The sequence below is a fragment of the Meriones unguiculatus genome, chromosome 5 (genome assembly GCF_030254825.1).
Source record: "Meriones unguiculatus strain TT.TT164.6M chromosome 5, Bangor_MerUng_6.1, whole genome shotgun sequence".
In the NCBI taxonomy this organism is placed as follows: Eukaryota; Metazoa; Chordata; class Mammalia; order Rodentia; family Muridae; genus Meriones; species Meriones unguiculatus.
The window spans coordinates 61,937,648-62,081,826 of record NC_083353.1 but is presented as its reverse complement, the minus strand read 5'-3'; positions in this window follow the sequence as shown (position 1 = coordinate 62,081,826).

Here is a 144,179-nt window from a genome sequence, read left to right as displayed (position 1 = left end):
TAAAAAATTCGCTTTCAACGAAATCACCCAAGAACACAAAAAAATTCGCTTCCAACGAAATGACTCCAGAGCACAGAAAACACGCTTCCAATGAAATGACACCAGAACACAAAAAATTCCCTTCCAAGAAAATCACCCTAGAACATAAAACCTTCCCTTCCTTCGAAATCACCACAGAAGACAAAAAATGCGCTTCCAACCAAATCACCCAAGAGCACAAAAAATTCGCTTCCAACGAAATCACCCTAAAACACAAAAAATTCGCTTGCAACGAAATCTCCTGAGAACACAAATATTCGCTTCCAACGAAATCACCCCAGAGCACAAAAAATTCGCTTCCAACAAAATGACTCCAGAGCACAGAAAACACGCTTCCAATGAAAAGACCCCCTACTTCAATAATTTCCTTCCATTGAAAAAACTGGAGAACAAAAAAAATATTCTTCCAAAGATATTACCCCTGAAGACAAAAAATTCTTTTCCAACGAAATCTCCTGAGAACACAAATATTCGCTTCCAAAGATATCATTCCAGAGCACAAAAAAATTCGCTTCCAACAAAATTACCCTAGAACACAAAAAATTCACTTTCAACGAAATCTCCCGAGAACACAAAAAATTCACGTCCAACGAAAATAACCCAGAACACAAAAAATTCGCTTGCAACAAAATCTTCTGAGAACACTTATATTCACTTCCAACCAAATCACCACAGAACACAACAAATTAGCTTCCAAAGAAATGACTCCAGAGCACAGAAAACACGCTTCCAACGAAATGACCCCCTACTTCAAAAATTTGCTTCCATCGAAAACACCGGAGAACACAAAAAATTCTCTTCCAACGATATTACCCCAGAAGACAAAAAATTCTTTTCCAACGAAATCTCCTGAGAACACAAATATTCGCTTCCAAAGATATCATCCCAGAGCACAAAAAATTCGCTTCCAACGAAATCACCCTAGAACACAAAAAATTCGCTTTCAACGAAATCTCCTGAGAACACATATATTCGCTTCCAACGAAATCACCCCAGAGCACAAAAAATTCGCTTCCAACAAAATGACTCTACAGCACAGAAAACAGGCTTCCAACGAAATGACCCCCTATTTCAAAAATTTGCTTCCATCAAAAAAACCGGAGAACACAAAAAAATCTTCCAACAATATTACCCCAGAAGACAAAAAATTCTTTTCCAACGAAATCTCCTGAGAACAGAAATATTCGCTTCCAAAGATATCATCACAGAAGAAAAAAATCGATTCCAATGAAATCACCCTAGAACACAAAAATTCCCTTTCAACGAAATCCCCCGAGAACACAAAAAATTTGCTTCCAACGAAATCACCACAGAGCACAAAAAATTCGCTTCCAAAGATATGACTCCAGAGCACAGAAAGCACGCTTCCAATGAAATGACCCCTGAACACAAAAAATTCGCCTCCAACGAAATCACCCTAAAACATAAAAAATTTGCTTCCATCGAAATCACCACAGAAGACAAAAAATTCGCTTCTAACCAAATCACCCCAGAGCACAAAAAATTTGCTTCGAACGAAATCACCCCAGAACACAAAAAATTTGTTTCCAACGAAATGAATCCAGAGCACAGAAAACATGCTTCCAACGAAATGACCCCATATTTCAAAAATTTGCGTCCATTGAAATCACCCAAGAACACAAAAAATTTGCGTCCAAAGAAATTACCCCAGAACACAAAAAATTCGCTTCCAACAAAATCTCCTGATATCACAAATATTCGCTTCCAAAGAAATCATCCAAGAGCACAAAAAAATTCGCTTCCAACAAAATCACCCTAGAACACAAAAAATTTGCTTTCAACGAAATCACCCGAGAACACTAAAAGTTCACTTCCAACAAAATTACCACAGAACAGAAAAAATTTGCTTCCATTGAAATCACCCCAGAACACAAAAAATTCGCTTCCAAAGCAATCACGCTAGAATACAAAAAATGAGCTATAAACGAAATCACCTGAGAACACAAAAAATTCGCTTCCAACAAAATCACCACAGAGCACAAAATATTCGCTTCCAATGAAATGACCCCAAAGCAAAGAAAACATGCTTCCAATGAAAGGAACCCAGAACACAAAAAATTCGCTTCGAATGAAGTTACCCCAGAACACAAAAATTCGCTTCCAACGAAATCACCGCAGAACACAAAAAATTCGCTTCCAACAAAATGACTCCAGAGCAAAGAAAACACGCTTCCAACGCAATGACGCCCTACTTCAAAAATTTGCTTCCATGGAAATACCGGAAAACACAAAAAATTCTCTTCTAACGATATTACCCCAGAAGACAAAAAATTCTTTTCCAACGAAATCTCCTGAGAACACAAATATTCGCTTCCAACGAAATCACACTAAAACAGAAAAATACCCTTTCAACGAAAACACAAAAAATTCGCTTCCAACGAAATCACCGCAGAACACAAAAAATTCCCTCGCAATGAAATCTCCTGAGAATACAAATATTCGCTTCCAACGAAATCACCCCAGAGCACAAAAAAATTTGCTTCCAATGAAATGACTCCAGAGCACACAAAATACGCTTCCAATGAAATGACACCAGAACACAAAAAATTCCCTTCCAACAAAATCACCCTAGAATATAAAACACTCGCTGCCTTCGAAATCACCACAGAAGACAAAAAATTAGCTTCAAACCAAATCACCCAAGAGCACAAAAAATTCCCTTCCAACGAAATCACCCTAGAACATAAAAAAATCGATTTCAACGAAATCACCCGAGAAAACAAAAAATTTGCTTCCAATGAAATTATCCCAGAATACAAAAAATTCGCTTGCAATTAAATCTTCCGAAAAACACATATATTCGCTTCCAACGAAATCAACTCAGAACACAAAAAATTCGCTTCCAACGAAGTGACTCCAGAGCACAGAAAACACGCTTCCAAAGAAATCACCCGATATTTCAAAAATTTGCTTCCATCGAAATCACCCGAGAACACAAAAAATTCGCTTCCAAAGAAATGACTCCAGAGCACAGAAAACATGCTTCCAACGAAATGACCTGATATTTCAAAAATTTGCTTCCATCGAAATCACCCAAGAACACAAAAAATTCGCTTCCAACGAAATTACCCCAGAACACAAAAAATTCACTTCCAAAGAAATCACCTGATAACACAAATATTCGCTTCCAAAGAAATCATCCCAGGGCACAAAAAAATTCGCTTCCAACAAAATCACCCTCGAACACAAAAAATCCCCTTTCAACGAAAACACAAAAAATTCACGTCCAACGAAATTACTACAGAACAGAAAAAATTTGCTTCTAATGAAATCACCCCACAACACAAAAAATTCGCTTCCAACGCAATCACCACAGAGCACAAAATATTCGCTTCCAATGAAATGACTCCAAAGCACAGAAAACACGCTTCCAATGAAAGGACCCCAGAACACAAAAAATTCGCTTCCAATGTAATCACCCTATTACATAAAAAATTCGCTTTCAACGAAATGACTCCAGAGCACAGAAAGCACGCTTCCAATGAAATGACCCCAGAACACAAAAAAATTCCCTTCCAAGAAAACCACCCTAGAACATAAAACACTCGCTACCTTCGAAATCACCACAGAAGACAAACAATGCGCTTCCAACCAAATCACCCAAGAGCACAAAAAATTCGCTTCCAACGAAATCACCCTAGAACACAAAAAATTCGCTTGCAACGAAATCTCCTGAGAACACAAATATTCGCTTCCAACGAAATCACCCCAGAACACAAAATATTCGCTTCCAACGAAATGACTCCAGAGCACAGAAAACACGCTTCCAACGAAATGACCCCCTACTTCAAAAATTTGCTTCCATCGAAAACACCGGAGAACACAAAAAAATCTCTTCCAACGATATTACCACAGAAGACAAAAAATTCTTTTCCAACGAAATCTCCTGAGAACACAAATATTCGCTTCCAAAGATATCATCACAGAGTAGAAAAAAATCGCTTCCAAAGAAATCACCCTAGAACACAAAAATTCCCTTTCAACGAAATCCCCCGAGAACACAAAAAATTTGCTTCTGAAGATATGACTCCAGAGCACAGAAAGCATGCTTCCAATAAAATGACCCCTGAACACAAAAAATTCGCCTCCAATGAAATCACCCTAAAACATAAAAAATGCGCTTCCATCGAAATCACCACAGAAGACAAAAAATTCGCTTCCAAACAAATCACCCCAGAGCACAGAAAATTCGCTTCAAACGAAATCACCCCAGAGCACAAAAAATTCGCTTCCAACGAAATGACTCCAGAGCACAGAAAACACGCTTCCAACGAAATGACCCCATATTTCAAAAATTTGCTTCCATTGAAATCACCCAAGAACACAAAAAATTCGCGTCCAAAGAAATTACCCCGGAACACAAAAAATTCGCTTCCAACGAAATCTCCTGATAACACAAATATTCGCTTCTAAAGAATTCATCCCAGAGAACAAAAAAATTCGCTTCCAACAAAATCACCCTAGAACACAAAAAATTCGCTTTCAACGAAATCACCCGAGAATAATAAAGTTCACTTCCAACAAAATTACCACAGAACAGAAAAAATTTGCTTCCATCGAAATCACCCCAGAACACAAAAAATTCGCTTCCAACGCAATCACGCTAGAACACAAAAAATGAGCTATAATCGAAATCACCTGAGAACACAAAAAATTCGCTTCCAAAATAATCACCACAGAGCACAAAATATTCGCTTCCAATGAAATGACTCCAAAGCACAGAAAACATGCTTCCAATGAAAGGACCCCAGAACACAAAAAATTCGCTTCCAACGAAATGACTCCAGAGCACAGAAAACATGCTTCCAACGCAATGACCCCCTACTTCAAAAATTTGCTTCCATGGAAATACCAGAAAACACAAAAAATTCTCTTCTAACGATATTACCCCAGAAGACAAAAAATTCTTTTCCAACGAAATCTCCTGAGAACACAAATATTCGCTTCCAAAGATATCATGACCGAGCACAAAAAATTCGCTTCCAACGAAATCACCCTAAAACAGAAAAATACCCTTTCAACGAAATCACCCGAGAACACAAAAAATTCGCTTCCAACGAAATCACCGCAGAACACTAAAACTTCCCTTGCAACGAAATCTGCTGAGAACACAAATACTTGCTTTCAAGGATATAATCCCAGACACAAAAATTTGCTTCCAACAAAATTACCCTAGAACACAAAAATTCCCTTTCAACGAAATCACCCAAGAACACAAAAAATTCGCTTTCAACGAAATCACCCCAGAGCACAAAAAATTCGCTTCCAACGAAATGACTCCAGAGCACAGAAAGCACGCTTCCAATGAAATGACCCCAGAACACAAAAAATTTGCTTCCAATGAAATCTCCTGATAATACAAATATTCGCTTCCAAAGAAATCATCCCAGAGAACAAAAAAATTCGCTTCCAACAAAATCACCCTAGAACACAAAAAAATCCCGTTCAACGAAATCACTCAAGAACAAAAAAAATTCACGTCCAACGAAATTACCACAGAACAGAAAAAATTTGCTTCCATCGAAATCACCCCAAAACACAAAAAATTCGCTTCCAATGCAATCACGCTAGAACAAAAAAAATTAATTTTAAACGAAATCACCTGAAAACACAAAAAATTCGCTTCCAACGGAATCACCACAGAGCTCAAGATATTCGCTTCCAATGAAATGACTCCATAGCACAGAAAACACGCTTCCAATGAAAGGACCCCAGAACACAAAAAATTCGCTTCCAACGAAATCACCCTAGAACATAAAAAATTCGCTTTCCAAGAAATCACCCGAGAACACAAAAAATTCGCTTCCCACGAAATTACCCCAGAACACAAAAAATTTGCTTGCAAAGAAATCTTCTGAGAACACATATATTCGCTTCCAACCAAATCACCCCAGAACACAAAAAATTCGCTTCCAAATAAATGACTCCAGAGCACAGAAAACACGCTTCCAACGAAATGAACCTCTACTTCAAAAATTTGCTTCCATTGAAAAGACCGAAAAGCACAAAAATTCTCTTCCAACGATATTACGCCAGAAGACAAAAAATTCTTTTCCAACGTAATCTTATAAGAACACAAACATTTGATTCCAAAGATATCATCCCAGAGCACAGAAAACACGCTTACAACGAAATGACCCCCTACTTCAAAAATTTGTTTCCATCGAGATCACCTGAGAACACAAAAAATTCTCTCTCAACGAAATTACTCCTGAACACAAAATATTCGCTTGCAGCGAAATCTCCTGAGAACACAAATATTGGCTTCGAACGAAATCACCCCAGAGCACAAAAAATTGGCTTCCAAAGAAATGACTCCAGAGCATAGAGAAAATGCTTACAAAGAAATGACCCCCTACTACAAAAATTTGCTACCATTGAAAAGACTGGAGAACACAAAAAATTCTCTTCCAACGATATTGCCCCAGGAGACAAAAAATCCTTTTCCTACGAATTCTCCTGAGAAAACAAATATTCGTCTCAAAATTATCATCCCAGAGCAAAAAATTTTCTTCCAACGAAATCACCCTAGAATACAAAAATTCCCTTTCAATGAAATCACCCGAGAACACAAAAAATTCGCTTCCAATGAAATCAACCCAGATCACAAAAAATTCGCTTGCAACGAAATCTCCTGAGAACACAAAAATTCGCTTCCAACGAAATCACCCCAGAGCACAAAAAATTGGCTTCCAATGAAATTACCACAGAACACAAAAAATTCGCTTCCAACGAAATCAGCCCAGAACACAAAAAATTCGCTTCTAACGAAATGACTCCAGAGCACAGAAAACAGGCTTCCAAAGAAATGACCCCAGAACACAAAAATTCCCTTTCAACGAAATCACCCGAGAACACAAAAAATTCACTTACAACGAAATGACTCCAGAGCACAGAAAACACGCTTCCAACGAAATGAACCCCTACTTCAAAAATTTGCTTCCATCGAAAAAACCGGAGAACACAAAAAAATCTCTTCCAACGATATTACCCCAGAAGACAAAAAATTCTTTTCCAATGAAATCTCCTGAGAACACAAATATTCGCTTCCAAAGATATCATTCCAGAGCACAACAAATTCACTTCCAACGAAATCACCCTAGAACACTAATATTCCCTTTCAAAGTAATCACCCGAGAACACAAAAAATTTGCTTCCAACGAAATCACCCCAGAGCACAAAATATTCGCTTCCAACGAAATGACTCCAGAGCACAGAAAACATGCTTCCAACGCAATGACCCCCTACTACAAAAATTTGCTTCCATGGAAATACTGGAAAACAAAAAAAAATTCTCTTCTAATGATATTACCCCAGAAGACAAAAAATTCTTTTCCAACGAAATCTTCCAAAAACAGAAATATTCGCTTCCAACGAAATCAACCCAGAACACAAAAAATTCGCTTCCAACGAAATCACCCTAAAACAGAAAAATACCCTTTCAACGAAATCACCCGAGAACACAAAAAATTCGCTTCCAACGAAATCACCGCAGAACACAAAAAATTCCCTTGCAAGGAAATCGCCTGAGAACACAAATATTCACTTCCAATGAAATCACCCCGGAGCACCAAAATATTCGCTTCCAATGAAATGACTACAGAGCACACAAAACACGCTTCCAATGAAATGAGCACAGAACACAAAAAATTCCCTTCCAACGACATCACCCTAGAATATAAAACACTCGCTTCCTTCGAAATTACCACAGAAGACAAAAAATTCGCTTCCAACCAAATCACCCAAGAGCACACAAAATTTGCTTCCAAAGAAATTACCCCAGAATACAAAAAATTCGCTTGCAACGAAATCTTCCGAAAAAACATATATTCGCTTCCAACGAAATCAACCAAGAACACAAAAAATTCGCTTCCAACGAAGTGACTCCAGAGCGCAGAAAACACGCTTCCAAAGAAATGACCCGATATTTCAAAAATTTGCTTCCATCAAAATCACCCGAGAACACAAAAAATTCGCTTCCAACGAAATGACTCCAGAGCACAGAAAACACGCTTCCAATAAAATTACCCCATATTTCAAAAATTTGCTTCCATCGAAATCACCCAAGAACACAAAAAATTCGCTTCCAACGAAATTACCGAAGAACACAAACAATTCACTTCCAACGAAATCTCCTGATAACACAAATATTCGCTTCCAAAGAAATCATCCAAGGGCACAAAAAAATTCGCTTCCAACAAAATCACCCTAGAACACAAAAAATTCCCTTTCAGTGAAATCACCCGAGAACACAAAAAATTCACGTCCAACGAAATTACCACAGAACAGAAAAAATTTGCTTCCATCGAAATCACCCCAGAACACAAAAAATTAGCTTTAAACGAAATCACCTGAGAACACAAAAAATTCGCTTCAAACGGAATCACCACAGAGCACAAAATATTCGCTTCCAATGAAATGACTCCAAAGCACAGAAAACAAGCTTCCAAAGAAAGGACCCCAGAACACAAAAAATTCGCTTCCAATGAAATCACCCTAGAACATAAAAAATTCGCTTTCAACGAAATCACCCGAGAACACAAAAAAATTCGCTTCCAACGAAATGACTCCAGAGCACAGAAAACACGCTTCCAATGAAATGACCCCAGAACACAAAAAATTCCCTTCAAAGAAAATCACCCTAGAACATAAAACCCTCGCTTCCTTCGAAATCACCACAGAAGACAAAAAATGTGCTTCCAACCAAATCACCCAAGAGCACAAAAAATTCGCTTTTACGAACAGAAAAAATGTGCTTCCAAAGAAATTACCCCAGAATACAAAAAATTCGCTTCCATCGAAATCCCTGCAGAGCACAAAAAAATTGCTTCCAAAGAAATCACCCTAGAACACAAAAAATTCGCTTCCAACAAAATCACCCCAGAACACAAAAAATTTTCTTCCAAGGAAATGACTCCAATGCACAGAAAACATGCTTCCAACGAAATCACCCCATACTTCAAAAAAAATCACTTTCAACAAAATTGCCCCAGAACACAAAAAATTCTCTTCCAACGAAATCAACCCAGAACACAAAATATTCGCTTCCATCGAAATCACCCCAGAAAACAAAAAATTCGATTCCAAAGTAATTACCCCAGAACACAAAAATTGCTTCTATTGAAATTACCCCAGAACACAAAAAATTCGCTTCCAAAGAAATCACCACAGAACACAAAAATTTTGCATCCAACGAAATGACTCCAGAGCACAGAAAACACGCTTCCAACAAAATGACCTACTACTTCAAAAACTTGCTTCCATCGAAAAAAAAAGGAGAAAACAAAAAATTCTCTTCCAACGATATTCCCCCAGAATACATAAAATTCTTTTCCAACGAAATCTCCTGAGTACACAAATATTCGCTTTCAAAGATATCATCCCAGATACAAAAATTCGCTTCCAACAAAATTACCCCAGAACACAAAAAATTCGCTTGCAAAGAAATGTCCTGAGAAGACAAATATTCGCTTCCAAAGAAATCACCCCAGAGCACAAAAAATTTGCTTCCAACAAAATCACACCAAGCACAAAAAATTCGCTTTCAACGAAATCACCCCAGAACACAAAATATTCGCTTCCATCAAAATCACCCCAGAACACAAAAAATTCACTTCCACGAAATTACCCCAGAACAAAAAAAAATTCGCTTGCGAAGAAATGTCCTGAGAAGACAAATATTCGCTTCCAAAGAAATCACCCCAGAGCACAAAAAATTCGCTTCCAACAAAATCACACCAAGCACAAAAAATTCGCTTTCAACGAAATGAGCCCATACTTCAAAAATTTGCTTCCATCGAAATCACCGAAGAACACAAAAAATTCGCTTCCAACGAAATTACCCCAGAACACAAAAATTCGCTTCCAACGAAATCACCCCAGAACACAAAAAATTTGATTCCAAAGAAATGACTCCAGAGCACAGAAAACACGCTTCCAATGAAATAACCCCATACTTCAAAAAAATTCGCTTCCAACTAAATTGCCCCAGAACACAAAAAATTCGCTTCCAACGAAATCAACCCAGAACACAAAAAATTTGCTTCCATCGAAATCACCCGAGAACAGAAAAAATTCGCTTCTAATGAAATCACCCGGGAACACAAATATTAGCTTCCAATGAAATCACCCTAAAATCAATAAATTCTTTTCCAACGAAATCTCCTGAGAACACAAATATTCGCTTCCAAAGAAATCACCCCAGAGCACCAAAAATTCACTTCCAACGAAATAACCCTAAGGGAAAAAATTTCACTTTCAACGAAATCACCTGAGAACACAAAAAATTCGTGTCCAACGAAATCAACCCAGAACACAAAAACTTTGCTTCCATCGAAATCACACGAGAACAGAAAAAATTCCTTTCTAACGAAATCCCCAGCGAACACAAATATTAGCTTCCAATGAAATCATCCTACAGCACAAATAAATTCGCTTCCAACGAATTTACCCTAAGGCAAAAAAAAAAAAATTCACTTTCAACGAAATCACCTGAGAACACAAAAAATTCGCGTCCAACGAAATCAACCCAAAACACAAAAAATTCGCATCCAAAGAAATCACCCAGAACACAAAAATTTCCCTTCCAACGAAATGACTCCAAAACACAGAAAACACGCTTCCAATTAAATCACCCCAGAGCACAAAAAATTCGCTTCCAACAAAATCAACCCAGAACACAAAAAATGTGCTTCTACCCAAATCACCCGAGAACAGAAAAAATTCGCTTCCAAAGAAATTACCCCAGAATAGATAAACTTACTTCCACCCAAATCAAGCCAGAGCACAAAAAATTCCCTTCCAAAAAAATCACCCGAGAACACAAATATTGGCTTCCAACGAAATTACCCCAGAACGGAAAATTTTTACTTCCATCGAAATCCCCCAGAACACAAAAAATTCGCGTCCAACGAAATTCCAGCAGAGCACAAAAAAATTGCTTCCAAAGAAATCACCCTAGAACACAAAAAATTCGCTTCCAACAAAATCACCCCAGAACACAAAAAATTTGCTTCCAAGGAAATGACTCTAATGCACAGAAAAAAAGCTTCCAACAAAATCACCCCATACTTCAAAAAAAATCACTTTCAACAAAATTGCCCCAGAACACAAAAAATTCTCTTCCAACGAAATCAACCCAGAACACAAAATATTCACTTCCATCAAAATCACCCCAGAACACAAAAAATTCGTTTCCATCGAAATCACCCCAGAAAACAAAAAAATTGATTCCAAAGTAATTACCCCAGAACACAAAAATTGCTTCTATTGAAATTACCCCAGAACACAAAAAATTCGCTTCCAAAGAAATCACCACAGAACACAAAAATTTTGCATCCAACGAAATGACTCCAGAGCACAGAAAACACGCTTCCAACAAAATGACCTACTACTTCAAAAACTTGCTTCCATCGAAAAAAAAAGGAGAAAACAAAAAATTCTCTTCCAACGATATTACCCCAGAAGACAAAAAATTCGCTTCCAACTAAATCTCCTGAGAACACAAATATTCGCTTCCAAAAATATCATCCCAGAGCACAAAAAATTCGCTTCCAACGAAATCACCCTAGAACGCAAAAATTCCCTTTCAACGAAATCACCCGAGAACACAAAAAATTTGCTACCAACGAATCACCCCAGAGCACAAAAATTCGCTTCCAACGAAATGACTCCAGAGCACAGAAAACACGCTTCCAATGAAATGACCCCGTATTTCAAAAATATGCTTCCATCGAAAAAACCGGAGAACACAAAAAATTCTCTTCCAACGATATTACCCCAGAAGACAAAAAATTTGCTTCCAATGAAATCACCTGGGAACACAAATATTCGCTTTCAACGAAATCACCCGAGAACACAAAAAATTTGCTTCCAAAGAAATCACCCCAGAGCACAAAAAATTGGCTTCCAACGAATGACTCCAGAGCAATGAAAACATGCTTCCAATGAAATGACCCCCTACTTCAAAAATTTGCTTCAATCGAAAAAACCAGAGAACACAAAAAATTCGCTTCCAACGAAATCACCCCAGAACACAAAAAATTCGCTTCCAACTAAATGACTCCTGAGCACAGAAAACACACTTCCAACAAAATGACCCCCTACTTCAAAAATTTGCTTCCATCGAAAAAACCGGAGAACACAAAAATTCTCTTTCAACGAAATTACCCCAGAAGACAAAAAATTCTTTTCTAACAAAATCTCCTGAGAACACAAATATTCGCTTCCAACGAAATCACCCCAGAGCACAAAAAACACGTTTCCAGCGAAATGACTCCAGGGCACAGAAAACACGCTTCTAACGATATGACCCCCTACTTCAAAAATTTGCTTCAATCGAAAAAACCGGAGAACACAAAAAATTCGCTTCCACCGAAATTTACGCAGAACACAAAAAATTGCTTGCAATGAAATCTCCTGAGAACACCAATATCGCTTCCAACGAAATCATCACAGCGCACAAAAAATTCGCTCTCAAAGAAATGACTCCAGAGCACAGAAAACACGCTTCCAACGAAATGACCCCATACTTCAAAAACTTGCTTCCATCGAAATCACCCGAGAACACAAAAAATTCACTTCCAAAGATATTACCCCAGAACAAAAAAAATTCTTTTCAACGAAATCTCCTGAGAACACAAATATTCGCTTTCAAAGATATCATCCCAGAGCACAAAAAAATCGCTTCCAATGAAATCACCCTAGAACACAAAAGATTCCCTTTCAACGAAATCACCTGAGAACACAAAAACTTCGTTTACAACGAAATTATCCTAGAGCACAAAAAATTCGCTTCCAATGAAATGGCTCCAGAGCACAGAAAACACGCTTCCAACGAAATGACCCCCTACTTCAAAAATTTGCTTCCATCGAAAAAACCGGAGAACACAAAAAAGTCGCTTGCAATGAAATTGCCCCAGAAAAAATAATTCGCTCGTAACGAAATCTTCTGAGAACACAAATATTCGCTTCCAACTAAATCTCCACAAAACACAAAAAATTCGGTTCCAACAAAATGACTCCAGGTCACAGAAAACACGCTTCCAACGACATGACCCCATACTTCAAAAATTTGCTTCAATCGAGATCACCCAAGAACACAAAAAATTCGCTTCCAAAGAAATTACCCCAGAACAAAAAAAAATCGCTTCCAACAAAATCTCCTGAGAACACAAATATTCGCTTCCAAAGAAATCATCCCAGAGCACAAAAAATTCGTTTACAACGAATTCACCATAGAACACAAAAAATTCCCTTCAACGAAATCACCCGAGAACACAAAAAATTCGCGTCCAACGAAATTACCCCACAATAGAGAAAATTTACTTCCAACCATATCAATCCAGAGCACAAAAAATTCCCTTCCAATAAAATCACCCGAGTACGCAAATATTTGCTAACAACGAAATTACCCCAGGACAGAAAAAATTTGCTTCCATCGAAATCACCCCAGAACACAAAAATTTCACTTCCAACGAAATCACCCCAGAACACAAAAAATTCTCTTCCAACGATATTACCCCAGAAGACAAAAAATTCGCTTCCAACGAAAGCTCCAGAAAACACAAATATTTGCTTCCAAAGAAATCACACCAGAGCACAAAAAATTCGCTTTCAACGAAATGACTCCTTAACACAGAAAACACACTTCAAAAAATCACCCAGGAACACAAAAAAATTCGCTTCCAATGAAACAACTCCAGAGCACAAAATATTCTCTACCAACGAAATGACTCCAGAGCACAGAAAAGACGCTTCCAAGGAAATGACCCCAGAACACAAAAAATTTTCTTCCAACGTAATTACCACAGAACACAAAAAATTCGCTTCCAACAAAATCACCCGGAACACAAATATTCGCTTCCAACAAAATGACTCAAGAACACAGAAAACAAGCTACTAACGAAATCACCCCATACTTCAAAATCACTTCCAACGAAATTACCCCAGAACAGAAAAAATTTGCTTCCAACGAAATCAACCCAGAGCACAAAAAATTCCCTTCCAACGAAATCAACCTAGAGCACTCAAAATTCGCTTTCAACGAAGTCACCCCAGAACAAAAAAATTCGTGTTCAACGAAATCAACCCAGAAAACAAAAAATTTCCTTCCAACGAAATTACCCCAGAACACAAAAAATTCGCTTCCAACAAAATCACCCCAGAGCACAAAAAATTTGCTTCCAACGAAATGACTCCAGAGCACAAGAAAACACGCTTCCAACTAAAGACCTCCTGAGCTCAAAAAATTCCCTTCCAACAAAATCACCCTAGAACATAAAAAATTCGCTTTCAAATAAATCACCCGAGAACACAAAAAATTCGCTTCCAAAGAACTGACTCCAGAGCACAGAAAACACGTTTCGAACGAAATGATACCATACTTCAAAAATTTGCTTCAATCGAAATCACCTGAGAATACAAAATATTCTCTTCCAACGAAATTACCCCAGAACACAAAAAAAATTCGCTTCCAAAGAAATCAACCCAGAACACAAAAAATTCACTTCCAACGAAATCACCACAGAACACAAAAAATTTGGTTCCAATGAAATAACTGCAGAGCACAGAAAACATGCTTCCAATGAAAGGACCCAAAAGACAAAAAATTCGCTTCCAAAGAAATCACCATAGAACATAAAAAATTCGCTTTCAACGAAATCACCCGAGAACACAAAAAATTTGCTTCCAACGAAATTACCCTAGAACACAAAAAATTCGCTTACAACGAAATCTCCTGAGAACACAAATATTCGCTTCAAAGGAAATCACCGCGGAGCACAAAAAATTCGCTTCCAATGAAATGACTCCAGAGCACAGAAAACATGCTTCCAACGAAATGACCCCTTACTTCAAAAATTTGCGTCCATCGAAAAAACCAGAGAACACAAAAAATTCGCTTCCAACCATATTACCCCAGAAGACGAAATATTCTTTTCCAACAAAATCTCCTGAGAACACAAATATTCTCTTCCAAAGATATCATCCCAGAGCACAAAATTTTGCTCCCAACGAAATCACCTTAGAACAAAAAAATTCCCTTCCAAAGAAATCACCCCAGAGCAGAAAAAATTTGCTTCCACCGAAATGACTCCAAAGCACAGAAAACACGCTTCCAAAAAAATGAATACAGAACACAAAAATTATTCCAACGAAATCACCCTAGTACATAAAAAATTCGCTTCCATGGAAATCACCACAGAAGACAAAAAATTTGTTTCCAATGAAATCACCCCAGAGCACAAAGAATTCGCTTCCAACGAAATGACTCCAGAGCACAGAAAACAAGCTTCAAATGAAATTACCCCAGAACACAAAAAAATTCGCTTCCAACGAAATCACCCTAGAACATAAAAAATTCGCTTCCTTCGAAATCACCACAGAAGACAAAAAATTCGCTTCCAACCAAATCACCCCAGAGCTCAAAAAATTCGCTTTTACGAAATTACCCTAGAACATAAAAAATTCGCATTCAACAAAATCACCCGAGAACACAAAATATTCGCTTCCAACGAAATCACCCCAGAGCACAGAAAACACGCTTCCAAAGAAATGACCACATACTTCAAAAATTTGCTTCCATCGAAATCACCCAAGAACACAAAAAATTCGCTTCCAACGAAATTACCCCAGAACACAAAAAATTCGCTTGCAACGAAATCTTCTGAGCACACATATATTCGCTTCCACAGAAATCATCGCAGAGCACAAAAAAATTCGCTTCCAACGAAATCTCCCTAGAACACAAAAAATTCCCTTTCAATGAAATCACCCGAGAACACAAAAAATTCCCTTTCAACGAAATCACCTTAGAACACAAATAATTCGCTTGCAATGAAATCTCCTAAGAACACAAATATTCGCTTCAAACGAATTCACCCCAGAGCAAAAAGAATTCCCTTCCAACGAAATGACTCCAGAGCACAGAAAACGTGCTTCAAAAGAAATGACCCCATACTTCAAAAATTTACTTCCATCGAAAAAACCGGAGAACACAAAAAATTCGCTTGCAACGAAATCTTCATAGAACACAAATATTCGCTGCCAACGAAATCACCTGAGAACACAAAAAATTTGCTTGCAACGAAATCTCCTTAGAAGAAAATATTCGCTTCCAAGGAAATCACCCCAGAGCACAAAAAATTCGCTTCCAAAGGAATCACTCTTAAACATAAAAAATTCGCTGCCAACGAAATGACTCCAGAGCACAGAAAACACGCTTCCAACAAAATGACCGCAAACTTCAAAAATTTGCTTCCATTGAAATCATCCGAGAACATAAAAAATTTGCTTCCAACGAAATTACCCCAGAACCCAAAAATTCGCTTGCAACAAAATCGTCTGAGAACACATATATTTGCTTCCAACGGAATCACACCAGAACACAAAAAATTCGCTTCCAAAGAAATCACCCCAGAGAACGAAAAATTCGTTTCCAACCAAATGACTCCTGAGCACAGAAAACACGCTTCCAACGAAATGACCACATACTTCAAAAATTTGCTTTCATCGAAATCACCCCAGAACACAAAAAATTCGCTTCCAACGAAATCTCCTGAGAACACAAATATTCGCTTCCAACAAAATAACCCCAGAACACAAAAAATTCGCTTGTAATGAAATCTCCTGAGAACACAAATATTCGCTTCCAACGAAATCACCACAGAGCACAAAAAATTCGCTTCCAACGAAATGACTCCAGAGCACCGAAAACACGCTTCCAATGAAATGACCCCCTACTTCAAAAATTTGCTTCCATCGAAAAGACCGTAGTACACAAAAAATTCTCTTTTAAAGATATTACCCCAGAAGACAAAAAAAATTTTTTCCAAGGAAATCTCCTGAGAACACCAATATTCCCTTCCAAAGATATCATCCCAGATCAGAAAAAAATTGCTTCCAATTAAATCACCCTAGAACACAAAAATTCCCTTTCAACGAAATCACCCGAGAACACAAAAAATTCGCTTCCAACAAAAATACCCCAGAACATAAAAAATTAGCTTCCAACGAAATCACCAGGGAACACAAATATTTGCTTCCAACGAAATCACCCAGGAACATAAAAAATTTGCTTCCATCGAAAACACCCGAGAACACAAAAAAATTCGCTTCCAACGAAATTACCCCAGAACACAAAAAATTCGCTTCCAATGAAATCACCCCAAAGGACAAAAAATTCGCTTCCAACGAAATGTCTCTATACTTCAAAAATTTGCTTCCATCGAAATTACCTAGGAAGACAAAAAATTCGCTTCCAACGAAATTACCCCAGAACACAAAAAATTTGCTTGCAAAGAAATCTCCTGAGAAGACAAATATTCGCTTCCAAAGAAATCACCCCAGAGCACAAAAAATTCGCTTCCAACGAAATCACCCCAAGCACAAAAAATTAGTTTTCAACGAAATGAGTCCATACTTGAAAAATTTGCTTCCATCGAAAAAACCGGAGAAAATAAAAATTTGATTCCAACGAAATTACCCCAGAACACAAAATTTCGCTTGCAACTAAATCTCCTGAGAACACAAATATTCGCTTCCAAAGAAAACATCACAGATCACAAAAAATTCATTTCCAACGAAATCACCCTAGAACACAAAAAATTCCCTTTCAACGAAATCACCCAAGAACACAAAATATTCGCTTCCAACGTAATCACCACATAGCACAAAAAATTCGCTTCCAACAAAATGACTCCAGAGCACAGAAAAAACGCTTCCAAAGAAATGACCACAGAACACAAAAAATTCGCCTCCAACGAAATCACCCTAGAACATAAAAAATTCACTTCCATCGAAATCACCACAGAAGACAAAAAATTCGCTTCTAACCAAATCACCCCAGAGCACAAAAAATTCGCTTCGAATGAAATCACCCTAGAACATAAAAAATTCCCTTTCAACGAAATCACCCAAGAACACAAAAAATTCACGTCCAAAGAAATTACCACAGAACAGAAAAAACTTGCTCCCATCGAAATCACCCCAGAAAACAAAAAATTCGCTTCCAAAGAAATCACGCTAGAACACAAAAAATTAGCTTTTAAGGAAATCACCTGAGAACACAAAAAATTCGCTTCCAACGAAATCACACCAGAGCACAAAAAATTCGCTTCCAACGAACTGACTCCAGAGCACAGAAAACACGTTTCGAACGAAATGATACCATACTTCAAAAATTTGCTTCCATCGAAATCACCCGAGAATACAAAATATTCTCTTCCAACGAAATTACCCCAGAACACAATAAAATTCGCTTCCAAAGAAATCAACCCAGAACACAAAAAATTCACTTCCAACGAAATCACCCCAGAACACAAAAAATTTGGTTCCAATGAAATGACTGCAGAGCACAGAAAACACGCGTCCAACGAAATGACCCTCTACTTCAAAAATTTGCTTCCATCGAAAAGACCGTAGTACACAAAAAATTCTCTTTTAAAGATATTACCCCAGAAGACAAAAAAATCTTTTCCAAGGAAATCTCCTGAGAACACCAATATTCACTTCCAAAGATATCATCCCAGATCAGAAAAAAATTGCTTCCAATTAAATCACCCTAGAACACAAAAATTCCCTTTCTACGAAATCACCTGAGAACACAAAAATTTCGCTTCCAACGAAATCACCACAGAGCACAAAAAATTCGCTTCCAAAGAAAAGACTCCAGAGCACAGAAAATATGATTCCAATGAAATGACCCCATATTTCAAATATACGCTTCCATCGAAAACCCAGAGAACACAAAAAATTCGCTTCCAACGAAATCACCGCAGAGCACAAAAAATTCGCTTCCAACGAAATGACTCCAGAGCACAGAAAAGAAGCTTCAAATGAAATTACCCCAGAACACAAAAAATTTGCTTCCAATGAAATCACCCTAGAACATAAAAAATTCGCTTCCATCGAAATCACCACAGAAGACAAAATATTCACTTCCAACCAAATCACACCAGAGCTCAAAAAATTCGCTTTTACGAAATTACCCTAGAACATAAAAAATTCGCTTTCAACGAAATCACCCGAGAACACAAAATATTCGCTTCCAAAGAAATCACCGCAGAGCCCAAAAAATTAGCTGCCAACGAAAAGACTTCAGAGTACAGAAAACACGCTTCCAAAGAAATGATCCCATACTTCAAAAATTTGCTTCCATCGAAATCACCCAAGAACACCAAAAATTCGCTTCAAACGAAATTACCCCAGAACACAAAAAATTCGCTTCCAACGACATGAACCCATAACACAAAAAATTTGCTTACATCGAAATCACCCGAGAACAGAAAAAATTCGCTTCCAAAGAAATTACGCCAGACCACCAAAAATTCGCATCCAATGAAATCACACGAGAACAAAAATATTAGCTTCCAACGAAATCACGCTACAACATAAAAAAATTGCTTCCATCGAAATCACCCGAGAACACAAAAAAATTCGCTTCCAACGAAATCACCCCAGAGCACAAAAAATTCGCTTCCAACGAAGTGACTCCAGAGCACAGAAAACACGCTTCCAACGAAATGACCCCGTATTTCAAAAATTTGCTTCCATCGAAAAAACCGGAGAACACAAAAAATTCTCTTCCAACGATATTACCCCAGAAGACAAAAAATTCGCTTCCAATGAAATCACCTGGGAACACAAATATTCGCTTTCAACGAAATCACCAGAGAACACAAAAAATTTGCTTCCATAGAAATCACCCCAGAGCACAAAAAATTGGCTTCCAACAAATGACTCCAGAGCAATGAAAACACGCTTCCAACGAAATGACCCCCTACTTCAAAAATTTGCTTCAATTGAAAAATCCAGAGAACACAAAAAATTCGCTTCCAACAAAATCACACCAGAGCACAAAAAATTTGCTTCCAAAGAAATGACTCCAGAGCACAGAAAACACGCTTCCAACTAAAGCCCTCCTGAGCACAAAAAATTTGCTTCCAACAAAATCACCCTAGAACATAAAAAATTCGCTTTCAACGAAATCACCCGAGAACACAAAAAATTCGCTTCCAAAGAAAGGACTCCAGAGCACAGAAAACACGCTTCCAATGAAATGACCCCAGAAAACAAAAATTTCACTTCCAACGAAATCACCCTAGAACATAAAAAATTCGCTTCCATCGAAATCACCGCAAAACACAAAAATTCACATCCAACGAAAAGACTCCAGAGCACAGAAAACACACTTCCAACGAAATGACCCCCTACTTGAAAAATTTTCTTCCATCGGAAAAATCAGCGAACACAAAAAATTAGCTTCCAATGAAATTACCTCAAAAGACAAAAAATTAGCTTGCAACGAAATCTCCTGAGAACACAAATATTTGCTTCCGACGAAATCAAGCAAAAACACAAATATTCGCTTCAAACGAAATCACCGAAGAACACAAAAAATTCGCATCCAACGAAATTACCCCAGAATAGAAAAAATTACTTCCAACCAAATCAACCCAGAGCACAAAAAATTCCCTTCCAACAAAATCACCCAGGAACACAAATATTGGCTTCCAACGAAATCACCCAAGAACACAAAACTTTGCTCCCAAAGAAATCACCGCAGAACACAAAAATTTCGCTTCCAACAAATGACTCCAGAACACAGAAAAAACGCTACCAACGAAATCACCTGAAAACACAAAAAAATTCGTTTCCAACGAAATCATCCTAGAACACAAAAAATTCGCATCCAATGAAATGACTCCAGAGCACAGAAAACACGGTTCCAATGAAATGACCCCAGAAAACAAAAATTTCGCTTCCATCGAAATCACCGCAAAAGACAAAAATTCACATCCAATAAAAAGACTCCAGAGCACAGAAAACAGGCTTCCAACGAAATGACCCCCTATTTCAAAAATTTACTTCATTCGAAAAAACCAGAGACACAAAGAATTCGCCTCCAACGAAATCACCCCAGAACACAAAAAATTCGCTTCCAACAAAATCACCCCAGAACAAAATCTTTTTCTTTCAACGAAATAACCCCAGAGCTCAAAAAATTCGATTACAACAAAATTACCCCAGAACACAAGAAATACTCTTCCAACAAAAATGCCCCAGAGCACAAAAAATTCGTTTCCAACGAAATCACCCTGGAACACAAAAAATTGGCTTTCTACAAAATCACCCGAGAACACAAAAAATTTGCTTCCAATGAAATTAGCCCAGAACACAAAAAATTCGCTTCCAACGAAATCACCCCAGAGCACAAAAAATTTGCTTCCAACGAAATGACTCCATAGCTAGAAAACACGCTTCGAACGAAATGACCCCCTATTTCAAACATTTGCTTCCATCGAAATCACCCGAGAACACAAAAAATACGCTTCCAACGAAATCACCCCAGAACATAAAACATTCGCTTCCAACGAAATGACTCCTGAGCACAGAAAATACGCTTCTAACGAAATCACCCCATACTTAAAAATATTCTCGTCCAACGAAATTATCCCAGAGCAGAAAACATTTGCTTCCAACGAAATCACCCCAAAGCACAAAAAATTCGCTTCCAACAAAATCACCCTAAAGCACAAAAAATTCGATATCAACGAAATCATCCTAGAACACAAAAAATTCCCTTTCAACGAAATTACCCCAGGAGAGAAAAAATTTGCTTCTATCGTAGTCACCACAGAGCACGAAATATTCATTCCCAAAGTTATCACACCAGAACACAAAAAATTAGCTTCCAACGAAATTAACCCTGAAGAGAAAAAAATTGCTTCAAACAAAATCACCAGACAGCACAAAAAATTCGCTTCCAACTAAATACCCAAGAACACAAAAAATTCTCTTTCAACGAAAACACCCGAGAACAAAAAAAATTTGCTTCCAAAGAAATCACCACAGAGCACAAAAAATTAGCTTCCAACGAAATGACTCCAGAGCACAGAAAACACACTTCCAAAGAAATGACACCAGAACACAAAAAATTCACTGCCAACAAAATCACCTAGAACACAAAAAATTCGCTTTCAACGAAATCACCCGAGAAAAAAAAATTCACTTCCAACGTAATCACCACAGAGCACAAAAAATTCGCTTCCCGTAAAATGACCCTATAACATAAAAAATTCACTTCAATCGAAATCACCAGAGAAGACAAAATATGCGCTTCCAACCAAATACCCCAGAGCACAAAAAAAATTGCTTACAACGAAATCACACTGGAACATAAAAACTTCGCTTTCAACAAAATGAACAGGGGATACAAAAAATTCGCTTCCAACGAAATCACCCCAGAGCACAAAAAATTCTCTTCCAACGAAATGACCCCCTACGTCAAAAATTTTCTTCCAGCAAAAAACAGTGGAACACAAAAAATTCGCTTCCTACGAAATTACCCAAGAAAACAAAAAATTCGCTTGCAACCAAATCTTCGGAGAACACAAATATTCGCTTCCAAAGAAATCACACTAGAGCATAAAAAATTCGCTTAAAACGAAGTGACTCCAGAGCACAGAAAACACGCTTGCAAAGAAATGACCCCATACTTCAAAAATTTGTTTCCATCGAAATCACCCGAAAACATAAAAAATTCGCTTCCAAAGAAATGACGTCAGACTTCAAAAATTTTCTTCCATCGAAAAGACCAGAGAACACATAAAATTCGCTTTCAACTAAATTACCCCTGAACAGAAAAAATTCACTTCTAAATAAAACTATTGAGAATACAAATATTGGCTTCCAAAGAAATCATCCCAGAGCACAAAAAATTTGCTTCCAAAGAAATCACCCCAGAGTACAAAAATTCCCTTCCAACAAAATCACCCAAGAACACAAATATTGGCTTCCATTGAAATCACCTCAGAACACAAAAATTTCGCTTCCAACGAAATGACTCCAGAGCACAGAAAACACGCTTCCATTGAAAAACCGGAGAACATAAAATATTCGCTTCCACTGAAATTACCCCAGAACACAAAAAATTCTCTTGCAACGAAATTTTCTGAGAACACAAATATTCACTTCCAACGAAATCACCCCAGAACAAAAAAATTCGCTTCCAACGAAATGACTCCAGAGCACAGAAAACACGCTTCCAACAAAATGACCCCCTACTTCAAAAATTCGCTTCCATCGAAAAAACCAGAGAACACAAAAATACGATTCCAAAGAAATTACCCCAGAACACAAAAAATTTGCTTGGAAGGAAATCTCCTGAGAACACAAATATTCGCTTCCAAAGAAATCACCCCAGAGAACGAAAAAATTCGCTTGCAACGCAATCTTCTGAGAACACATATATTCGCTTCCAACGAAATCACCCCAGAACACAAAAAATTCGCTTCCAATGAAATGACTCAAGATCACAGAAAACACGCTTCCAACGAAACGACCCCCTAATTCAAAAATTTGCTTCCATCGAAAAAACCGGAGAACATAAAAAATTTGCTTCCAAAGAAATGACTCCAGAGCACAGAAAACACGCTTCCAATGAAATGACCCCAGAAAACAAAAATTTCACTTCCAACGAAATCACCCTAGAACACAAAAAATTCGCTTCCAACGAAATCATCCTAGAACACAAAAAATTCGCATCCAACGAAATGACTCCAGAGCACAGAAAGCACGCTTCCAATGAAATGACCCCAGAAAACAAAAATTTCGCTTCCATCGTAATCACCGCAAAACACAAAAATTCACATCCAACGAAAAGACTCCAGAGCACAGAAAATATGCTTTCAACGAAATGACCCCCTATTTCAAAAATTTGCTTCATTCAAAAAAACCGGAGACACAAAGAATTCGCCTCCAACGAAATCACCCCAGAACACAAAAAATTTGCTTCCAAACAATTACTCTAGAGAACAGAAAACACCCTACCTACGAAAGAAACCCATACTTCAAAAAAATTCGCTTCCAAGAAAATCACCCCAGAACAAAATCTTTTCCTTTCAACGAGATCACCCCAGAGCACAAAAAATTCAATTACAACGAAATTACCCCAGAACACAAGACACACTCTTCCAACAAAATCACCCCAGAGCACAAAAAATTCATTTCCAACGAAATTACCCCAGAACACAAAAAATTCGCTTCCAACGAAATCACCCAAGAGCACAAAAAATTTGCTTCCAACGAAATGACTCCATAGCTAGAAAACATGCTTCGAACAAAATGACCCCCTACTTCAAACATTTGCTTCCATCGAAATCACCCGAGAACACAAAAAATTCGCTTCCAATGAAATCTCCCCAGAACATAAAACATTCGCTTCCAACGAAATGACTCCTGAGCACAGAAAACACGCTTCTAACGAAATCACCCCATACTTAAAAATATTCTCGTCCAACGAAATTATCCCAGAGCAGAAAACATTTGCTTCCAACGAAATCACCCCAGAGTACAAAAAATTCGATTGCAACGAATTCACCCTAAAGCACAAAAAATTCGATATCAACGAAATCATCCTAGAACACAAAAAATTCCCTTTCAACCAAATTACCCCAGGATAGAAAAAATTTGCTTCTATCGTAGTCACCACAGAGCACGAAATATTTATTCCCAATGTAATCACACCAGAACACAAAAAATTCACTTCCAACGAAATCACGCTAGAACACAAAAAATTAGCTTTTTCAACGAAATCACCCGAGAACACAAAAAATTCGCTTCCAATGAAATCACCCCAGAGCACAAAAAATTCGCTTGCAATTAAATCTCCTGAGAACATAAATGTTCGCTTCCAGCGAAAGGACTCCAGAGCACAGAAAACACGCTTCCAACGAAATCACCCCAAAACACAAAACATTGTCTTCTAACGTAATTACATCAGAACACAAACATTCGCTTCCAAAGATATCATCCCAGAGCACAAAAAATTCGCTTCCAAAGAAATTACCGCAGAACACAAAAAATTCTTTTCAACGAAATCTCCTGAGAACACAAATATTCGCTTCCAAGGAAATCATCCCAGAGCACAAAAAAATTCGCTTTCTATGAAATCAACCTAAAACACAAAAATTCCCTTTCAACGAAATCATCTGATAACACAAAAAATTCATGTCCAGCGAAATTATCACAGAACAGAAAAAATTCTCTTCCAACGAAAATTAGCTTTCAATGAAATCACCCCAGACACAAAAAATTCCCTTCGAACGAAATGACTCCATCGAAAAACCAGAGAACATAAAAAATTCGCTTCCAACGAAATGACTCCAGAGCACAGAAAACACGCTTCCAATGAAATGACCCCAGAAAACAAAAATTTCGCTTCCAAAGAAATCACCCTAGAACATAAAAAATTCGCTTCCATCGAAATCACCGCAAAACATAAAAATTCACCTCCAATGAAAAGACTCCAAAGCACAGAAAACACGCTTCCAACGAAATGACCCCCTACTTGAAAAATTTTCTTCCATCGAAACAACCAGCGAACACAAAAAATTAGCTTCCAAGGAAATTACACCAAAACACAAAAAATTAGCTTGCAACGAAATCTCCTGAGAACACAAATATTCGCTTCCGACGAAAACCGAAGAACACAAAAAATTCGCATCCAAAAAAATTAACCCAGAATAGAAAAAAATTACTTCCAACCGAATCAACCCAGAGCACAAAAAATTCCCTTCCAACAAAATCACCCAAGAAGACAAATATTGGCTTCCAACGAAATTACCGCAGAACTGAATAAAATCACCTGAGTACGCATATATTTGCTAACAACGAAATTACCCCAGAACAGAAAAAATTTGCTTCCATCGAAATCACCCCAGAACACAAAAATTTCGCTTCCATCGAAATCACCCCAGAACACAAAACTTTGCTTCCAAAGAAATCACCCCAGAACACAAAAATTCGCTTCCAACAAAATCACCCCAGAACACAAAAAATTTGCTCCCAAAGAAATCACCGCAGAACACAAAAATATCGCTTCCAACAAAATGACTCCAGAACACAGAAAAAACGCTACCAACGGAATCACTCGAGAACACAAAAAATTCGCTTCCAACGAAATCATCCTAGAACACAAAAAATTCGCATCCAATGAAATGACTCCAGAGCACAGAAAACACACTTCCAATGAAATGACCCCAGAAAACAAATATTTCGCTTCCATCGAAATCACCGCAAAACACAAAAATTCACATCGAACGAAAAGACTCCAGAACACAGAAAAAACGCTACCAACGAACTCACCCGAGAACACAAAAAATTTGCTTCCAACGAAATCATCCTAGAACACAAAAAATTCGCATCCAACGAAATGACTCCAGAGCACAGAAAACACGCTTCCAGTGAAATGACCCTAGAAAACAAAAATTTCGCTTCCATCGAAATCACCGAAAAACACAAAATTTCACGTCCAACGAAAAGACTCCAGAGCTCGTAAAAAAACATGCTTCCAACGAAATGACACCCTATTTCAAAAATTTGCTTCATTCGAAAAAACCGGAGACACAAAGAATTCGCCTTCCACGAAATCACCCCAGAACACAAAAAATTCGCTTCCAACTATATTACCCCAGAAGAAAAAAAATTTGCTTCCAACGAAATCTCCTAAGAACACAAATATTCGCTTCCAAAGAAATCACCCTTAGCACAAAAAATTTGCTTCCAAAGAAATCACCCCAGAGTACAAAAAATTCCCTTCCAACAAAATCACCCAAGAACACAAATATTGGCTTCCAACGAAATCACCCCAGAACACAAAAAATTCGCTTCTAACGAAATCACCCTAGAACACAAAAATTCCCTTTCAAAGAAATCACCCGAGAACAAAAAAAAATTCGCTTCCAATGAAATCACCCCAGAGAACAAAAATTTCGCTTCCAATGAGTTGACTCCAGAGCACAGAAAACACGCTTCCAAAGAAATGATCCCCTACTTCAAAAATTTGCTTCAATCGAAAAGACAGGAGAACACAAAAAATTCTCTTCCAACAATATTACCCCAGAGACAAAAAATTCTTTTCCAACGAAATCTCGTGAGAACACAAATATTCGCTTCCAAAGATATCATCCCAGAGAACAAAAAATTCGCTTCCAACGAAATTACTCCAGAGCACAAAACATTCGCTTCCAACGAAATCACCCCAGAATACAAAAAAAATTCGCTTCCAAAGAAATAACCCAAGAATATAAAAAATTCGCTTCGATCAAAATCATCCGAGAACACAAAAAATTCGATTCCAACGAAATTACCCCAGATTACAAGAAATTCCTTCCAACGAAATAACCCCAGAGCACAAAAAATTCCCTTCCAACGAAAGGACTCCAGAGCACAAAAAACACGAATCCAACGAAATGACCCCCTATTTCAAATATTTGCTTCCATGGAAATCACCTGAGAACACAAAAAATTCGCTTCCAACTAAATTACCCCAGAAGACAAAAATTTCTTTTCCAATGAAACCTCCTGAGAACACAAATATTCGCTTCCAACGAACTCACCCCAGGGCACAAAAAACTCGCTTCCAAAGAAATCACCCTAGAATATAAAAAATTCGCTTTCAACGATATCACCTGAGAATACAAAAAATTCGCTTCCAAAGAAATTACCCCAGAACACAAAAAATTCGCTTGCAATGAAATCTCCTGAGAACACAAATATTCGTTTCCAATGAAATCACCCCAGAGCACAAAAAAGTCGTTTCCAACGAAATGACTCCAGGGCACATAAAGCACGCTTCCAACCAAATTACCCCCTACTTCAAAAATTTGTTTCCATCGAAATCACCTGAGAACACAAAAAATTCACTTCCAACGAAATCACCCCAGAACACAAAAAATTCGCTTCCAACGAAATCTCCTGAGAACACACATATTCGCTTCCAGCGAAATCACACCAAAGCACAAAAAATTCGCATCCAACGAAATGACTCCAGAGCACAGAAAACACGCTTGCAACGAAATGACCCCCTACTTCAAAAATTTGCTTCCTTCGAATAAACCGGAGAACACAAAAAATTCTCTTCCAACGAGATTACCCCAGAAGACAAAAAATTCTTTTCCAATGAAATCTCCTGAGAACACAAATATTCGCTAACAACGAAATCACTCCAGAACAAAAAAAATTCGCTTCCAGCGAAATTACTCCAGAGCACAGAAAACATGCTTTCAACAAAATGATCTCATACTTAAAAAATTTGCTTCCTTCGAAATCACCAGAGAACACAAAAAATTCGTTTCCAACGAAATGACTCCAGAGCACAGAAAACACGCTTCCAACGAAATGACCCCCTACTTAGAAATTTCGCTTCCATCGAAAAGACCAGAGAACACAAAAATACGCTTCCAACGAAATTACCCCAGAATACAAAAAATTCGCTTCCAACGAAATCTCCTGAGAACACAAATATTCGCTTCCAAAGCAATCACCCCGAGCACAAAAAATTCGCTTTCAACGAAATCTTCTGAGAACACATATATTCGCTTCCAACGAAATCACCCCAGAACACAAAAAATTTGCTTGCAATGAAATGACTCAAGATCACAGAAAACACGCTTCCAATGAAATGACCCCCTATTTCAATAATTTGCTTCCATTGAAAAAACCAGAGAACACAAAAAATTAGCTTCCTTCGAAATTACCCCAGAACACAAAAAATAGGCTTCCAACGAAATGAATCCAGAGCACAGAAAACAAGCTTCCAACGAAATGATCCCATACTTCAAAAATTTGCTTCCATTGAAATAATCTGAGAACACAAAAAATTCGCTTCCAACCAAATTACCTCAGAAGACAAAAATTTCTTTTCCAACGAAATCTCCTGAGGACACAAATATTTGTTTCCAATGAAATCACCCCAGAGCACAAAAAACTCGTTTCCAACGAAATGATTCCAGGGCTCAGAAAACACGCTTCCAAAGAAATGACCCCCTACTTCAAAAATTTGCTTCCATCGAATAAACCAGAGAACACAAAAAATTCTCTTCCAACGAGATTACCCCAGAAGACAAAAAATTCTTTTCCAACGAAATCTCCTGAGAACACAAATATTCGCTTCCAAAGAAACCATCCCAGAGCACAAAAAAATTCGCTTCCAACAAAAGCCCCCGATAACACAAAAAATTCACGTCCAAAGAAATTATCACAGAACAGAAAAAAATTTGCTTCCATCGAAATCACCCCAGAATAAAAAAAATTTTCTTCCAACGAAATCACGCTACAACACAAAAAATTAGCTTTTTCAACGAAATCACCCGAAAACACAAAATTTCCTTTCAAAGAAATCACCCGAGAACACAAAAAATTCGTTTCCAATGAAATCACCCCAGAACACAAAAAATTCGCTTGCAATGAAATCTCCTGAGAACACAAATATTCGCTTCCAACGAAATCGACCCAGAGCACAAAAGATTCGCTTCCAACGAAACCACCCTAGAACGCAAAAATTCCCTTTCAATGAAATCACCCGAGAACACAAAAAATTCGCTTCCTACGAAATCACCCCAGAACACAAAAAGTTCCCTTCCAACGAAAGGACTCCAGAGCACAGAAAACAAGCTTCCAACGAAATGACCCCCTACTTAAAAAATTTGCTTCCATCGAAAAACCGGAGAAGATAAAAAATTCGCTTCCAAAGAAATTACCACAGAACACAAAAAATTCGCTTGCAACGAAATTTTCTGAGAACACAAATATTCGCTTCCAACGAAATCACCCCACAACAAAAAAATTCGCTTGCAACGAAATTTTCTGAGAACACAAATATTCGCTTCCAACGAAATTACCCCAGAACACAAAAAAATTCGCTTGCAACGAAATTTTCTGAAAACACATATATTCACTTCCAACGAAATCACCCCAGAACCCAAAAATTCGCTTCCAACGAAATTACTCCAGAGCACAGAAAACATGCTTTCAACAAAATGTTCTCATACTTCAAAAATTTGCTTCCATCAAAATCACCAGAGAACACAAAAAATTCGCTTCCAACGAAATGACTCCAGAGCACAGAAAACACGCTTCAAACGAAATGAACCCCTACTTAAAAAATTCGCTTCCATCGAAAAAACCGGAGAACACAAAAATAAGCTTCCAACGAAATTACCCCAGAACACTAAAAATTCTCTTGCAACGAAATCTCCTGAGAACACAAATATTCGCTTCCAAAGAAATCACCCCAGAGCACAAAAAATTCGCTTTCAACGAAATCTTCTGAGAACACATATATTCGCTTCCAACGAAATCACACCAGAACACAAAAAATTCGCTTCCAATGAAATGACTCCAGATCACAGAAAACACGCTTCCAATGAAATGACCCCCTATTTCAATAATTTGCTTCCATTGAAAAAACCGGAGAACATAAAAAATTAGCTTCCAACAAAATTACCCCAGAACACAAAAAATTCGCTTCCAATGAAATGACTCCAGATCACAGAAAACACGCGTCCAATGAAATGACCCCCTATTTCAATAATTTGCTTCCATTGAAAAAACCGGAGAACACAAAAAATTAGCTTCCAACAAAATTACCCCAGAACACAAAAAATTCGCTTCCAACGAAATTTTCTGAGAACACAAATATTCGCTTCCAACGAAATCACTCCAGAACAAAAAAAATTCGCTTCCAGCGAAATTACTCCAGAGCACAGAAAACATGCTTTCAACAAAATGATCTCATACTTCAAAAATTTGCTTCCTTCGAAATCACCCGAGAACACAAAAAATTCGCTTCCAACGAAATGACTCCAGAGCACAGAAAACACACTTCCAACGAAATGACCCCCTACTTAAAAAATTTGCTTCCATCGAAAAAACCGGAGAACACAAAAATACGCTTCCAACGAAATTACCCCAGAACACAAATAATTCGCTTGCAACGAAGTCTCCTGAGAACACAAATATTCGCTTCCAAAGCAATCACCCCAGAGCACAAAAAATTCGCTTTCAACGAAATCTTCTGAGAACACATATATTCGCTTCTAACAAAATCACCCCAGAACACAAAAAATTCGCTTCCATTGAAATGACTCCAGATCACAGAAAACACGCTTCCAATGAAATGACCCCCTATTTCAATAATTTGCTTCCATTGAAAAAACCAGAGAACACAAAAAATTAGCTTCCTTCGAAATTACCCCAGAAAACAAAAAATAGGCTTCCAAAGAAATGAATCCAGAGCACAGAAAACAAGCTTCCAACGAAATGATCCCATACTTCAAAAATTTGCTTCCATTGAAATAATCTGAGAACACAAAAAATTCGCTTCCAACGAAATTACCTCAGAAGACAAAAATTTCTTTTCCAACGAAATCTCCTGAGGACACAAATATTTGTTTCCAATGAAATCACCCCAGAGCACAAAAAAACTCGTTTCCAACGAAATGATTCCAGGGCTCAGAAAACACGCTTCCAATGAAATGACCCCCTATTTCAATAACTTGCTTCCATTGAAAAAACCGGAGAACACAAAAAATTAGCTTCCCACAAAATTACCCCAGAACACAAAAAATTCGCTTCCAACGAAATTTTCTGAGAACACAAATATTCGCTTCCAACGAAATCACTCCAGAACAAAAAAAATTCGCTTCCAGCGAAATTACTCCAGAGCACAGAAAACATGCTTTCAACAAAATGATCTCATACTTCAAAAATTTGCTTCCTTCGAAATCACCAGAGAACACAAAAAATTCGCTTCCAACGAAATGACTCCAGAGCACAGAAAACACGCATCCAACGAAATGAACCCCTACTTAAAAAATTCGCTTCCATCGAAAAAACCGGAGAACACAAAAATACGCTTCCAACGAAATTACCCCAGAACACAAATAATTCGCTTGCAACGAAGTCTCCTGAGAACACAAATATTCGCTTCCAAAGCAATCACCCCAGAGCACAAAAAATTCGCTTTCAACGAAATCTTCTGAGAACACATATATTCGCTTCTAACAAAATCACCCCAGAACACAAAAAATTCGCTTCCATTGAAATGACTCCAGATCACAGAAAACACGCTTCCAATGAAATGACCCCCTATTTCAATAATTTGCTTCCATTGAAAAAACCAGAGAACACAAAAAATTAGCTTCCTTCGAAATTACCCCAGAAAACAAAAAATAGGCTTCCAAAGAAATGAATCCAGAGCACAGAAAACAAGCTTCCAACGAAATGATCCCATACTTCAAAAATTTGCTTCCATTGAAATAATCTGAGAACACAAAAAATTCGCTTCCAACGAAATTACCTCAGAAGACAAAAATTTCTTTTCCAACGAAATCTCCTGAGGACACAAATATTTGTTTCCAATGAAATCACCCCAGAGCACAAAAAAACTCGTTTCCAACGAAATGATTCCAGGGCTCAGAAAACACGCTTCCAACGAAATGACCCCCTACTTCAAAAATTTGCTTCCATCGAATAAACCAGAGAACACAAAAAATTCTCTTCCAACGAGATTAACCCAGAAGACAAAAAATTCTTTTCCAACGAAATCTCCTGAGAACACAAATATTCGCTTCCAAAGAAACCATCCCAGAGCACAAAAAAATTCGCTTCCAACAAAAGCTCCCGATAACACAAAAAATTCACGTCCAAAGAAATTATCACAGAACAGAAAAAAATTTGCTTCCATCGAAATCACCCCAGAATAAAAAAAATTTGCTTCCAAATAAATCACGCTGCAACACAAAAAATTAGCTTTTTCAACGAAATCACCCGAAAACACAAAATTTCCTTTCAAAGAAATCACTCGAGAACACAAAAAATTCGCTTCCAATGAAATTACCCCAGAACACAAAAAATTCGCTTGCAATGAAATCTCCTGAGAACACAAATATTCGCTTCCAAAGAAATCGTCCCAGAGCACAAAAGATTCGCTTCCAAAGAAATCACCCTAGAACGCAAAAATTCCCTTTCAATGAAATCACCCGAGAACACAAAAAATTCGCTTCCTACGAAATCACCCCAGAACACAAAAAGTTCCCTTCCAACGAAAGGACTCCAGAGCACAGAAAATAAGCTTCCAACGAAATGACCCCCTACTTAAAAAATTTGCTTCCATCGAAAAACCGGAGAACATAAAAAATTCGCTTCCAAAGAAATTACCCCAGAACACAAAAAATAGGCTTCCAACGAAATGACTCCAGAACACAGTAAACAAGCTTCCAACGAAATGATCCCATACTTCAAAAATTTGCTTCCATTGAAATAATCTGAGAACACAAAAAATTCGCTTCCAACAAATTACCTCAGAAGACAAAAATTTCTTTTCCAACGAAATCTCCTGAGAACACAAATATTCGCTTCCAAAGAAACCATCCCAGAGCACAAAAAAATTCGCTTCCAATAAAAGCCCCCGATAACACAAAAAATTCACGTCCAAAGAAATTATCACAGAACAGAAAAAAATTTGCTTCCATCGAAATCACCGCAGAATAAAAAAAATTTGCTTCCAACGAAATCACGCTACAACACAAAAAATTAGCTTTTTCAACGAAATCACCCGAAAACACAAAGTTTCCTTTCAAAGAAATCACAAGAGAACACAAAAAATTCGCTTCCAACGAAATCACCACAGAGTACAAAAAATTCGCTTCCAACGAAATGACTAAAGGGCACAGAAAACACGCTTCCAACGAAATGACCCCCTATGTCAAAAATGTGCTTCCATCAAAAAAACCAGAGAACACAAAAAATTCTCTTCCAACGATATTACCCCAGAAGACAAAAAATTCTTTTCCAACGAAATCTCCTGAGAACACAAATATTTGATTCCAAAGTTATCATCCCAGAGCACAAAAAATTCGCTTCCAACGAAATAACCCTATAACACAAAAATTCCCTTTCAACGAAATCAACCGAGAACACAAAAATTTCGCTTCCAACAAAATCACCCCAGAGCACAAAAAATTCGCTTCCAACGAAATCAACCTAGAACAAAAAAATTCGCTTCCATCGAAATCACCACAGAAGACAAAAAATTCGCTTCCAACCAAATCACCCCAGAGCAGAAAAAATTCACTTCCAACGAAATCACCCGAGAACACAAAAAATTCATTTCCAACGATATGACCCCATACTTCAAAAATTTGCTTCCAACAAAATGACCCGAGAACAGAAAAAATTCGCTTCCAAAGAAATCACCCCACAGCACAAAAAATTCGCTTCCAACGAAATGAATCCAGAGTACAGAAAACCCGCTTCCAACGAAATGACCACCACTTCAAAAATTTGTTTCCATCAAAATCAACCCAGAACACAAAAAATTCGCTTCCAACGAATTTATCCCAGAACACAAAAAATTCTTTTCCAATGAAATCTCCTGAGAGCACAAATATTCGCTTCCAAAAATATCATCCCAGAGCATAAAAAATTCGCTTCCAACGAAATCACCATAGAACATAAAATATTCGCTTCCAACCAAATCACCCCAGAGCAGAAAAAATTCACTTCCAATGAAATCACCCTAGTACATAAAAAATTCGCTTCCAAATAAATCACTCCAGAGCACAAAAAATTCGCTGCCAACGAAATGACTCCAGAGCACAGAAAACACAGTTCCAACGAAAAGACCGCCTAATTAAAAATTTGCTTCCATCGAAAAACCCGTAGAATACAAAAAATTCGCTTCCAACAAAATTACCCCAGAACACAAAAAAATTGCTTCCAACGAAATCTCCTGGGAACACAAATATTCGCTTCCAAAGAAATCATCCCAGAACACAAAAAATTCGCTTACAACGAAATCACCCGAGAACACAAAAAATTCCCTTTCAACGAAATCACCCGAGAACACAAAAATTCACGTCCAACGAAATTACCACAGAACAGAAAATATTTGCTTCCATCGAAATAACCCCAGAACACAAAAAATTCGCTTCCAACGAAATCACGCTAGAACACAAAAAAAATTAGCTTAAAATGAAATCACCCCAGAGCACAAAAAATTCCCTTCCAAGGAAATGTCTCCAGAGCACATAAAACATGATTCCAACGAAATGACCCTCTACTTAAAAAATTTGCTGCCATCGAAAAACCGGAGAACATAAAAAATTCGCTTCCAAAGAAATTACCCCAGAACACAAAAAATTCGCTTGCAACGAAATTTTCTGAGAACACACATATTCGCTTTCAACGAAAGCACACCAGAACACAAAAAATTCGCTTCCAACGAAATGACTCCAGGGCACAGAAAACACGCTTACAATGAATTGACCCCATATTTGAAAAATTTGCTTCCATCGAAATCACCTGAGAACACAAAAAATTCGCTTCCAACGAAATTACCCCAGAACAGAATAAATTCGCTTCCAACGAAATCTCCTGGGAACACAAATATTCGCTTCCAAAGAAATCATCCTAGAGCACAAAAAAATTCGCTTCCCACGAAATCACACTAGAACACAAAAATTAGCTTTCAATGAAATCACCCGAGAACACAAAAAATTGGCTTCCAACAAAATTCCCCCAGAGCACAAAAAATTCCCTTCCAACGAAATGACTCCAGAGCACAGAAAACACGATTCCAACGAAATGACCCCCTACTTCAAAAATTTGCTTCCATCGAAAAACCAGAGAACATAAAAAAGTTGCTTCCAAAGAAATAACCCCAGAACACTAAAAATTTGCTAGCAACGAAATTTTCTGAGAACACAAATATTCGCTTCCAACGAAATCACCCCAGAACACAAAAACTTCGTTTCCAACGAAATTACTCCTGAGCACAGAAAACACGCTTCCAACGAAATAATCCCTTACTTCAAAAATTTGCTACCATCGATATCACCCGAGAACACAAAAAAATTCGCTTCCAACGAAATGACTCCAGAGCACAGAAAACACACTTCCAACGAAATGACCCCCTACTTAAAAAATTCGCTTCCATCGAAAAAACCGGAGAACACAAAAATACGCTTCCAACGAAATTATCCCAGAACACAAAAATTCCCTTTCAACGAAATCACCCGAGAACACAAAAAATTCGCTTCCAACGAAATCACCCTAGAACATAAAAAATTCGCTTCCATCGAAATCACCACAGAAGCCAAAAAATTCGCTTCCAACCAAATCACCCCAGAGCAGAAAAATATTCACATCCAACGAAATCACCCTAGAACATAAAAAATTCGCTTTCAACGAAATCACCCGAGAACACAAAAAATTCGCTTCCAACAAAATCACCCCAGGGCACGAAAAACTCGCTTCCAAAGAAATGATTCCAGAGCACAGAAAACACGCTTCCAACGATATGACCCCATACTTCAAAAATTTGCTTCCATCGAAATCACCTGAGAACACAAAAAATTCGCTTCCAACGAAATTAACCCTGAACACAAAAAATTTGCTTGCAACGAAATCACCCCAGAAGACAAAAAGCTCGCTTCCTACAAAATGACTCCTTAGCACAGAGAACACGCTTCCAATGAAATGACCCCCTACTTCAAATATTTGCTTCCACCGAAAAGACCGGAGAACACAAAAAATTCTCTTTCAAAGATATTACCCCAGAAGACAAAAAATTCTTTTCCAATGAAATCTCCTGAGAACACAAATATTCTCTTCCAAAGATATCCTCCTAGAGCACAAAAAATTCGCTTCCAACGAAAACACGCCAGAGCACAAAAAATTCGCTTCGAACGAAATGATTCCAGAGCACAGAAAACACGCTTCCAACGAAATGACCCCCTATTTCAAAAATTTGCTTCCATCGAAATCAACCGAGAACACAAAAAATTCTCTTCAAACGATATTACCCCAGAAGACAAAAAATTCTTTTCCAACAAAATCTCCTGAGAGCACACATATTCGCTTCCAAAGATATCATTCCAGAGCACAAAAAATTGGCTTCGAACGAAATCACCCTAGAGTACGAAAAATTCACTTCCAAAGAAATGACACCAGAGCACTGAAAACATGCTTCCAACGATATGACCCCATATTTCAAAAATTTGCTTCCATCGAAATCATCCGAGAACACAAAAATTTCGCTTCCAACGAAATTACCCCAGAACACAAAAAAATCGCTTCCGACGAAATTTCCTGGGAACACAATATCTGCTTCCAAAGAAATCCTCACAGAGCACAAAAAAATTCGCTTCCAACGAAATCACCCTAGAACACAAAAAATTCCCTTTCAACGAAATCACCCGAGAACACAAAAAATTCACGTCCAACGAAATTACCACAGAACAGAAATAATTTGCTTCCATCGAAATCACCCCAGAACACAAAAAATTCGCTTCTAATGAAATCACGACAGAACACAAAAATTAGCTTTCAATGAAATCACCCGAGAACACAAAAAATAGGCTTCCAACGAAATCACCCCAGAGCACAAAAAATTCCCTTCCAATGAAATGACTCCAGAGCACAGAAAACATGATTCCAACGAAATGACCCCCTACTTCAAAAACTTGCTTCCATCGAAAAACCGGAGAAGATAAAAAATTCGCTTCCAACGAAATAACCCCAGAACACAAAAAATTTGCTTGCAACGAAATTTTCTGAGAACACAAATATTCGCTTCCAACGAAATCACCCCAGAACACAAAAAATTAGCTTCCAAAGAAATTACCCCAGAGCACAGAAAACATGCTTCCAACGAAATGAACCCTAACTTCAAAAATTTGCTTCCATCGAAATCACCCGAGAACACAAAAAATTCGCTTCCAACGAAATGACTCCAGAGCACAGAAAACACACTTCCAACGAAATGACCCCCTACTTAAAAAATTCGCTTCCATCGAAAAAACCGGAGAACACAAAAATACGCTTCCAACGAAATTACCCCAGAACACAAAAAATTCGCTTGCAACGAAGTCTCCTGAGAACACAAATATTCGCTTCCAAAGCAATCACCCCAGAGCACAAAAAATTCGCTTTCAACGAAATCTTCTGAGAACACATATATTCGCTTCCAACGAAATCACCCCAGAACACAAAAAATTCGCTTCCATTGAAATGACTCCAGATCACAGAAAACACGCTTCCAATGAAATGACCCCCTATTTCAATAATTTGCTTCCATTGAAAAAACCGGAGAACACAAATATTAGCTTCCAACGAAATTACCCCAGAACACAAAAAATTTACTTGCAATGAAATTTTCTGAGAACACAAATATTCGCTTCCAACGAAATCACTCCAGAACAAAAAAAATTCGCTTCCAGCGAAATTACTCCAGAGCACAGAAAACATGCTTTCAACAAAATGATCTCATACTTCAAAAATTTGCTTCCTTCAAAATCACCAGAGAACACAAAAAATTCGCTTCCAACGAAATGACTCCAGAGCACAGAAAACACGCTTCTAACGAAATGACCCCCTATTTCAATAATTTGCTTCCATTGAAAAAACCAGAGAACACAAAAAATTAGCTTCCTTCGAAATTACCCCAGAACACAAAAAATAGGCTTCCAACGAAATGAATCCAGAGCACAGAAAACAAGCTTCCAACGAAATGATCCCATACTTCAAAAATTTGCTTCCATTGAAATAATCTGAGAACACAAAAAATTCGCTTCCAACCAAATTACCTCAGAAGACAAAAATTTCTTTTCCAACGAAATCTCCTGAGGACACAAATATTTGTTTCCAATGAAATCACCCCAGAGCACAAAAAACTCGTTTCCAACGAAATGATTCCAGGGCTCAGAAAACACGCTTCCAACGAAATGACCCCCTACTTCAAAAATTTGCTTCCATCGAATAAACCAGAGAACACAAAAAATTCTCTTCCAACGAGATTACCCCAGAAGACAAAAAATTCTTTTCCAACGAAATCTCCTGAGAACACAAATATTCGCTTCCAAAGAAACCATCCCAGAGCACAAAAAAATTCGCTTCCAACAAAAGCTCCCGATAACACAAAAAATTCACGTCCAAAGAAATTATCACAGAACAGAAAAAAATTTGCTTCCATCGAAATCACCCCAGAATAAAAAAAATTTGCTTCCAAATAAATCACGCTACAACACAAAAAATTAGCTTTTTCAACGAAATCACCCGAAAACACAAAATTTCCTTTCAAAGAAATCACTCGAGAACACAAAAAATTCGCTTCCAATGAAATCACCCCAGAACACAAAAAATTCGCTTGCAATGAAATCTCCTGAGAACACAAATATTCGCTTCCAAAGAAATCGTCCCAGAGCACAAAAGATTCGCTTCCAAAGAAATCACCCTAGAACGCAAAAATTCCCTTTCAATGAAATCACCCGAGAACACAAAAAATTCGCTTCCTACGAAATCACCCCAGAACACAAAAAGTTCCCTTCCAACGAAAGGACTCCAGAGCACAGAAAATAAGCTTCCAACGAAATGACCCCCTACTTAAAAAATTTGCTTCCATCGAAAAACCGGAGAACATAAAAAATTCGCTTCCAAAGAAATTACCCCAGAACACAAAAAATAGGCTTCCAACAAAATGACTCCAGAACACAGTAAACAAGCTTCCAACGAAATTATCCCATACTTCAAAAATTTGCTTCCATTGAAATAATCTGAGAACACAAAAAATTCGCTTCCAACGAAATTACCTCAGAAGACAAAAATTTCTTTTCCAACGAAATCTCCTGAGGACACAAATATTTGTTTCCAATGAAATCACCCCAGAGCACAAAAAACTCGTTTCCAACGAAATGATTCCAGGGCTCAGAAAACACGCTTCCAACGAAATGAACCCCTACTTCAAAAATTTGCTTCCATCGAATAAACCGGAGAACACAAAAAATTCTCTTCCAACGAGATTACCCCAGAAGACAAAAATTTCTTTTCCAACGAAATCTCCTGAGAACACAAATATTCGCTTCCAAAGAAACCATCCCAGAGCACAAAAAAATTCGCTTCCAACAAAAGCCCCCGATAACACAAAAAATTCACGTCCAAAGAAATTATCACAGAACAGAAAAAAATTTGCTTCCATCGAAATCACCCCAGAATAAAAAAAATTTGCTTCCAACGAAATCACGCTACAACACAAAAAATTAGCTTTTTCAACGAAATCACCTGAAAACACAAAGTTTCCTTTCAAAGAAATCACAAGAGAACACAAAAAATTCGCTTCCAACGAAATCACCCCAGAGTACAAAAAATTCGCTTCCAACGAAATGACTAAAGGGCACAGAAAACACGCTTCCAACGAAATGACCCCTATGTCAAAAATGTGCTTCCATCAAAAAAACAAGAGAACACAAAAAATTCTCTTCCAACGATATTACCCCAGAAGACAAAAAAATTCTTTTCCAATGAAATCTCCTGAGAACACAAATATTTGATTCCAAAGTTATCATCCCAGAGCACAAAAAATTCGCTTCCAACGAAATAACCACAGAGCACAAAAAATTCGCTTCCAACGAAATCAACCTAGAACAAAAAAATTCGCTTCCATCGAAATCACCACAGAAGACAAAAAATTCGCTTCCAACCAAATCACCCCAGAGCAGAAAAAATTCACTTCCAACGAAATCACCCGAGAACACAAAAAATTCGTTTCCAACGATATGACCCCATACTTCAAAAATTTGCTTCCAACAAAATGACCCGAGAACAGAAAAAATTCGCTTCCAAAGAAATCACCCCACAGCACAAAAAATTCGCTTCCAAAGAAATGAATCCAGAGTACAGAAAACCCGCTTCCAACGAAATGACCACCACTTCAAAAATTTGTTTCCATCAAAATCAACCCAGAACACAAAAAATTCGCTTCCAACGAATTTATCCCAGAACACAAAAAATTCTTTTCCAATGAAATCTCCTGAGAGCACAAATATTCGCTTCCAAAAATATCATCCCAGAGCATAAAAAATTCGCTTCCAACGAAATCACCATAGAACATAAAATATTCGCTTCCAACCAAAGCACCCCAGAGCAGAAAAAATTCACTTCCAATGAAATCACCCTAGTACATAAAAAATTCGCTTCCAAATAAATCACTCCAGAGCACAAAAAATTCGCTGCCAACGAAATGACTCCAAGGCACAGAAAACACAGTTCCAACGAAATGACCGCCTACTTAAAAAATTTGCTTCCATCGAAAAACCCGTAGAATACAAAAAATTCGCTTCCAACGAAATTACCCCAGAACACAAAAAAATTGCTTCCAACGAAATCTCCTGGGAACACAAATATTCGCTTCCAAAGAAATCATCCCAGAACACAAAAAATTCGCTTACAACGAAATCACCCGAGAACACAAAAAATTCCCTTTCAACGAAATCACCCGAGAACACAAAAATTCACGTCCAATGAAATTACCACAGAACAGAAAATATTTGCTTCCATCGAAATAACCCCAGAACACAAAAAATTCGCTTCCAACGAAATCACGCTAGAACACAAAAAAAATTAGCTTAAAATGAAATCACCCCAGAGCACAAAAAATTCCCTTCCAAGGAAATGTCTCCAGAGCACATAAAACATGATTCCAACGAAATGACCCTCTACTTAAAAAATTTGCTGCCATCGAAAAACCGGAGAACATAAAAAATTCGCTTCCAAAGAAATTACCGCAGAACACATAAAATTCGCTTGCAACGAAATTTTCTGAGAACACACATATTCGCTTTCAACGAAAGCACACCAGAACACAAAAAATTCACTTCCAACGAAATGACTCCAGGGCACAGAAAACACGCTTACAATGAATTGACCCCATATTTGAAATTTTGCTTCCATCGAAATCACCTGAGAACACAAAAAATTCGCTTCCAACGAAATTACCCCAGAACAGAATAAATTCGCTTCCAACGAAATCTCCTGGGAACACAAATATTCGCTTCCAAAGAAATCATCCTAGAGCACAAAAAAATTCGCTTCCCACGAAATCACACTAGAACACAAAAATTAGCTTTCAATGAAATCACCCGAGAACACAAAAAATTGGCTTCCAACAAAATTCCCCCAGAGCACAAAAAATTCCCTTCCAACGAAATGACTCCAGAGCACAGAAAACACGATTCCAACGAAATGACCCCCTACTTCAAAAATTTGCTTCCATCGAAAAACCAGAGAACATAAAAAAGTTGCTTCCAAAGAAATGACCCCAGAACACTAAAAATTTGCTAGCAACGAAATTTTCTGAGAACACAAATATTCGCTTCCAACGAAATCACCCCAGAACACAAAAACTTCGTTTCCAACGAAATTACTCCTGAGCACAGAAAACACGCTTCCAACGAAATAATCCCTTACTTCAAAAATTTGCTACCATCGATATCACCCGAGAACACAAAAAAATTCGCTTCCAACGAAATGACTCCAGAGCACAGAAAACACACTTCCAACGAAATGACCCCCTACTTAAAAAATTCGCTTCCATCGAAAAAACCGGAGAACACAAAAATACGCTTCCAACGAAATTACCCCAGAACACAAAAATTCCCTTTCAACGAAATCACCCGAGAACACAAAAAATTCGCTTCCAACGAAATCACCCTAGAACATAAAAAATTCGCTTCCATCGAAATCACCACAGAAGCCAAAAAATTCGCTTCCAACCAAATCACCCCAGAGCAGAAAAATATTCACATCCAACGAAATCACCCTAGAACATAAAAAATTCGCTTTCAACGAAATCACCCGAGAACACAAAAAATTCGCTTCCAACAAAATCACCCCAGGGCACGAAAAACTCGCTTCCAAAGAAATGATTCCAGAGCACAGAAAACACGCTTCCAACGATATGACCCCATACTTCAAAAATTTGCTTCCATCGAAATCACCTGAGAACACAAAAAATTCGCTTCCAACGAAATTAACCCTGAACACAAAAAATTTGCTTGCAACGAAATCACCCCAGAAGACAAAAAGCTCGCTTCCTACAAAATGACTCCTTAGCACAGAGAACACGCTTCCAATGAAATGACCCCCTACTTCAAATATTTGCTTCCACCGAAAAGACCGGAGAACACAAAAAATTCTCTTTCAAAGATATTACCCCAGAAGACAAAAAATTCTTTTCCAATGAAATCTCCTGAGAACACAAATATTCTCTTCCAAAGATATCCTCCTAGAGCACAAAAAATTCGCTTCCAACGAAAACACGCCAGAGCACAAAAAATTCGCTTCGAACGAAATGATTCCAGAGCACAGAAAACACGCTTCCAACGAAATGACCCCCTATTTCAAAAATTTGCTTCCATCGAAATCAACCGAGAACACAAAAAATTCTCTTCAAACGATATTACCCCAGAAGACAAAAAATTCTTTTCCAACAAAATCTCCTGAGAGCACACATATTCGCTTCCAAAGATATCATTCCAGAGCACAAAAAATTGGCTTCGAACGAAATCACCCTAGAGTACGAAAAATTCACTTCCAAAGAAATGACTCCAGAGCACTGAAAACATGCTTCCAACGATATGACCCCATATTTCAAAAATTTGCTTCCATCGAAATCATCCGAGAACACAAAAATTTCGCTTCCAACGAAATTACCCCAGAACACAAAAAAATCGCTTCCGACGAAATTTCCTGGGAACACAATATCTGCTTCCAAAGAAATCCTCACAGAGCACAAAAAAATTCGCTTCCAACGAAATCACCCTAGAACACAAAAAATTCCCTTTCAACGAAATCACCCGAGAACACAAAAAATTCACGTCCAACGAAATTACCACAGAACAGAAATAATTTGCTTCCATCGAAATCACCCCAGAACACAAAAAATTCGCTTCTAATGAAATCACGACAGAACACAAAAATTAGCTTTCAATGAAATCACCCGAGAACACAAAAAATAGGCTTCCAACGAAATCACCCCAGAGCACAAAAAATTCCCTTCCAATGAAATGACTCCAGAGCACAGAAAACATGATTCCAACGAAATGACCCCCTACTTCAAAAACTTGCTTCCATCGAAAAACCGGAGAAGATAAAAAATTCGCTTCCAACGAAATAACCCCAGAACACAAAAAATTTGCTTGCAACGAAATTTTCTGAGAACACAAATATTCGCTTCCAACGAAATCACCCCAGAACACAAAAAATTAGCTTCCAACGAAATTACCCCAGAGCACAGAAAACATGCTTCCAACGAAATGAACCCTAACTTCAAAAATTTGCTTCCATCGAAATCACCCGAGAACACAAAAAATTCGCTTCCAACGAAATGACTCCAGAGCACAGAAAACACACTTCCAACGAAATGACCCCCTACTTAAAAAATTCGCTTCCATCGAAAAAACCGGAGAACACAAAAATACGCTTCCAACGAAATTACCCCAGAACACAAAAAATTCGCTTGCAACGAAGTCTCCTGAGAACACAAATATTCGCTTCCAAAGCAATCACCCCAGAGCACAAAAAATTCGCTTTCAACGAAATCTTCTGAGAACACATATATTCGCTTCCAACGAAATCACCCCAGAACACAAAAAAATTCGCTTCCATTGAAATGACTCCAGATCACAGAAAACACGCTTCCAATGAAATGACCCCCTATTTCAATAATTTGCTTCCATTGAAAAAACCGGAGAACACAAATATTAGCTTCCAACGAAATTACCCCAGAACACAAAAAATTTACTTGCAACGAAATTTTCTGAGAACACAAATATTCGCTTCCAACGAAATCACTCCAGAACAAAAAAAATTCGCTTCCAGCGAAATTACTCCAGAGCACAGAAAACATGCTTTCAACAAAATGATCTCATACTTCAAAAATTTGCTTCCTTCAAAATCACCAGAGAACACAAAAAATTCGCTTCCAACGAAATGACTCCAGAGCACAGAAAACACGCTTCTAACGAAATGACCCCCTATTTCAATAATTTGCTTCCATTGAAAAAACCAGAGAACACAAAAAATTAGCTTCCTTCGAAATTACCCCAGAACACAAAAAATAGGCTTCCAACGAAATGAATCCAGAGCACAGAAAACAGGCTTCCAAAGAAATGACCCCAGAACGCAAAAAATTCCCTTTCAACGAAAACACCCGAGAACACAAAAAATTCACTTCCAACGAAATCACCACAGATTACAAAAAATTCGCTTCCAACGAAATGACTCCATAGCACAGAAAACATGCTTCCAACGAAATGACACACTATTTCAAAACTTGCTTCCATCGAAAAGACCGAAGAACACAAAAAAATTCTCTTCCAACGATATTACTCCAGAAGACAAAAAATTCTTTTCCAATGAAAACTCCTGAGAACACAAATATTCGATTCCAAAGATATCATCCCAGAGCACAAAAAATTCGCTTTCAACGAAATCACCCTAGAACATAAAAAATTGGCTTCCATTGAAATAACCACAGAAGACAAAAAATTCCCTTCTAACCAAATCACACCAGAGCACAAAAAATTCACTTCCAACGTAACAACCCTAGAACATAAAAAATTCGCTTTCAACGAAATCACCCGAGAATAGAAAAAATTTGCTTTCAAAGAAATCACCCGAGAATAGAAAAAATTCGCTTCCAACGAAATCACCCCAGAGCACAAAAAATTCACTGCCAAAGAAATAAATCCAGAGCGCAGAGAACACGCTTCCAACGAAATGACCCTCTACTTAAAAAATTTGCTTCCATCGAAAAACCGGAGAACACAAAAAATGCGCTTCCAACGAAATCACCCTAGAACACAAAAAATTCCCTTAAAATGAAATCACCCGAGAACACAAAAAATTCGCTTCCAACGCAATCACTCCAGAGCACCAAAAATTCTCTTCCAACCAAGTGACTCCAGAGCACAGAAAACATGCTTCCAACAAAATGACCCCCTACTTCAAAAATTTGCTTCCATCGAAAAAACTGGAGAACACAAAAAATTCACTTCCAACAAAATTTCCACAGAACACAAAAAATTCGCTTTCAACGAAATCACCCCAGAAAACAAAAAATTCGCTTCCAACGAAATGACTCCAGAGCACAGAAAACAGGATTCCACAGAAATGACCCCAGAACACAAAAAATTCCCTTTCAACGAAATCACCCGAGAACACAAAAAATTCACTTCCAACGAAATCACCAAAGAGTACAAAAAATTCGCTTCCAACGAAATGACTCCATAGCACAGAAAACATGCTTCCAACGAAATGACACACTATTTCAAAATTTGCTTCCATCGAAAAGACCGGGGAACACAAAAAATTCTCTTCCAACGATATTATCCCAGAAGACAAAAATTCTTTTCCAACGAAAACTCCTGAGAACACAAATATTGGCTTCCAAAGATATCATCCCAGAGCACAAAAAATTCACTTCCAACGAATTCACCCTAGAACATAAAAAATTGGCTTCCATCGAAATAACCACAGAAGACAAAAAATTCCCTTCTAACCAAATCACCCCAGAGAACAAAAAATTCGCTTCCAACGAAATCACCTAGAACAAAAAAATTCGCTTTCAACGAAATCACCCGAGAATAGAAAAAAATCGCTTCCAAAGAAATCATCCCAGAGCACAAAAAATTCACTGCCAAAGAAATGACTCCAGAGCACAGAAAACACGCTTCTAACGAAATGACCCTCTACTTAAAAAATTTGCTTCCATCGAAAAACCGGAGAACACAAAAAATTTGCTTCCAACGAAATTACCCCAGAACGTAAAAATTCGCTTACAACGAAATATCCTGAGAAGACAAATATTAGCTTCCAATCAAATCACCCCAGAGTACAAAATATTTGCTTCCAACGAAATTACCCCAGAACACAAAAAATTGCTTCCATGAAAACACCCCTGAACACAAAAAATTCGCTTCCACTGAAATGACTCCAGAGCACAGAAAACATACTTCCAACGAAATGACCCCCTGCTTCAAATTTTGCTTCCATCGAAAAAACCGGAGAAAACAAAATATTCGCTTCCAACGAAATTAACCCGGAACACAATAAATTCGCTTCCAATGATACCTCCTGAGAACACAAACATTTGCTTCCAAAGAAATCATCCCAGAGCACAAAAAAATTCGCTTCCAACGAAATCACCCTGGAACACAAAAAATTCCCTTTCAACGAAATCACCCGAGAACACAAAAATTTCGCTTCCAACAAAATCACCCCAGAGCACAAAATATTCACTGCCAAAGAAATGACTCCAGAGCACAGAAAACACGCTTCCAACGAAATGACCCTCTATTTAAATAATTTGCTTCCATCGAAAAAACCGGAGAACACAAAAAATTCGCTTCCAACGAAATTACCCCAGAACACAAAAAATTTGCTTGCAATGAAATATCCTGAGAACACAAATATTAGCTTCCAATCAAATCACCCCAGAGCACCAAAAATTCGATTCCAACGAAATCACCCCAGAACACAAAAAATTCGCTTCCAACGAAATGACTCCAGAGCACAGAAAACACGCTTCCAACGAAATGACCCCCTGCTTCAAAAATTTGCATCCATCAAAAAAACCGGAGAAAACCAAAAATTCACGTCCAACCAAATTACCACAGAACAGAAAAAAATTGCTTCCATCGAAATCACCAGAGAACAAAAAAAATTCGCTTCCAACAAAATCACCCTAGAACACAAAAAATTCCCCTTCAACGAAATCACACCAGAACACAAAAAATTCGCTTCCAACTAAATCAGCCCAAAGCACAAAAAATTCCCTTCCAACGAAATTACTCCAGAGCACAGAAAACGAGCTTCCAACGAAATGGCCCCTACTTCAAAAATTTGCTTCCATCGAAAAAACCGGAGAACACAAAAAATTCGCTTGCAACGAAATCGTCTGAGAACACAAATATTTGCTTCCAACGAAATGACTCCAGAGCACAGAAAACACGCTTCGAATGAAATGATACCATACTTCAAAAATTTGCTTCCATTGAAATGACCCGAGAACACAAAAAATTCGCTTCCAACGAAGTCACCCAGAACACAAAAAATTTGCTTCCAACGAAATCACCCCAGAGCACAAAAAATTCGCTTCCATCGAAATGACTCCAGAACACAGGAAACACGCTTCCAACTAAATGACCCCAGAACACTAAAAATTCGCGGCCAAAGAAATCACCCGAGAACACAAAAAATTCGCTTCCAACTAAATGACTCCAGAGCACAGAAAACAATGTAGCAATGAAATGACCCGAGAACACAAAAAATTCACTTTCAATGAAATCACCTGAGAACAAAAAAATTCACGTCCAACGAAATTACCCCAGAATAGAAAAAATTTGCTTCCGACAAAATAACCCCAGAGCACAAAAAATTCCCTTCCAATAAATCACCTGAGAACAAACATATTCGCTTCCCACAAAATTACCCCAGAACGGAAAAAATTTCCTTCCATCGAAATCACCGCAGAAAACAAAAAATTCGCTTCCAACGAAATGATTCCAGAGCACAGAAAACACGCTTCCAACGCAGTCACCCCAGAGCACAAAAAAATTCCTTCCTACGAAATGACACCAGAACACAAAAAATTCCCTTTCAACGAAATCACCCTAGAACCCAAAAAAATTGCTTCCAACGAAATCACCCAAGAGCACAAAAAATTAGCTTCCAACGAAATGATTCCAGAGCACAGAAAACACGCTTCCAATGAAATGATGCCAGAACACTAAAAATTTCCTTTCAATGAAATCACACGAGAACACAAAAAATTCGCTTCCAAAGTAATTACCCCAGAAAACAAAAAATGCGCTTCCAACGAAATCACCCTAGAACACAAAAAATTCCCTTTAAATGAAATCATCCGAGAACACAAAAAATTTGCTTCCAACGAAATCACTCCAGAGCACCAAAAATTCTCTTCCAACCAAGTGACTCCAGAGCACAGAAAACATGCTTCCAACAAAATGACCCCCTACTTCAAAAATTTGCTTCCATCGAAAAAAACAAAGAACACAAAAAATTCGCTTCCAACAAAATTTCCACAGACCACAAAAAATTCGCTTTCAACGAAATCACCCCAGAACACAAAAAATTCGCTTCCAACGAAATGACTCCAGAGCACAGAAAACAGGCTTCCAAAGAAATGACCCCAGAACACAAAAAATTCCCTTTCAACGAAATCACCCGAGAACACAAAAAATTCACTTCCAACGAAATGACTCCATAGCACAGATAACATGCTTCCAACGAATTGACACACTATTTCAAAATTTGCTTCCATTGAAAAGACCGGAGAACGCAAAAAATTCTCTTCCAACGATATTACCCCAGAAGACAAAAAATTCATTTCCAACGAAAACTCCTGAGAACACAAATATTCGCTTCCAAAGATATCATCCCAGAGCACAAAAAAATTCTCTTCCAATGAAATAACCCTAGAACATAAAAAATACGCTTTCAACGAAATCACCCGAGAATAGAAAAAATTCGCTTCCAACGTCACCCCAGAGCACAAAAAATTCACTGCCAAAGAAATGACTCCAGAGAACAGAAAACACGCTTCCAATGAAATGACCCTCTACTTAAAAAAATGCTTCCATAGAAAAACCGGAGAACACAAAAAATTCGCTTCCAACGAAATTACCCCAGAACATAAAAATTCGCTTGCAACGAAATATCCTAAGAACACAAATATTAGCTTCCAATCAAATCACCCCAGAACACAAAAAATTCGCTTCCAACGAAATAACCCTAGAACATAAAAAATTCGCTTTCAACGAAATCACCCGAGAATAGAAAAAATTCGCTTCCAACGAAATCACCCCAGAGCACAAAAAATTCACTGCCAAAGAAATGACTCCAGAGCACAGAAAACACGCTTCCAACGAAATGACCCTCTACTTAAAAAAATTGCTTCCATAGAAAAACCGGAGAACACAAAAAATTCGCTTCCAACGAAATTACCCCAGAACATAAAAATTCGCTTGCAACGAAATATCCTAAGAACACAAATATTAGCTTCCAATCAAATAACCCCAGAGCACAAAAAATTCGCTTCCAACGAAATCACTACAGAACACAAAAACTTCGCTTCCAACGAAATTACCCCAGAACACAAAAAAATTGCTTCCATGAAATCACCCCAGAACACAAAAAATTCGCTTCCAACGAAATGATTCCAGAGCACAGAAAACACACTTCCAATGAAATGACCCCCTGCTTCAAAAATTTGCTTCCATTGAAAAAACCGGAGAAAACAAAATATTCGCTTCCAACGAAATTCCCCAGAACACAAAAAAATTCGCTTGCAACGAAATCTTCTGAGAACACGAATATTCGCTTCCAACGAAATCACCACAGAACACAAAAAAATTTGCTTCCAACATAATGACTCCAGAGCAGAGAAAAGACGATTCCAACGAAATGACCCCATATTTCAAAAATTTGCTTCCATCGAAAACACAAAAAATTCACTTCTAACTAAATTACCCCAGAACACAATAAATTTTCTTCCAACGATACCTCCTGAGAACACAAATATTTGCTTCCAAAAAAATCATCGCAGAGTACAAAAAAATTCGCTTCCAATGAAATCACCCTGGAACACAAAAAATTCCCTTTCAACCAAATCACCCGAGAACACAAAAAATTCACGTCCAACGAAATTACCACAGAACAGAAAAAATTTGCTTCCATCGAAATCACCCCTGAACAGAAAAAATTCGCTGCCAACGAAATCACCCCAGAACACAAAAAATTTGCTACCAACGAAATCACCCCAGATTACAAAAAATTCGCTTCCTACGAAATGAGTCCAGAGCAAAGAAAACACGCTTCCAACTAAATGACCCCAGAAAACTAAAAATTCGCGGCCAAAGAAATCACCCGAGAACACAAAAAATTCGCTTCCAACGTAATTACCCCAGAACACAAAAAATTCGCTTCCAACGAAATCAACCTTGAACACAAAAAATTCCCTTTCAACGAAATCACCTGAGAACAAAAAAATTCGCTTCCAACGAAATCACCCCAGAGAACAAAAAATTCCCTTCCAACGAAATGACTCCAGAGCACAGAAAACACGCTTCCAATGAAATGATGCCAGAACATTAAAAATTTCCTTTAATCGAAATCACCTGAGAACACAAAAAATTCGCTTCCAACGTAAATACCCCAGAAAACAAAAAATGCGCTTCCAACGAAATCACCCTAGAACACAAAAAATTCCCTTTAAATGAAATCACCCGAGAACACAAAAAATTCGCTTCCAACGAAATCAACCCAGAGCACCAAAAATTCTCTTCCAACCAAGTGACTCCAGAGCACAGAAAACACGCTTCCAACAAAATGAACGCCTACTCCAAAAATTTACTTCCATCGAAAAAACCGGAGAACACAAAAAATTCGCTTCCAACAAAATTTCCACAACAACACAGAGTATAAAAAATTGGCTTCCAACAAAATGACTCCAGAATACAGAAAACATGCTTCCAACGAACTGACACACTATTTCAAAATTTGCTTCCATCGAAAAGACCGGAGAACAGAAAAAATTCTCTTCCAACGATATTACCCCAGAAGACAAAAAATTCTTTTCCAACGAAAACTCCTGAGAACACAAATATTCGCTTCCAAAGATATCATCCCAGAGCACAAAAAATTCCGTATCAACGAAATCACCCGAGAACACAAAAATATCGCTTCCAATGAAATCACCCGAGAGCACAAAAAATTCGCTTCCAACGAAATGACTCCAGAGCACAGAAAACAATTTACCAATGAAATGACCCGAGAACACAAAAAATTCGTTTCCAAAGAAATCACCCTAGAACATAAAAAATTGGCTTCCATTGAAATAACCACAGAAGACAAAAAATTCCCTTCCAATAAATCACCTGAGAACAAAAAAATTCACGTCCAACGAAATTACCCCAGAATAGAAAAAATTTGCTTCCAACGAAATCACCCCAGAGCACAAAAAATTCCCTTCCAATAAATCACCTGAGAACAAAAATATTGGCTTCCCACAAAATTACCCCAGAATGGAAAAAATTTCCTTCCATTGAAATCACCGCAGAACACAAAAAATTCGCTTCCAACGAAGTGACTCCAGAGCACAGAAAACACGCTTCCAAAGAAATCACCCGATATTTCAAAAATTTGCTTCCATCGAAATCACACGAGAACACAAAAAATTTGCTTCCAATGAAATGACTCCAGAGCACAGAAAACATGCTTCCAACGAAATGACCCGATATTTCAAAAATTTGCTTCCATCGAAATCACCCAAGAACACAAAAAATTCGCTTCCAACGAAATTACCCCAGAACACAAAAAATTCACTTCCAACGAAATCTCCTGATAACACAAATATTCGCTTCCAAAGAAATCATCCCAGGGAACAAAAAAATTCGCTTCCAACAAAATCACCCTAGAACACAAAAAATTCCCTTTCAACGAAAACACAAAAAATTCACGTCCAACGAAATTACTACAGAACAGAAAAAATTTGCTTCTAATGAAATCACCCCACAACACAAAAAATTCGCTTCCAACGCAATCACCACAGAGCACAAAATATTCGCTTCCAATGAAATGACTCCAAAGCACAGAAAACACGCTTCCAATGAAAGGACCCCAGAACACAAAAAATTCGCTTCCAATGTAATCACCCTATTACATAAAAAATTCGCTTTCAACGAAATGACTCCAGAGCACAGAAAGCACGCTTCCAATGAAATGACCCCAGAACACAAAAAATTCACTTCCAAGAAAACCACCCTAGAACATAAAACACTTGCTACCTTCGAAATCACCACAGAAGACAAAAAATTCGCTTCAAACCAAATCACCCAAGAGCACAAAAAATTCCCTTCCAACGAAATCACCCTAGAACATAAAAAAATCGATTTCAGCGAAATCACCCGAGAACACAAAAAATTTGCTTCCAATGAAATTACCCCAGAATACAAAAAATTCGCTTGCAATTAAATCTTCCAAAAAACACATATATTCGCTTCCAACGAAATCAACTCAGAACACAAAAAATTCGCTTCCAACGAAGTGACTCCAGAGCACAGAAAACACGCTTCCAAAGAAATCACCCGATATTTCAAAAATTTGCTTCCATCGAAATCACCTGAGAACACAAAAAATTCGCTTCCAATGAAAAGACTCCAGAGCACAGAAAACATGCTTCCAACGAAATGACCCAATATTTCAAAAATTTGCTTCCATCGAAATCACCCAAGAACACAAAAAATTCGCTTCCAAAGAAATTACCCCAGAACACAAAAAATTCACTTCCAACGAAATCTCCTGATAACACAAATATTCGCTTCCAAAGAAATCATTCCAGGGCACAAAAAAATTCGCTTCCAACAAAATCACCCTAGAACACAAAAAATTCCCTTTCAACGAAAACACAAAAAATTCACGTCCAACGAAATTACTACAGAACAGAAAAAATTTGCTTCTAATGAAATCACCCCACAACACAAAAAATTCGCTTCCAACGCAATCACCACAGAGCACAAAATATTCGCTTCCAATGAAATGACTCCAAAGCACAGAAAACACGCTTCCAATGAAAGGACCCCAGAACACAAAAAATTCGCTTCCAATGTAATCACCCTATTACATAAAAAATTCGCTTTCAACGAAATGACTCCAGAGCACAGAAAGCACGCTTCCAATGAAATGACCCCAGAACACAAAAAATTCCCTTCCAAGAAAACCACCCTAGAACATAAAACACTTGCTACCTTCGAAATCACCACAGAAGACAAACAATGCGCTTCCAACCAAATCACCCAAGAGCACAAAAAATTCGCTTCCAACGAAATCACCCTAGAACACAAAAAATTCGCTTGCAACGAAATCTCCTGAGAACACAAATATTCACTTCCAACGAAATCACCCCAGAACACAAAATATTCGCTTCCAACGAAATGACTCCAGAGCACAGAAAACACGCTTCCAACGAAATGACCCCTACTTCAAAAATTTGCTTCCATCGAAAACACCGGAGAACACAAAAAAATCTCTTCCAACGATATTACCACAGAGAACAAAAAATTCTTTTCCAACGAAATCTCCTGAGAACACAAATATTCGCTTCCAAAGATATCATCACAGAGTAGAAAAATATCGCTTCCAAAGAAATCACGCTAGAAAACAAAAATTCCCTTTCAACGAAATCCCCCGAGAACACAAAAAATTTGCTTCCGAAGATATGACTCCAGAGCACAGAAAGCATGCTTCCAATGAAATGACCCCTGAACACAAAAAATTCGCCTCCAACGAAATCACCCTAAAACATAAAAAATGCGCTTCCATTGAAATCACCACAGAAGACAAAAAATTCGCTTCCAAACAAATCACCCCAGAGCACAGAAAATTCGCATCAAACGAAATCACCCAAGAGCACAAAAAATTCGCTTCCAACGAAATGACTCCAGAACACAGAAAACACGCTTCCAACGAAATGACCCCATATTTCAAAAATTTGCTTCCATTGAAATCACCCAAGAACACAAAAAATTCGCGTCCAAAGAAATTACCCCGGAACACAAAAAATTCGCTTCCAACGAAATCTCCTGATAACACAAATATTCGCTTCCAAAGAAATCATCCCAGAGAACAAAAAAATTCGCTTCCAACAAAATCACCCTAGAACACAAAAAATTTGCTTTCAACGAAATCACCCGAGAATAATAAAGTTCACTTCCAACAAAATTACCACAGAACAGAAAAAATTTGCTTCCATCGAAATCACCCCAGAACACAAAAAATTCGCTTCCAACGCAATCACGCTAGAACACAAAAAATGAGCTATAATCAAAATCACCTGAGAACACAAAAAATTCGCTTCCAAAAAAATCACCACAGAGCACAAAATATTCGCTTCCAATGAAATGACTCCAAAGCACAGAAAACATGCTTCCAATGAAAGGACCCCAGAACACAAAAAATTCGCTTCCAACGAAATGACTCCAGAGCACAGAAAACACGCTTCCAACGCAATGACCCCCTACTTCAAAAATTTGCTTCCATGGAAATACCGGAAAACACAAAAAATTCTCTTCTAACGATATTACCCCAGAATACAAAAAATTCTTTTCCAACGAAATCTCCTGAGAACACAAATATTCGCTTCCAAAGATATCATGACAGAGCACAAAAAATTTGCTTCCAACGAAATCACCCTAAAACAGAAAAATACCCTTTCAACGAAATCACCCGAGAACACAAAAAATTCGCTTCCAACGAAATTACCGCAGAACACAAAAAATTCCCTTGCAACGAAATCTGCTGAGAACACAAATATTCGCTTTCAAAGATATCATCCCAGACACAAAAATTCGCTTCCAACAAAATTACCCTAGAACACAAAAATTCCCTTTCAACGAAATCACCCAAGAACACAAAAAATTCGCTTTCAACGAAATCAACCCAGAGCACAAAAAATTCGCTTCCAACGAAATGACTCCAGAGCACAGAAAGCACGCTTCCAATGAAATGACCCCAGAACACAAAAAATTTGCTTCCAATGAAATCTCCTGATAATACAAATATTCGCTTCCAAAGAAATCATCCCAGAGAACAAAAAAATTCGCTTCCAACAAAATCACCCTAGAACACAAAAAAATCCCGTTCAACAAAATCACTCAAGAACAGAAAAAATTCACGTTCAACGAAATTACCACAGAACAGAAAAAATTTGCTTCCATCGAAATCACCCCAAAACACAAAAAATTCGCTTCCAACGCAATCACGCTAGAACACAAAAAATTAATTTTAAACGAAATCACCTGAAAACACAAAAAATTCGTTTCCAACGGAATCACCACAGAGCTCAAGATATTCGCTTCTAATGAAATGACTCCATAGCACAGAAAACACGCTTCCAATGAAAGGACCCCAGAACACAAAAAATTCGCTTCCAACGAAATCACCCTAGAACATAAAAAATTCGCTTTCCAAGAAATCACCCGAGAACACAAAAAATTCGCTTCCCACGAAATTACCCCAGAACACAAAAAATTTGCTTGCAAAGAAATCTTCTGAGAACACATATATTCGCTTCCAACCAAATCACCCCAGAACACAAAAAATTCGCTTCCAAATAAATGACTCCAGAGCACAGAAAACACGCTACAAACGAAATGACCCTCTACTTCAAAAATTTGCTTCCATTGAAAAGACCGGAAAGCACAAAAATTCTCTTCCAACGATATTACGCCAGAAGACAAAAAATTCTTTTCCAACGTAATCTTATAAGAACACAAACATTTGATTCCAAAGATATCATCCCAGAGCACAGAAAACATGCTTCCAACGAAATGACCCCCTACTTCAAAAATTTGTTTCCATCGAGATCACCTGAGAACACAAAAAATTCTCTCTCAACGAAATTACCCCTGAACACAAAATATTCGCTTGCAGCGAAATCTCCTGAGAACACAAATATTGGCTTCCAACGAAATCACCCCAGAGCACAAAAAATTGGCTTCCAAAGAAATGACTCCAGAGCATAGAAAAAACGCTTCCAAAGAAATGACCCCCTACTACAAAAATTTGCTACCATTGAAAAGACCGGAGAACACAAAAAATTCTCTTCCAACGATATTGCCCCAGGAGACAAAAAATCCTTTTCCTACGAATTCTCCTGAGAAAACAAATATTCGTCTCAAAATTATCATCCCAGAGCAAAAAATTTTCTTCCAACGAAATCACCCTAGAATACAAAAATTCCCTTTCAATGAAATCACCCGAGAACACAAAAAATTCGCTTCCAATGAAATCAACCCAGATCACAAAAAATTCGCTTGCAACGAAATCTCCTGAGAACACAAAAATTCGCTTCCAACAAAATCAACCCAGAGCACAAAAAATTGGCTTCCAAAGAAATGACTCCAGAGCATAGAAAACACGCTTCCAACGAAATGACCCGATACTTCAAAAATTTGCTACCATCTAAATGACCCCAGAACACAAAAAATTCGCTTCCAATGAAATTACCACAGAACACAAAAAATTCGCTTCCAACGAAATCAGCCCAGAACACAAAAAATTCGCTTGCAAAGAAATCTCTGAGAACACAAATATTCGCTTTCAACGAAATCACCCGAGAACACAAAAAATTCACTTCCAACAAAATGACTCCAGAGCACAGAAAACACACTTCCAACGAAATGACCCTCTACTTCAAAAATTTGCTTCCATCGAAAAGACCGGAGAACACAAAAAATTCTCTTTCAACGATATTAACCCAGAAGATAATAAATTCTTTTCCAACGAAATCTCCTGAGAACACAAATATTCGCTTCCAAAGATATCATCCCAGAGCACAAAAAATTTGCTTCCAACAAAATCACCCTAGAACACAAAAATTCCCTTTCAACGAAATCACCCGAGAACACAAAAATTTTGCTTCCAAGGAAATCACCCCAGAACACAAAAAATTCGATTGCAAGGAAATCTCCTGAGAACACAAATATTGGCTTCCAACGAAATCACTCCAGAGCACAAAAAATTGGCTTCCAAAGAAACGACTCCAGCGCATAGAAAACACGCTTCCAACGAAATGACCCCCTACTTCAAAAATGTGCTTCCATGGAAAAGACCAGAGAACACAAAAAATTCTCTCCCAACGATATTACCCCAGAAGACAATAAATTATTTTCCAATGAAATTTCCTGAGAACACAAATATTCGCTTCCAAAGATATCATCCCAGAGCACAAAAAATTTGCTTCCAACAAAATCACCCTAGAACACAAAAATTCCCTTTCAACGAAATCACCCGAGAACACAAAAATTTTGCTTCCAAGGAAATCACCCCAGAACACAAAAAATTCGCTTGCAACGAAATCTCCTGAGAACACAAATATTGGCTTTCAACGAAATCACCCCAGAGCACAAAAAATTCGCTTCCAACGAAATGACTCCAAAGCACAGAAAACACGCTTCCAACGAAATGACCCCCTACTTCAAAAATGTGCTTCTATCGAAAAAACTGGTGAACACAAAAAATTCTATTCCAACGATATTAACCCAGAATAAATAAAATACTTTTCCAACGAAATCTCCTGAGTACACAAATATTCGCTATCAAAGATATCATCCCAGAAACAAAAATTCGCTTCCAACAAAATTACCCTAGAACACAAAAATTCCCTTTCAACGAAATCACCCGAGAACAAAAAAATTTGCTTCCATCGAAATCACCCCAAAACACAAAAAATTCGCTTCCAATGCAATCACGCGAGAACACAAAAAATTAATTTAAACGAAATCACCTGAGAACACAAAAAATTCGCTTCCAACAGAATCACCACAGAGCACAAAATACTTGTTTCCAATGAAATGACTCCATAGCACAGAAAACACGCTTCCAATGAAAGGACCCCAGAACACAAAAAATTCGCTTCCAACGAAATCACCCTAGAAAATAAAAAATTCGCTTTCCAAGAAATCACCCGAGAACACAAAAAATTTGCTTCCTACGAAATTACCCCAGAACACAAAAAATTCTCATGCAAAGAAATTTTCTGAGAACACATATATTGGCTTCCAACCAAATCACCCAGAACACAAAAAATTCGCTTCCAAATAAATGACTCCAGAGCACAGAAAACACGCTTCCAACGAAATGACCCTCTACTTCAAAAATTTGCTTCCATTGAAAAGACCGGAAAACACAAAAAATTCTCTTCCAACGATATTACACCAGAAGACAAAAAATTCTTTTCCAATGAAATCTCCTGAGAACACAAATATTCGCTTCCAAAGATATCATTCCAGAGCACAACAAATTCACTTCCAACGAAATCACCCTAGAACACTAATATTCCCTTTCAAAGTAATCACCCGAGAACACAAAAAATTTGCTTCCAACGAAATCACCCCAGAGCACAAAATATTCGCTTCCAACGAAATGACTCCAGAGCACAGAAAACATGCTTCCAACGCAATGACCCCCTACTACAAAAATTTGCTTCCATGGAAATACTGGAAAACACAAAAAATTCTCTTCTAATGATATTACCCCAGAAGACAAAAAATTCTTTTTCCAACGAAATCTTCCGAAAACAGAAATATTCGCTTCCAACGAAATCAACCCAGAACACAAAAAATTTGCTTCCAACGAAGTGACTCCAGAGCACAGAAAACACGCTTCCAATGCAATGACCCCCTACTACAAAAATTTGCTTCCATGGAAATACCGGAAAACACAAAAAATTCTCTTCTAATGATATTACCCCAGAAGACAAAAAATTCTTTTCCAACGAAATCTCCTGAGAACCCAAATATTTGCTTCCAAAGATATCATCACAGAGCACAAAAAATTCGCTTCCAACGAAATCACCCTAAAACAGAAAAATACCCTTTCAACGAAATCACCCGAGAACACAAAAAATTCGCTTCCAACGAAATCACCGCAGAACACAAAAAATTCCCTTGCAAGGAAATCGCCTGAGAACACAAATATTCGCTTCCAATGAAATCACCCCAGAGCACCAAAATATTCGCTTCCAACGAAATGACTCCAGAGCACACAAAACACGCTTCCAATGAAATGAGCACAGAACACAAAAAATTCCCTTCCAACGATATCACCCTAGAATATAAAACACTCGCTTCCTTCGAAATTACCACAAAAGACAAAAAATTCGCTTCCAACCAAATCACCCAAGAGCACACAAAATTTGCTTCCAAAGAAATTACCCCAGAATACAAAAAATTCGCTTGCAACGAAATCTTCCGAAAACACATATATTCGCTTCCAACGATATCAACCAAGAACACAAAAAATTCGCTTCCAACGAAGTGACTCCAGAGCACAGAAAACACGCTTCCAAAGAAATGACCCGATATTTCAAAAATTTGCTTCCATCGAAATCACCCGAGAACACAAAAAATTCGCTTCCAACGAAATGACTCCAGAGCACAGAAAACATGCTTCCAATAAAATGACCCCATATTTCAAAAATTTGCTTCCATCGAAATCACCCAAGAACACAAAAAATTCGCTTCCAACGAAATTACCGAAGAACACAAACAATTCACTTCCAACGAAATCTCCTGTTAACACAAATATTCGCTTCAAAAGAAATCATCCAAGGGCACAAAAAAATTCGCTTCCAACAAAATCACCCTAGAACACAAAAAATTCCCTTTCAGTGAAATCACCCGAGAACACAAAAAATTCACGTCCAACGAAATTACCACAGAACAGAAAAAATTTGCTTCCATCGAAATCACCCCAGAACACAAAAAATTAGCTTTAAACGAAATCACCTGAGAACACAAAAAATTCGCTTCAAACGGAATCACCACAGAGCACAAAATATTCGCTTCCAATGAAATGACTCTAAAGCACAGAAAACACGCTTCCAAAGAAAGGACCCCAGAACACAAAAAATTCGCTTCCAATGAAATCACCCTAGAACATAAAAAATTCGCTTTCAACGAAATCACCTGAGAACACAAAAAAAATCGCTTCCAACGAAATGACTCCAGAGCACAGAAAACACGCTTCCAATGAAATGACCCCAGAACACAAAAAATTCCCTTCAAAGAAAATCACCCTAGAACATAAAACCCTCGCTTCCTTCGAAATCACCACAGAAGACAAAAAATGCGCTTCCAACCAAATCACCCAAGAGCACAAAAAATTCGCTTTTACGAACAGAAAAAATGTGCTTCCAAAGAAATTACCCCAGAATACAAAAAATTCGCTTCCATCGAAATCCCCGCAGAGCACAAAAAAATTGCTTCCAAAGAAATCACCCTAGAACACAAAAAATTCGCTTCCAACAAAATCACCCCAGAACACAAAAAATTTGCTTCCAAGGAAATGACTCCAATGCACAGAAAACATGCTTCCAACGAAATCACCCCATACTTCAAAAAAATTCACTTTCAACAAAATTGCCCCAGAAAACAAAAAATTCTCTTCCAACGAAATCAACCCAGAACACAAAATATTCGCTTCCATCAAAATCACCCCAGAACACAAAAAATTCGCTTCCATAGAAATCACCCCAGAAAACAAAAAATTCGATTCCAAAGTAATTACCCCAGAACACAAAAATTGCTTCTATTGAAATTACCTCAGAACACAAAAAATTCGCTTCCAAAGAAATCACCACAGAACACAAAAATTTTGCATCCAACGAAATGACTCCAGAGCACAGAAAACACGCTTCCAACAAAATGACCTACTACTTCAAAAACTTGCTTCCATCGAAAAAAAGGAGAAAACAAAAAATTCTCTTCCAACGATATTACCCCAGAATACATAAAATTCTTTTCCAACGAAATCTCCTGAGTACACAAATATTCGCTTTCAAAGATATCATCCCAGATACAAAAATTCGCTTCCAACAAAATTACCCCAGAACACAAAAAATTCGCTTGCAAAGAAATGTCCTGAGAAGACAAATATTCGCTTCCAAAGAAATCACCCCAGAGCACAAAAAATTCGCTTCCAACAAAATCACACCAAGCACAAAAAATTCGCTTTCAACGAAATCACTCCAGAACACAAAATATTCGCTTCCATCAAAATCACCCCAGAACACAAAAAATTCACTTCCACGAAATTACCCCAGAACAAAAAAAAATCGCTTGCAAAGAAATGTCCTGAGAAGACAAATATTCGATTCCAAAGAAATCACCCCAGAGCACAAAAAATTCGCTTCCAACAAAATCACACCAAGCACAAAAAATTCGCTTTCAACGAAATCACCCCAGAACACAAAATATTCGCTTCCATCAAAATCATCCCAGAACACAAAAAATTCACTTCCACGAAATTACCCCAGAACAAAAAAAAATTCGCTTGAAATGTCCTGAGAAGACAAATATTCGCTTCCAAAGAAATCACCCCAGAGCACAAAAAATTCGCTTCCAACAAAATCACACCAAGCACAAAAAATTCGATTTCAACGAAATGAGCCCATACTTCAAAAATTTGCTTCCATCGAAATCACCGAAGAACACAAAAAATTGCTTCCAACGAAATTACCCCAGAACACAAAAATTCGCTTCTAACGAAATCACCCCAGAACACAAAAATTCGCTTCCAACGAAATCACCCCAGAACACAAAAAATTTGATTCCAAAGAAATGACTCCAGAGCACAGAAAACATGCTTCAAATGAAATAACCCCATACTTCAAAAAAATTCGCTTCCAACTAAATTGCCCCAGAACACAAAAAATTCGCTTCCAACGAAATCAACCCAGAACACAAAAAATTTGCTTCCATCGAAATCACCCGAGAACAGAAAAAATTCGCTTCTAATGAAATCACCCGGGAACACAAATATTAGCTTCCAATGAAATCACCCTAAAATCAAAAAATTCTTTTCCAACGAAATCTCCTGAGAACACAAATATTCGCTTCCAAAGAAATCACCCCAGAGCACCAAAAATTCACTTCCAACGAAATAACCCTAAGGAAAAAAATTTCACTTTCAACGAAATCACCTGAGAACACAAAAAATTCGTGTCCAACGAAATCAACCCAGAACACAAAAACTTTGCTTCCATCGAAATCACACGAGAACAGAAAAAATTCCTTTCTAACGAAATCCCCAGCGAACACAAATATTAGCTTCCAATGAAATATTCCTAAAGCACAAATAAATTCGCTTCCAACGAATTTACCCTAAGGCAAAAAAAAAAAAAAAATTCACTTTCAACGAAATCACCTGAGAACACAAAAAATTCGCGTCCAACGAAATCAACCCAGAACACAAAAAATTCGCATCCAAAGAAATCACCCAGAACACAAAAATTTCCCTTCCAACGAAATGACTCCAAAACACAGAAAACACGCTTCCAATTAAATCACCCCAGAGCACAAAAAATTCGCTTCCAACAAAATCAACCCAGAACACAAAAAATGTGCTTCTACCCAAATCACCCGAGAACAGAAAAAATTCGCTTCCAAAGAAATTACCCCAGAATAGATAAACTTACTTCCACCCAAATCAAGCCAGAGCACAAAAAATTCCCTTCCAAAAAAATCACCCGAGAACACAAATATTGGCTTCCAACGAAATTACCCCAGAACGGAAAATTTTTACTTCCATCGAAATCCCCCAGAACACAAAAAATTCGCTTCCAACGAAATTCCCGCAGAGCACAAAAAAATTGCTTCCAAAGAAATCACCCTAGAACACAAAAAATTCGCTTCCAACAAAATCACCCCAGAACACAAAAAATTTGCTTCCAAGGAAATGACTCCAATGCACAGAAAAAAAGCTTCCAATGAAATCACCCCATACTTCAAAAAAAATCACTTTCAACAAAATTGCCCCAGAACACAAAAAATTCTCTTCCAACGAAATCAACCCAGAACACAAAATATTCGCTTCCATCAAAATCACCACAGAACACAAAAAAATTGTTTCCATCGTAATCAGCCCAGAAAACAAAAAATTTGATTCCAAAGTAATTACCCCAGAACACAAAAATTGCTTCTATTGAAATTACCCCAGAACACAAAAAATTCGCTTCCAAAGAAATCACCACAGAACACAAAAATTTTGCATCCAACGAAATGACTCCAGAGCACAGAAAACACGCTTCCAACAAAATGACCTACTACTTCAAAAACTTGCTTCCATCAAAAAAAAAAAAGGAGAAAACAAAAAATTCTCTTCCAACGATATTACCCCAGAAGACAAAAAATTCGCTTCCAACTAAATCTCCTGAGAACACAAATATTCGCTTCCAAAAATATCATCCCAGAGCACAAAAAATTCGCTTCCAACGAAATCACCCTAGAACGCAAAAATTCCCTTTCAACGAAATCACCCGAGAACACAAAAAATTTGCTACCAACGAATCACCCCAGAGCACAAAAATTCGCTTCCAACGAAATGACTCCAGAGCACAGAAAACACGCTTCCAAAGAAATGACCCCGTATTTCAAAAATATGCTTCCATCGAAAAAACCAGAGAACACAAAAAATTCTCTTCCAACGATATTACCCCAGAAGACAAAAAATTCGCTTCCAATGAAATCACCTGGGAACACAAATATTCGCTTTCAACGAAATCACCCCAGAGCACAAAAAATTGGCTTCCAACGAATGACTCCAGAGCAATGAAAACATGCTTCCAACGAAATGACCCCTACTTCAAAAATTTGCTTCAATCGAAAAAACCAGAGAACACAAAAAATTCGCTTCCAACGAAATCACCCCAGAACACAAAAAATTCGCTTCCAACTAAATGACTCCAGAGCACAAAAAACACACTTCCAACGAAATGACCCCCTACTTCAAAAATTTGCTTCCATCGAAAAAACCGGAGAACACAAAAATTCTCTTTCAACGAAATTACCCCAGAAGACAAAAAATTCTTTTCTAACAAAATCTCCTGAGAACACAAATATTCGCTTCCAACGAAATCACCCCAGAGCACAAAAAACACGTTTCCAGCGAAATGACTCCAGGGCACAGAAAACACGCTTCTAACGATATGTCCCCCTACTTCAAAAATTTGCTTCCATCGAAAAAACCGGAGAACACAAAAAAGTCGCTTGCAATGAAATTGCCCCAGAAAAAATAATTCGCTCGTAACGAAATCTTCTGAGAACACAAATATTCGCTTCCAACTAAATCTCCACAGAACACAAAAAATTTGGTTCCAACAAAATGACTCTAGGTCACAGAAAACACGCTTCCAACGACATGACCCCATACTTCAAAAATTTGCTTCCATCGAGATCACCCAAGAACACAAAAAATTCGCTTCCAAAGAAATTACCCCAGAACAAAAAAAAATCGCTTCCAACAAAATCTCCTGAGAACACAAATATTCGCTTCCAAAGAAATCATCCCAGAGCACAAAAAATTCGTTTACAACGAATTCACCATAGAACACAAAAAATTCCCTTCAACGAAATCACCCGAGAACACAAAAAATTCGCGTCCAACGAAATTACCCCACAATAGAGAAAATTTACTTCCAACCATATCAATCCAGAGCACAAAAAATTCCCTTCCAATAAAATCACCCGAGTACGCAAATATTTGCTAACAACGAAATTACCCCAGAACAGAAAAAATTTGCTTCCATCGAAATCACCCCAGAACACAAAAATTTCACTTCCAACGAAATCACCCCAGAACACAAAAAATTCTCTTCCAACGATATTACCCCAGAAGACAAAAAATTCGCTTCCAACGAAAGCTCCAGAAAACACAAATATTTGCTTCCAAAGAAATCACACCAGAGCAGAAAAAATTCGCTTTCAACTAAATGACTCCTTAACACAGAAAACACACTTCAAAAAGTCACCCAGGAACACAAAAAAATTCACTTCCAATGAAACAACTCCAGAGCACAAAATATTCTCTACCAACGAAATGACTCCAGAGCACAGAAAAGACGCTTCCAAGGAAATGACCCCAGAACACAAAAAATTTTCTTCCAACGTAATTACCACAGAACACAAAAAATTCGCTTCCAACAAAATCACCCGGAACACAAATATTCGCTTCCAACAAAATGACTCAAGAACACAGAAAACAAGCTACTAACGAAATCACCCCATACTTCAAAATCACTTCCAACGAAATTACCCCAGAACAGAAAAAATTTGCTTCCAATGAAATCAACCCAGAGCACAAAAAATTCCCTTCCAACGAAATCAACCTAGAGCACTCAAAATTCGCTTTCAACGAAGTCACCCCAGAACAAAAAAATTCGTGTCCAACGAAATCAACCCAGAAAGCAAAAAATTTCCTTCCAACGAAATTACCCCAGAACACAAAAAATTCGCTTCCAAAAAAATCACCCCAGAGCACAAAAAATTTGCTTCCAACGAAATGACTCCAGAGCACAAGAAAACACGCTTCCAACTAAAGACCTCCTGAGCTCAAAAAATTCGCTTCCAACAAAATCACCCTAGAACATAAAAAATTTGCTTTCAAATAAATCACCCGAGAACACAAAAAATTCGCTTCCAAAGAACTGACTCCAGAGCACAGAAAACACGTTTCGAACGAAATGATACCATACTTCAAAAATTTGCTTCAATCGAAATCACCTGAGAATACAAAATATTCTCTTCCAACGAAATTACCCCAGAACACAAAAAAATTCGCTTCCAAAGAAATCAACCCAGAACACAAAAAATTCACTTCCAACGAAATCACCACAGAACACAAAAAATTTGTTTCCAATGAAATAACTGCAGAGCACAGAAAACAAGCTTCCAATGAAAGGACCCAAAAGACAAAAAATTCGCTTCCAAAGAAATCACCATAGAACATAAAAAAATTCGCTTTCAACGAAATCACCCGAGAACACAAAAAATTTGCTTCCAACGAAATTACCCTAGAACACAAAAATTCGCTTACAACGAAATCTCCTGAGAACACAAATATTCGCTTCAAACGAAATCACCGCGGAGCACAAAAAATTCGCTTTCAATGAAATGACTCCAGAGCACAGAAAACATGCTTCCAACGAAATGACCCCCTACTTCAAAAAATTGCGTCCATCGAAAAAACCAGAGAACACAAAAAATTCGCTTCCAACCATATTACCCCAGAAGACGAAATATTCTTTTCTAACGAAATCTCCTGAGAACACAAATATTCTCTTCCAAAGATATCATCCCAGAGCACAAAATTTTGCTCCCAACGAAATCACCTTAGAACAAAAAAATTCCCTTCCAAAGAAATCACCCCAGAGCAGAAAAAATTTGCTTCCACCGAAATGACTCCAGAGCACAGAAAACACGTTTCGAACGAAATGATACCATACTTCAAAAATTTGCTTCCATCGAAATCACCCGAGAATACAAAATATTCTCTTCCAACGAAATTACCCCAGAACACAATAAAATTCGCTTCCAAAGAAATCAACCCAGAACACAAAAAATTCACTTCCAACGAAATCACCCCAGAACACAAAAAATTTGGTTCCAATGAAATGACTGCAGAGCACAGAAAACACGCGTCCAACGAAATGACCCTCTACTTCAAAAATTTGCTTCCATCGAAAAGACCGTAGTACACAAAAAATTCTCTTTTAAAGATATTGCCCCAGAAGACAAAAAAATCTTTTCCAAGGAAATCTCCTGAGAACACCAATATTCACTTCCAAAGATATCATCCCAGATCAGAAAAAAATTGCTTCCAATTAAATCACCGTAGAACACAAAAATTCCCTTTCTACGAAATCACCCGAGAACACAAAAATTTCGCTTCCAACGAAATCACCACAGAGCACAAAAAATTCGCTTCCAAAGAAAAGACTCCAGAGCACAGAAAATATGATTCCAATGAAATGACCCCATATTTCAAAAATATGCTTCCATCGAAATCCCCAGAGAACACAAAAAATTCGCTTCCAACGAAATCACCGCAGAGCACAAAAAATTCGCTTCCAACGAAATGACTCCAGAGCACAGAAAAGAAGCTTCAAATGAAATTACCCCAGAACACAAAAAATTCGCTTCCAATGAAATCACCCTAGAACATAAAAAATTCGCTTCCATCGAAATCACCACAGAAGACAAAAAATTCACTTCCAACCAAATCACCCCAGAGCTCAAAAAATTCGCTTTTACGAAATTACCCTAGAACATAAAAAATTCGCTTTCAACGAAATCACCCGAGAACACAAAATATTCGCTTCCAAAGAAATCACCGCAGAGCCCAAAAAATTAGCTGCCAACGAAAAGACTTCAGAGTACAGAAAACACGCTTCCAAAGAAATGATCCCATACTTCAAAAATTTGCTTCCATCGAAATCACCCAAGAACACCAAAAATTCGCTTCAAACGAAATTACACCAGAACACAAAAAATTCGCTTCCAACGACATGAACCCATAACACAAAAAATTTACTTACATCGAAATCACCCGAGAACAGAAAAAATTCGCTTCCAGAGAAATTACGCCAGACCACCAAAAATTCGCATCCAATGAAATCACATGAGAACAAAAATATTAGCTTCAAACGAAATCACGCTACAACATAAAAAAATCGCTTCCATCGAAATCACCTGAGAACACAAAAAAATTCGCTTCCAACGAAATTACCTCAGAACAGAAGAAATTCCCTTCCAACGAAATGGCTCCAGAGTACAGAAAACACGCTTCCAATGAAATGACCCTCTACTTCAAAAATTTGCTTCCATCGAAAAAACCAGAGAACACAAAAAATTCGCTTCCAACGAAATCACCCTAGAACACAAAAAATTCGCTTCCAATAAAATCACCCCAGAACACAAAAAATTCGCTTCCAAAGAAATCACCACAGAGCACAAAAAATTCGCTTTCAACGAAATCACCCTAAAGCAAAAAAATTCACTTTCAACGAAATCACCCGAGAACACAAAAAATTCACATACAACGAAATTACCCGAGAATTGAAAAAATTTACTTCCAACCAAATCAACCTAGAGCACAAAAAATTCCCTTCCAACAAAATCACCCGAGAACACAAATATTGACTTCCCACGAAATTACCCCAGAATGGAAAAAGTTTGCTTCCATCGAAATCACCCCAGAACACAAAAAAATCGCTTCCAACGAAATCACCCCAACACACAAAAAATTTACTTCCAAAGAAATCAACCCAGAACACGAAAAATTTGCTTCTATTGAAATCACCCAAGAACAGAAAAAAATTCGCTTCCAACAAAAATACCCCAGAACATGACAAATTAGCTTCCAACGAAATCACCAGGGAACAAAAATATTTGCAGCCAACGAAATCACCCAGGAACATAATAAATTCGCTTCCAACGAAATGTCCCTATACTTCAAAAATTTGCTTCCATCGAAATTACCTGAGAACACAAAAAATTTGCTTCCAACGAAATTACCCCAGAACACAAAAAATTCGCTTGCAAAGAAATCTCCTGAGAAGACAAATATTCGCTTCCAAAGAAATCACCCTAGAGCACAAAAAATTCGCTTCCAACGAAATCACCCCAAGCACAAAAAATTCGCTTTCAATGAAATGAGCCCATACTTGAAAAATTTGCTTCATCGAAATCACCACGAGAACACAAAAAATTCGCTTCCAAAGAAATTACCCCAGAACACAAAAATTCGCTTCCAAGGAAATCACCCCAGAACACAAAAAATTTGCTTCCAAAGAAATGACTCCAGAGCACAGAAAACATGCTTCCAATGAAATCACCCCATACTTCAAAATAATTCACTTCCAACTAAATTGCCCCAGAACACAAAAAATTCGCTTCCAACGAAATCAACCCAGAACACAAAAAATTGCTTCCATCGAAATCACCCGAGAACAGAAAAAATTCGCTTCTAACGAAATCACCCGGGAACACAAATATTAGCTTCCAATGAAATCACCCTAAAATCAAAAAATTCTTTTCCAACGAAATCTCCTGGGAACACAAATATTCGCTTCCAAAGAAATCACCCCAGAGCACCAAAAATTCACTTCCAACGAAATAACCCTAAGGAAAAAAATTTCACTTTCAACAAAATCACCTGAGAACACAAAAAATTCGTGTCCAATGAAATCAACCCAGAACACAAAAAATTCGCATCCAAAGAAATCACTCAGAACACAAAAATTTCCCTTCCAACGAAATGACTCCAAAACACAGAAAACACGCTTCCAATGAAATCACCCCAGAGCACAAAAAATTCGCTTCCAACGAAATCAACCTAGAACACAAAAAATTTGCTTCTATCCAAATCACCTGAGAACAGAAAAAATGCGCTTCCAAAGAAATTACCCCAGAATACAAAAAATTCGCTTCCATAGAAATCCCCGCAGAGCACAAAAAAAATTGCTTCCAAAGAAATCACCCCAGAACACAAAAAATTCGCTTCCAACAAAATCACCCCAGAACACAAAAAATTTGCTTCCAAAGAAATGACTCCAATGCACAGAAAATACGCTTCCAATAAAATCACCCCATAATTCAAAAAAATTCGCTTTCAAAAAATTGCCCCAGAACACAAAAAATTCTCTTCCAACGAAATCAACCCAGAACACAAAATATTAGCTTCCATCAAAATCACCCCAGAACACAAAAAAAATCACTTCCACGAAATTACCCCAGAACACAAAAAATTCGCTTGCAAAGAAATGTCCTGAGAAGACAAATATTCGCTTCCAAAGAAATCACCCCAGAGCACAAAAAATTTGATTCCAAAGAAATGACTCCAGAGCACAGAAAACACGCTTCCAATGAAATCACCCCATACTTCAAAAAAATTCGCTTCCAACGAAATCAACCCAGAACACAAAAAATTTGCTTCCATCGAAATCACCCGAGAACAGAAAAAATTCGTTTCTAACGAAATCACCCAGGAACACAAATATTAGCTTCCAATGAAATCATCCTAAAGCACAAAAAATTTGCTTCCAACGAAATCTCCTGAGAACACAAATATTCCCTTCCAAAGAAATTAACCCAGAGCACAAAAAATTCGCTTACAACGAATTTACCGAAGGCAAAAAAAAAAAATTCACTTTCAACGAAATCACCTGAGAACACAAAAAATTCGCGTCCAACGAAATCAACCCAGAACCCAAAAAATTCGCATCCAAAGAAATCACCCAGAACACAAAAATTTCCCTTCCAACGAAATGACTCCAAAACACAGAAAACATGCTTCCAATGAAATCACCCAAGAGCACCAAAAATTCGCTTCCAACAAAATCAACCCAGAACACAAAAAATGTGCTTCTATCCAAATCACCCGAGAACAGAAAAAATTAGCTTCCAAAGAAATTACCCCAGAATAGATAAATTTACTTCCACCCAAATCAAGCCAGAGCACGAAAAATTCCCTTCCAAAAAAATCACCCGAGAACACAAATATTGGCTTCCAAAGAAATTACCCCAGAACGGAAAATTTTTACTTCCATCGAAATCCCCCAGAACACAAAAAATTCGCTTCCAACGAAATTCCCGCAGAGCACAAAAATTGCTTCCAAAGAAATCACCCTAGAACACAAAAAATTCGCTTCCAACAAAATCACCCCAGAACACAAAAAATTTGCTTTCAAGGAAATGACTCCAATGCACAGAAAACATGCTTACAAAGAAATCACCCCAAAACACAAAAAATTTGCTTCCAACGTACTTAACCCAGAACACAAAAAATTTGCTTCCAACGACATGTACCCAGAACACAAGAAATTCGGGACCACCGAAATCACCCGAGAACACAAAAAAATTCGCTTCCAATGAAATTACCCATACTTCAAAAATTTGCTTCCATCGAAATCACCTTAAAACACAAAAAAATAGCTTCCAACTAAAATACCCCAGAACACAAGAAATTCGCTTCCAACGAAATCGCCCCAAAGCACAAAAAATTCGCTTCCAACAAAATCACCCTAAAGCACAAAAAATTCGATATCAACGAAATCATCCTAGAACACAAAAAATTCCCTTTCAACGAAATTACCCCAGGAGAGAAAAAATTTGCTTCTATCGTAGTCACCACAGAGCACGAAATATTCATTCCCAATGTTATCACACCAGAACACAAAAAATTAGCTTCCAACGAAATTAACCCTGAAGAGAAAAAATTCGCTTCAAACAAAATCACCAGACAGCACAAAAAATTCGATTCCAACTAAATACCCAAGAACACAAAAAATTCGCTTCCAACGATATTACCCCAGAAGAAAAAAAATTCGCTTCCAACGAAATCTCCTGAGAACACAAATATTCGCTTCCAAAGAAATCACCCTTAGCACAAAAAATTCACTTCCAACGAAATCACCCTAGAACACAAAAAATTCTCTTTCAACGAAAACACCCGAGAACAAAAAAAATTCGCTTCCAACGAAATCACCACAGAGCACAAAAAATTAGCTTCCAACGAAATGACTCCAGAGCACAGAAAACACGCTTCCAAAGAAATGACCCCAGAACACAAAAAATTCACTGCCAACAAAATCACCTAGAACACAAAAAATTCGCTTTCAACGATATCACCCGAGAAAAAAAATTCACTTCCAACGTAATCACCACAGAGCACAAAAAATTCGCTTCCCGTAAAATGACCCTATAACATAAAAAATTCGCTTCAATCGAAATCACCAGAGAAGACAAAATATGCGCTTCCAACCAAATACCCCAGAGCACAAAAAAATTGCTTACAACGAAATCACCCTGGAACATAAAAACTTCGCTTTCAACAAAATGAACAGTGGATACAAAAAATTCGCTTCCAACGAAATCACCCCAGAGCACAAAAAATTCTCTTCCAACGAAATGACCCCCTACGTCAAAAATTTTCTTCCAGCGAAAAACAGTAGAACACAAAAAATTCGCTTCCTACGAAATTACCCAAGAAAACAAAAAATTCTCTTGCAACCAAATCTTCGGAGAACACAAATATTCGCTTCCAAAGAAATCACACTAGAGCACAAAAAATTCGCTTACAACGAAGTGACTCCAGAGCACAGAAAACACGCTTGCAAAGAAATGACCCCATACTTCAAAAATTTGTTTCCATCGAAATCACCCGAAAACATAAAAAATTCGCTTCCAAAGAAATGACCTCAGACTTCAAAAATTTTCTTCCATCGAAAAGACCAGAGAACACATAAAATTCGCTTTCAACGAAATTACCCCTGAACACAAAAAATTCACTTCTAAAGAAAACTATTGAGAATACAAATATTGGCTTCCAAAGAAATCATCCCAGAGCACAAAAAATTTGCTTCCAAAGAAATCACCCCAGAGTACAAAAATTCCCTTCCAACAAAATCACCCAAGAACACAAATATTGGCTTCCATTGAAATCACCCCAGAACACAAAAATTTCGCTGACAACGAAATGACTCCAGAGCACAGAAAACACGCTTCCATCGAAAAACCGGAGAACATAAAAAATTCGCTTCCACTGAAATTACCCCAGAACACAAAAAATTCTCTTGCAACGAAATTTTCTGAGAACACAAATATTCACTTCCAACGAAATCACCCCAGAACAAAAAAATTCGCTTCCAACGAAATGACTCCAGAGCACAGAAAACACGCTTCCAACAAAATGACCCCCTACTTCAAAAATTCGCTTCCATCGAAAAAACCGGAGAACACAAAAATACGCTTCCAAAGAAATTACCCCAGAACACAAAAAATTTGCTTGGAAGGAAATCTCCTGAGAACACAAATATTCGCTTCCAAAGAAATCACCCCAGAGAACAAAAAAATTTGCTTGCAACGCAATCTTCTGAGAACACATATATTCGCTTCCAACGAAATCACCCCAGAACACAAAAAATTCGCTTCCAATGAAATGACTCAAGATCACAGAAAACACGCTTCCAACGAAACGACCCCCTAATTCAAAAATTTGCTTCCATCGAAAAAACCGGAGAACATAAAAAATTCGCTTCCAAAGAAATGACTCCAGAGCACAGAAAACACGCTTCCAATGAAATGACCCCAGAAAACAAAAATTTCACTTCCAACGAAATCACCCTAGAACACAAAAAATTCGCTTCCAACGAAATCATCCTAGAACACAAAAAATTCGCATCCAACAAAATGACTCCAGAGCACAGAAAGCACGCTTCCAATGAAATGACCCCAGAAAACAAAAATTTCGCTTCCATCGTAATCACCGCAAAACACAAAAATTCACATCCAACGAAAAGACCCAGAGCACAGAAAATATGCTTTCAACGAAATGACCCCCTATTTCAAAAATTTGCTTCATTCAAAAAAACCGGAGACACAAAGAATTCGCCTCCAACGAAATCACACCAGAACACAAAAAATTTGCTTTCAAAAAATTACTCTAGAGAACAGAAAACACCCTACCTACGAAAGAAACCCATACTTCAAAAAAATTCGCTTCCAACAAAATCACCCCAGAACAAAATCTTTTCCTTTCAACGAGATCACCCCAGAGCACAAAAAATTCAATTACAACGAAATTACCCCAGAACACAAGACACACTCTTCCAACAAAATCACCCCAGAGCACAAAAAATTCATTTCCAACGAAATTACCCCAGAACACAAAAAATTTGCTTGCAACGAAATATTCTGAGAACACATATATTTGCTTCCAACGAAATCACCCCAGAACATAAAAAATTCGCTTCCAATAAAATGACTCCAGAGCACAGAAAACACGCTTCCAACGAAATGACCCCCTAATTCCAAAATTTGCTTCCATCGAAAAAACCGGAGAACATAAAAAATTCGCTTCCAACGAAATGACTCCAGAGCACAGAAAACACGCTTCCAATGAAATGACCCCAGAAAACAAAAATTTCGCTTCCAACGAAATCACCCTAGAACATAAAAAATTCGCTTCCATCGAAATCACCGCAAAACACAAAAATTCACCTCCAATGAAAAGACTCCAAAGCACAGAAAACACGCTTCCAACGAAATGACCCCCTACTTGAAAAATTTTCTTCCATCGAAACAACCAGCGAACACAAAAAATTAGCTTCCAATGAAATTACACCAAAACACAAAAAATTAGTTTGCAACGAAATCTCCTGAGAACGCAAATATTCGCTTCCCACGAAAACCGAAGAACACAAAAAATTCGCATCCAAAAAAATTAACCCAGAATAGAAAAAAATTACTTCCAACCAAATCAACCCAGAGCACAAAAAATTCCCTTCCAACAAAATCACCCAAGAACACAAATATTGGCTTCCAACGAAATTACCCCAGAACTGAATAAAATCACCTGAGTACGCATATATTTGCTAACAACGAAATTACCCCAGAACAGAAAAAATTTGCTTCCATCGAAATCACCCCAGAACACAAAAATTTCGCTTCCATCGAAATCACCCCAGAACACAAAACTTTGCTTCCAAAGAAATCATCCCAGAACACAAAAATTCGCTTCCAACAAAATCACCCCAGAACACAAAAAATTTGCTCCCAAAGAAATCAGCGCAGAACACAAAAATTTTGCTTCCAACGAAATGACTCCAGAACACAGAAAAAACGCTACCAACGGAATCACTCGAGAACACAAAAAATTCGCTTCCAACGAAATCATCCTAGAAAACAAAAAATTCGCATCCAATGAAATGACTCCAGAGCACAGAAAACACACTTCCAATGAAATGACCCCAGAAAACAAATATTTCGCTTCCATCGAAATCACCGCAAAACACAAAAATTCACATCGAACGAAAAGACTCCAGAACACAGAAAAAACTCTACCAACGAACTCACCCGAGAACATAAAAAATTTGCTTCCAACGAAATCATCCTAGAACACAAAAAATTCACATCCAACGAAATGACTCCAGAGCACAGAAAACACGCTTCCAGTGAAATGACCCTAGAAAACAAAAATTTCGCTTCCATCGAAATCACCAAAAAACACAAAAATTCACGTCCAACGAAAAGACTCCAGAGCACGTAAAAAAACACGCTTCCAACGAAATGACCCCCTATTTCAAAAATTTGCTTCATTCGAAAAAAACGGAGACACAAAGAATTCGCCTTCCACGAAATCACCCCAGAACACAAAAAATTCGCTTCCAACGATATTACCCCAGAAGAAAAAAAATTTGCTTCCAACGAAATCTCCTGAGAACACAAATATTCGCTTCCAAAGAAATCACCCTTAGCACAAAAAAATTTGCTTCCAAAGAAATCACCCCAGAGTACAAAAATTCCCTTCCAAAAAAATCACCCAAGAACACAAATATTGGCTTCCAACGAAATCACCCCAGAACACAAAAAATTCGCTTCTAATGAAATCACCCTAGAACACAAAAATTCCCTTTCAAAGAAATCACCCGAGAACAAAAAAAAATTCGCTTCCAATGAAATCACCCCAGAGAACAAAAATTTCGCTTCCAATGAGTTGACTCCAGAGCACAGAAAACACGCTTCCAAAGAAATGATCCCCTACTTCAAAAATTTGCTTCCATCGAAAAGACAGGAAAACACAAAAAATTCTCTTCCAACAATATTACCCCAGAAACAAACAATTCTTTTCCAACGAAATCTCGTGAGAACACAAATATTCGCTTCCAAAGATATCATCCCAGAGAACAAAAAATTCGCTTCCAACGAAATTACCCCAGAGCACAAAACATTCGCTTCCAACGAAATCACCCCAGAATACAAAAAAATTTGCTTCCAAAGAAATAACCCAAGAATATAAAAAATTCGCTTCCAAAGAAATAATCCAAGAATATAAAAAATTCGCTTCGATCAAAATCACCCGAGAACACAAAAATTCGATTCCAACGAAATTACCCCAGATTACAAGAAATTCCTTCCAACGAAATAACGCCAGAGCACAAAAAATTCCCTTCCAACGAAAGGACTCCAGAGCACAGAAAACACGAATCCAACGAAATGACCCCCTATTTCAAATATTTGCTTCCATGGAAATCACCTGAGAACACAAAAAATTCGCTTCCAACTAAATTACCCCAGAAGACAAAAATTTCTTTTCCAACGAAACCTCCTGAGAACACAAATATTCGCTTCCAACGAACTCACCCCAGAGCACAAAAAACTCGCTTCCAAAGAAATCACCCTAGAATATAAAAAATTCGCTTTCAACGATATCACCTGAGAATACAAAAAATTCGCTTCCAAAGAAATTAACCCAGAACACAAAAAATTCGCTTGCAATGAAATCTCCTGAGAACACAAATATTCGTTTCCAATGAAATCACCCAGAGAACAAAAAAGTCGATTCCAACGAAATGACTCCAGGGCACAGAAAGCGCGCTTCCAACGAAATTGCCCCCTACTTCAAAAATTTGTTTCCATCGAAATCACCTGAGAACACAAATATTCGCTTCCAAAGATATCATCCCAGAGCAGAAAAAATTCGCTTCCAACGAAAGCACCCCAGAGCGCAAAAAATTCCCTTCCAACGAAATCAAGCAAGAACACAAAAAATTCGCTTCCAAAGAAATCACCCTAGAAAATAAAAAATTATCTTCCATCGAAATCACCCCAGAACAAAAAAATTTGCTTCCAACGAAATGACCCCAGAATCCCAAAAATTTGCTTCCAACAAAATGAATCCAGAGCACAGAAAACAAGCTTCCAACGAAATGATCCCATACTTCAAAAATTTGCTTCCATTGAAATAATCTGAGAACACAAAAAATTCGCTTCCAACCAAATTACCTCAGAAGACAAAAATTTCTTTTCCAACGAAATCTCCTGAGGACACAAATATTTGTTTCCAATGAAATCACCCCAGAACACAAAAAACTCGTTTCAAATGAAATCACCCCAGAACACAAAAAATTCGCTTGCAATGAAATCTCCTGAGAACACAAATATTCGCTTCCAACGAAATCGTCCCAGAGCACAAAAGATTCGTTTCCAACGAAATGATTCCAGGGCTCAGAAAACACGCTTCCAAAGAAATGACCCCCTACTTCAAAAATTTGCTTCCATCGAATAAACCGGAGAACACAAAAAATTCTCTTCCAACGAGATTACCCCAGAAGACAAAAAATTCTTTTCCAACGAAATCTCCTGAGAACACAAATATTCGCTTCCAAAGAAACCATCCCAGAGCACAAAAAAATTCGCTTCCAACGAAATCACCCTAGAATATAAAAAATTCGCTTTCAACGATATCACCTGAGAATACAAAAAATTCGCTTCCAAAGGAAAAAAAAAAATTCGCTTCCAACGAAATTTTCTGAGAACACAAATATTCGCTTCCAACGAAATCACTCCAGAACAAAAAAAATTCGCTTCCAGCGAAATTACTCCAGAGCACAGAAAACATGCTTTCAACAAAATGATCTCATACTTCAAAAATTTGCTTCCTTCGAAATCACCAGAGAACACAAAAAATTCGCTTCCAACGAAATGACTCCAGAGCACAGAAAACACGCTTCCAACGAAATGACCCCCTACTTAGAAAATTCGCTTCCATCGAAAAAACCGGAGAACACAAAAATACGCTTCCAACGAAATTACCCCAGAACACAAAAAATTCGCTTGCAACGAAGTCTCCTGAGAACACAAATATTCGCTTCCAAAGCAATCACCCCAGAGCACAAAAAATTCGCTTTCAACGAAATCTTCTGAGAACACATATATTCGCTTCCAACGAAATCACCCCAGAACACAAAAAATTCGCTTCCATTGAAATCACTCCAGATCACAGAAAACACGCTTCCAATGAAATGACCCCCTATTTCAATAATTTGCTTCCATTGAAAAACCCAGAGAACACAAAAAATTAGCTTCCTTCGAAATTACCCCAGAACACAAAAAATAGGCTTCCAACGAAATGAATCCAGAGCACAGAAAACAAGCTTCCAACGAAATGATCCCATACTTCAAAAATTTGCTTCCATCGAAAAACCAGAGAACATAAAAAAGTTGCTTCCAAAGAAATAACCCCAGAACACTAAAAATTTGCTTGCAACGAAATTTTCTGAGAACACAAATATTCGCTTCCAACGAAATCACCCCAGAACACAAAAACTTCGCTTCCAACGAAATTACTCCTGAGCACAGAAAACACGCTTCCAACGAAATAATCCCTTACTTCAAAAATTTGCTACTATCGATAACACCCGAGAACACAAAAAATTCGCATCCAACGAAATGAATCCAGAGCACAGAAAACACACTTCCAACGAAATGACCCCTACTTAAAAAATTCGCTTCCATCGAAAAAACCGGAGAACACAAAAATACGCTTCCAACGAAATTACCCCAGAACACAAAAATTCCCTTTCAACGAAATCACGCGAGAACACAAAAAATTCGCTTCCAACGAAATCACCCCAGAGAACAAAAAATCGCTTCCAACGAAAACACCCTAGAACATAAAAAATTCGCTTCCATCGAAATCACAACAGAAGCCAAAAAATTCGCTTCCAACCAAATCACCCCAGAGCAGAAAAATATTCACTTCCAACGAAATCACCCTAGAACATAAAAAATTCGCTTTCAACGAAATCACCCGAGAACACAAAAAATTCGCTTCCAACAAAATCACCCCAGGGCACGAAAAACTCGCTTCCAAAGAAATGATTCCAGAGCACAGAAAACACGCTTCCAACGATATGACCCCATACTTCAAAAATTTGCTTCCATCGAAATCACCTGAGAACACAAAAAATTCGCTTCCAACGAAATTAACCCTGAACACAAAAAATTTGCTTGCAACGAAATCACCCCAGAAGACAAAAAGCTCGCTTCCTACGAAATGACTCCTTATCACAGAGAACACACTTCCAATGAAATGACCCCCTACTTCAAATATTTGCTTCCACCGAAAAGACCGGAGAACACAAAAAATTCTCTTACAAAGATATTACCCCAGAAGACAAAAAATTCTTTTCCAACAAAATCTCCTGAGAGCACACATATTCGCTTCCAAAGATATCATTCCAGAGCACAAAAAATTCGCTTCGAACGAAATCACCCTAGAGTACGAAAAATTCACTTCCAAAGAAATGACTCCAGAGCACGAAAAACATGCTTCCAACGATATGACCCCATATTTCAAAAATTTGCTTCCATCGAAATCATCCGAGAACACAAAAATTTCGCTTCCAACGAAATTACCCCAGAACACAAAAAATTCGTTTCCAACGAAATGACTCCAGAGCACAGAAAACACGCTTCCAACGAAATGATACCATACTTCGAAAATTTGCTTCAATCGAAAAAACCGGAGAAAACAAAAAATTCTCTTCCAACGATATTACCCCAGAAGACAAAATATTCGCTTCCAAAGAAATCTCCTGAGAACACAAATATTCGCTTCGAAAGAAATCATCCCAGAGCACAAAAAAATTCCCGTTCAACGAAATCACCAGAGAACACAAAAAATTCACGTCCAACAAAATTACGACAGAACAGAAAAAAATTTGCTTCAATCGAAATCACCCCAGAACACAATAAATTCGCTTCCAACGAAATCATCCTAGAACAGAAAAACTCCCTTTAAACGAAATCACCCCAGAGCACAAAAAATTCGCTTCCAACGAAATCACGCTACAACACAAAAAATTAGCTTTTTCAACGAAATCACCCGAAAACACAAAATTTCCTTCCAAAGAAATCACCCGAGAACACAAAAAATTCGCTTCAAATGAAACCAGCCCAGAATACAAAAAATTCGCTTGCAATGAAATCTCCTGAGAACACAAATATTTGCTTCCAACGAAATCGTCCCAGAGCACAAAAGATTCGCTTCCAACGAAATCACCCTAGAACGCAAAAATTCCCTTTCAATGAAATCACCCGAGAACACAAAAAATTCGCTTCCAACGAAATCACCCCAGAACACAAAAAATTCGCTTCCAACGAAATGACTCCAGAGCACAAAAACACGCTTCCAAGGCAATGACCCCCTATTTCAAAAATTTGCTTCCATCGAAAAACCCGTAGAATACAAAAAATTCGCTTCCAACGAACTTACACCAGAACACAAAAAAATCGCTTCCAACAAAATCTCCTGGGAACACAAATATTCGCTTTCAAAGAAATCATCCCAGAACACAAAAAAATTCGCTTACAACAAAATCACCCGAGAACACAAAAAATTCCCTTTCAACGAAATCACCCGAGAACACAAAAAATTCACGTCCAACGATATTACAACAGAACAGAAAATATCTGCTTCCATCGAAATAACCCCAGAACACAAAAAATTCGCTTCCAACGAAATCACGCTAGAACACAAAAAAATTAGCTTAAAATGAAATCACCCCAGAGCACAAAAAATTCCATTCCAAGGAAATGACTCCAGAGCACATAAAACATGATTCCAACGAAATGACCCTCTACTTAAAAAATTTGCTGCCATCGAAAAACCGGAGAACATAAAAAATTCGCTTCCAAAGAAATTACCCCAGAACACAAAAAATTCGCTTGCAACGAAATTTTCTGAGAACACACACATATTTGCTTTCAACGAAAGCACACCAGAACACAAAAAATTCGCTTCCAACGAAATGACTCCAGGGCACAGAAAACACGCTTACAATGAATTGACCCCATATTTGAAAAGTTTGCTTCCATAGAAATCACCCGAGAACACAAAAAATTCGCTTCCAACGAAATTACCCCAGAACAGAATAAATTCGCTTCCAACGAAATCTCCTGGGAACACAAATATTCGCTTCCAAAGAAATCATCCTAGAGCACAAAAAAATCCGCTTCCCACGAAATCACACTAGAAGACAAAAATTAGCTTTCAATGAAATCACCCGAGAACACAAAAAATTGGCTTCCAACAAAATCCCCCCAGAGCACAAAAAATTCCCTTCCAACGAAATGACTCCAGAGCACAGAAAACACGATTCCAACGAAATGACCCCCTACTTCAAAAATTTGCTTCCATCGAAAAACCAGAGAACATAAAAAAGTTGCTTCCAAAGAAATAACCCCAGAACACTAAAAATTTGCTTGCAACGAAATTTTCTGAGAACACAAATATTCGCTTCCAACGAAATCACCCCAGAACACAAAAACTTCGCTTCCAACGAAATTACTCCTGAGCACAGAAAACACGCTTCCAACGAAATAATCCCTTACTTCAAAAATTTGCTACCATCGATATCACCCGAGAACACAAAAAATTCGCTTCCAACGAAATGACTCCAGAGCACAGAAAACACACTTCCAACGAAATGACCCCCTACTTAAAAAATTCGCTTCCATCGAAAAAACCGGAGAACACAAAAAAACGCTTCCAACGAAATTACCCCAGAACACAAAAATTCCCTTTCAAAGAAATTACCCGAGAACACAAAAAATTCGCTTCCAATGAAATCACCCCAGAGCAGAAAAATATTCACTTCCAATGAAATCACCCTAGAACATAAAAAATTCGCTTTCAACGAAATCACCCGAGAACACAAAAAATTCGCTTCCAACAAAATCACCCCAGGGCATGAAAAACTCGCTTCCAAAGAAATGATTCCAGAGCACAGAAAACACGCTACCAACGATATGACCCCATACTTCAAAAATTTGCTTCCATCGAAATCACCTGAGAACACAAAAAATTCGCTTCCAACGAAATTAACCAGGAACACAAAAAATTTGCTTGCAACGAAATCACCCCAGAAGACAAAAAGCTCGCTTCCTACGAAATGACTCCTTAGCACAGAGAACACGCTTCCAATGAAATGACCCCCTACTTCAAATATTTGCTTCCACCGAAAAGACCGGAGAACACAAAAAATTCTCTTTCAAAGATATTACCCCAGAAGACAAAAAATTCTTTTCCAATGAAATCTCCTGAGAACACAAATATTCTCTTCCAAAGATATCCTCCTAGAGCACTAAAAATTCGCTTCCAACGAAAACACGCCAGAGCACAAAAAATTCGCTTCGAACGAAATGTTTCCAGAGCACAGAAAACACCCTTCCAACGAAATGACCCCCTATTTCAAAAATTTGCTTCCATTGAAATCAACCGAGAACACAAAAAATTCTCTTCCAACGATATTACCCCAGAAGACAAAAAATTCTTTTCCAACAAAATCTCCTGAGAGCACACATATTCGCTTCCAAAGATATCATTCCAGAGCACAAAAAATTCGCTTCGAAAGAAATCATCATAGAGTACGAAATATTCACTTCCAAAGAAATGACTCCAGAGCACTGAAAACATGCTTCCAACGATATGACCCCATATTTCAAAAATTTGCTTCCATCGAAATCATCTGAGAACACAAAAATTTCACTTCCAACAAAATTACCCCAGAACACAAAAAAATCACTTCCGACGAAATTTCCTGGGAACACAATATCTGCTTCCAAAGAAATCATCACAGAGCACAAAAAAATTCGCTTCCAACGAAATCACCCTAGAACACAAAAAATTCCCTTTCAACGAAATCACCCGAGAACACAAAAAATTCACGTCCAACGAAATTACCACAGAACAGAAAAAATTTGCTTCCATCGAAATCACCCCAGAACACAAAAAATTCGCTTCCAACGAAATCACCCTAGAACAGAAAAACTCCCTTTAAACAAAATCACCCTAGATCACAAAAAATTCGTTCCAACGAAATGACTCCAGAGCACAGAAAACACGCTTCCAACGCAATCACCCCAGAGCACAAAAAAATTCCTTCCTACGAAATGACACCAGAACACAAAAAATTCCCTTTCAACGAAATCACCCTAGAACCCAAAAAAATTGCTTCCAATGAAATCACCCAAGAGCACAAAAAATTAGCTTCCAACGAAATGATTCCAGAGCACAGAAAACATGCTTCCAATGAAATGATGCCAGAACACTAAAAATTTCCTTTCAATGAAATCACCCGAGAACACAAAAAATTCGCTTCCAAAGTAATTACCCCAGAAAACAAAAAATGCGCTTCCAACGAAATCACCCTAGAACACAAAAAATTCCCTTTAAATGAAATCACCCGAGAACACAAAAAATTCGCTTCCAACGAAATCACGCCAGAGTACAAAAAATTCGCTACCAACGAAATGACTCCAGAGCACAGAAAACATGCTTCCAACGAAATGACACACTATTTCAAAATTTGCTTCCATCGAAAAGACCGGGGAACACAAAAAATTCTCTTCCAACGATATTACCCCAGAAGACAAAAAATTCTTTTCCAACGAAAACTCCTGAGAACACAAATATTCGCTTCCAAAGATATCATCCCAGAGCACAAGAAATTCGCTTCCAACGAAATCACACAAGAACACAAAAATTCCCTTTCAACGAAATCACCCGAGAACACCAAAATATCGCTTCCAATGAAATCACCGAGAGCACAAAAAATTCGCTTCCAATGAAATGACTCGAGAGGACACAAAACAATGTAGCAATGAAATGACCTGAGAACACAAAAAAATCGCTTCCAAAGAAATCACCCTAGAACATAAAAATTGGCTTCCATCGAAATAACCACAGAAGACAAAAAATTCCCTTCTAACCAAATCACCCCAGAGCGCAAAAAATTCGCTTCCAACGAAATCACCCCAGAGCACAAAAAATTCGCTTGCAACGAAATATCCTGAGAACACAAATATTAGCTTCCAATCAAATCACCCCAGAGCACAAAAAATTCGCTTCCAACGAAATCACCCTAGAACAGAAAAACTCTCTTTAAACGAAATCACCCTAGATCACAAAAAATTCGCTTCCAACGAAATGACTCCAGAGCACAGAAAACACACTTCCAAGAAATGATACCATACTTCGAAAATTTGCTTCAATCGAAAAAACCGGAGAAAACAAAAATTCTCTTCCAACGATATTACCCCAGAAGACAAAATATTCGCTTCCAAAGAAATCTCCTGAGAACACAAATATTCGCTTCGAAAGAAATCATCCCAGAGCACAACAAAATTCCCGTTCAACGAAATCACCCGAGAACACAAAAAATTCACGTCCAACGAAATTACCACAGAACAGAAAAAATTTGCTTCCATCGAAATCACCCCAGAACACAATAAATTCGCTTCCAACGAAATCACCCTAGAACAGAAAAACTCCCTTTAAACGAAATCACCCTAGATCACAAAAAATTCGTTCCAACGAAATGACTCCAGAGCACAGAAAACACGCTTCGAACGAAATGATACCATAGTTCAAAAATTTGCTTCCATCGAAATCACCCGAGAACAAAAAAATTCGCTTCAAACGAAATTACCCCAGAACACAAAAAATTCGCTTCCAACGAAATCACCCAGAGCACAAAAAATTCGCTTCCATCGAAATGACTCCAGAGCACAGAAAACACGCTTCCAACTAAATGACCCCAGAACACTAAAAATTCGCGGCCAAAGAAATCTCCCGAGAACACAAAAAATTCGCTTCCAACGTAATTACCCCAGAACAAAAAAATTCGCTTCCAACGAAATCAACCTTGAACACAAAAACTTACCTTTGAACGAAATCACCCAAGAACAAAAAAATTCGCTTCCAACGAAATCACCCCAGAGTACAAAAAATTCCCTTCCAACGAAATGACTCCAGAGCACAGAAAACACGATTCCAATGAAATGACCCCCTACTTCAAAAATTTGCTTCGATTGAAAAAACCAGAGAACACAAAAAATTCACTTCCATTGAAATCACCCCAGAACACAGAAAATTCACTTCCAACGAAATCACCCTAGAATACAAAAAATTCCCGTTCAATGAAATCACCCGAGAACACAAAATATTCGCTTCCAACGCAATTACCCCAGAGCACAAAAAATTCCCTTCCAACGAAATGACTCCAGAGCACAGAAAACAGGCTTCCAACGAAATGACCCCAGAACACAAAAAATTCCCTTTCAACGAAATCACCCAAGAACCCAAAAAATTTGCTTCCAACGAAATCACCCAAGAGCACAAAAAATTAGTTTACAACGAAATGAATCCAGAGCACAGAAAACAGGCTTCCAATGAAATGATGCGAGAACACTAAAAATTTCTTTTCAATGAAATCACCCGAGAACACAAAAAATTCGCTTCCAACGTACTTACCCCAGAAAACAAAAAATGTGCTTCCAACGAAATCACCCTAGAACACAAAAAATTCCCTTTAAATGAAATCACCCTAGAACACAAAAAATTCCCTTTAAATGAAATCACCCGAGAACACAAAAAATTCCCTTCCGACGAAATCTCTCCAGAGCCACAAAAATTCTCTTCCAACCAAGTGACTCCAGAGCACAGAAAACATGCTTCTAACAAAATGACCCCCTACTTCAAAAATTTGCTTCCATCGAAAAAACCGGAGAACACAAAAAATTCACTTCCAACAAAATTTCCACAGAACACAAAAAATTCACTTCCAACGAAATAACCACAGAACACAAAAAATTCGCTTCCAACGAAATGACTTCAGAGCACAGAAAACAGGCTTCCAAAGAAATGACCCCAGAACGCAAAAAATTCCCTTTCAACGAAATCACACGAGAACACAAAAAATTCACTTCCAACGAAATCACCACAGAGTACAAAAAATTCGCTTCCAACGAAATGACTCCATAGCACAGAAAACATGCTTCCAATGAAATGACACACTATTTCAAAATTTGCTTCCATCGAAAAGACCGGGGAACACAAAAAATTCTCTTCCAACGAAATTACCCCCTACTTCAAAAATTTGTTTCCATCGAAATCACCTGAGAACACAAATATTCGCTTCCAAAGATATCATCCCAGAGCACAAAAAATTCGCTTCCAACGAAATCACCCTAGAACATAAAAAATTGGCTTCCGTCGAAATAACCACAGAAGACAAAAAATTCCCTTCTAACCAAATCACCCAAGAGCACAAAAAATTCGCTTCCAACGAAATCACCCTAGAACATAAAAAATTCGCTTTCAACGAAATCACTCGAGAATAGAAAAAATTCGCTTCCAAAGAAATCACCCGAGAATAGAAAAAATTCGCTTCCAACGAAATCACCCCAGAGCACAAAAAATTCACTGCCAAAGGAATAACTCCAGAGCACAGAGAACACGCTTCCAACGAAATGACCCTCTACTTAAAAAATTTGCTTCCATCGAAAAACCGGAGAACACAAAAAATTTGTTTCCAACGAAATTACCCCAGAACACAAAAAATTCGATTCCAACGTAATTTACCCGAGAAAACAGAAAATGCGCTTCCAACGAAATCACCCTAGAACACAAAAAATTCCCTTTAAATAAAATCACCCGAGAACACAAAAAATTCGCTCCAAAGAAATCACTCCAGAGCACCAAAAATTCTCTTCCAACCAAGTGACTCCATAGCACAGAAAACATGCTTCCAACACCATGACCCCCTACTTCAAAAATTTGCTTCCATCGAAAAAACCGGAGAACACAAAAAATTCACTTCTAACAAAATTTCTACAGAACACGAAAAATTCGCTTTCAACGAAATCACCCCAGAACACAAAAAATTTGCTTCCAACGAAATGACTCCAGAGCACAGAAAACAGGCTTCCAAAAAATGACCCCAGAACACAAAAAATTCCCTTTCAACGAAATCACCCGAGAACATAAAAAATTCACTTCCAACGAAATCACCATAGAGTATAAAAAATTCGCTTCCAATGAAATGACTCCATAGCACAGAAAACATGCTTCCAACGAAATGACACACTATTTCAAAATTTGCTTCCATCGAAAAAACCGGAGAACACAAAAAATTCTCTTCCAACGATATTACCCCAGAAGACAAAAAATTCTTTTCCAATGAAAACTCCTGAGAACACAAATATTCGCTTCCAACGAAATCACCCCAGAGCACAAAAAATTCGCTTGCAACGAAATATCCTGAGAACACAAATATTAGCTTCCAATCAAATCACCCCAGAGCACAAAAAATTCGCTTCCAACGAAATCACCCCAGAACACAAAAAATTCGTTTCCAACGAAATGACTCCAGAGCACAGAAAACACGCTTCCAACGAAATGATACCATACTTCGAAAATTTGCTTCAATCAAAAAAACCGGAGAAAACAAAAAATTCTCTTCCAACGATATTACCCCAGAAGACAAAATATTCGCTTCCAAAGAAATCTCCTGACAACACAAATATTCACTTCGAAAGAAATCATCCCAGAGCACAAAAAAATTCCCGTTCAACGAAATCACCCGAGAACACAAAAAATTCACGTCCAACAAAATTACCACAGAGTACAAAAAATTCGCTACCAACGAAATGACTCCAGAGCACAGAAAACATGCTTCCAACGAAATGACACACTATTTCAAAATTTGCTTCCATCGAAAAGACCGGAGAACACAAAAAATTCTCTTCCAACGATATTACCCCAGAAGACAAAAAATTCTTTTCCAATGAAAACGCCTGAGAACACAAATATTCACTTCCAAAGATATCATCCCAGCGCACAAAAAATTCGCTTCCAACGAAATCACCCAAGAACACAAAAACTTCCCTTTCAACGAAATCACCCGAGAACACCAAAATATCGCTTCCAATGAAATCACCCTAGAGCACAAAAAATTTGCTTCCAACGAAATGACTAGAGAGGACATCAAACAATGTAGCAATGAAATGACCCGAGAACACAAAAAATTCGCTTCCAAAGAAATCACCCTAGAACATAAAAATTGGCTTCCATCGAAATAACCACAGAAGACAAAAAATTCCCTTCTAACCAAATCACCCCAGAGCGCAAAAAATTCGCTTCCAACGAAATCACCCTAGAACATAAAAAATTCGCTTCCAACGAAATCACCCCAGAGCACAAAAAATTCGCTTGCAATGAAATATCCTGAGAACACAAATATTAGCTTCCAATCAAATCACCCCAGAGCACAAAAAATTCGCTTCCAACGAAATCACCCCAGAACACAAAAAATTCGTTTCCAACGAAATGACTCCAGAGCACAGAAAACACGCTTCCAACGAAATGATACCATACTTCGAAAATTTGCTTCAATCGAAAAAACCGGAGAAAACAAAAAATTCTCTTCCAAAGATATTACCCCAGAAGACAAAATATTCGCTTCCAAAGCAATCTCCTGAGAACACAAATATTCGCTTCGAAAGAAATCATCCCAGAGCACAAAAAATTCCCGTTCAACGAAATCACCCGAGAACACAAAAAATTCACGTCCAACAAAATTACCACAGAACAGAAAAAATTTGCTTCAATCGAAATCAACCCAGAACACAATAAATTCGCTTCCAACGAAATCACCCTAGAACAGAAAAACTCCCTTTAAACGAAATCACCCCAGAGCACAAAAAATTCGCTTCCAACGAAATCACGCTACAACACAAAAAATTAGCTTTTTCAACGAAATCACCCGAAAACACAAAATTTCCTTTCAAAGAAATCACCCGAGAACACAAAAAATTCGCTTCAAATGAAATCACCCCAGAATACAAAAAATTCGCTTGCAATGAAATCTCCTGAGAACACAAATATTTGCTTCCAACGAAATCATCCCAGAGCACAAAAGATTCGCTTCCAACGAAATCACCCTAGAACGCAAAAATTCCCTTTCAATGAAATCACCCGAGAACACAAAAAATTCGCTTCCAAAGAAATTACCCCAGAACACAAAAAATTCGCTTCCAAAGAAATTACCCCAGAACACAAAAAATTCGCTTGCAACGAAATTTTCTGAGAACACAAATATTCGCTTCCAACGAAATCACCCCAGAACACAAAAAATTCGCTTCCAACGAAATGACTCCAGAGCACAAAAACACGCTTCCAAGGCAATGACCCCCTATTTCAAAAATTTGCTTCCATCGAAAAACCCGTAGAATACAAAAAATTCGCTTCCAACGAACTTACCCCAGAACACAAAAAAATCGCTTCCAACGAAATCTCCTGGGAACACAAATATTCGCTTTCAAAGAAATCATCCCAGAACACAAAAAATTCGCTTACAACAAAATCACCCGAGAACACAAAAAATTCACGTCCAACGAAATTACCACAGAACAGAAAATATTTGCTTCCATCGAAATAACCCCAGAACACAAAAAAATTCGCTTCCAACGAAATCACGCTAGAACACAAAAAAATTAGCTTAAAATGAAATCACCCCAGAGCACAAAAAATTCCCTTCCAAGGAAATGAATCCAGAGCACATAAAACATGATTCCAACGAAATGACCCTCTACTTAAAAAATTTCCTTCCATCGAAATCACTGCAGAACACAAAAAATTCGCTTCCAACGAAATGATTCCAGAGCACAGAAAACACGCTTCCAACGCAATCACCCCAGAGCACAAAAAAATTCCTTCCTACGAAATGACACCAGAACACAAAAAATTCCCTTTCAACGAAATCACCCTAGAACCCAAAAAAAATTGCTTCCAATGAAATCACCCAAGAGCACAAAAAATTAGCTTCCAACGAAATGATTCCAGAGCACAGAAAACATGCTTCCAATGAAATGATGCCAGAACACTAAAAATTTCCTTTCAATGAAATCACCCGAGAACACAAAAAATTCGCTTCCAAAGTAATTACCCCAGAAAACAAAAAATGCGCTTCCAACGAAATCACCCTAGAACACAAAAAATTCCCTTTAAATGTAATCACCCGAGAACACAAAAAATTTGCTTCCAACGAAATCACGCCAGAGCACCAAAAATTCTCTTCCAACCAAGTGACTCCAGAGCACAGAAAACACGCTTCCAACAAAATGACCCACTACTTCAAAAATTTGCTTCCATCGAAAAAACCGGAGAACACAAAAAATTCGATTCCAACAAAATTTCCACAGAACACAAAAAATTTGCTTCCAACGAAATCACCCCAGAACACAAAAAATTCGCTTCTAACGAAATGACTCCAGAGCACAGAAAACAGGCTTCCAAAGGAATGACCCCAGAACACAAAAATTCCCTTTCAACGAAATCACCCGAGAACACAAAAAATTCACTTCCAACGAAATCACCACAGAGTACAAAAAACTGGCTTCCAACAAAATGACTCCATCGCACAGAAAACACGCTTCCAACGAAATGACCTCAGAGCACTAAAAATTCGCGACCAAAGAAATCACCCGAGAACACAAAAAATTAGCTTCCAACCAATTCACCCCAGAACCCAAAAAATTCGCTTCCAACCAAATGACTCCAGAGCACAGAAAACAGGCTTCCAACAAAATCACCCCAGAACACAAAAAATTTGCTTCCATCGAAAATACCCGAGAACACAAAAAATTCGCTTCCAACGAAATTACCCCAGAACACAAAAAATTCGCTTCCAACGAAATCACCCTAGAACACAAAAAATTTGCTTCCAACGAAATCACCCCAGAGCACAAAAATTCGCTTCCATCGAAATGACTCCAGAACACAGAAAACACGCTTCCAACTAAATGACCCCAGAACACTAAAAATTCCCGGCCAAAGAAATCACCCGAGAACACAAAAAATTCGCTTCCAACGAAATGACTCCAGAGCACAGAAAACAATGTAGCAATGAAATGACCAGAGAACACAAAAAATTCACTTTCAATGAAATCACCTGAGAACAAAAAAATTCACGTCCAACGAAATCACCCGAGAACACAAAAAATTCACGTCCAACGAAATTACCACAGAACAGAAAAAATTTGCTTCCATCGAAATCACCCCAGAACACAATAAATTCGCTTCCAACGAAATCACCCTAGAACAGAAAAACTCCCTTTAAACGAAATCACCCTAGATCACAAAAAATTCGTTCCAACGAAATGACTCCAGAGCACAGAAACCATGCTTCCAACGCAATCACCCCAGAGCACAAAAAAATTCCTTCCTACGAAATGACACCAGAACACAAAAAATTCCCTTTCAACGAAATCACCCTAGAACCCAAAAAAAATTGCTTCCAATGAAATCACCCAAGAGCACAAAAAATTAGCTTCCAACGAAATGATTCCAGAGCACAGAAAACATGCTTCCAATGAAATGATGCCAGAACACTAAAAATTTCCTTTCAATGAAATCACCCGAGAACACAAAAAATTCGCTTCCAAAGTAATTACCCCAGAAAACAAAAAATGTGCTTCCAACGAAATCACCCTAGAACACAAAAAATTCCCTTTAAATGAAATCACCCGAGAACACAAAAAATTCGCTTCCAACGAAATCACGCCAGAGCACCAAAAATTCTCTTCCAACCAAGTGACTCCAGAGCACAGAAAACACGCTTCCAACAAAATGACCCCCTACTTCAAAAATTTGCTTCCATCGAAAAAACCGGAGAACACAAAAAACTCGCTTCCAACAAAATTTCCACAGAACACAAAAAATTCGCTTCCAACGAAATCACCCCAGAACACAAAAAATTCGCTTCTAACGAAATGACTCCAGAGCACAGAAAACAGGCTTCCAAAGAAATGACCCCAGAACACAAAAATTCCCTTTCAACGAAATCACCCGAGAACACAAAAAATTCACTTCCTACGAAATCACCACAGAGTACAAAAAATTGGCTTCCAACAAAATGACTCCATCGCACAGAAAACACGCTTCCAACGAAATGACCCCAGAGCACTAAAAATTCGCGACCAATGAAATCACCCGAGAACACAAAAAATTAGCTTCCAACCAATTCACCCCAGAACCCAAAAAAGTCGCTTCCAACCAAATGACTCCAGAGCACAGAAAACAGGCTTCCAACGAAATCACCCCAGAACACAAAAAATTTGCTTCCATCGAAAATACCCGAGAACACAAAAAATTCGCTTCCAACGAAATTAAACCAGAACACAAAAAATTCGCTTCCAACGAAATCACCCAGAACACAAAAAATTTGCTTCCAACGAAATCACCCCAGAGCACAAAAATTCGCTTCCATCGAAATGACTCCAGAACACAGAAAACACGCTTCCAACTAAATGACCCCAGAACACTAAAAATTCCCGGCCAAAGAAATCACCCGAGAACACAAAAAATTCGCTTCCAACGAAATGACTCCAGAGCACAGAAAACAATGTAGCAATGAAATGACCAGAGAACACAAAAAATTCACTTTCAATGAAATCACCTGAGAACAAAAAAATTCACGTCCAACGAAATTACCCCAGAATAGAAAAAATTTGCTTCCGACGAAATCACCCCAGAGCACAAAAAATTCCCTTCCACTAAATCACCTGAGAACAAAAATATTCGCTTCCCAAAAAATTACCCCAGGACGGAAAAAATTTCCTTCCATCAAAATCACTGCAGAACACAAAAAATTCGCTTCCAACGAAATGATTCCAGAGCACAGAAAACACGCTTCCAACGCAATCACCCCAGAGCACAAAAAAATTCCTTCCTACGAAATGACACCAGAACACAAAAAATTCCCTTTCAACGAAATCACCCTAGAACCCAAAAAAAATTGCTTCCAATGAAATCACCCAAGAGCACAAAAAATTAGCTTCCAACGAAATGATTCCAGAGCACAGAAAACATGCTTCCAATGAAATGATGCCAGAACACTAAAAATTTCCTTTCAATGAAATCACCCGAGAACACAAAAAACTCGCTTCCAAAGTAATTACCCCAGAAAACAAAAAATGTGCTTCCAACGAAATCACCCTACAACACAAAAAATTCCCTTTAAATGAAATCACCCGAGAACACAAAAAATTCGCTTCCAACGAAATCACGCCAGAGCACCAAAAATTCTCTTCCAACCAAGTGACTCCAGAGCACAGAAAACACGCTTCCAACAAAATGACCCCCTACTTCAAAAATTTGCTTCCATCGAAAAAACCGGAGAACACAAAAAATTCGCTTCCAACAAAATTTCCACAGAACACAAAAAATTCGCTTCCAATGAAATCACCCCAGAACACAAAAATTCCCTTTCAACGAAATCACCCGAGACCACAAAAAATTTACTCCCAACGAAATCACCACAGAGTACAAAAAATTCGCTACCAACGAAATGACTCCAGAGCACAGAAAACATGCTTCCAACGAAATGACACACTATTTCAAAATTTGCTTCCATCGAAAAGACCGGGGAACACAAAAAATTCTCTTCCAACGATATTACCCCAGAAGACAAAAAATTCTTTTCCAACGAAAACTCCTGAGAACACAAATATTCGCTTCCAAAGATATCATCCCAGAGCACAAGAAATTCGCTTCCAACGAAATCACCCAAGAACACAAAAATTCCCTTTCAACGAAATCACCCGAGAACACCAAAATATCGCTTCCAATGAAATCACCGAGAGCACAAAAATTCGCTTCCAACGAAATGACTCGAGAGGACATAAAACAATGTAGCAATGAAATGACCTGAGAACACAAAAAAATCGCTTCCAAAGAAATCACCCTAGAACATAAAAATTGGCTTCCATCGAAATAACCACAGAAGACAAAAAATTCCCTTCTAACCAAATCACCCCAGAGCGCAAAAAATTCGCTTCCAACGAAATCACCCTAGAACATAAAAAATTCGCTTTCAACGAAATCACCCGAAAATAGAAAAAATTCGCTTCCAACGAAATCACCCCAGAGCACAAAAAATTCGCTTGCAACGAAATATCCTGAGAACACAAATATTAGCTTCCAATCAAATCACCCCAGAGCACAAAAAATTCGCTTCCAACGAAATCACCCTAGAACAGAAAAACTCTCTTTAAACGAAATCACCCTAGATCACAAAAAATTCGCTTCCAACGAAATGACTCCAGAGCACAGAAAACACACTTCCAACGAAATGATACCATACTTCGAAAATTTGCTTCAATCGAAAAAACCGGAGAAAACAAAAAATTCTCTTCCAACGATATTACCCCAGAAGACAAAATATTCGCTTCCAAAGAAATCTCCTGAGAACACAAATATTCGCTTCGAAAGAAATCATCCCAGAGCACAAAAAAATTCCCTTTCAACGAAATCACCCGAGAACACAAAAAATTCACGTCCAACGAAATTACCACAGAACAGAAAAAATTTGCTTCCATAGAAATCACCCCAGAACACAATAAATTCGCTTCCAACGAAATCACCCTAGAACAGAAAAACTCCCTTTAAACGAAATCACCCTAGATCACAAAAAATTCGTTCCAACGAAATGACTCCAGAGCACAGAAAACACGCTTCCAACGCAATCACCCCAGAGCACAAAAAAATTCCTTCCTACGAAATGACACCAGAACACAAAAAATTCCCTTTCAACGAAATCACCCTAGAACCCAAAAAAAATTGCTTCCAATGAAATCACCCAAGAGCACAAAAAATTAGCTTCCAACGAAATGATTCCAGAGCACAGAAAACATGCTTCCAATGAAATGATGCCAGAACACTAAAAATTTCCTTTCAATGAAATCACCCGAGAACACAAAAAACTCGCTTCCAAAGTAATTACCCCAGAAAACAAAAAATGCGCTTCCAACGAAATCACCCTAGAACACAAAAAATTCCCTTTAAATGAAATCACCCGAGAACACAAAAAATTCGCTTCCAACGAAATCACGCCAGAGCACCAAAAATTCTCTTCCAACCAAGTGACTCCAGAGCAAAGAAAACACGCTTCCAACAAAATGACACCCTACTTCAAAAATTTGCTTGCATCGAAAAAACCGGAGAACACAAAAAATTCACTTCCAACAAAATTTCCACAGAACACAAAAAATTCGCTTCCAACGAAATCACCCCAGAACACAAAAAATTCGCTTCTAACAAAATGACTCCAGAGCACAGAAAACAGGCTTTCAAAGAAATGACCCCAGAACACAAAAATTCCCTTTCAACGAAATCACCCGAGAACACAAAAAATTCACTTCCAACGAAATCACCACAGAGAACAAAAAATTCGCTACCAATGAAATGACTCCAGAGCACAGACAACATGCTTCCAATGAAATGACATACTATTTCAAAATTTGCTTCCATCGAAAAGACCGGAGAACACAAAAAATTCTCTTCCAACGATATTACCCCAGAAGACAAAAAATTCTTTTCCAACGAAAACTCCTGAGAACACAAATATTCGCTTCCAAAGATATCATCCAAGAGCACAAAAAATTCGCTTCCAACAAAATCACCCAAGAACACAAAAATTCCCTTTCAACGAAATCACCCGAGAACACCAAAATATCGCTTCCAATGAAATCACCCGAGAGCTCAAAAAAATTTGCTTCCAACGAAATGACTCAAGAGGACATAAAACAATGTAGCAATGAAATGACCTGAGAACACAAAAAATTCGCTTCCAAAGAAATCACCCTAGAACATAAAAATTGGCTTCCATCGAAATAACCACAGAAGACAAAAAATTCCCTTCTAACCAAATCACCCCAGAGCGCAAAAAATTCGCTTCCAACGAAATCACCCTAGAACATAAAAAATTCGCTTTCAATGAAATCACCCGAGAATAGAAAAAATTCACTTCCAACGAAATCACCCCAGAGCACAAAAAATTCGCTTGCAACGAAATATCCTGAGAACACAAATATTAGCTTCCAATCAAATCACCCCAGAGCACAAAAAATTCGCTTCCAACGAAATCACCCCAGAACACAAAAAATTCGTTTCCAACGAAATGACTCCAGAGCACAGAAAACACGCTTCCAACGAAATGATACCATACTTCGAAAATTTGCTTCAATCGAAAAAACCGGAGAAAACAAAAAATTCTCTTCCAACGATATTACCCCAGAAGACAAAATATTCGCTTCAAAAGAAATCTCCTGAGAACACAAATATTCGCTTCGAAAGAAATCATCCCAGAGCACAAAAAAATTCCCTTTCAACGAAATCACCCGAGAACACAAAAAATTCACGTCCAACGAAATTACCACAGAACAGAAAAAATTTGCTTCCATCGAAATCACCCCAGAACACAATAAATTCGCTTCCAACGAAATCACCCTAGAACAGAAAAACTCCCTTTAAACGAAATCACCCTAGATCACAAAAAATTCGTTCCAACGAAATGACTCCACAGCACAGAAAACAGGCTTCGAACGAAATGATACCATAGTTCAAAAATTTGCTTCCATCGAAATCACCCGAGAACAAAAAATTCGCTTCCAACGAAATTACCCCAGAACACAAAAAATTCGCTTCCAACGAAATCACCCAGAACACAAAAAATTTGCTTCCAACGAAATCACCCCAGAGCACAAAAAATTCGCTTCCATCGAAATGACTCCAGAGCACAGAAAACATGCTTCCAACTAAATGACCACAGAACACTAAAAATTCGCGGCCAAAGAAATCTCCCGAGAATACAAAAAATTCGCTTCCAACGTAATTACCCCAGAACAAAAAAATTCGCTTCCAACGAAATCAACCGTGAACACAAAAACTTCCCGTTGAACGAAATCACCCGAGAACAAAAAAATTCGCTTCCAACGAAATCACCCCAGAGTACAAAAAATTCCCTTTCAACGAAATGACTCCAGAGCACAGAAAACACGATTCCAATGAAATGACCCCCTACTTCAAAAATTTGCTTCGATTGAAAAAACCAGAGAACACAAAAAGTTCACTTCCATTGAAATCACCCCAGAACACAGAAAATTCACTTCCAACGAAATCACCCTAGAACACAAAAAATTCCCTTTCAATGAAATCACCCGAGAACACAAAATATTCGCTTCCAACACAATTACCCCAGAGCACAAAAAATTCCCTACCAACGAAATGACTCCAGAGCACAGAAAACAGGCTTCCAACGAAATGACCCCAGAACACAAATAATTCCCTTTCAACGAAATCACCCAAGAACCCAAAAAATTTGCTTCCAACGAAATCACCCAAGAGCACAAAAAATTAGTTTCCAACGAAATGAATCCAGAGCATAGAAAACACGCTTCCAATGAAATGATGCGAGAACACTAAAAATTTCCTTTCAATGAAATCACCCGAGAACAAAAAAAATTCGCTTCCAACGTAATTACCCCAGAAAAAAAAAATGCGCTTCCAACGAAATCACCCTAGAACACAAAAAATTGCCTTTAAATGAAATCACCCGAGAACACAAAAAATTCGCTTCCAACGAAATCTCTCCAGAGCACCAAAAATTCTCTTCCAACCAAGTGACTCCAGAGCACAGAAAACATGCTTCCAACAAAATGACCCCCTACTTCAAAAATTTGCTTCCATCGAAAAAACCGGAGAACACAAAAAATTCGTTTCCAACAAAATTTCCACAGAACACAAAAAATTCACTTCCAACGTAATCACCCCAGAACACAAAAAATTCGCTTCGAACGAAATGACTCCAGAGCACAGAAAACAGGCTTCCAAAGAAATGACCCCAGAACGCAAAAAATTCCCTTTCAACAAAATCACCCGAGAACAAAAAAATTCACTTCCAACGAAATCACCACAGAGTACAAAAAATTCACGTCCAATGAAATGACTCCATAGCACAGAAAACATGCTTCCAACGAAATGACACACTATTTCAAAATTTGCTTCCATCGAAAAGACCGGAGAACACAAAAAAATTCTCTTCCAACGATATTACTCCAGAAGACAAAAAATTCTTTTCCAATGAAAACTCCTGAGAACACAAATATTCGCTTCCAAAGATATCATCCCAGAGCACAAAAAATTCGCTTCCAACGAAATCACCCTAGAACATAAAAAATTGGCTTCCATCGAAATAACCACAGAAGACAAAAAATTCCCTTCTAACCAAATCACCCCAGAGCACAATAAATTCACTTCCAACATAATCACCCTAGAACATAAAAAATTCGCTTTCAAGGAAATCACCATAGAATAGAAAAAATTCGCTTCCAAAGAAATCACCCGAGAATAGAAAAAATTCGCTTCCAAAGAAATCACCCCAGAGCACAAAAAATTCACTGCCAAAGAAATAACTCCAGAGCACAGAGAACAAGCTTCCAATGAAATGACCCTCTACTTAAAAAATTTGCTTCCATCGAAAAACCGGAGAACACAAAAAATTTACTTCCAACGAAATTACCCCAGAACACAAAAAATTCGATTCCAACGTAATTTACCTGAGAAAACAAAAAATGCGCTTCCAACGAAATCACCCTAGAACACAAAAAATTCCCTTTAAATGAAATCACCCGAGAACACAAAAAATTTGCTTCCAACGAAATCACTCCAGAGCACCAAAAATTCTCTTCCAAACAAGTGACTCCAGAGCACAGAAAACATGCTTCCAACAAAATGACCCCCTACTTCAAAAATTTGCTTCCATCGAAAAAAACGGAGAACACAAAAAATTCACTTCCAACAAAATTTCCACAGACCACAAAAAATTCGCTTTCAACGAAATCACCCAAGAACACAAAAAATTCGCTTCGAACGAAATGACTCCAGAGCACAGAAAACAGGCTTCCAAAGATATCATCCCAGAGCACAAGAAATTCGCTTCCAACGAAATCACCCAAGAACACAAAAATTCCCTTTCAACGAAATCACCCGAGAACACCAAAATATCGCTTCCAATGAAATCACCGAGAGCACAAAAATTCGCTTCCAACGAAATGACTCGAGAGGACATAAAACAATGTAGCAATGAAATGACCTGAGAACACAAAAAAATCGCTTCCAAAGAAATCACCCTAGAACATAAAAATTGGCTTCCATCGAAATAACCACAGAAGACAAAAAATTCCCTTCTAACCAAATCACCCCAGAGCGCAAAAAATTCGCTTCCAACGAAATCACCCTAGAACATAAAAAATTCGCTTTCAACGAAATCACCCGAAAATAGAAAAAATTCGCTTCCAACGAAATCACCCCAGAGCACAAAAAATTCGCTTGCAACGAAATATCCTGAGAACACAAATATTAGCTTCCAATCAAATCACCCCAGAGCACAAAAAATTCGCTTCCAACGAAATCACCCTAGAACAGAAAAACTCTCTTTAAACGAAATCACCCTAGATCACAAAAAATTCGCTTCCAACGAAATGACTCCAGAGCACAGAAAACACACTTCCAACGAAATGATACCATACTTCGAAAATTTGCTTCAATCGAAAAAACCGGAGAAAACAAAAAATTCTCTTCCAACGATATTACCCCAGAAGACAAAATATTCGCTTCCAAAGAAATCTCCTGAGAACACAAATATTCGCTTCGAAAGAAATCATCCCAGAGCACAAAAAAATTCCCGTTCAACGAAATCACCCGAGAACACAAAAAATTCACGTCCAACGAAATTACCACAGAACAGAAAAAATTTGCTTCCATAGAAATCACCCCAGAACACAATAAATTCGCTTCCAACGAAATCACCCTAGAACAGAAAAACTCCCTTTAAACGAAATCACCCTAGATCACAAAAAATTCGTTCCAACGAAATGACTCCAGAGCACAGAAAACATGCTTCCAACGCAATCACCCCAGAGCACAAAAAATTCCTTCCTACGAAATGACACCAGAACACAAAAAATTCCCTTTCAACGAAATCACCCTAGAACCCAAAAAAAATTGCTTCCAATGAAATCACCCAAGAGCACAAAAAATTAGCTTCCAACGAAATGATTCCAGAGCACAGAAAACATGCTTCCAATGAAATGATGCCAGAACACTAAAAATTTCCTTTCAATGAAATCACCCGAGAACACAAAAAATTCGCTTCCAAAGTAATTACCCCAGAAAACAAAAAATGCGCTTCCAACGAAATCACCCTAGAACACAAAAAATTCCCTTTAAATGAAATCACCCGAGAACACAAAAAATTCGCTTCCAACGAAATCACGCCAGAGCACCAAAAATTCTCTTCCAACCAAGTGACTCCAGAGCAAAGAAAACACGCTTCCAACAAAATGACACCCTACTTCAAAAATTTGCTTGCATCGAAAAAACCGGAGAACACAAAAAATTCACTTCCAACAAAATTTCCACAGAACACAAAAAATTCGCTTCCAACGAAATCACCCCAGAACACAAAAAATTCGCTTCTAACAAAATGACTCCAGAGCACAGAAAACAGGCTTTCAAAGAAATGACCCCAGAACACAAAAATTCCCTTTCAACGAAATCACCCGAGAACACAAAAAATTCACTTCCAACGAAATCACCACAGAGAACAAAAAATTCGCTACCAATGAAATGACTCCAGAGCACAGACAACATGCTTCCAACGAAATGACATACTATTTCAAAATTTGCTTCCATCGAAAAGACCGGAGAACACAAAAAATTCTCTTCCAACGATATTACCCCAGAAGACAAAAAATTCTTTTCCAACGAAAACTCCTGAGAACACAAATATTCGCTTCCAAAGATATCATCCCAGAGCACAAAAAATTCGCTTCCAACGAAATCACCCTAGAACATAAAAAATTGGCTTCCATCGAAATAACCACAGAAGACAAAAAATTCCCTTCTAACCAAATCACCCCAGAACACAATAAATTCACTTCCAACGTAATCACCCTAGAACATAAAAAATTCGCTTTCAAGGAAATCACCATAGAATAGAAAAAATTCGCTTCCAAAGAAATCACCCGAGAATAGAAAAAATTCGCTTCCAAAGAAATCACCCCAGAGCACAAAAAATTCACTGCCAAAGAAATAACTCCAGAGCACAGAGAACAAGCTTCCAATGAAATGACCCTCTACTTAAAAAATTTGCTTCCATCGAAAAACCGGAGAACACAAAAAATTTACTTCCAACGAAATTACCCCAGAACACAAAAAATTCGATTCCAACGTAATTTACCCGAGAAAACAAAAAATGCGCTTCCAACGAAATCACCCTAGAACACAAAAAATTCCCTTTAAATGAAATCACCCGAGAACACAAAAAATTTGCTTCCAACGAAATCACTCCAGAGCACCAAAAATTCTCTTCCAAACAAGTGACTCCAGAGCACAGAAAACATGCTTCCAACAAAATGACCCCCTACTTCAAAAATTTGCTTCCATCGAAAAAAACGGAGAACACAAAAAATTCACTTCCAACAAAATTTCCACAGACCACAAAAAATTCGCTTTCAACGAAATCACCCAAGAACACAAAAAATTCGCTTCGAACGAAATGACTCCAGAGCACAGAAAACAGGCTTCCAAAGATATCATCCCAGAGCACAAGAAATTCGCTTCCAACGAAATCACCCAAGAACACAAAAATTCCCTTTCAACGAAATCACCCGAGAACACCAAAATATCGCTTCCAATGAAATCACCGAGAGCACAAAAATTCGCTTCCAACGAAATGACTCGAGAGGACATAAAACAATGTAGCAATGAAATGACCTGAGAACACAAAAAAATCGCTTCCAAAGAAATCACCCTAGAACATAAAAATTGGCTTCCATCGAAATAACCACAGAAGACAAAAAATTCCCTTCTAACCAAATCACCCCAGAGCGCAAAAAATTCGCTTCCAACGAAATCACCCTAGAACATAAAAAATTCGCTTTCAACGAAATCACCCGAAAATAGAAAAAATTCGCTTCCAACGAAATCACCCCAGAGCACAAAAAATTCGCTTGCAACGAAATATCCTGAGAACACAAATATTAGCTTCCAATCAAATCACCCCAGAGCACAAAAAATTCGCTTCCAACGAAATCACCCTAGAACAGAAAAACTCTCTTTAAACGAAATCACCCTAGATCACAAAAAATTCGCTTCCAACGAAATGACTCCAGAGCACAGAAAACACACTTCCAACGAAATGATACCATACTTCGAAAATTTGCTTCAATCGAAAAAACCGGAGAAAACAAAAAATTCTCTTCCAACGATATTACCCCAGAAGACAAAATATTCGCTTCCAAAGAAATCTCCTGAGAACACAAATATTCGCTTCGAAAGAAATCATCCCAGAGCACAAAAAAATTCCCGTTCAACGAAATCACCCGAGAACACAAAAAATTCACGTCCAACGAAATTACCACAGAACAGAAAAAATTTGCTTCCATAGAAATCACCCCAGAACACAATAAATTCGCTTCCAACGAAATCACCCTAGAACAGAAAAACTCCCTTTAAACGAAATCACCCTAGATCACAAAAAATTCGTTCCAACGAAATGACTCCAGAGCACAGAAAACATGCTTCCAACGCAATCACCCCAGAGCACAAAAAATTCCTTCCTACGAAATGACACCAGAACACAAAAAATTCCCTTTCAACGAAATCACCCTAGAACCCAAAAAAAATTGCTTCCAATGAAATCACCCAAGAGCACAAAAAATTAGCTTCCAACGAAATGATTCCAGAGCACAGAAAACATGCTTCCAATGAAATGATGCCAGAACACTAAAAATTTCCTTTCAATGAAATCACCCGAGAACACAAAAAATTCGCTTCCAAAGTAATTACCCCAGAAAACAAAAAATGCGCTTCCAACGAAATCACCCTAGAACACAAAAAATTCCCTTTAAATGAAATCACCCGAGAACACAAAAAATTCGCTTCCAACGAAATCACGCCAGAGCACCAAAAATTCTCTTCCAACCAAGTGACTCCAGAGCAAAGAAAACACGCTTCCAACAAAATGACACCCTACTTCAAAAATTTGCTTGCATCGAAAAAACCGGAGAACACAAAAAATTCACTTCCAACAAAATTTCCACAGAACACAAAAAATTCGCTTCCAACGAAATCACCCCAGAACACAAAAAATTCGCTTCTAACAAAATGACTCCAGAGCACAGAAAACAGGCTTTCAAAGAAATGACCCCAGAACACAAAAATTCCCTTTCAACGAAATCACCCGAGAACACAAAAAATTCACTTCCAACGAAATCACCACAGAGAACAAAAAATTCGCTACCAATGAAATGACTCCAGAGCACAGACAACATGCTTCCAACGAAATGACATACTATTTCAAAATTTGCTTCCATCGAAAAGACCGGAGAACACAAAAAATTCTCTTCCAACGATATTACCCCAGAAGACAAAAAATTCTTTTCCAACGAAAACTCCTGAGAACACAAATATTCGCTTCCAAAGATATCATCCAAGAGCACAAAAAATTCGCTTCCAACAAAATCACCCAAGAACACAAAAATTCCCTTTCAACGAAATCACCCGAGAACACCAAAATATCGCTTCCAATGAAATCACCCGAGAGCACAAAAAAATTTGCTTCCAACGAAATGACTCGAGAGGACATAAAACAATGTAGCAATGAAATGACCTGAGAACACAAAAAATTCGCTTCCAAAGAAATCACCCTAGAACATAAAAATTGGCTTCCATCGAAATAACCACAGAAGACAAAAAATTCCCTTCTAACCAAATCACCCCAGAGCGCAAAAAATTCGCTTCCAACGAAATCACCCTAGAACATAAAAAATTCGCTTTCAATGAAATCACCCGAGAATAGAAAAAATTCGCTTCCAACGAAATCACCCCAGAGCACAAAAAATTCGCTTGCAACGAAATATCCTGAGAACACAAATATTAGCTTCCAATCAAATCACCCCAGAGCACAAAAAATTCGCTTCCAACGAAATCACCCCAGAACACAAAAAATTCGTTTCCAACGAAATGACTCCAGAGCACAGAAAACACGCTTCCAACGAAATGATACCATACTTCGAAAATTTGCTTCAATCGAAAAAACCGGAGAAAACAAAAAATTCTCTTCCAACGATATTACCCCAGAAGACAAAATATTCGCTTCAAAAGAAATCTCCTGAGAACACAAATATTCGCTTCGAAAGAAATCATCCCAGAGCACAAAAAAATTCCCTTTCAACGAAATCACCCGAGAACACAAAAAATTCACGTCCAACGAAATTACCACAGAACAGAAAAAATTTGCTTCCATCGAAATCACCCCAGAACACAATAAATTCGCTTCCAACGAAATCACCCTAGAACAGAAAAACTCCCTTTAAACGAAATCACCCTAGATCACAAAAAATTCGTTCCAACGAAATGACTCCACAGCACAGAAAACAGGCTTCGAACGAAATGATACCATAGTTCAAAAATTTGCTTCCATCGAAATCACCCGAGAACAAAAAATTCGCTTCCAACGAAATTACCCCAGAACACAAAAAATTCGCTTCCAACGAAATCACCCAGAACACAAAAAATTTGCTTCCAACGAAATCACCCCAGAGCACAAAAAATTCGCTTCCATCGAAATGACTCCAGAGCACAGAAAACATGCTTCCAACTAAATGACCACAGAACACTAAAAATTCGCGGCCAAAGAAATCTCCCGAGAATACAAAAAATTCGCTTCCAACGTAATTACCCCAGAACAAAAAAATTCGCTTCCAACGAAATCAACCGTGAACACAAAAACTTCCCGTTGAACGAAATCACCCGAGAACAAAAAAATTCGCTTCCAACGAAATCACCCCAGAGTACAAAAAATTCCCTTTCAACGAAATGACTCCAGAGCACAGAAAACACGATTCCAATGAAATGACCCCCTACTTCAAAAATTTGCTTCGATTGAAAAAACCAGAGAACACAAAAAGTTCACTTCCATTGAAATCACCCCAGAACACAGAAAATTCACTTCCAACGAAATCACCCTAGAACACAAAAAATTCCCTTTCAATGAAATCACCCGAGAACACAAAATATTCGCTTCCAACACAATTACCCCAGAGCACAAAAAATTCCCTACCAACGAAATGACTCCAGAGCACAGAAAACAGGCTTCCAACGAAATGACCCCAGAACACAAATAATTCCCTTTCAACGAAATCACCCAAGAACCCAAAAAATTTGCTTCCAACGAAATCACCCAAGAGCACAAAAAATTAGTTTCCAACGAAATGAATCCAGAGCATAGAAAACACGCTTCCAATGAAATGATGCGAGAACACTAAAAATTTCCTTTCAATGAAATCACCCGAGAACAAAAAAAATTCGCTTCCAACGTAATTACCCCAGAAAAAAAAAATGCGCTTCCAACGAAATCACCCTAGAACACAAAAAATTGCCTTTAAATGAAATCACCCGAGAATACAAAAAATTCGCTTCCAACGAAATCTCTCCAGAGCACCAAAAATTCTCTTCCAACCAAGTGACTCCAGAGCACAGAAAACATGCTTCCAACAAAATGACCCCCTACTTCAAAAATTTGCTTCCATCGAAAAAGCCGGAGAACACAAAAAATTCGTTTCCAACAAAATTTCCACAGAACACAAAAAATTCACTTCCAACGTAATCACCCCAGAACACAAAAAATTCGCTTCGAACGAAATGACTCCAGAGCACAGAAAACAGGCTTCCAAAGAAATGACCCCAGAACGCAAAAAATTCCCTTTCAACAAAATCACCCGAGAACAAAAAAATTCACTTCCAACGAAATCACCACAGAGTACAAAAAATTCACGTCCAATGAAATGACTCCATAGCACAGAAAACATGCTTCCAACGAAATGACACACTATTTCAAAATTTGCTTCCATCGAAAAGACCGGAGAACACAAAAAAATTCTCTTCCAACGATATTACTCCAGAAGACAAAAAATTCTTTTCCAACGAAAACTCCTGAGAACACAAATATTCGCTTCCAAAGATATCATCCCAGAGCACAAAAAATTCGCTTCCAACGAAATCACCCTAGAACATAAAAAATTGGCTTCCATCGAAATAACCACAGAAGACAAAAAATTCCCTTCTAACCAAATCACCCCAGAGCACAATAAATTCACTTCCAACGTAATCACCCTAGAACATAAAAAATTCGCTTTCAAGGAAATCACCATAGAATAGAAAAAATTCGCTTCCAAAGAAATCACCCGAGAATAGAAAAAATTCGCTTCCAAAGAAATCACCCCAGAGCACAAAAAATTCACTGCCAAAGAAATAACTCCAGAGCACAGAGAACAAGCTTCCAATGAAATGACCCTCTACTTAAAAAATTTGCTTCCATCGAAAAACCGGAGAACACAAAAAATTTACTTCCAACGAAATTACCCCAGAACACAAAAAATTCGATTCCAACGTAATTTACCCGAGAAAACAAAAAATGCGCTTCCAACGAAATCACCCTAGAACACAAAAAATTCCCTTTAAATGAAATCACCCGAGAACACAAAAAATTTGCTTCCAACGAAATCACTCCAGAGCACCAAAAATTCTCTTCCAAACAAGTGACTCCAGAGCACAGAAAACATGCTTCCAACAAAATGACCCCCTACTTCAAAAATTTGCTTCCATCGAAAAAAACGGAGAACACAAAAAATTCACTTCCAACAAAATTTCCACAGACCACAAAAAATTCGCTTTCAACGAAATCACCCAAGAACACAAAAAATTCGCTTCGAACGAAATGACTCCAGATCACAGAAAACAGGCTTCCAAAGAAATGACCCCAGAACACAAAAAATTCCCTTTCCACGAAATCACCCGAGAACACAAAAAATTCACTTCCAACGAAATCACCATAGAGTACAAAAAATTCGCTTCCAACGAAATGACTCCATAGCACAGAAAACATGCTTCCAACGAAATGACACACTATTTCAAAATTTGCTTCCATCGAAAAGACCGGAGAACACAAAAAATTCTCTTCCAACGATATTACCCCAGAAGACAAAAAATTCTTTTCCAACGAAATCTCCTGAGAACACAAATATTCGCTTCCAAAGATATCATCCCAGAGCACAAAAAATTCGCTTCCAACGAATTCACCCTAGAACATAAAAAATTGGCTTCCATCGAAATAACCACAGAAGACAAAAAATTCCTTTTTAACCAAATCACCCCAGAGCACAAAAAATTCACTTCCAATGTAATCACCCTAGAACATTAAAAATTCGCTTTCAACGAAATCACCCTAGAATAGAAAAAATTCGCTTCCAAAGAAATCACCCGAGAATAGAAAAAATTCGCTTCCAACGAAATCACCCCAGAGCATAAAAAATTCACTGCCAAAGAAATGACTCCAGAGCACAGAAAACACGCTTCCAACGAAATGACCCTCTACTTAAAAAATTTGCTTCCATCGAAAAACCGGAGAACACAAAAAAATTGCTTCCAACGAAAATACCCCAGAACATAAAAATTCGCTTGCAACGAAATATCCTGAGAACACAAATATTAGCTTCCAATCAAATCACCCCAGAGCACAAAAAATTCGCTTCCAACGAAATTACCCCAGAACACAAAAAAATTGCTTCCATGAAAACACCCCAGAACACAAAAAATTCGCTTCCACCGAAATGACTCCAGAGCACAGAAAACATACTTCCAACGAAATGAACCCCTGCTTCAAAAATTTGCTTCCATCGAAAAAAACGGAGAAAACAAAATATTCGCTTCCAACGAAATTACCCCGGAACACAATAAATTCGCTTCCAATGATACCTCCTGAGAACACAAATATTTGCTTCCAAAGAAATCATCCCAGAGCACAAAAAAATTCGCTTCCAACGAAATCACCCTGGAACACAAAAAATTCCATTTCAACCAAATCACCCGAGAACAGAAAAATTCACGTCCAACGAAATTACCACAGAACAGAAAAATTTTGCTTCCATCGAAATCACCCCTGAACACAATAAATTCGCTGCCAACGAAATCTCCCAGAACACAAAAAATTTGCTACCAACGAAATCACCCCAGATCACAAAATATTCGCTTCCTACGAAATGACTCCAGAGCACAGAAAACACGCTTCCAACTAAATGACCCCAGAACACTAAAAATTCGCGGCCAAAGAAATCACCCGAGAACCCAAAAAATTCGCTTCCAATGTAATTACCCCAGAACACAAAAAATTCGCTTCCAACGAAATCAACCTTGAACACAAAAAATTCCCTTTCAACGAAATCACCCGAGAACAAAAAAATTTGCTTCCAACGAAATCACCCCAGAGAACAAAAAATTCCCTTCCAACTAAATGACTCCAGAGCACAGAAAACACAATTCCAACGAAATGACCTGCTACTTCAAAAATTTGCTTCAATCGAAAAAACCGGAGAACACAAAAAATTCACTTCCATCGAAATCACCCCAGGACACAGAAAATTCACTTTCAACGAAATCACCCTAGAACACAAAAAATTCCCTTTCAATGAAATCACCCGAGAACACAAAATATTCGCTTCCAACGAAATCACCCCAGAGCACAAAAAATTCCCTTCCAACGAAATGACTCCAGAGCACAGAAAACAGGCTTCCAACGAAATGAGCCCAGAACACAAAAAATTCCCTTTCAACGAAATCTCCCGAGAACCCAAAAAATTCCCTTCCAACGAAATGACTCCAGAGCACAGAAAACACGCTTCCAATGAAATGATGCCAGAACACTAAAAATTTCCTTTAAACGAAATCACCCGAGAACACAAAAAATTCGCTTCCAACGTAAATACCCCAGAAAACAAAAAATGCGCTTCCAACGAAATCACCCTAGAACACAAAAAATTCCCTTTAAATGAAAACACCCGAGAACACAAAAAATTCGCTTCCAACGAAATCAACCCAGAGCACCAAAACTTCTCTTCCAACCAAGTGACTCCAGAGCTCAGAAAACACGCTTCCAACAAAATGACACCCTACTTCAAAAATTTACTTCCATCGAAAAAACTGGACAACACAAAAAATTCGCTTCCAACAAAATTTCCACAGAACACAAAAAATTCGCTTCCAACGAAATCACCCCGAAACACAAAAAATTCGCTTCCAACGAAATGACTCCAGAGAACAGAAAACAAGCGTCCAAAAAAAATGACCGCAGAACACAAAAAATTCCCTTTCAACGAAATCACCCGAGAACACAAAAAGTTCACTTCCAACGAAATCAACAGAGAGTACAAAAAATTGGCTTCCAACAAAATGACTCCATAGCACATAAAACAGGCTTCCAACGAAATGACCCCAGAACACTAAAAATTCGCGGCCAACGAAATCACCCGAGAACACAAAAAATTCGCTTCCAACGTAATTACCCCAGAACACAAAAAATTCGCTTGCAACGAAATCACCCCAACACAAAAAATTCCCTTCCAACGAAATGACTCCAGATCACAGAAAACACGCTTCCAACGAAATGACACCCTCCTTCAAAAATTTGCTTCCATCAATAAAACCAGAGAAAACAAAAAATTCACGTCCAACGAAAACACCACAGAACACAAAAAATTCTCTTCCAATGAAATCTCCTGAGAACACAAATAGTCGCTTCCAAAGAAATCATCCCAGAGACCAAACAAGTTCGCTTACAACGAAATCACCCCAGAGCGCAAAAAATTCCCTTCCAATGAAATGACTCCAAAGCACAGAAACCACGATTATAACGAAATGACCCCCTACTTCAAAAATTTGCTTACATGGAAAAAACTGGAGAACACAAAAAATTCACTTCCATCGAAGTCACCCCAGAACACAGAAAATTCTCTTCCAACGAAATCACCCTCGAAAACAAAAACTTCCCTTTCAACGAAATCACCCGAGAACACAAAAAATATGCTTCAAACGAAATGACCCCTGAACACAAGAAATTCGCTTCCAACGAAATCACCCCAAAGCAAATAAAATAGCTTCCAACGAAATGTCCCCATACTTCAAAAATTTGTTTCCATCGAAATCACCTGAGAACACAAAATAATTCACTTCCAACTAAATTACCCCAGATCACAAAACATTCGCTTCAAACGAAATCACCCCTGAAAACAAAAAATTTCGCTTCCAACGGTATGACCCCCTACTTCAAAAATTTGCTTCCATCAAAAAAACCAGAGAACACAAAAAAATTTGCTTCCAACGAAATTACCCCAGAACACAAAAAATTCGCTTCCAACAAAATCTCCTGAGGACACAAATATTCGCTTCCAAAGAAATCACCCCAGAGCACAAAAAATCCGCATCCAATGAAATCACCCTAAAGCAAAAAAAAAATTCACTTTCAACGAAATCACCTGAGACCAAAAAATTCACGTCCAACGAAATTACCCCAGAATAGAAAAAATTTACTTCCAACCAAATCAACCCAGAGCACAAAAAATTCCCTTCCAACAAAATCACCCGAGAACAAAAATATTGGCTTCTAAAGAAATTACCCCAGAACGGAAAAAAATTGCTTCCAACGAAATCACCCCACAGCACAAAAAATTCCCTTCCAATAAATCACCTGAGAACAAAAATATTGGCTTCCCACAAAATTACCCCAGAAAGGAAAAAATTTCCTTCCATCGAAATCACCGCAGAACACAAAAAATTCGCTTCCAACGAAATGACTCCAGAGCACAGAAAACACGCTTCCAACGAAATCACCCCAGAACACAAAAAATTTGCTTCCAACGAAATCAACCCAGAACACAAAAAATTCGCTTCCAACGAAATCACCATAGAACACAAAACATTCCCTTTCAACGAAATCACCCAAGAACACAAAAAATTCGCTTCCAACGAAATGACTCCAAAGCACAGAAAACACACTTCGAACGAAATGATACCATACTTCAAAAATTTGCTTCGATCGAAATCACCCGAGAACACAAAAAATTCGCTTCCAACGAAATTTCCCCAGAACACAAAAACTTTGCCTGCAACGAAATCACCCCAGAACACAAAAAATTCGCTTCCAACCAAATGACTCCAGAGCACAGAAAACAGGCTTCCAACAAAATGACCACAGAACACAAAAAATTCCCTTTTAACAAAATCATCCGAGAAAACAAAAAATTCGCTTCCAACGAAATGACTCCAGAGCACAGAAAACACGCTGCCAACGAAATGACCCCCTACTTCAAATATTTGCTTCCATTGAAAAAACCACAGAACACAAAAAATTCGCTTCCAATGAAATTACCTTAGAACACAAAAAATTCGCTTCCAACGAAATCGCCCCAGAACACAAAAAAATCGCTTCCAACGAAATCACCCCCGAGCACCAAAAATTTGCTTCCAACGAAATGACTCCAGAGCACAGAAAACGAGCTTCCAACGAAATGACCTCATATTTCAAAAATTTGCTTCCATTGAAATCACCGGAGAACACAAAAAATTCGCTTTCAACGAAATTACCCCAGAACACAAAATATTCGCTTCCAACGAAATCTCCTGAGAACACAAATATTCGCTTCGAAAGAAATCATCCCAGAGCACAAAAAAATTCGCTTCGAAGGAAATCACCCTAGAACACTAATAATTCCCTTTCAAAGAAATCGCACGAGAACACAAAAAATTCACCTCCAACGAAATTACCAGAGAACAGAAAAAGTTTGCTTCCATCTAAATCACGGCAGAACAGCAAAACTTCGCTTCCAACGAAATCACCCAGGAACACAAAAAATTCGCTCCAACGAAATGACTCCAGAGCACAGGTAACCCGCTTCGAACGAAATGATACCATACTTCAAAAATTTGCTTCCATCGAAATCACCTGAAAACACAAAAAATTCGCTTCCAACGAAATTACCCCTGAACACAAAAATTCGCTTCCATCGAAATCACCACAGAACACAAAAAATTCGCTTCCAACAAAATCACCCTAGAACACAAAAAATTCCCTTTCAACGAAATCACACTAGAACACAAAAAATTCGCTTCCAACGAAATCAGCCCAAAGCACAAAAAATTCCCTTCCAACGAAATTACTCCAGAGCACAGAAAACAAGCTTCCAACGAAATGACCACCTACTTCAAAAATTTGCTTCCATCGATAAAACCGGAGAACACAAAAAATTCGCTTGCAACGAAATCGTCTGAGAACACAAATATTCGCTTCCAACAAAATGACTCCAGAGCACAGAAAACACGCTTCGAACGAAATGATACCATACTTCAAAAATTGGCTTCAATCGAAAAAACTGGAGAAAACAAAAAATTCTCTTCCAACGATATTACCCCAGAAGAGAAAATATTTGCTTCCAACGAAATCTCCTGAGAACACAAATATTCGCTTCAAAAGAAATCATCACAGAGCACAAAAAAATTAGCTTCCAACGAAATCACTCTAGAACACAATAAATTCGCTTCCAACGAAATCACCCTAGAACAGAAAAACTTCCTTTAAATGAAATCACCCTAGAACACAAAAAATTCGCTCCAACGAAATGACTGCAGAGCACAGAAAACACGCTTCGAACGAATTGATACCATACTTCAAAAATTTGCTTCCATCGAAATCACCCGAGAACAAAAAAATTCGCTTCCAACGAAATTACCCCAGAACACAAAAAATTCGCTTCCAACAAAATCATCCAGAACACAAAAAATTTGCTTCCAACGAAATCACCCGAGAGCACAAAAAATTCGCTTCCATCGAAATGACTCCAGAGCACAGAAAACATGCTTCCAACTAAATGACCCCAGAACACTAAAAATTTGCGGCCAAATAATCACCCGAGAACACAAAAAATTCGCTTCCATCGAAATGACTCCAGAGCACAGAAAACATGCTTCCAACTAAAGGACCCCAGAACACTAAAAATTCGCAGCCAAAGAAATGACCACAGAACATAAAACATTCCCTTTCAACGAAATCACCCGAGAACACAAAAAATTCACTTCCAACGAAATCACCACAGAGTACCAAAAATTTGCTTCCAACAAAATGACTACAGAATACAGAAAACATGCTTCGAACGAAATGACACACTATTTCAAAATTTGCTTCCATCGAAAAGACCGGAGAACAGAAAAAATTCTCTTCCAACGATATTACCCCAGAAGACAAAAAATTCTTTTCCAACGAAGACTCCTGAGAACACAAATATTCGCTTCCAAAGATATCATCCCAGAGCACAAAAAATTCCGTTTCAACGAAATCACCCGAGAACACAAAAATATCGCTTCCAATGAAATCACCTGAGAGCACAAAAAATTCGCTTCCAACGAAATGACTCCAGAGCACAGAAAACAATTTACCAATGAAATGACCCGAGAACACAAAAAATTCGCTTCCAAAGAAATCACCCTAGAACATAAAAAATTGGCTTCCATTAAAATAACCACAGAAGACAAAAAATCACCTTCCAATAAATCACCTGAGAACAAAAAAATTCACGTCCAACGAAATTACCCCAGAATAGAAAAAATTTGCTTCCAAAGAAATCACCCCAGATCACAAAAAATTCCCTTCCAATAAATCACCTGAGAACAAAAATATTGGCTTCCCACAAAATTACCCCAGAACGGAAAAAATTTCCTTCCATCGAAATCACCGCAGAACACAAAACATTCGCTTCCAATGAAAAGACTCCAGAGCACAGAAAACACGCTTCCAACGAAATCACCCCAGAACACAAAAAATTTACTTCCAATGAAATCAACCCAGAACACAAAAAATTTGCTTCCAAAGAAATGACTCCAGAGCACAGAAAACACGCTTCCAAAGAAATGACCCCAGAACACAAAAAATTCCCTTTCAACGAAATCACCACAGAACACAAAAAATTTGCTTCCAAAGAAATTACCCCAGAACACAAAATATTCGCTTCCAATGAAATCACCCCAGATCTCAAAAACTTCATTTCCAAAGAAATCACACCAGAACAGAGAAAAATTCGCTTCTAACAAAATGACTCCAAAAGACATAAAACCCGCTTCCAAGAATATTACCCCAGAAAACAAAAAATTCACTTTCAACTATATCACCCCAGAACACAAAAAATTCGCTTCCAACAATATCACCCCAGGAACACAAAAAATTTGCTTCCAACGAAATCTCCTGAGAACACAAATATTCGCTTCCAAAGTAATCACCCCAGACCACAGAAAACACGCTTCCAACGAAATCACCACAGAACACCAAAAATTCGCTTCTAACGAAATCACCCCAGAACACAAAAAATTCGCTTCCAACGAAATGACTCCAGAGCACAGAAAACACGCTTCCAATGCAATGAACCCCTACTTCAAAAAATTGCTTCCATGGAAATACCGGAAAACACAAAAAATTTTCTTCTAACGATATTACCCCAGAAGACAAAAAATTCTTTTCCAACGAAATCTCCTGAGAACACAAATATTCGCTTCCAACGAAATCACAATAAAACAGAAAAATACCCTTTCAATGAAATCACCCAAAAACACAAAAAATTCGCTTCCAACGAAATCACCGCAGAACACAAAAAATTCCCTCGCAACGAAATCTCCTGAGAACACAAATATTCGCTTCCAACGAAATCACCCCAGAGCACAAAAAAATTTGCTTCCAATGAAATGACTCCAGAGCACACAAAACACGCTTCCAATGAAATGACTCCAGAACACAAAAAATTCCCTTCCAACAAAATCACCCTAGAATATAAAACACTCGCTGCCTTCGAAATCACCACAGAAGACACAAAATTCGCTTCAAACCAAATCACCCAAGAGCAAAAAAAATTCCCTTCCAACGAAATCACCCTAGAACATAAAAAAATCGATTTCCACGAAATCACCGAGAACACAAAAAATTTGCTTCCAATGAAATTACCCCAGAATACAAAAAATTCCCTTGCAATGAAATCTTCCGAAAAACACATATATTCGCTTCCAACGAAATCAACTCAGAACACAAAAAATTCGCTTCCAACGAAGTGACTCCAGAGCACAGAAAACACGCTTCCAAAGAAATCACCCGATATTTCAAAAATTTGCTTCCATCGAAATCACCCGAGAACACAAAAAATTCGCTTCCAATGAAATGACTCCAGAGCACAGAAAACACGCTTCCAACGAAATGACCCGATATTTCAAAAATTTGCTTCCATCGAAATCACCCAAGAACACAAAAAATTCGCTTCCAACGAAATTACCCCAGAACACAAAAAATTCTTTTGCAAAGAAATCTCCTGAGAACACAAATATTCGCTTCCAAAGAAATCATCCCAGGGCACAAAAAAATTCGCTTCCAACAAAATCACCCTAGAACACAAAAAATTCCCTTTCAACGAAATCAGCCGAAAACACAAAAAATTCACGTCCAACGAAATTACTACAGAACAGAAAAAATTTGCTTCTATTGAAATCACCCCACAACACAAAAAATTCGCTTCCAACGCAATCACCACAGAGCACAAAATATTCGCTTCCAATGAAATGACTCCAAAGCACAGAAAACACGCTTCCAATGAAATGACCCCAGAACACAAAAAATTCCCTTCCAAGAAAACCACCCTAGAACATAATACACTCGCTTCCTTCGAAATCACCACAGAACACAAACAATGCGCTTCCAACCAAATCACCCAAGAGCACAAAAAATTCGCTTCCAACAAAATCACCCTAGAACACAAAAAATTCGCTTGCAACGAAATCTCCTGAGAACACAAATATTCGCTTCCAACGAAATCACCCCAGAACACAAAATATTCGCTTCCAACGAAATGACTCCAGAGCACAGAAAACACGCTTCCAACGAAATGACCACCTATTTCAAAAATTTGCTTCCATTGAAAACACCGGAGAACACAAAAAAATCTCTTCCAAAGATATTACCCCAGAGGACAAAAAAATACTTTTCCAACGAAATCTCCTGAGAACACAAATATTCGCTTCCAAAGATATCATCTCAGAGTAGAAAAAAATCGCTTCCAAGGAAATCACCCTAGAACACAAAAATTCCCTTTCAACGAAATCCCCCGAGAACACAAAAAATTTGCTTCCAAAGATATGACTCCAGAGCACAGAAAGCATGCTTCCAATGAAATGACCCCTGAACACAAAAAATTCGCCTCCAACGAAATCACCCTAAAACATAAAAAATGCGCTTCCATCGAAATCACCACAGAAGACAAAAAATTCGCTTGCAAACAAATCACCCCAGAGCACAAAAAATTCGCTTCAAACGAAATCACCCCAGAGCACAAAAAATTCGCTTCCAACGAAATGACTCCAGAGCACAGAACACATGCTTCCAACGAAATGACCCCATATTTCAAAAATTTGCTTGCATTGAAATCACCCAAGAACACAAAAAAATCGGGTCCAAAGAAATTACCCCGGAACACAAAAAATTCGCTTCCAACGAAATTACCCGAGAACACAAAAATTGCGCTTCCAACAAAATCACCGCAGAGCACAAAAAATTCGATTCCAACGAAATGACTCCAGAGCACAGAAAACACGCTTTCAAGGAAATGATCCAATACTTCAAAAATTGGCTTCCATCGAAATCACCCGAGAACACAAAAAATTCACTTACAACGAAATTATCCCTGAACACAAAAAATGCGCCTCCAACGAAATCACCCCAGAGCACAAAAAATTTGCTTCCAACGAAGTGACTCCAGAGCACAGAAAACACCCTTCCAATGAAATGATACCATACTTCAAAAATTTGTTCCATCAAAATCACCCGAGAACACAAAAAATTCGCTTCCAACGAAATGACTCCAGAGCACAGAAAACACGTTTCCAACGAAATGACCCTAGAACACAAAAAATTCCCTTTTAACGAAATCTCCCGAGAACACAAAAAATTCGCTTCCAACGAAATCACCCCAGAGCAACAAAAATTCCCTTCCAACGAAGTGACTCCAGAGCACAGAAAACAAGCTTCTAACGAAATGACCGCCTAGATCAGAAATTTGCTTCCATCGAAAAAACCTGAGAACACAAAAAATTCGCTTTCAACAACATTACCCCAGAACACAAAAAAATTCGCTTGCAACGAAATCTTCTCAGAACACGAATATTCGCTTCCAGGAAGTCACCCAAGAACACAAAAAATTCGCTTCCAACAAAATGACTCCAGAGCACAGAAAACACGCTTCGAACGAAATGATACCATATTTCAAAAATTTGTTTCCATTGAAATCACCCGAGAACACAAAATATTCGCTTCCAACGAAATCACCCCAGAACACAAAAAATTCGCTTGCAAGGAAATCTTCTGAGAAAACAAATATTCGCTTCCAAAGAAATCATCCCAGAGCACAAAAAATTTGCTTCCAAAAAAATCACCCTAGAACACAAAAAATTCACGTCCAACGAAATTACCCGAGAACACAAGAAAATCGCTTCCAACAAAATTACCCGAGAACACAAAAATTTCGCTTCCAACAAAATCACCCCATAGCACAAAAAATTGTCTTCCAACGAAATGACTCCAGAGCACAGAAAACACGCTTCCAAGGAAATGATCCCATACTTCAAAAATTGGCTTCCATCGAAATCACCCAAGAACACAAAAAATGCGCTTCCAACGAAATCACCCCAGAGCACAAAAAAATTCGCTTCCATCGAAATGACTACAGAGCACAGAAAACACGCTTCCAACGAAATAACTCCCTACTACAAAAATTTGCTTCCATCGAAAAATCCTGAGAGCACAAAAATTTCTATTCCAACGAAATTACACCAGAACACAAAAATTCAATTCCAACAAAATCACCCTCGAACACAAAAAATTCCCTTTCAACAAAATCACCCGAGAATACAAAAAATTCGCCTACAACATAATCAACCCAGAGCACAAAATATTCGATTCCGAGAAAATGACTCCAGAGCACAGAAAATACGCATCCAATGAAATGACCCCAGAACACCAAAAATTCGCTTCCAAAGAAATGAATCCAGAGCATAGAAAACACCCTAGAACATAAAAAAATCGCTTCCATCGAAATCACCACAGAGACAAAAAATTCGCTTCCAACCAAATCACCCCAGAGCACAATAAATTCGCTTTCAACAAAATCACCCCAAAGCAGAAAAAATTTGCTTCCAAAAAAATGACCGTATACTTCAAAAATTTGCTTCCATTGAAATCACATGAGGACACAAACAATTCGCTTCCAAACCAATTACCCCAGACCACAAAAAAGTCGCTTGCAACGAAATCTTCTGAGAACACAAATATTTGCTTCCATCGAACTCACCCCAGAACACAAAAAATTCGCTTCAAAAGAAATGACTCCAGAGCACAGAAAACACACTTCCAACGAAATGATCCCATACTTCAAAAATTTCCTACAATCGAAATCAGCCCAGAACACAAAAAAATTCCCTTCTAACGAAGTTACCCAGAACACAAAAAATTTGCTTCCAACGAAATGACTCCAGAGCACAAAAACACGCTTCCAAGGCAATGACCCCCTATATCAAAAATTTGCTTCTATCGAAATACCGGAGAACACAAAAAATTCTCTTCCAACGAGATTACCCCAGAAGACAAAAAATTCTTTTCCAACGAAATCTCCTGAGAACAAAAATATTCGCTTCCAAAGATATCATCCCAGAGCACAAAAAATTCGCTTCCAACGAAAGCACCCTTGAACACAAAAATTCCCTTTCAACGAAATCACCCGAGAACAAAAAAAATTCGCTTCCAACGAAATCACCCCAGAACACAAATAATTCGCTTGCAACGAAATCTCCTGAGAACACAAATATTCGCTTCCAACGAAATTACCCCAGAACACAAAAAATTCGCTTCCAACGAAATCACCGCAGAACACAAAAAATTCCCTTGCAAGGAAATCTCCTGAGAACACAAATATTCGCTTCCAATGAAATCACCCCGGAGCACCAAAAAATTCGCTTCCAATGAAATGACTCCAGAGCACACAAAACACGCTTCCAATGAAATGAGCACAGAACACAAAAAAACCCCTTCCAACGAAATCACCCTAGAATATAAAACACTCGCTTCCTTCGAAATCACCACAGAAGACAAAAAATTCGCTTCCAACCAAATCACCCAATTGCACAGAAAATTTGCTTCCAACGAAATTACCCCAGAATACAAAAAATTCGCTTGCAACTAAATCTTCCGAAAAAACATATATTCGCTTCCAACGAAATCAACCCAGAACACAAAAAATTCGTTTCCAACGAAGTGACTCCAGAGCACAGAAAACACGCTTCCAAAGAAATGACCCGATATTTCAAAAATTTGCTTCCATCGAAATCACCCGAGAACACAAAAAATTCGCTTCGAACGAAATGACTCCAGAGCACAGAAAACACGCTTCCAACGAAATGACCCCATATTTCAAAAATTTGCTTCCATCGAAATCACCCAAGAACACAAAAAATTCGCTTCCAACGAAATTACCGAAGAACACAAACAATTCACTTCCAACGAAATCTCCTGATAACACAAATATTCGCTTCCAAAGAAATCATTCCAGAGCACAAAAAATTCGCTTCCAACAAAATTACCCTAGAACACAAAAAATTCCCTTTCAGTGAAATCACCCGAGAACACAAAAAATTCACGTCCAACGAAATTACCACAGAACAGAAAAAATTTGCTTCCATCGAAATCACCCCAGAACACAAAAAATTAGCTTTAAACGAAATCACCTGAGAACACAAAAATTCGCTTCAAACGGAATCACCCCAGAGCACAAAATATTCGCTTCCAATGAAATGACTCCAAAGCACAGAAAACACGCTTCCAAAGAAAGGACCCCAGAACACAAAAAATTCGCTTCCAATGAAATCACCCAAGAACATAAAAAATTCGCTTTCAACGAAATCACCCGAGAACACAAAAAAAATTCGCTTCCAACGAAATGACTCCAGAGCACAGAAAACACGCTTCCAATGAAATGACCCCAGAACACAAAAAATTCCCTTCCAAGAAAATCACCCTAGAACATAAAACCTTCCCTTCCTTCGAAATCACAACAGAAGACAAAAAATGCGCTTCCAACCAAATCACCCAAGAGCACAAAAAATTCGCTTCCAACGAAATCACCCTAAAACACAAAAAATTCGCTTGCAACGAAATCTCCTGAGAACACAAATATTCGCTTCCAACGAAATCACCCCAGAGCACAAAAAATTCGCTTCCAACAAAATAACTCCAGAGCACAGAAAAGACGCTTCCAATGAAAAGACCCCCTACTTCAAAAATTTGCTTCCATTGAAAAAACTAGAGAACACAAAAAATATTCTTCCAAAGATATTACCCCTGAAGACAAAAAATTATTTTCCAACGAAATCTCCTGAGAACACAAATATTCGCTTCCAAAGATATCATTCCAGAGCACAAAAAATTCGCTTCCAACAAAATTACCCTAGAACACAAAAAATTCCCTTTCAAAGAAATCTCCCGAGAACACAAAAAATTCGCTTCCAACGAAATCACCCTAGAACACAAAAAATTCGCTTTCAACGAAATCTCCTGAGAACACATATATTCGCTTCCAACGAAATCACCCCAGAGCACAAAAAATTCGCTTCCAACAAAATGACTCTACAGCACAGAAAACACGCTTCCAACGAAATGACCCCCTATTTCAAAAATTTGCTTCCATCAAAAAAGCCGGAGAACACAAAAAAAATTTTCCAACAATATTACCCCAGAAGACAAAAAATTCTTTTCCAACGAAATCTCCTGAGAACACAAATATTCGCTTCCAAAGATATCATCACAGAGTAGAAAAAAATCGCTTCCAACGAAATCACCCTAGAACACAAAAATTCCCTTTCAACGAAATCCCCCGAGAACACAAAAAATTCGCCTCCAAAGAAATCACCCTAAAACATAAAATATTTGCTTCCATCGAAATCACCACAGAAGACAAAAAATTCGCTTCCAACGAAATCACCCTAGAAAAAAAAAATTCGCTTTCAACGAAATCTCCTGAGAAAACTAAAAGTTCACTTCCAACAAAATTACCACAGAACAGAAAAAATTTGCTTCCATTGAAATCACCCCAGAACACAAAAAATTCGCTTCCAAAGCAATCACGCTAGAATAAAAAAAATGAGCTATAAACGAAATCACCTGAGAACACAAAAAATTCGCTTCCAACAAAATCACCACAGAGCACAAAATATTCGCTTCCAATGAAATGACTCCAAAGCAAAGAAAACATGCTTCCAATGAAAGGAACCCAGAACACAAAAAATTCGCTTCGAATGAAGTTACCCCATAACACAAAAATTCGCTTCCAACGAAATCACCCCAGAACACAAAAAATTCGCTTCCAACGAAATGACTCCAGAGCACAGAAAACACGCTTCCAATGCAATGAACCCCTACTTCAAAAAATTGCTTCCATGGAAATACCGGAAAACACAAAAAATTTTCTTCTAACGATATTACCCCAGAAGACAAAAAATTCTTTTCCAATGAAATCTCCTGAGAACACAAATATTCGCTTCCAACGAAATCACAATAAAACAGAAAAATACCCTTTCAATGAAATCACCCAAAAACACAAAAAATTCGCTTCCAACGAAATCACCGCAGAACACAAAAAATTCCCTCGCAACGAAATCTCCTGAGAACACAAATATTCGCTTCCAACGAAATCACCCCAGAGCACAAAAAAATTTGCTTCCAATGAAATGACTCCAGAGCACACAAAACACGCTTCCAATGAAATGACTCCAGAACACAAAAAATTCCCTTCCAACAAAATCACCCTAGAATATAAAACACTCGCTGCCTTCGAAATCACCACAGAAGACACAAAATTCGCTTCAAACCAAATCACCCAAGAGCAAAAAAAATTCCCTTCCAACGAAATCACCCTAGAACATAAAAAAATCGATTTCCACGAAATCACCGAGAACACAAAAAATTTGCTTCCAATGAAATTACCCCAGAATACAAAAAATTCCCTTGCAATGAAATCTTCCGAAAAACACATATATTCGCTTCCAACGAAATCAACTCAGAACACAAAAAATTCGCTTCCAACGAAGTGACTCCAGAGCACAGAAAACACGCTTCCAAAGAAATCACCCGATATTTCAAAAATTTGCTTCCATCGAAATCACCCGAGAACACAAAAAATTCGCTTCCAATGAAATGACTCCAGAGCACAGAAAACACGCTTCCAACGAAATGACCCGATATTTCAAAAATTTGCTTCCATCGAAATCACCCAAGAACACAAAAAATTCGCTTCCAACGAAATTACCCCAGAACACAAAAAATTCTTTTGCAAAGAAATCTCCTGAGAACACAAATATTCGCTTCCAAAGAAATCATCCCAGGGCACAAAAAAATTCGCTTCCAACAAAATCACCCTAGAACACAAAAAATTCCCTTTCAACGAAATCAGCCGAAAACACAAAAAATTCACGTCCAACGAAATTACTACAGAACAGAAAAAATTTGCTTCTATTGAAATCACCCCACAACACAAAAAATTCGCTTCCAACGCAATCACCACAGAGCACAAAATATTCGCTTCCAATGAAATGACTCCAAAGCACAGAAAACACGCTTCCAATGAAATGACCCCAGAACACAAAAAATTCCCTTCCAAGAAAACCACCCTAGAACATAATACACTCGCTTCCTTCGAAATCACCACAGAACACAAACAATGTGCTTCCAACCAAATCACCCAAGAGCACAAAAAATTCGCTTCCAACGAAATCACCCTAGAACACAAAAAATTCGCTTGCAACGAAATCTCCTGAGAACACAAATATTCGCTTCCAACGAAATCACCCCAGAACACAAAATATTCGCTTCCAACGAAATGACTCCAGAGCACAGAAAACACGCTTCCAACGAAATGACCACCTACTTCAAAAATTTGCTTCCATTGAAAACACCGGAGAACACAAAAAAATCTCTTCCAAAGATATTACCCCAGAGGACGAAAAAATTCTTTTCCAACGAAATCTCCTGAGAACACAAATATTCGCTTCCAAAGATATCATCTCAGAGTAGAAAAAAATCGCTTCCAAGGAAATCACCCTAGAACACAAAAATTCCCTTTCAACGAAATCCCCCGAGAACACAAAAAATTTGCTTCCAAAGATATGACTCCAGAGCACAGAAAGCATGCTTCCAATGAAATGACCCCTGAACACAAAAAATTCGCCTCCAACGAAATCACCCTAAAACATAAAAAATGCGCTTCCATCGAAATCACCACAGAAGACAAAAAATTCGCTTGCAAACAAATCACCGCAGAGCACAAAAAATTCGCTTCAAACGAAATCACCCCAGAGCACAAAAAATTCGCTTCCAACGAAATGACTCCAGAGCACAGAAAACATGCTTCCAACGAAATGACCCCATATTTCAAAAATTTGCTTGCATTGAAATCACCCAAGAACACAAAAAAATCGGGTCCAAAGAAATTACCCCGGAACACAAAAAATTCGCTTCCAACGAAATCTCCTGATAACACAAATATTTGCTTCCAAAGAAATCATCCCAGAGAACAAAAAAATTCGCTTCCAACAAAATCACCCTAGAACACAAAAAATTCGCTTTCAACGAAATCACCCGAGAATAAGAAAGTTCACTTCCAACAAAATTACCACAGAACAGAAAAAATTTGCTTCCATTGAAATCACCCCAGAACACAAAAAATTCGCTTCCAACGCAATCACGCTAGAACACAAAAAATGAGCTATAATCGAAATCACCTGAGAACACAAAAAATTCGCTTCCAAAAAATCACCACAGAGCACAAAATATTCGCTTCCAATGAAATTACTCCAAAGCCCAGAAAACATGCTTCCAATGAAAGGACCCCAGAACACAAAAAATTCGCTTCCAACGAAATGACTCCAGAGCACAGAAAACACGCTTCCAAAGCAATGAACCCCTACTTCAAAAATTTGCTTCCATGGAAATACCGGAAAACACAAAAAATTCTCTTCTAACGATATTACCCCAGAATACAAAAAATTCTTTTCCAACGAAATCTCCTGAGAACACAAATATTCGCTTCCAAAGATATCATCACAGAGCACAAAAAATCCGCTTCCAACGAAATCACCCTAAAACAGAAAAATACCCTTTCAACGAAATCACCCGAGAACACAAAAAATTCACTTCCAACGAAATCACCGGAGAACACAAAAAATTCCCTTGCAACGAAATCTGCTGAGAACACAAATATTCGCTTTCAAAGATATCATCCCAGACACAAAAATTCGCTTCCAACAAAATTACCCTAGAACACAAAAATTCCCTTTCAACGAAATCACCCAAGAACACAAAAAATTCGCTTTCAACAAAATCACCCCAGAGCACAAAAAATTCGCTTCCAACGAAATGACTCCAGAGCACAGAAAGCACGCATCCAATGAAATGATCTCAGAACACAAAAAATTTGCTTCCAATGAAATCTCCTGATAATACAAATATTCGCTTCCAAAGAAATCATCCCAGAGAACAAAAAAATTCTCTTCCAACAAAATCACCCTAGAACACAAAAAAATCCCGTTCAACGAAATCACTCAAGAACAGAAAAAATTCACGTCCAACGAAATTACCACAGAACAGAAAAAATTTGCTTCCATCGAAATCACCCCAAAACACAAAAAATTCGCTTCCAACGCAATCACGCTAGAACACAAAAAATTAATTTTAAACGAAATCACCTGAAAACACAAAAAATTCGCTTCCAACGGAATCACCACAGAGCTCAAGATATTCGCTTCCAATGAAATGACTCCATAGCACAGAAAACACGCTTCCAATGAAAGGACCCCAGAACACAAAAAATTCGCTTCCAAAGAAATCACCCTAGAACATAAAAAATTCGCTTTCCAAGAAATCACCCGAGAACACAAAAAATTCACTTCCCACGAAATTACCCCAGAACACAAAAAATTTGCTTGCAAAGAAATCTTCTGAGAAGACATATATTCGCTTCCAACCAAATCACCCCAGAACACAAAAAATTCGCTTCCAAATAAATGACTCCAGAGCACAGAAAACACGCTTCCAACGAAATGACCCTCTACTTCAAAAATTTGCTTCCATTGAAAAGACCGGAAAGCACAAAAAATTCTCTTCCAACGATATTACGCCAGAAGACAAAAAAATTCTTTTCCAACGTAATCTTATAAGAACACAAACATTTGATTCCAAAGATATCATCCAAGAGCACAGAAAACACGCTTCCAACGAAACGACCCCCTACTTCAAAAATTTGTTTCCATCAAGATCACCTGAGAACACAAAAAATTCTCTCTCAACGAAATTACCCCTGAACACAAAATATTCGTTTGCAACGAAATCTCCTGAGAACACAAATATTGGTTTCCAACGAAATCACCCCAGAGCACAAAAAATTGGCTTCCAAAGAAATGACTCCAGAGCATAGAAAAAAACGCTTCCAAAGAAATGACCCCCTACTACAAAAATTTGCTACCATTGAAAAGACCGGAGAACACAAAAAATTCTCTTCCAACGATATTGCCCCAGGAGACAAAAAATCGTTTTCCTACGAATTCTCCTGAGAAAACAAATATTCGTCTCAAAATTATCATCCCAGAGCAAAAATTTTTCTTCCAACGAAATCACCCTAGAATACAAAAATTCCCTTTCAATGAAATCACCCGAGAACACAAAAAATTCGCTTCCAATGAAATCAACCCAGATCACAAAAAATTCGCTTGCAACGAAATCTCCTGAGAACACAAAAATTCGCTTCCAACGAAATCACCCCAGAGCACAAAAAATTGGCTTCCAAAGAAATGACTCCAGAGCATAGAAAACACGCTTCCAACGAAAATGACCCCATACTTCAAAAATTTGCTACCATCGAAATCACCCCAGAACACAAAAGTTCGCTTCCAACGAAATCAGCCCAGAACACAAAAAATTCGATTGCAAAGAAATCTCCTGAGAACACAAATATTCGCTTACAACGAAATCACCCGAGAACACAAAAAATTCACTTCCAACGAAATGACTCCACAGCACAGAAAACACGCTTCCAACGAAATGACCCTCTACTTCAAAAATTTGCTTCCATCGAAAAGACCGGAGAACACAAAAAATTATATTTCAATGATATTAACCCAGAAGATAATAAATTCTTTTCCAACGAAATCTCCTGAGAACACAAATATTCGCTTCCAAAGATATCATCCCAGAGCACAAAAAATTTGCTTCCAACAAAATCACCCTAGAACACAAAAATTCCCTTTCAACGAAATCACCCGAGAACACAAAAATTTTGCTTCCAAGGAAATCACCCCAGAACACAAAAAATTCGATTGCAAGGAAATCTCCTGAGAACACAAATATTGGCTTCCAACGAAATCACTCCAGAGCACAAAAAATTGGCTTCCAAAGAAACGACTCCAGAGCATAGAAAACACGCTTCCAACGAAATGACCCTCTACTTCAAAAATGTGCTTCCATGGAAAAGACCAGAGAACACAAAAAATTCTCTCCCAACGATATTACCCCAGAAGACAATAAATTATTTTCCAACGAAATTTCCTGAGAACACAAAATTTCGCTTCCAAAGATATCATCCCAGAGCACAAAAAATTTGCTTCCAACACAATCACCCTAGAACACAGAAATTCCCTTTCAACGAAATCACCCGAGAACACAAAAATTTTGCTTCCAAGGAAATCACCCCAGAACACAAAAAATTCGATTGCAAGGAAATCTCCTGAGAACACAAATATTGGCTTCCAACGAAATCACTCCAGAGCACAAAAAATTGGCTTCCAAAGAAATGACTCCAGAGCATAGAAAACACGCTTCCAACGAAATGACCCCCTACTTCAAAAATGTGCTTCCATGGAAAAGACCAGAGAACACAAAAAATTCTCTCCCAACGATATTACCCCAGAAGACAATGAATTATTTTCCAACGAAATTTCCTGAAAACACAAATATTCGCTTCCAAAGATATCATCCCAGAGCACAAAAAATTCGCTTCCAACAAAATCACCCTAGAACACAAAAATTCCCTTTCAACGAAATCACCCGAGAACACAAAAATTTTGCTTCCAAGGAAATAACCCCAGAACACAAAAAATTCGCTTGCAACGAAATCTCCTGAGAACACAAATATTGGCTTTCAACGAAATCACCCCAGAGCACAAAAAATTCGCTTCCAACGAAATGACTCCAGAGCACAGAAAACACGCTTCCAACGAAATGACCCCCTACTTCAAAAATGTGCTTCCATCGAAAAAACTGGTGAACACAAAAAATTCTATTCCAACGATATTAACCCAGAATAAATAAAATACTTTTCCAACGAAATCTCCTGAGTACACAAATATTCGCTTTCAAAGATATCATCCCAGAAACAAAAATTCGCTTCCAACAAAATTACCCTAGAACACAAAAATTCCCTTTCAACGAAATCACCCGAGAACAAAAAAATTTGCTTCCATCGAAATCACCCCAAAACACAAAAAATTCGCTTCCAACGCAATCATGCTAGAACACAAAAAATTAATTTAAACGAAATCACCTGAGAACACAAAAAATGCGCTTCCAATGGAATCACCAAAGAGCACAAAGTATTCGCTTCCAATGAAATGACTCCATAGCACAGAAAACACGCTTCCAATGAAAGAACCCCAAAACACAAAAAATTCGCTTTGCAAGAAATCACCCGAGAACACAAAAAATTCGCTTCCTACGAAATTACCCCAGAACACAAAAAATTCGCATGCAAAGAAATTTTCTGAGAACACATATATTCGCTTCCAACCAAATCACCCAGAACACAAAAAATTCGCTTCCAAATAAATGACTCCAGAGCACAGAAAACACGCTTCCAACGAAATGACTCTCTACTTCAAAAATTTGCTTCCATTGAAAAGACCGGAAAACACAAAAAATTCTCTTCCAACAATATTACACCAGAAGACAAAAAATTCTTTTCCAATGAAATCTTCTGAGAACACAAATATTCGCTTCCAAAGATATCATTCCAGAGCACAACAAATTCACTTCCAACGAAATCACCCTAGAACACTAATATTCCCTTTCAAAGTAATCACCCGAGAACACAAAAAATTTGCTTCCAACGAAATCACCCCAGAGCACAAAATATTCGCTTCCAACGAAATGATTCCAGAGCACAGAAAACATGCTTCCAACGCAATGACCCCCTACTACAAAAATTTGCTTCCATGGAAATACTGGAAAACACAAAAAATTCTCTTCTAATGATATTACCCCAGAAGACAAAAAATTCTTTTCCAACGAAATCTTCCGAAAACAGAAATATTCGCTTCCAACGAAATCAACCCAGAACACAAAAAATTCGCTTCCAACGAAGTGACTCCAGAGCACAGAAAACACGCTTCCAATGCAATGACCCCCTACTACAAAAATTTGCTTCCATGCAAATACCGGAAAACACAAAAAATTCTCTTCTAATGATATTACCCCAGAAGACAAAAAATTCTTTTCCAACGAAATCTCCTGAGAACCCAAATATTTGCTTCCAAAGATATCATCACAGAGCACAAAAAATTCGCTTCCAACGAAATCACCCTAAAACAGAAAAATACACTTTCAACGAAATCACCCGAGAACACAAAAAATTCGCTTCCAACGAAATCACCGCAGAACACAAAAAATTCCCTTGCAAGGAAATCTCCTGAGAACACAAATATTCGCTTCCAACGAAATCACCCCGGAGCACCAAAAAATTCGCTTCCAAAGAAATGACTCCAGAGCACACAAAACATGCTTCCAATGAAATGAGCACAGAACACAAAAAATTCCCTTCCAACGACATCACCCTAGAATATAAAACACTCGCTTCCTTTCAAAATTACCACAGAAGACAAAAAATTCACTTCCAAACAAATCACCCAATTGCACAGAAAATTTGCTTCCAACGAAATTACCCCAGAATACAAAAAATTCGCTTGCAACGAAATCTTCCGAAAACACATATATTCGCTTCCAACGAAATCAACCAAGAACACAAAAAATTCGCTTCCAACGAAGTGACTCCAGAGCACAGAAAACACGCTTCCAAAGAAATGACCCGATATTTCAAAAATTTGCTTCTATCGAAATCACCCGAGAACACAAAAAATTCGCTTCGAACGAAATGACTCCAGAGCACAGAAAACATGCTTCCAATAAAATGACCCCATATTTCAAAAATTTGCTTCCATCGAAATCACCCAAGAACACAAAAAATTCGCTTCCAACTAAATTACCGAAGAACAAAAACAATTCACTTCCAAAGAAATCTCCTGATAACACAAATATTCGCTTCCAAAGAAATCATCCAAGGGCACAAAAAAAATTCGCTTCCAACAAAATCACCCTAGAACACAAAAAATTCCCTTTCAGTGAAATCACCCGAGAACACAAAAAATTCACGTCCAACGAAATTACCACAGAACAGAAAAAATTTGCTTCCATCGAAATCACCCCAGAACACAAAAAATTAGCTTTAAAAGAAATCACCCGAGAACACAAAAAATTCGCTTCAAACGGAATCACCACAGAGCACAAAATATTCGATTCCAATGAAATGACTCCAAAGCACAGAAAACACGCTTCCAAAGAAAGGACCCCAGAACACAAAAAATTCGCTTCCAATGAAATCACCCTAGAACATAAAAAATTCGCTTTCAACGAAATCACCCGAGAATACAAAAAAATTCGCTTCCAACGAAATGACTCCAGAGCACAGAAAACACGCTTCCAATGAAATGACCCCAGAACACAAAAAATTCCCTTCAAAGAAAATCACCCTAGAACATAAAACCCTCGCTTCCTTCGAAATCACCACAGAAGACAAAAAATGCGCTTCCAACCAAATCACAAAAGAGCACAAAAAATTCGCTTCCAACAAAATCACCCTAGAACACAAAAAATTAGCTTGCAACGAAATCTCCTTAGAACACAAATATTCGCTTCCAACGAAATCACCCCAGAGCACAAAAAATTCGCTTCCAACAAAAAGACTCCAGAGCACAGAAAACACGCTTCCAATGAAAAGACCCCCTATTTCAAAAATTTGCTTCCATTGAAAAAACTGGAGAACACAAAAAATATTCTTCCAAAGAGATTACCACTGAAGACAAAAAATTCTTTTCCAACGAAATCTCCTAAGAACACAAATATTCGCTTCCAAAGATATCATTCCAGAGCACAAAAAATTCGCTTCGAACAAAATCACCCTAGAACACAAAAAATTCCCTTTCAACGAAATCACCCGAGAACACAAATATCACGTCCAACGAAATTAACCCAGAACACAAAAAATTCGATTGCAACAAAATCTTCTGAGAACACTTATATTCACTTCCAACCAAATCACCACAGAACACAACAAATTAGCTTCCAAAGAAATGACTCCAGAGCACAGAAAACACGCTTCCAACGAAATGAACCCTACTTCAAAAATTTGCTTCCATCGAAAACACCGGAGAACACAAAAAAATCTCTACCAACGATATTACCCCAGAAGACAAAAAATTCTTTTCCAACGAAATCTCCTGAGAACACAAATATTCGCTTCCAAAGATATCATCCCAGAGCACAGAAAATTCGCTTCCAACGAAATCACCCTAGAACACAAAAAATTCGCTTTCAACGAAATCTCCTGAGAACACATATATTCGCTTCCAACGAAATCACCACAGAGCACAAAAAAATTGCTTCCAACAAAATGACTCTACAGCACAGAAAACACGCTTCCAACGAAATGACCCCCTATTTCAAAAATTTGCTTCCATCGAAAACACCGGAGAGCACAAAAACATCTCTTCCAACGATATTACCCCAGAAGACAAAAAATTCTTTTCCAACGAAATCTCCTGAGAACACAAATATTCGCTTCCAAAGATATCATCCCAGAGCACAAAAAATTCGCTTCCAAAGAAATCACCCTAGAACACAAAAAATTCGCTTCCAACGAAATCTCCTGAGAACACATATATTCGCTTCCAACGAAATCACCCCATAGCACAAAAAATTCGCTTCCAACAAAATGACTCTACAGCACAGAAAACACGCTTCCAACGAAATGACCCCCTATTTCAAAAATTTGCTTCCATCGAAAAAACCGGAGAACACAAAAAATTCTTCCAACAATATTACCCCAGAAGACAAAAAATTCTTTTCCAATGAAATCTCCTGAGAACACAAATATTCGCTTCCACAGATATCATCACAGAGTAGAAAAAAATCGCTTCCAACGAAATCACCGTAGAACACAAAAATTCCCTTTCAACGAAATCACCCGAGAACACAAAAAATTTGCTTCCAACGAAATTACCCCAGAGCACAAAAAATTCGCTTCCAAAGATATGACTCCAGAGCACAGAAAGCATGCTTCCAATGAAATAACCCCTGAACACAAAAAATTCGCCTCCAACGAAATCACCCTAAAACATAAAAAATTCGCTTCCATCGAAATCACCACAGAAGACAAAAAATTCGCTTCCAAACAAATCACCCCAGAGCACAAAAAATTCGTTTCGAACGAAGTTACCCTAGAACACAAAAATTCGCTTCCAACGAAATCACCCCAGAACACAAAAAATTCGCTTCCAACGAAATGACTCCAGAGAACAGAAAACACGCTTCCAACGAAATGACCCCCTACTTCAAAAATTTGCTTCCATGGAAATACCGGAAAACACAAAAAATTCTCTTCTAACGATATTACCCCAGAAGACAAAAAATTCTTTTCCAATGAAATCTCCTGAGAACACAAATATTCGCTTCCAACGAAATCACCCTAAAACAGAAAAATATCCTTTCAAAGAAATCACCCGAGAACACAAAAAATTCGCTTCCAACGAAATCACCGCAGAACACAAAAAATTCCCTCGCAACGAAATCTCCTGAGAACACAAATATTCGCTTCCAACGAAATCACCCCAGAGCACAAAAAAATTTGCTTCCAATGAAATGACTCCAGAGCAAACAAAACACGCTTCCAATGAAATGACCCCAGAACACAAAAAATTCCCTTCCAACGAAATCACCCTAGAATATAAAACACTCGCTGCCTTCGAAATCACCACAGAAGACAAAAAATTCGCTTCCAACCAAATCACCCAAGAGCACAAAAAATTCCCTTCCAATGAAATCACCCTAGAACATAAAAAAATCGATTTCAACAAAATCACCCGAGAACACAAAAAATTTGCTTCCAACGAAATTACCCCAGAATACAAAAATTTGCTTGCAACGAAATCTCCCGAAAAACACATATATTCGCTTCCAACGAAATAAACTCAGAACACAAAAAAATCGCTTCCAACGAAGTGACTCCAGAGCACAAAAAACACGCTTCCAACGAAATGACCCGATATTTAAAAAATTTGCTTCCATCGAAATCACCCGAGAACACAAAAAATTCGGTTCCAATGAAATGACTCCAGAGCACAGAAAACATGCTTCCAACGAAATGACCCGGTATTTCAAAAATTTGCTTCCATCGAAATCACCCAAGAACACAAAAAATTCGCTTCCAACGAAATTACCCCAGAACACAAAAAATTCACTTCCAACGAAATCTCCTGATAACACAAATATTTGCTTCCAAAGAAATTATCCCAGGGCACAAAAAAATTCGCTTCCAACAAAATCACCCTAGAACACAAAAAATTCCCTTTCAACAAAATCACCCGAAAACACAAAAAATTCACGTCCAACGAAATTACTACAGAACAGAAAAAATTCGCTTCTATTGAAATCACACCAAACACAAAAAATTCCCTTCCAAGAAAACCACCCTAGATCATAAAACACTCGCTTCCTTCGAAATCACCACAGAAGACAAACAATGCGCTTCCAACCAAATCACCTAAGAGCACAAAAAATTTGCTTCCAACACAATCACCCTAGAACAAAAAAAATTCGCTTGCAACGAAATCTCCTGAGAACACAAATATTCGCTTCCAACGAAATCACCCCAGAACACAACAAATTCGCTTCCAACGAAATGACTCCAGAGCACAGAAAACACGCTTCCAAGGAAATGACCCCCTACTTTAAAAATTTGCTTCCATTGAAATCACCCAAGAACACAAAAAATTCGCGTCCAAAGAAATTACCCCGGAACACAAAAAATTCGCTTCCAACGAAATCTCCTGATAACACAAATATCTTCCAAAGAAATCATCCCAGAGAACAAAAAAATTCGCTTCCAACAAAATCACCCTAGAACTCAAAAAATTCGCTTTCAACGAAATCACCGGAGAACACTAAAAGTTCACTTCCAACAAAATTACCACAGAACAGAAAAAATTTGCTTCCATCGAAATCACCCCAGAACACAAAAAATTTGCTTCCAACGCAATCACGCTAGAACACAAAAAATGAGCTATAATCGAAATCACCTGAGAACACAAAAAATTCGCTTCCAAAAAAATCACCACAGAGCACAAAATATTCACATCCAATGAAATGACTCCAAAGCACAGAAAACATGCTTCCAATGAAAGGACCCCAGAACACAAAAAATTCGCTTCGAACGAAGTTACCCCAGAACACAAAAGTTCGCTTCCAACGAAATCACCCCAGAACACAAAAAATTCGCTTCCAACGAAATGACTCCAGAGCACAGAAAGCACGCTTCCAATGAAATGACCCCAGAACACAAAAAATTTGCTTCCAGTGAAATCTCCTGATAACACAAATATTCGCTTCCAAAGAAATCATCCCAGAGAACAAAAAAATTCGCTTCCAACAAAATCACCCTAGAACACAAAAAAATCCCGTTCAACAAAATCACCCGAGAACAGAAAAAATTCACGTCCAACGAAATTACCACAGAACAGAAAAAATTTGCTTCCATCGAAATCACCCCAAAACACAAAAAATTCACTTCCAATGAAATTACCACAGAACACAAAAAATTTGCTTGCAAAGAAATCTCCTGAGAACACAAATATTCGCTTTCAACGAAATCACCCGAGAACACAAAAAATTCACTTCCAACGAAATGACTCCAGAGCACAGAAAACACTCTTCCAACGAAATGACCCTCTACTTCAAAAATTTGCTTCCATCGAAAAGTTCGGAGAACACAAAAAATTCTCTTTCAACGATATTACCCCAGAAGACAATAAAGTCTTTTCCAACGAAATCTCCTGAGAAGACAAATATTCGCGTCCAAAGATATCATCCCAGAGTACAAAAAATTTGCTTCCAACAGAATCACCCTAGAACACAAAAATTCCCTTTCAACGAAATCACCCGAGAACACAAAAAATTTGCTTCCATCGAAATCACCACAAAACACAAAAAATTCGCTTCCAACGCAATCACGCTAGAACACAAAAAATTAATTTAAACGAAATCACCAGAGAACACAAAAAATTCGCTTCCAACGGAATCACCACAGAGCAAAAAATATTCGCTTCCAATGAAATGACTCCAAAGCAAAGAAAACATGCTTCCAATGAAAGGAACCCAGAACACAAAAAATTCGCTTCGAATGAAGTTACCCCATAACACAAAAATTCGCTTCCAACGAAATCACCCCAGAACACAAAAAATTCGCTTCCAACGAAATGACTCCAGAGCACAGAAAACACGCTTCCAATGCAATGAACCCCTACTTCAAAAAATTGCTTCCATGGAAATACCGGAAAACACAAAAAATTTTCTTCTAACGATATTACCCAAGAAGACAAAAAATTCTTTTCCAACGAAATCTCCTGAGAACACAAATATTCGCTTCCAACGAAATCACAATAAAACAGAAAAATACCCTTTCAATGAAATCACCCAAAAACACAAAAAATTCGCTTCCAACGAAATCACCGCAGAACACAAAAAATTCCCTCGCAACGAAATCTCCTGAGAACACAAATATTCGCTTCCACAGATATCATCACAGAGTAGAAAAAAATCGCTTCCAACGAAATCACCGTAGAACACAAAAATTCCCTTTCAACAAAATCACCCGAGAACACAAAAAATTTGCTTCCAACGAAATTACCCCAGAGCACAAAAAATTCGCTTCCAAAGATATGACTCCAGAGCACAGAAAGCATGCTTCCAATGAAATGACCCCTGAACACAAAAAATTCGCCTCCAACGAAATCACCCTAAAACATAAAAAATTCGCTTCCATCGAAATCACCACAGAAGACAAAAAATTCGCTTCCAAACAAATCACCCCAGAGCACAAAAAATTCGTTTCGAACGAAGTTACCCTAGAACACAAAAATTCGCTTCCAACGAAATCACCCCAGAACACAAAAAATTCGCTTCCAACGAAATGACTCCAGAGAACAGAAAACACGCTTCCAACGCAATGACCCCCTACTTCAAAAATTTGCTTCCATGGAAATACCGGAAAACACAAAAAATTCTCTTCTAACGATATTACCCCAGAAGACAAAAAATTCTTTTCCAACGAAATCTCCTGAGAACACAAATATTCGCTTCCAACAAAATCACCCTAAAACAGAAAAATATCCTTTCAAAGAAATCACCCGAGAACACAAAAAATTCGCTTCCAACGAAATCACCGCAGAACACAAAAAATTCCCTCGCAACGAAATCTCCTGAGAACACAAATATTCGCTTCCAACGAAATCACCCCAGAGCACAAAAAAATTTGCTTCCAATGAAATGACTCCAGAGCAAACAAAACACGCTTCCAATGAAATGACCCCAGAACACAAAAAATTCCCTTCCAACGAAATCACCCTAGAATATAAAACACTCGCTGCCTTCGAAATCACCACAGAAGACAAAAAATTCGCTTCCAACCAAATCACCCAAGAGCACAAAAAATTCCCTTCCAATGAAATCACCCTAGAACATAAAAACATCGATTTCAACAAAATCACCCGAGAACACAAAAAATTTGCTTCCAACGAAATTACCCCAGAATAATTTGCTTGCAAATTACCCCAAAAATTTGCTTGCAACGAAATCTCCCGAAAAACACATATATTCGCTTCCAACGAAATAAACTCAGAACACAAAAAATTCGCTTCCAACGAAGTGACTCCAGAGCACAAAAAACACGCTTCCAACGAAATGACCCGATATTTAAAAAATTTGCTTCCATCGAAATCACCCGAGAACACAAAAAATTCGGTTCCAATGAAATGACTCCAGAGCACAGAAAACATGCTTCCAACGAAATGACCCGGTAATTCAAAAATTTGCTTCCATCGAAATCACCGAAGAACACAAAAAATTCGCTTCCAACGAAATTACCCCAGAACACAAAAAATTCACTTCCAACGAAATCTCCTGATAACACAAATATTTGCTTCCAAAGAAATTATCCCAGGGCACAAAAAAATTCGCTTCCAACAAAATCACCCTAGAACACAAAAAATTCCCTTTCAACAAAATCACCCGAAAACACAAAAAATTCACGTCCAACGAAATTACTACAGAACAGAAAAAATTCGCTTCTATTGAAATCACACCAAACACAAAAAATTCCCTTCCAAGAAAACCACCCTAGATCATAAAACACTCGCTTCCTTCGAAATCACCACAGAAGACAAACAATGCGCTTCCAACCAAATCACCTAAGAGCACAAAAAATTTGCTTCCAACAAAATCACCCTAGAACAAAAAAAATTCGCTTGCAACGAAATCTCCTGAGAACACAAATATTCGCTTCCAACGAAATCACCCCAGAACACAACAAATTCGCTTCCAACGAAATGACTCCAGAGCACAGAAAACACGCTTCCAAGGAAATGACCCCCTACTTTAAAAATTTGCTTCCATTGAAATCACCCAAGAACACAAAAAATTCGCGTCCAAAGAAATTACCCCGGAACACAAAAAATTCGCTTCCAACGAAATCTCCTGATAACACAAATATCTTCCAAAGAAATCATCCCAGAGAACAAAAAAATTCGCTTCCAACAAAATCACCCTAGAACTCAAAAAATTCGCTTTCAACGAAATCACCGGAGAACACTAAAAGTTCACTTCCAACAAAATTACCACAGAACAGAAAAAATTTGCTTCCATCGAAATCACCCCAGAACACAAAAAATTTGCTTCCAACGCAATCACGCTAGAACACAAAAAATGAGCTATAATCGAAATCACCTGAGAACACAAAAAATTCGCTTCCAAAAAAATCACCACAGAGCACAAAATATTCACTTCCAATGAAATGACTCCAAAGCACAGAAAACATGCTTCCAATGAAAGGACCCCAGAACACAAAAAATTCGCTTCGAACGAAGTTACCCCAGAACACAAAAATTCGCTTCCAACGAAATCACCCCAGAACACAAAAAATTCGCTTCCAACGAAATGACTCCAGAGCACAGAAAGCACGCTTCCAATGAAATGACCCCAGAACACAAAAAATTTGCTTCCAATGAAATCTCCTGATAACACAAATATTCGCTTCCAAAGAAATCATCCCAGAGAACAAAAAAATTCGCTTCCAACAAAATCACCCTAGAACACAAAAAAATCCCGTTCAACAAAATCACCCGAGAACAGAAAAAATTCACGTCCAACGAAATTACCACAGAACAGAAAAAATTTGCTTCCATCGAAATCACCCCAAAACACAAAAATTTCGCTTCCAATGAAATTACCACAGAACACAAAAAATTCGCTTGCAAAGAAATCTCCTGAGAACACAAATATTCGCTTTCAACGAAATCACCCGAGAACACAAAAAATTCACTTCCAACGAAATGACTCCAGAGCACAGAAAACACTCTTCCAACGAAATGACCCTCTACTTCAAAAATTTGCTTCCATCGAAAAGTTCGGAGAACACAAAAAATTCTCTTTCAACGATATTACCCCAGAAGACAATAAAGTCTTTTCCAACGAAATCTCCTGAGAAGACAAATATTCGCGTCCAAAGATATCATCCCAGAGTACAAAAAATTTGCTTCCAACAGAATCACCCTAGAACACAAAAATTCCCTTTCAACGAAATCACCCGAGAACACAAAAAATTTGCTTCCATCGAAATCACCCCAAAACACAAAAAATTCGCTTCCAACGCAATCACGCTAGAACACAAAAAATTAATTTAAACGAAATCACCAGAGAACACAAAAAATTCGCTTCCAACGGAATCACCACAGAGCAAAAAATATTCGCTTCCAATGAAATGACTCCAAAGCAAAGAAAACATGCTTCCAATGAAAGGAACCCAGAACACAAAAAATTCGCTTCGAATGAAGTTACCCCATAACACAAAAATTCGCTTCCAACGAAATCACCCCAGAACACAAAAAATTCGCTTCCAACGAAATGACTCCAGAGCACAGAAAACACGCTTCCAATGCAATGAACCCCTACTTCAAAAAATTGCTTCCAAGGAAATACCGGAAAACACAAAAAATTTTCTTCTAACGATATTACCCCAGAAGACAAAAAATTCTTTTCCAACGAAATCTCCTGAGAACACAAATATTCGCTTCCAACGAAATCACAATAAAACAGAAAAATACCCTTTCAATGAAATCACCCAAAAACACAAAAAATTCGCTTCCAACGAAATCACCGCAGAACACAAAAAATTCCCTCGCAACGAAATCTCCTGAGAACACAAATATTCGCTTCCAACGAAATCACCCCAGAGCACAAAAAAATTTGCTTCCAATGAAATGACTCCAGAGCACACAAAACACGCTTCCAATGAAATGACACCAGAACACAAAAAATTCCCTTCCAACAAAATCACCCTAGAATATAAAACACTCGCTGCCTTCGAAATCACCACAGAAGACACAAAATTCGCTTCAAACCAAATCACCCAAGAGCAAAAAAAATTCCCTTCCAACGAAATCACCCTAGAACATAAAAAAATCGATTTCCACGAAATCACCGAGAACACAAAAAATTTGCTTCCAATGAAATTACCCCAGAATACAAAAAATTCCCTTGCAATGAAATCTTCCGAAAAACACATATATTCGCTTCCAACGAAATCAACTCAGAACACAAAAAATTCGCTTCCAACGAAGTGACTCCAGAGCACAGAAAACACGCTTCCAAAGAAATCACCCGATATTTCAAAAATTTGCTTCCATCGAAATCACCCGAGAACACAAAAAATTCGCTTCCAATGAAATGACTCCAGAGCACAGAAAACACGCTTCCAACGAAATGACCCGATATTTCAAAAATTTGCTTCCATCGAAATCACCCAAGAACACAAAAAATTCGCTTCCAACGAAATTACCCCAGAACACAAAAAATTCTTTTGCAACGAAATCTCCTGAGAACACAAATATTCGCTTCCAAAGAAATCATCCCAGGGCACAAAAAAATTCGCTTCCAACAAAATCACCCTAGAACACAAAAAATTCCCTTTCAACGAAATCAGCCGAAAACACAAAAAATTCACGTCCAACGAAATTACTACAGAACAGAAAAAATTTGCTTCTATTGAAATCACCCCACAACACAAAAAATTCGCTTCCAACGCAATCACCACAGAGCACAAAATATTCGCTTCCAATGAAATGACTCCAAAGCACAGAAAACACACTTCCAATGAAATGACCCCAGAACACAAAAAAATCCCTTCCAAGAAAACCACCCTAGAACATAATACACTCGCTTCCTTCGAAATCACCACAGAACACAAACAATGCACTTCCAACCAAATCACCCAAGAGCACAAAAAATTCGCTTCCAACGAAATCACCCTAGAACACAAAAAATTCGCTTGCAACGAAATCTCCTGAGAACACAAATATTCGCTTCCAACGAAATCACCCCAGAACACAAAATATTCGCTTCCAACGAAATGACTCCAGAGCACAGAAAACACGCTTCCAACGAAATGACCACCTACTTCAAAAATTTGCTTCCATTGAAAACACCGGAGAACACAAAAAAATCTCTTCCAAAGATATTACCCCAGAGGACAAAAAAATTCTTTTCCAACGAAATCTCCTGAGAACACAAATATTCGCTTCCAAAGATATCATCTCAGAGTAGAAAAAAATCGCTTCCAAGGAAATCACCCTAGAACACAAAAATTCCCTTTCAACGAAATCCCCCGAGAACACAAAAAAATTGCTTCCAAAGATATGACTCCAGAGCACAGAAAGCATGCTTCCAATGAAATGACCCCTGAACACAAAAAATTCGCCTCCAACGAAATCACCCTAAAACATAAAAAATGCGCTTCCATCGAAATCACCACAGAAGACAAAAAATTCGCTTCCAAACAAATCACCCCAGAGCACAAAAAATTCGCTTCAAACGAAATCACCCCAGAGCACAAAAAATTCGCTTCCAACGAAATGACTCCAGAGCACAGAAAACATGCTTCCAACGAAATGACCCCATATTTCAAAAATTTGCTTGCATTGAAATCACCCAAGAACACAAAAAAATCGGGTCCAAAGAAATTACCCCGGAACACAAAAAATTCGCTTCCAACGAAATCTCCTGATAACACAAATATTTGCTTCCAAAGAAATCATCCCAGAGAACAAAAAAATTCGCTTCCAACAAAATCACCCTAGAACACAAAAAATTCGCTTTCAACGAAATCACCCGAGAATAAGAAAGTTCACTTCCAACAAAATTACCACAGAACAGAAAAAATTTGCTTCCATTGAAATCACCCCAGAACACAAAAAATTCGCTTCCAACGCAATCACGCTAGAACACAAAAAATGAGCTATAATCGAAATCACCTGAGAACACAAAAAATTCGCTTCCAAAAAAATCACCACAGAGCACAAAATATTCGCTTCCAATGAAATTACTCCAAAGCCCAGAAAACATGCTTCCAATGAAAGGACCCCAGAACACAAAAAATTCGCTTCCAACGAAATGACTCCAGAGCACAGAAAACACGCTTCCAACGCAATGAACCCCTACTTCAAAAATTTGCTTCCATGGAAATACCGGAAAACACAAAAAATTCTCTTCTAACGATATTACCCCAGAATACAAAAAATTCTTTTCCAACGAAATCTCCTGAGAACACAAATATTCGCTTCCAAAGATATCATCACAGAGCACAAAAAATCCGCTTCCAACGAAATCACCCTAAAACAGAAAAATACCCTTTCAACGAAATCACCCGAGAACACAAAAAATTCACTTCCAACGAAATCACCGGAGAACACAAAAAATTCCCTTGCAACGAAATCTGCTGAGAACACAAATATTCGCTTTCAAAGATATCATCCCAGACACAAAAATTCGCTTCCAACAAAATTACCCTAGAACACAAAAATTCCCTTTCAACGAAATCACCCAAGAACACAAAAAATTCGCTTTCAACAAAATCACCCCAGAGCACAAAAAATTCGCTTCCAACGAAATGACTCCAGAGCACAAAATATTCGCTTCCAATGAAATGACTCCAAAGCAAAGAAAACATGCTTCCAATGAAAGGAACCCAGAACACAAAAAATTCGCTTCGAATGAAGTTACCCCATAACACAAAAATTCGCTTCCAACGAAATCACCCCAGAACACAAAAAATTCGCTTCCAACGAAATGACTCCAGAGCACAGAAAACACGCTTCCAATGCAATGAACCCCTACTTCAAAAAATTGCTTCCATGGAAATACCGGAAAACACAAAAAATTTTCTTCTAACGATATTACCCAAGAAGACAAAAAATTCTTTTCCAACGAAATCTCCTGAGAACACAAATATTCGCTTCCAACGAAATCACAATAAAACAGAAAAATACCCTTTCAATGAAATCACCCAAAAACACAAAAAATTCGCTTCCAACGAAATCACCGCAGAACACAAAAAATTCCCTCGCAACGAAATCTCCTGAGAACACAAATATTCGCTTCCAACGAAATCACCCCAGAGCACAAAAAAATTTGCTTCCAATGAAATGACTCCAGAGCACACAAAACACGCTTCCAATGAAATGACTCCAGAACACAAAAAATTCCCTTCCAACAAAATCACCCTAGAATATAAAACACTCGCTGCCTTCGAAATCACCACAGAAGACACAAAATTCGCTTCAAACCAAATCACCCAAGAGCAAAAAAATTCCCTTCCAACGAAATCACCCTAGAACATAAAAAAATCGATTTCCACGAAATCACCGAGAACACAAAAAATTTGCTTCCAATGAAATTACCCCAGAATACAAAAAATTCCCTTGCAATGAAATCTTCCGAAAAACACATATATTCGCTTCCAACGAAATCAACTCAGAACACAAAAAATTCGCTTCCAACGAAGTGACTCCAGAGCACAGAAAACACGCTTCCAAAGAAATCACCCGATATTTCAAAAATTTGCTTCCATCGAAATCACCCGAGAACACAAAAAATTCGCTTCCAATGAAATGACTCCAGAGCACAGAAAACACGCTTCCAACGAAATGACCCGATATTTCAAAAATTTGCTTCCATCGAAATCACCCAAGAACACAAAAAATTCGCTTCCAACGAAATTACCCCAGAACACAAAAAATTCTTTTGCAACGAAATCTCCTGAGAACACAAATATTCGCTTCCAAAGAAATCATCCCAGGGCACAAAAAATTCGCTTCCAACAAAATCACCCTAGAACACAAAAAATTCCCTTTCAACGAAATCAGCCGAAAACACAAAAAATTCACGTCCAACGAAATTACTACAGAACAGAAAAAATTTGCTTCTATTGAAATCACCCCACAACACAAAAAATTCGCTTCCAACGCAATCACCACAGAGCACAAAATATTCGCTTCCAATGAAATGACTCCAAAGCACAGAAAACACGCTTCCAATGAAATGACCCCAGAACACAAAAAATTCCCTTCCAAGAAAACCACCCTAGAACATAATACACTCGCTTCCTTCGAAATCACCACAGAACACAAACAATGCGCTTCCAACCAAATCACCCAAGAGCACAAAAAATTCGCTTCCAACGAAATCACCCTAGAACACAAAAAATTCGCTTGCAACGAAATCTCCTGAGAACACAAATATTCGCTTCCATCGAAATCACCCCAGAACACAAAATATTCGCTTCCAACGAAATGACTCCAGAGCACAGAAAACACGCTTCCAACGAAATGACCACCTACTTCAAAAATTTGCTTCCATTGAAAACACCGGAGAACACAAAAAAATCTCTTCCAAAGATATTACCCCAGAGGACGAAAAAATTCTTTTCCAACGAAATCTCCTGAGAACACAAATATTCGCTTCCAAAGATATCATCTCAGAGTAGAAAAAAATCGCTTCCAAGGAAATCACCCTAGAACACAAAAATTCCCTTTCAACGAAATCCCCCGAGAACACAAAAAATTTGCTTCCGAAGATATGACTCCAGAGCACAGAAAGCATGCTTCCAATGAAATGACCCCTGAACACAAAAAATTCGCCTCCAACGAAATCACCCTAAAACATAAAAAATGCGCTTCCATCGAAATCACCACAGAAGACAAAAAATTCGCTTCCAAACAAATCACCCCAGAGCACAAAAAATTCGCTTCAAACGAAATCACCCCAGAGCACAAAAAATTCGCTTCCAACGAAATGACTCCAGAGCACAGAAAACACGCTTCCAACGAAATGACCCCATATTTCAAAAATTTGCTTGCATTGAAATCACCCAAGAACACAAAAAAATCGGGTCCAAAGAAATTACCCCGGAACACAAAAAATTCGCTTCCAATGAAATCTCCTGATAACACAAATATTTGCTTCCAAAGAAATCATCCCAGAGAACAAAAAAATTCGCTTCCAACAAAATCACCCTAGAACACAAAAAAATCGCTTTCAATGAAATCACCCAAGAATAAGAAAGTTCACTTCCAACAAAATTACCACAGAACAGAAAAAATTTGCTTCCATTGAAATCACCCCAGAACACAAAAAATTCGCTTCCAACGCAATCACGCTAGAACACAAAAAATGAGCTATAATCGAAATCACCTGAGAACACAAAAAATTCGCTTCCAAAAAAATCACCACAGAGCACAAAATATTCGCTTCCAACGAAATGACTCCAGAGCACAGAAAACACGCTTCCAACACAATGAACCCCTACTTCAAAAATTTGCTTCGATGGAAATACCGGAAAACACAAAAAATTCTCTTCTAACGATATTACCCCAGAATACAAAAAATTCTTTTCCAACGAAATCTCCTGAGAACACAAATATTCGCTTCCAAAGATATCATCACAGAGCACAAAAAATCCGCTTCCAACGAAATCACCCTAAAACAGAAAAATACCCTTTCAACGAAATCACCCGAGAACACAAAAAATTCACTTCCAACGAAATCACCGGAGAACACAAAAAATTCCCTTGCAACGAAATCTGCTGAGAACACAAATATTCGCTTTCAAAGATATCATCCCAGACACAAAAATTCGCTTCCAACAAAATTACCCTAGAACACAAAAATTCCCTTTCAACGAAATCACCCAAGAACACAAAAAATTCGCTTTCAACAAAATCACCCCAGAGCACAAAAAATTCGCTTCCAACGAAATGACTCCAGAGCACAGAAAGCACGCATCCAATGAAATGATCTCAGAACACAAAAAATTTGCTTCCAATGAAATCTCCTGATAATACAAATATTCGCTTCCAAAGAAATCATCCCAGAGAACAAAAAAATTCTCTTCCAACAAAATCACCCT